The sequence below is a fragment of the Bos indicus x Bos taurus genome, chromosome 7, assembly GCF_003369695.1.
Source record: "Bos indicus x Bos taurus breed Angus x Brahman F1 hybrid chromosome 7, Bos_hybrid_MaternalHap_v2.0, whole genome shotgun sequence".
NCBI classification, from domain to species: domain Eukaryota; kingdom Metazoa; phylum Chordata; class Mammalia; order Artiodactyla; family Bovidae; genus Bos; species Bos indicus x Bos taurus.
The window spans coordinates 102,197,142-102,341,320 of NC_040082.1; the positions used below are offsets into that span (position 1 = coordinate 102,197,142).

Consider the following 144,179-nt stretch of genomic DNA (forward strand, 5'->3'; position numbering starts at 1 on the left):
CCACCATCCCAAAGATGCTCCTGAACATCCAAACCCAGAGCAAAGCCATTACCTACACAGGCTGCATCACCCAGATGATTTTTTCACAGTTTTTGGACTTTTGGACAACTTACTCCTGACAGTGATGGCCTATGGCCGCTTCGTGGCCATCTGCCACCCCCTGCACTACATGGTCATCATGAACCTGCGGCTCTGTGCACAGTTGCTCCTCCTGACCTGGCTCATCAGTGTTCTGGGGGCCCTTCCTGAGAGTTTAACCATGTCCTGGCTCTCTTTCTGCACCATCGTTGAAATCCAGCACTACTTCTGTGAACTCCCTGAGGTCCTCAAGCTTGCCTGCTCTGACACCTTCATCAATAATGTCGTATTGTATCTTGTGACAGGCCTTATGGGTTTTTTTCCTCTCACCGGCATCCTTCTCTCTTATTCTCGAATTGTTTGTTCTGTACTGAGGATCTCAACAACAGGAGGGAAGTATAAAGCATTTTCCACTTGCGGGTCTCACCTCTCTATGGTCTCCTTGTTCTACGGAACCTGCCTTGGGGTCTACCTCAGCTCCACATGGACACATGACTCTCAAACAGGGGCGTTTGCCTCTGTCCTGTACACCATGGTCACCCCCATGCTCAATCCTTTCATCTACAGCCTGAGGAACAGAGACATGAAAAGAGCTCTGAGAAAGCTTCTCTGCAACACATTGTCTCCCCAATGACAACATTGTCCTGGAGCCTGGACACGTGTGATCAAGAGCAATGGAACAGAACGCTTAAGAGTGTGGACTCTTAATTTTTCAGTGCACTTAGTTCTGAAGTTGGAATGAATCTGTTGAGAGAGGCAAGGGTGGGGAAGCAAGCTAACTGTCCATCCTCAGGACACTGGGAACAGGTGTAGACTAGAGATGGAGAGGTGTGTGTTTTCGGGTGGACAGGTGGAGTGTGTGTGGGTGTGTTCGATCATGTCCGACTCTTTTAGTGACCCCGTGGAGTGTAGCCTCTCAAGCTCTTATGTCGATGGGATTCTCCAGGCAAGAATACTAGAGTGGGTTGCCATTTCTTCCCCCAGGGGATCTTCCCAACCCAGAGACTGAACTCAAGTCTCTTGAGTATCATACACTGGAAGGTGGATTCTTTACCACTGCACCATCAGGGAGAGCCCCAAAATTTTCCTGAATTCAAACGGTGATGCCATCTTAGTAGATGGTGATTTTTTTCTCAGTGATAAGATAAATATACTTTATTGTATTTTTTTTTTATCTTTAGTAGATTTTTTTCTTTTAAAAAATTTTATTTATTTTTAGTTGGAGGATACTTGCTTTACAATATTGTGTTGGTTTCTGCTATATATAACATGAATCAGCCACAGGTATAGGTATCTCCCCTCTCTCTTGCACCTCCCTCCCACCTCCTATCCCTCCCACAACTCTAGGTTATTACAAAGCATCAGATTTGAGCTCCCTGCATCATATAGTAAATTTCCACTGGCCATTCTAATTTTACATCTGGTAATGTATATGTTTCAATGCTATTCACTCAGTTCATCACACCCTCTCCTTCCCCCACTGTGTCCATAAGTCTGTTCTCTATCTATGTCTCTATCACTGCCCTGCAAATAGGTTTATCAGTACCATCTTTCTAGATTCAATATATATGCATTAATATATTTGTCTTTCTCTTTCTGACTTACTTCAGTCTGTATAATAGGCCCTAGGTTCATCCACCTTATTAGACCTGAGTCAAATATGTTCCTTTTTATGCCTGAGTAATATTCCATTGTGTATATGTACCACAACTTCTTTATCCAAAGAATATTCAACCCCCATGTGCTTCAGTTGCTCTATCTGAAATGAACCTATAACAAGGCATGCCTCAGAAGGGTGACAAGAGGTTTAAATGGAATAAAATGGTAAAGCTTCAGCATAAGGAATGCAGGTGGCAAGTCCTAAATAAATTTCAGCTCTCGTTACATACAAGAGTAATTTTTGTAATGCTCCAGCTTTTTATTCCATATTATTAAGCCAATTTCTCCCCCATGTACACTGTCCTCCATTAGGACTAGGTCATAAAGCTCAGTATACCCCAGAAAGAAAGAGGATGTGTAATGTGGAGCAGAATTTCTCAACCTTGGCATCACTGATATTTGGGTTTGGGTCATTCTTTGCTATACGGGCTATTCCTGTACATTGTAGGATGTTTAGTCATATCCCTGGATAAGATACATCACCACCCAAGTTGCAAGGACTAAAAATGTCTTCATATACTCCATAAGTGGCCAAATCACCCCACTTGAGAATCATGGGAAAGTGACTTCCAAAGGGAAAGAGAACATATGAAAATTTTCCATGTGCAAAATCCCCATGGGAGTGAGCTAAAGCAGGAGTCCCCAAGCTCCAGGATCTAATGCCTGATGATCTGAGGTGGAGCTGATATAATAATAATAGAAATAAAGTGCACAATAAGTGCAGTGTGCTTGAATCATCCCAAAACCATTCCCCCTCCCCCCGCCACCCCGTGTGTGCATGCGTGCTCACTCGTGTCTGACTCTGCAACCCTATGAATGATAGCTCACCAGGCTCCTCTGTCCATGGAATTCTCCAGGCAAGACTACTGATGTGTTGCCTTTTCCTTCTCCAGCAAAATATTTTTCACACATGATAAGAATGGACCATAAAAATGCCTGTACAAATAGAAAAGCAGAGTCCCAGATTTGACTCTATTTTGCGTAACAGTCAAAAGAAGGAAAGGAGACTGGATAGACTACAAGGCTGATGACATTGAAAAACTAAAATCCATTATTCAAATAATATGTGGACAAAGAAGACATTTAGCACCCTGTCTCACTGGGATGATCCAGAGGGATGGGATGAGGAGGGAGGTGGGAGGGGGGTTCAGGATGGGGAACACATGTACACCCGTGGCGGATTTATGTCAATGTATGGCAAAACCACTAAAATATTGTAAAGTAATTAGCCTCCAATTAAAATAAATAAATTTATATTTTAAAAAAAGAAGACACTTGGCAACATCATTTTTAAGACTTTTTTTACATTTATTTATTATTTTTGGTTGCAGTGGACTTCCCTGTTGCACTCGGGTTTCCTCTAGTTGTGGCAAGCAGGGACTGCTTTTCATTGCAGTGCTCAGGCTTCTCATTGCACTGGCTTCTCTTGTTGTGGAGCACCAACTCTAGGGCACGCAGGCTCAGTAGCTGTCGCTACAATCATTCAAGAGGAGGATGCCCTAAATAGCCTACTGTTTTTGTTTGAAAAATTTTAATGTTTGATTTGGGTTATAAAAGTTATTCCCTTATATACTGGTGTTCCTTTTTACTTTTTTATTGAGGTATAGTTTATTAACAATATTACATAAGTTTCAAGCCCACTGAAAAAATGGACAGAAGACCTAAATAAACATCTCTCCAAAGAGAACATACAGATTACCAACAGACACATGGAAACATATTCAATATCACTAGTTATTAGAGAAATGCATATCAAAACTACAATGAGATATCACCTCATTCCTGTCAGAATGGCCATCATCAAAAAAAATCTGCAGACAACAAATGCTGGAGAGAGCGCTGGAGAAAGCATGAAGAGAAGGGAACCCTCTTACATTGTTAGTGGGAATGTAAATTGGTACAGTCACTATGGAGAACAGTGTGGGGATTCCTTAAAAAATTAAAAATAGAGCTACCACATGACCCTGCAATCCCACTCCTGGGCATAAATCCAGAGAAAAATATGATCTGAAAGGATATATGCACCCCAGTGTTCATTGCAGCACTGTTTATAATAGCCGAGACATGGAGGCAACCTAAATGTCCATCAACAGAGGAATGGATAAAGAAGATATGGTACATACACACAGTGGAATATTACTCAGCCATAAAAAGAATGAAATAATGCCATTTGCAGCAACATGGAGGAACCTAAAAAGTGTCATACTGAGTGAAGTTAGACAGAGAAGGATAAATATCATATGGCATCTCTTATATGTGGAATCTAAAATGATACCAATGAACTTACTTACAAAACAGAAAGAGGTTCATGGACTTAGAAAATGAACTTATGGTTGCCGGGGAGAAGGGACAGTAAGGGAGTTTGGGAAAGTCATGTACATGCTGCCATAATCAAAATGGAGAGCCAACAAGGACTTAGTGTGTAGCACATGGAATTCTGCTCAACGTTATGTACCAGCCTGGATGGGATGGGGGTTTGGGGGAGAATGGATACATGTATACATAAGGCAGTGGATGAGATGGTTGGATGGCATCACTGACTCAATGGACATGAGTTTGAGCAGGCTCCAGGAGTTGGTGATGGACAGGGAAGCCTGGCGTGCTGCAGTCCATGGGGTCGCAAAGAGTCAGACACAACTGAGCAACTGAACTGAACTGATGCATAAGGCAGAGTCCCTTCTCCGTTCACCTGAAAAAAAAACCACAGCATTGTTAACTAACTATACCCCAATACAGAATAAAAAGTTTAAAGTTTGCAAAAAATATATTATATAAGTTTCAGGTGTACAACCTAGTAAGTCACAATTTGTAAAGGTTATACTCCATTTACTGTTACTGTAGAATATTGTCTATATCTCTTACTGTACAGTATATATCCTTTGCGGCTTATCTTACGCATGGTAGTTTGTACCTCTTAATCCCTTTCCCCTGTCTTGCCCCTCTCCCTTCCCTCTTCCCACTGTTGGCCACTGATTTTTCCCCTATGACTTCAAGTCCAGACTTCCTTGCTGGTCCAGTGGTTAAGACTCCACACTTCCAGTGGAGAGGGCATAGGTTCAATCCATGCTCAGGGAAATTCTATATGCTGAGCAGTGCAGCCAAAGAAAGAAAAAAATTCTATGCCTGTGAGTCTGTTTCTTTTCTGTTATATTCACTAGTTTGGTTTTTTTTTTGTTTTTTTTTTTGTTTGTTTGTTTGTTTGTTTTTAGATTTCACGTATAAGAGATATACAGAAAACAAAGTCACTCGCTTGTGAATTATTTAGGATAGCCCATTCTCTCTGGACTAGAGTGTTGAGGACCATCCAATGAACTTGACCCTGAAGTCAAGTTTTGACCCTGAAAAGCCACATATTCCCACAGAGTCTGCCTGAACAGCCAGTCAGTCCACTTCTCACACTACTTTTCTTGTTGTATTCCTGGAACCTCCTTCAGATTGCCCTTTCAACAGTGGGAACAGAAGCTGTGGCAAACTCATTGGTCTGGCTTTGTTGGTAGCTGGGTACGACCCACAGCCTTGTTCATAATTTCAAGTTAAGCTGCTTGACATTCACATGATCTTGAAAAATGTGCCATCATGCTCTTGATAGACAAAGAAATTCCATCTCAGATGTTGAGGAAGTGCTTGTGGGAAAAGATAGTGGAGATCAGATCCTGGGGAAAGAGCATTGTGACTAAGGTGCATGGGGAGGGGTGTTCCCATGGGAACAAAGTTAGCAGGAAAGAAGGTCCTTTCTGGTTTGGCTTCCACACTCATGGGAACCAAATTGCTCAGAGAGCAGAGAGCAATGGAACAATTACCTTAATGAGCAGTTGTGAGAATTCAACCTCTGAAGTCACAGAAACAATAAATATGCCCCTTACTCCTCTCAGTACAGCTTCATTGTCCCAGAAAGGAGGAAGTTCAGCGGTGCCCTTTCAGAGAATGGATGCCTGATGCCACCTTCTTGCACTTTAATGGAGCTGAGTTGAGGATCCATCACCCAGGAATGAAAGGATCCAGGGAACTAGAGGCTCACTGAGGACATTAAAGTGTGTGCTGTGGGAAACAGGTATGGAGGCAGGCAGAACTCTCAGAGTATTAACTTGGATGGCACAAATGAGGATAACACAGTTGGTAAGAGTCCATTTACTTAAAACACCCTGCACAGTTCAAGTCCTAAGTGTCTCAAAATCTCTCTTCCACTCAGGTTCCTTCCTCTCTCTTCTGGAACCCAACTCTGAGAATCTCTCACCTTCCTAATGGAAACTGACCTTGTTTAAGCTCCCAACATCTCTTCATATTTCTTACCCAACCATCCTAGCTATTTCTCAGGAACTATGTGCTTCTATTCTCCATCTGATTCTCCTGTATTCTTTTATCTACCAAATCTTCCTTATGTATTCACTCACTCAAACAAGAAGCATTCTCTGGGATTCTTCCTATTTAGCACTTCATATATGTGTGTGCCACTAGTAAAGTAATGCTCAAAATTCTCCAAGCCAGGCTTCAGCAGTACGTGAACTTCCAGATGTTCAAGCTGGTTTTAGAAAAGGCAGAGAAACCGGAGATCAAATTGCCAACATCTGCTGGATCATCAAAAAAGCAAGAGAGTTCCAGAAAAACATCTGTTTCTGCTGTATTGACTATGCCAAAGCCTTTGACTGTGTGGACCACAATAAACTGTGGAAAATTCTGAAAGGGATAGGAATACCAGACCACCTGACCTGCCTCTTGAGAAACCTATATGCAGGTCAGGAAGCAACAGTTAGAACTGGACATGGAACAACAGACTGGTTCCAAATAGGAAAAGGAGTACGTCAAGGCTGTATATTGTCACCCTGCTTATTTAACTTATGTGCAGAGTACATCATGAGAAACGCTAGGCTGGAAGAAGCACAAGCTGGAATCAGGATTTCCAGGAGAAATATCAATAACCTCAGATATGCAGATGACACCACCCTTATGGCAGAAAGTGAAGAGGAACTAAAAAGCCTCTTGATGAAAGTGAAAGAGGAGAGTGAAAGAGTTGGCTTAAAGCTCAACATTCAGAAAACGAAGATCCTGGCGTCTGGTCCCATCACTTCATGGCAGGTAGATGGGGAAACAGTGGAAACAGTGTCAGACTTTATTTTTGGGGGCTCCAAAATCACTGCAGATGGTGATTGCAGCCATGAAATTAAAAGACACTTACTCCTTGGAAGGAAAGTTATGACAAACCTAGAGAGCATACTCAAAAGCAGAGACATTACTTTGCCAACAAAGGTCCATCTAGTCAGGGCTATGGTTTTTCCAGTGGTCATGTATGGATGCAAGAGTTGGACTGTGAAGAAAGCTGAGTGCCAAAGAATTGATGCTTTTGAACTGTGGTGTTGGAGAAGACTCTTGAGAGTCCCTTGGACTGTAAGGAGATCCAACCAGTCCATCCTAAAGGAGATCAGTCCTGGGTGTTCATTAGAAGGACTGATGCTGAAGCTGAAGTGCCAATATTTTGGCCACCTCATGTGAAGAGTTGACTCATTGGAAAAGACCCTGATGCTGGGACGGATTGGGGGCAGGAGGAGAAGGGGATGACAGAGGATGAGATGTTTGGATGGCATCACCGACTCAATGGACATGAGTTTGAGTGAACTTGGGGAGTTGGTGATGGACAGGGAGGCCTGGCGTGCTGGGTTCATGGGGTCACAAAGAGTCGGACATAACTGAGCAACTGAACTGAACTGATATGTGTGTGCGTGCTCAGTCATGCACAACCCTTTGCAACCCCATGGACTGTATAGCCCACTAGGCTCCTCTGGCCATGGAATTTTCCAGGCAAGAATACTGGAGCAAGTTGCCATTTCTTACTCCAGGGGATCTTCCCAACCCCCAGGTACTGAACTCAGGTCTCTTTCGTCTCTTGTATTGGCTGGCAGATTCTTTACCACGGTGCCTTACAAACCCATTCAGCCCATTCAAATAGCTTTGTGATATTAAGTTACTGAATATTTCTCTGCTCAGTTTCCACATTTATAAAATGAGAATAATAATAGTATCCACTTTGTGAGGTTAGTATGAAAATTAAATTAAAAGAGACAATGCACAAGAATGTTTTTGTCTCCATCACCCAGGAGGTATCTATACATATTAATGATTATTGTATACTGTTTACATATATTCATTTGTTAGATCAAAACAATAATGATCATGATAAAATGAGCTAAGGCATACAAAACTTAGCACAAATACTTGACATATGGAGGTCCTCAAGTCATTTGACTTATTTAGTAAATGTATCACTTTAATTTATTGTGTATTTGCAAATTTCCAGTCCCTGTTTTAAGAGACTTACATTTTTGCTGATATGTGAAATGATTGTGATTATTTTCTGAGAGATTTAACTGCACATATGAACACTGCTGGGGTTATTTTTCTCTTGTACCCACTTTTTATGTTAATTTTTATTTTTGAATAATTTTAGAGAAATTTTAAAGAAAGTTACAAAGATAGCACAGAGAGTTCTCATAGTGGTGAAAATGTTTCAAAATTTGATAGAAGCAATGATTGCAAAACATCTGAATGCCACTGAATGTTACTTTAAGGTGACTATTGGTTTTTACATATTTGTTTTGTATCGACTGCCTTACTAAAATCATTTTCAGTCCAAAGAGGTTTTCTTCCTCTAATTAAAAATATTTTTTTTTTAAAAAAAGAGGTTTTCAGTTGCCAATTTATTATCTTCAGGCAATCCATCATCTTCAAACAAATAATTGCTTTTTTGATACTTACATCTCTTGTATCTTTTCTCCTTGTACTGCATTAGCTAGAACTTTTCAGAATTGATAATAGTGATGATAAACTTTCTTTTCTTCTTCAATATTTAAAGGGGAAATCTTTTGTTCCTGCCCTCCGGTCCCACAAAGGCATTTTTGAAGGTAAATCTTGTTGTTTGCTTAATTCCCTCCTTAATTGTTGATCTATTATCCTCCATTCTGAATCAACTTTGGACACCTACATTGTCCCAGAAATAAATTAATTTCTTAGAGATTTTCTAGTTTTTTATGCCAAGTTTTAAGTAATATTTTCTTGCAAAGTTGAGCGTTTCCTTACATCTATGTTTATTTTTCTCATTCCTAATTTTAGGCATTATTGTTCTCTTTCTTATTTGATTCATTAGACTAATTTTGCGTGTATGTTTGCTTTTACCAAAGAATTAGCTCTGGATTGTCTCAACTTTACACCTGTTCTTCTCTTTAATTCCTTAACTCTGCTTTTACCTTAATTCTCTGCTTTACCTAGTTCTGTTGTATGCAACTTGTATTAAAAATGTCTTCCAAATCTTTAAATGTTTTTCTTGAGGATAGACTACATGTGTGTTCATTTGTAGTTTTTGAAAGATGTAATAGAAGAAAATGAGTTGAAAAATCCAGACTCATTTTATCACTCCAAGATGATTCTTGTCCACATTTTGGTATATCTTGTTAATCATTTTCCTTGGATTTGTGCAAGGAAACTTATAAACAATCTGTACACTGATGTAATTTCTCCAGTCCAGAAATACAGATCAATTATCATCTCATAGCAGTATGTGAAGTGCTATTTCTCTTTCCACTTGATGAAATTTTGCATTCCTAGTCTTTATTTTTCTCAGTGGCTTCTTAATTACCTCAGTGAAAAGGTATCTTAATTTACTTTCATCCTCATAAGTTAATACTAGAAAAAATTCTCAAACATTTATTATCCTTTTTATACTTTTTAATAAATCTTTAATATTCTATGCCTTTTTCCCTGGTAATATATTAATGTTTATATGATTTATAATTAAGGCTTTATAGGTTAAAGGTACTAACTTTTATTAGTCAAATAATTATCTTTTGCATTCCAACTTTCTGCAGGGCACATTTTCTCATTAATAATTTTTCAATTTGTTGTCCAATTATTGATCTTTTCTTCCCGTATTTCCATCAAAGACTTTTTATTCATAGAGAACGTCTACTTTTAAAGATTACTTATGCATGTGTGTGTGCTAAGTCGCTTCAGTCGTGTCCGACTCTATGCGACCCCATGGACTACAACCTGCCAGGCTCCTCTGTCCGTGGGATTCTCCAGGTAAGAATACTGGAGTGGGTTTCATGTCCTTCTCCAGGGGATCTTTCCAATCCATTGATTGAACCGATGCCTCTTACATCTCCTGCACTGGCAGGTGGGTTCTTTACCACTAGCGCCACCTGAGAAGCCCAAGATTACATATATTCATGTATAAATTATATTATCTATGTATTTTAATTATATTCTTCTGATAGCTTATATGGTCCCTAGCTCCACACCCAACATTTGAAATTTATTAGGGAATATGGGGATAAGATTTAACACTATTTTTTTCTAAATTATTAACCAATTGTGAAACACTTATTTGTATCTTTAAAAGGCCCTCTAAAATATATAGGAATAAAAAAATGCAAGTTAAGATGATAAAATACATAGAGATATATCCTAAATTATGATAAACATCATATTAAATAAAAACTCTAAAATTATTCCCTTGAATAAAGGAAGAATAATAAGAATTCCAACTCAACATAAATTTGAACAGCATTGTGGAGTTTTATAGCAATGCAATAAGACCTAAAGATAAATAGATGTTGTAAATTAATACTATTTGGAGAAAGCATGTAAACATTAGGAAAAAATTTTAATTAATAAAGAAATCTAGAAAATGCGCATAACACCTTATAAATACAGAAAAGTCTAAGGTTCTCCTAATGTAATAGTGATATCAAAGATACAATGTGAGGGAATATCATTATTAATAGCATTAAACCTAAAATACATTAAAATGCCATGTAGAAATTCTGCTATTTGCAACACCTCAGATGAATCTAGAGGACATTATAATAAGTGAAAATAAGCTGGACAGAAAAGAACAAATAGTGTATGATTCCACTTACATGAAGCATCTAAAATCATCAAACCCATGGATGCACGGAATAGAATGTTGATTGGAATTATTGGCTGGAAGGGAAGGGAAATAGGGAATTCTTATTCAGTGTATCAAGATTTGTTATGCAAAATGAATAAATTCTAGAGATCTGGCATATAATGTGGTGGTGGTGGTGGTGGTCTAGTCTGACTTGCAACCCTATCAATTGTAACCCTCCATGTTCCTCTGTCCATGGAATTTTCCAGACAGGAATACTGGAGTGGGTTGCCATTTCCTTCTCCAGGGATATAACATAGTAAACAGAGTTAATAATACAGTATTGTACTCTTTAAAATATGTTAGAGGAATAGATTGCAAGTATTCATACCACACAAAAGAATACAAGGACATTTTTGGAGATGATAGGTATGTTTTTATGGGCTTCAAAGATTGCTCAGTGGGAAAAAAATCCAGCAGCCAATGCAGGAGACTCAGGTTCCATCCCTGGGTTGGGAAGATCCCCTTGGGAGTAGGAAATGGCAACCTACTTCAGTATTCCTGCCTGGAAAATTCCATGGACAGAGGAGCCTGGCGGGCTACAGACCCATGGGGTCTCAAAGAGTCGGACAGGACTAAGCATGCACCCACCCAAAGCTAAAAATAAAAGATGATTTATGTGAAGACAAACTCAATATTTAGAAACTCTAGGAGCTTATATTTAGAAGTTCAACTTTGATTGAATTTATATAGGGACATTGATAATATAAATGAAATATACATGGTGATTAACAATAATATTAGGGTTTTTTCTTTTTTAGCAAAAGGAGCACCCAGGGTCCAGAGGATCTAAGAAAATCTCAATGAGTGAGAAGAGCTGCCTAGAGTTAGGGAATTCCCCATTTCCATAAGCACTGAGCAGAACCACTGAGTGGTAATCCGGGATTGCAGGAAAGGGATGATTGTTTGGGGATGCAGGCAAGCACTAGAGCAGTGCTTCTCAAACTTGTTTGTGTCAGAATTTCCATGAGGGCTTGTTGAAGTGCCAAGTGCTGGCTTCACACCCAGCATAGCTGATTCAGTAGGTCAGAGATGACTCAATGAAAAAGAATCCACCTGCCAATGCAGGAGATATAGGAGATGCAGGTTCTATACCTGGGTTGGGAAGATCTCCCAGAGGAGGAAATTGCAACCCACTCCAGTAGTCTTGCCTGGGAAATCCCATGGACAGAGGGGTCTGGCAAGCTACAGTCCATGGGGTCGCCAAGAGTCAGACACACAACTGAGCACACATGAAGGTCAGATGAGCCTTAAAAAATGTGTATTTCTAACATTTCTAGGGATGGCTGATAGTCCTCAAGAACCACAATTTGAGAAGTGCTGAACTTGAGACAATTTTTCTAGATGTCAACAGTAACCACAATTTGTCATCAAAGAAAGTCAATCCTTAGCCAAAATGAATGACTTCATGATCTCCCTGGGTTTAGGTTAAGGATATTTCTGTCTTTCTGGGGAATGTTTATTTGGGGTAAATTTTGTATTGCTTTTTTCCTCCTTGTTGGCAAGCCCAGCAGACTCATGGAAAGAGGAAACCAAACAGGAGTCAGAAGCTTTCTCCTCCTGGGATTCACAGAGGACCCAAACCTGCAGCCTCTCCTCTTCGGGCTGTTTCTGTCCATGTACCTGGTCACATTCACTGGGAACCTGGCCATCATCCTAGCCATCATCTCAGATTCCCACCTCCACACCCCCATGTACTTCTTCCTCTCCAACTTGTCCTTTGCTGACATCGGTTTCACCTCCACCACCATCCCAAAGATGCTGTGGAACATCCAGAAACAGAGTCAAGTTATCACCTATGCAGGCTGCCTCAGCCAGGCTTTTTTTTTCATTGTGTTTGGATGCCTGGACAATTTACTCCTGGCTGTGATGGCCTATGACCGCTTCATGGCCATCTGTCACCCCCTGCACTACATGGTCATCATGAACCCCTGGCTCTGTGGGCTGCTAGCTCTGGGGTCCTGGAGCCTCAGTGTCACAGGCTCCCTGCTCATGACCTTAACCCTTGTGAGGCCATCCTTCTGCAGAAGCATGAAGATCACACACTTTTTCTGTGATCTTCCTGAAGTCCTGAAGCTTGCCTGTTCAAACACCATCATCAATAACACAGTGGTGTATTTTATGACTATTATCTTAGGTATTACTCCTCTCTCTGGGATCCTCTTTTCTTACTCTAAGATTTTCTCCTCCATCCTGAGAATTTCATCAGCCAAGGGGAAGTACAAAGCCTTTTCCACTTGTGGGTCTCACCTCTCGGTGGTTTCCTTGTTCTATAGCACAGGCCTAGGGGTCTACCTCAGTTCTGCAGTCACTTCATCCTCTAGGACAAGTCTGGTGGCCTCAGTGATGTACACCATGGTCACCCCCATGCTGAACCCCTTCATCTACAGTCTGAGGAACAGGGACATGAAGGGGGCCCTAGGGAGACTAATCAGCAGGGCACCATCTCTTATTCACAGGGTCTTTAGAGGGCTCTCATAAGTAACTGAGCCCATAATATTGAGGGTCAGACATCCTGGCTTCCTTCATTTAATGCTTTTCTCTTTCCTAATACTCATTTTTTAAAGAAAAACTTTCCTTGGGTCTTCACAGCCCTCTCTATTTTCTTTCATACTATATCTTTGGTTCCCTTTTTCAATTTGTAACCATATGAATTTTAACTTCATATAAATTGAACCTGATATTTTCTGTTACATTTAGTCATGATTTAAATTTCTTAAAAAATAAACTAAATCTCATGTTTTTAATATATATCTTCACAGTGAGGGGATGTATACCTATTAGGGAAATGTTGCCCTGCAAACTCATTTATAGAGATGTTTTCTGAGGCTATGTGAATCAAATCAACTGGAAGAAGTGCATTTTTTATGAATAACTTTCAGTCACATCAAAACTTAGTGATGTATATTCATTTCTGAAACATGAAGTCTGGAGCTAAACAGTTCAAAGCTGGCCTTCAAGTACTCAAGATCTTTGTGCTTTTCTGCTCTAGCTCTAGCATGAGTCTTCCACCCTCGTGGTCACAAAATGGCTTCTGCCCTTGCAGCCACTGCAACTGCATCCCAGGAAGGTGGAATGGATAAATACAATATAAAAGATATTCTTTCATCATTTATCATTTCAGCACATTCTGTCTGGCTTCCAACTTTCGTATCTGCATCCTTTGCCTAAGGGATTTCTCTAGCCTGCCCTGCCCATGTTCAGAGAATTAATGTCCCAGGAATCACTCCTTAACCAGAGAGCAACAGGAGTTGGTGTATAAATCACTTGCACATTGGGTAAGATAAGTCTGTGGCATATATGTTTGTACTGGCTCCCTGTCTTTCTCCAGCAGAAGTCCACCAGTCGATTGTGGTGGTAACTGGCTTGATAAACACACCTTTTATGGCTGTATTCTCTTGCCTGACTCACGGCTCTATTTCCTGGGATCACTAAAATCTTTGTCTTAACTGGACTGAGCTACATTTCCTGTACCACATAGGCTTTATAGGAAACATCACAAAAGGTATGCCTACCCAGAACCTGTGAATGTGACCTTTTTAGAAAGAGCTTCTTTGCCAATTTAATTAAGGGTCTTGAAATGAGATAACTTTGAATTACTTCAGTTCAGTTCAGTTGTGGAGTCATGTCTGACTCTTTGCGACCCCATGAATCACAGCATGCCAGGCCTCCCTGTCCATCACCAACTCCCTGAGTTTACCCATATTCATGTTTATCGAGTAGGTGATGCCATCCAGCCATCTCATCCTCTGTCATCCCCTTCTCCTCCTGCCCCCAATCCCTCCCAGCATCAGGGTCTTTTCCAATGAGTCAACTCTTCACATGAGGTGGCCAAAGTATTGGAGCTTCAGCTTCAGCATCAGTCCTTCCAATGAACACCCAGGACTGATATCCTTTAGGATGGACTGGTTGGATCTCCTTGCAGTCCAAAGGACTCTCAAGAGTCTTCTCCAACACCACAGTTCAAAAGCATCTATTCTTTGGCACTCAGCCTTCTTCACAGTCCAACTCTCATATCCATACATCACCACTGGGAAAACCATAGCCTTGACTAGATGAATCTTTGTTGGTAAAGTAATGTCTCTGCTTTTCAATATGCTCTCTAGGTTGGTCATAACTTTCCTTCCAAGAAGTAAGCGTCTTTTAATTTCATGGCTGCAATCACCATCTACAGTGATTTTTGAGCCCAAAAAAATAAAGTCTGACACTGTTTCCACTGTTTCCCCATCTACCTGCCATGAAGTGATGGGACCAGATGCCATGATCTTACTTTTTTGAATGTTGAGCTTTAAGCCAACTCTTTCACTCTCCTCTTTCACTTTCATCAAGAGGCTTTTTAGTTCCTCTTCACTTTCTGCCATAAGGGTGGTGTCATCTGCATATCTGAGGTTACTGATCTTTCTCCCAGCAATCCTGATTCCAGCCTGTGCTTCTTCCAGCCCAGTGTTTCTCATGATGTACTCTGCACATAAGTTAAATAAGCAGGGTGACAATATACAGCCTTGACGAACTCCTTTTCCTATTTGGAACCAGTCTGTTGTTCCATGTCCAGTTCTAACTGTTGCTTCCTGACCTGCATACAGGTTTCTCAAGAGGCAGGTCAGGTGGTCTGCTATTTCCATCTCTTTCAGACTTTTCCACAGTTTATTGTGGTCCACACAGTCAAAGGCTTTGGCATAGTCAATAAAGCAGAAATAGATGTTTTTCTGGAACTCTCTTGCTTTTTCCATGATCCAACGGATGTTGGCAATTTGATCTCTGGTTCTTCTGCTTTTCTAAAACCAGCTTGAACATCTGGAAGTTCACGGTTCATGTATCACTGAAGCCTGGCTTGGAGAATTTTGAGCATTACTTTACTAGCGTGTGAGATGAGTGCAATTGTGCGGTAGTTTGAGCATTCTTTGGCATTGCCTTTCTTTGGGATTGGAATGAAAACTGACCTTTTCCAGTCCTATGGCTACCTCTGAGTTTTCCAAATTTGCTAGCATATTGAGTGCAGCACTTTCACAGCATCATCTTTCAAGATTTGAAATAGCTCAACTGGGATCACCTCCACTAGCTTTGTTCGTAGTGATGCTGCCTAAGGCCCACTTGACTTCACATTCCAGGATATCTGGCTCTAGGTGAGTGATCATACCATCGTGATTATCTGGGTCGTGAAGATCTTTTTTGTACAGTTCTTCTGTGTATTTAAGGGAAGCCCCTTAATCATACTCAAATACAAAATAAAAAAAAAATTTAAAGGTCTATACTTCCTTTTACCCATGGGATAAAATCAAATCCAAACCACAGTTACCCCCCCCCCCCGCCAAAAAAAAAAATGATCTATCTTTCCCTAGTTTCTTTATTCTTTAAAATGCAGGCTTATAAAGAAAATAGAGCTGGAAGGGGTTCTAAGGATTGGAGGCAATGGGGTCATGGATCCCTTGACAGTATGTCACACTTTGTGTGATGACCTGAGTTGTGTCCTCTACAAAATTCATATGCTGAAGTCCTAACCCCCTATACCTGGGAATGTGGCTGAATTTCAAGATGGGATCTTCAAGCCATAGTAATAAGCTTCCCAGGTGGTACTAGTGGTAAAGAACCTGCCTACCAATGTAGGAGATATAAGAGATGTGGGTTAGATCCCTGGGTCAGAAAGATCCCCAGGAGGAGGGCATGGCAACTCACTCCATTATTCTTGCCTGGAGAATCCCATGGACAGAGGAGCCTCTGGAGCTATGGTCTATAGGGTCGCAAAGACTCAGACACGACTGAAGCAACTGAGCGTGCACGCAAGTTAAAATGAATTCATTCAGGCGGGCCCTACTCTTAGTTTCCTTAAGAAGAAGAGATTAAGACTCAGACACACACAGGAGGAAGACCATGTGAAGACACAAGGAAAAGACAACCATCTACAAGCCAAGGAGAGAGGCCTCAACAGAAACTGACACTGCTGGCATCTGCATCCATTACTTCGCTGTTTGTGTTGTTGTTGTTTTAACACAGTGAAAACTTTTATATTTGGAATTAGCCAGCTGGACTCAGTTTAGACGATCCCAATTTTTTTGGCAACATCCAAACCATCACAGTCAGGAGCCAGTCGAACATATGCCCTCTTCTCTCTGTCAGGCCTGATCATGGCATTGACCTCAGCCACATCAATGTCACAGAGCTTCTTCACAGCCTGTTTAATTTGGTGCTTGTTAGCCTTGACTTCCACAGTGAATACCAGTTATTTTCTTCATGGCTGACTTGGTGGTGAGGGGGAATTTGATGATGGCATAGTGGTCATTTGTTTCCCCTAGGGGCGCTCTTCTGAGGACATTGGGGCTGCCTCCTGAGCAGTGGTGTTTTGGGGCTGCCAGAAGGTGGGTAACACCCAGATCTTCTCTTTTGTATGGCTGTGGACACCTTTCAACACTGCTTTCTTGGCCTTCAAAGCCTTTGCTTTGGCTTCAGCTTTCAGAGGGGCAGGGGCTTCCTTCTTCACCTTTGGTGCCATCTTCATGAAAAGACGTGACTTTATTTATTTGGCTGTTCTGGGTCTTAGGTGTGGCATGCAGGATCTTTGATCTTCATTGAAGCGTGAAAACTCTTAGTTATGGAATGTGAGATCTAGTTCCCTGACCAAGGATAGAACCCAGGACCCCCTGCATTGTGAGTGCAGAGTCTTAGCCACTGGACCACCAGGAAACTCCTAGATCTAGGACTTCTAACATCCACAACGATGAGGGGAAAATTCTACTGTTTAAGCCACTCAATCTGTGGTATGTTGTCACATCAGCCCTAAAGAACTAGCATACCCTGCTTCCACAGGAGCCCTCTGGGGACGTAGAACACTGACCATGGGGTGGATAGAGATAAAAGCTGAAATGCTAGTTTAACACTGGGATCTCAGGCAAAGTTCCCCAAGGTCCATTGTAGAGTTGAATATTTTACAAGTGGATGAGCTTCTTGTCTTCTCATGGAATATTTCTCAACTCTTACCATAATTGTCTCCAATGGTTGTTGTTCAGTCACTAAGTCATGTCTGACTCTTTGTGACCCCACAAACTACAGCACACCAGGCTTCCCTGTCCTGCAGTATCTCCCAGAGTTTGTTCAAACTCATGTCCATTGAGTCAATGATGCCATCCAGCCATCTCATCCTCTGTCGCTCCCTTCTCCTCTTGCCCTCAATCATTCCCAGAAGCACAGTCTTTTCCAATGAATCAGTTCTTCAAGTCGGGTGGCCAAAGTACTGGACCTTCAGCTTTAGTATCAATCCTTCCAATGAATATTCAGGGTTGGTTTCCTTTAGGATTGACTGATTTGATTTCCTCGCTGTCCAAGGGACTCTCAAGAGTCTTCTCCAACACCACAATTTGAAGGCGTCAATTCTGTGGCCCTCAGCTTCCTTACGGTCCAACTCTCACACCTGTACATGACTACTGGAAAAACCATAGCTTTGACTACACAGACCTTTGTTGGCAAAATGATGTCTCTGCTTTATTAATATGTTGTCTAGGTTTGTCATAACTTTTCTTCCAAGGAGCAAGCATCTTTTAATAACACCATTCACAGTGATTTTGGTTCCATGGTAAGATAAATAAATTAAAGATTTATGAAGTGCTTCTCTCAAGTTCTCTCAGTTGCTTATGCTCAAGAATTCTCTTCAAACCTTTAAGAAATGGAGGATGGAGCATCCCAAAACCTACACATGTTTGAATTTCCCACCCTATCCTCCCCCGCCTTTAGTAGAAGTAAGTGCTCAAGTGAAGTTTAATTCGATTTAGAAAAAATTAATATTATATTTCTTAGACAAAAGGATCATGGAGTTGAGTTATATTTATAGCAGTTATAATCATGTTACCTTCTGTTTTTCCTTGTTCTCCCCACACCTTTAGTAAGGTCTCATGTAATTTCCCACCTGGTTCATTAGCCTGCAAGAAAATAATGGTTAAACTCTGACATCCACCGTTACATATAAGGGGCCCCCTGGGGCCAGCCTGGGACTGTCCAGGCCAATTAGTCCCAGGGGTCAAGTGCTGGGGTTACAAGTCCTCACTACTCATCTCCATGGGACCTGCTTCCCCAGTTCCCAACAACGAGGTGTATGAAGTAAAAGGTTTAACATGGAGGATAAGGGGTGCTCAAAGCCTGTACATCCCAAAGAAAGCACTGGCCCTAGACTGCTTCTTGAAACATGACCTCTGAACCCCTGGAATATCCTGCCTAATAAAAGTGTCTTTGTTTACCTGGGGCTTTAATCCATGCCAGGTAGTCTGGTTGATGGTGAATGCCCGTTTTTGTTCACCTGGGACCCAGGGCAATGCTATACTGTTTGCGCGTAGTGGCTCACTTATGTCTGCAGTAGCCCACCAATCCATGGGATTTTTTAGGCAAGAATACTGGAGTGGGTTGCCATTTTCTGCTCCAGGGGATCTTTCTGACCCAGGGATCAAACCTGCGCCTCCTGTGTCTCCTGCATTGCAGGCAGATTCTTTACCCACTGAGCCATCGGGGAAGCCAGGCTTTGTTCACCTGGGACCCAGGGCAATGCTATATTAGTTTGACCTCTGGAGGGACTCAGGCTTCCCTGGTGCCTCAGATGGTAAAGAATTCACCTGCTACTGCAGGAGGCTGCAATCTCTGGGTCAGGAAGACCCCCTGGAGAAGGGAATGCCTACCTACTCTAGTATTCTTACCTGGAGAATCCCACAGACAGAGGGGCCTGGTGGGCTGCAGTCCATGTGTTCACAAAGAGTCAAACATGACTGAGTGACTAACACTGGAGGGACTCAACAATGAGCTGTGAAGGGCAGCAGGAACTCCATGCCTATGTGACACACCTGGATAAAAACTCTGGACACCACGGTTCAGGTGGGCTTCCACGGTTGGCAGTATTTCATACGTGTTGTCACACCTCACTGCTGAAAGAATTAAGGGCTAGTCATGCAATTCCCCTGGGACAGGACAAATGGGAGCTCACATCTAATCTCTTCTGGACCCTTGTCACCTGCATCTTTTGCCTTTGCTGATTTCAAAGTGTCTTTTCAGGGCAATAAACCATAAATGAGAGTATCCCAGCTTTTTCAAGTTCTATGAGTCCTTCTGGTATATCATCACATCTGAAGGTGGTCATGGGGACTCCCCACACAGAGGCCATGGATATTGTTTTAAAGCTAGACAGTGTATTTAAAAAGCAGAGACACCACTTTGTCAACAAAGGTCCATATAGTCAAAGCTATCATTTTTCCAGTAGTCATGTACGGACGTGAGAGTTGAACCATGAAGAAGGCTGAGCACCGAAAAGTTGATGTTTTGGAACTGTGGTACTGGAGAAGACTCTTAAGAGTCCCTTGGACAGGAAGGAGATCAAACCAGTCAATCCTAAAAGAAATCAACCCTGAATATATACTTGAAGGACTGATGCTGAAGCTCCAATATTTTGGCCACCTGATGCAAAGAGCAGACATTGGAAAAGACCCTGATGCTGGGAAAGATCGAAGGAAAAAGCAAAAGCGGGCAGCAGAGGATGAGATGGTTAGATAGCATCACCAATCCAATGGACATGAATTTGAGCAAACTTCGGGAAACAGTGGAAGACAGAGGAGCCTGGTTGTGCTTCAGTCTACAGAGTCACAGAGTACTGAAGAACAACACTGAGGAACAGTAGTTTACCTTCTTGAGTTGCATCACTCTTTGAAAAAATGAGGAACACAAGCTGACCCCTCATCTTGTTGAACCTGAAGCTTCTCTTACCCCTAATCCCAGGGTAAATATCTCCTCCTCTGCCTGCTCATGGCCTCCCCCACAAATATTTCAGTATATTCCCAGAGAGAAACAGACACCTTAGACATCTTTCATTCCTGCTCCTTTATCTCAGTTTCCCCCCAGACGCGCTGGAAAGAACATATGTGTTCAGTGCACAGTCACTCAGGTAGTGGTTCTTCACCAGGAACCCCCTCCCCAACCCCCTTCCCTCCTCTCTGGGTGGCAGAGCAGGGGGCTCTCACATAGCACTCTCGTTTCCTCCCCGTCCCCTGGACGCCCCTTTCTCCTGTGCCATGAGTGACTTGTAGGGCTTCCCCAGGCTGGGGAGGGTGAGTTCAGCTTCTTGCAGCTCCAGCTCCCGCTGAGACAGATGTTCAATGACGGCCGCTCCGATAGAGTCCCCCAGCACATTGGTCATTGTGCGAAGTCGGTCACTGCAGAGGGGAGGGGAGAGAGAAGCTGCCATTAATCAAGGCTTGAGGCACTCCACAAAGAAGGTGCAGCAGCTGGGGGCTCCTTGTGCCCTGGAGTCAGGGCTCACACTCCAGTCCAACACAGGCTGGACCAAGCTCTGATGTGCTCATATTTGTTCTCAGCAGTGCAATGCTTTTTTTAAATGTAAATGTCTGATATAGCAAATTAGGGGTATGGACATATATATGGAATCTAGAAACATGATACTGATGAACTTATTTGCAGGGCAGGAATAGAGACACAGATGCAGAGAATGGACATGTGGGCGCAGCAGGGGAAAGAGAGGGTGGGACGAGTTAAGAGAGTAGCACTGACATATATGCAAGACCTTGTGTAAAACAGATAGCTAGTGGGAACCAAAAGCAGAGACACCACTTTGCCAACAAAGGCCCATCTAGTCAAAGCTATGGTTTCTCCAATAGTCACGTATGGATGTGAGAGTTGGACTATAAAGAAAGCTGAGTGCCAAAAAAACGATGCTTTTGAACTGTGGTGTTGGAGAAGACTCTTGAGAGTCCCTTGGACTGCAAGGCGATCCAATCAGTCCATCCTAAAGGAGATCAGTCCTGAGAGTTCATTGGAAGGACTGATGTTGAAGCTGAAACTCCAATACTTTGGCCACCTGATGTGAAGAACTGACTCATTTGAAAAGACCCTGATGCTGGGAAAGATTGAAGCTGAGAAGAGAAGGGGACGACAGAGGATGAAATGGTTGGATGGCATCACCGACTCAATGGACATGAGTTTGAGTAAACTCCAGGAGTTGGTGATGGACAGGGAGGCCTGGCATGCTACAGTCCATGGGGTTGCAAAGAGCTGGACATGACTAAGCGACTGAACTGAACTGAACTGGGAACCTGCTAGGGAGCTCAGCTCAGTGAGCTCAGTGCTCTGTAATAACCTAGAGGGATAGGAGGGAGGGGGAAGAAGGGAGGCTCAAGAGGGAAAGGATATATATATATACCTGTAGCTGATTCATGTTGCTGTACTGCAGAAACAGTGTAAAGCAACTATACTCCAATTTATTGGGAACATGTGTACACCCATGGCGGATGCATGTTGATGTTTGGCAAAACCAATACAATATTGTAAAGTAAAAACATAATAATAATAATAATAAAATAAATAATAATTCATTTTTAAAAAGAAAATTAAGGATTATGAGCTGAACAGCATGCAGAATGAGGAAGGTAACCACTGTGAGTAAATAAGACCCTGCTGGAAACCATCTAAAAGGGAGTGAGATCCAGGCAAGAGCTCCAAGGTGGAGAAGAAAGTCCAGATTTTTATATGTAAACCTCCTATTATTAAAAGTTGAGAAAATTTCCTGGCATTCCAGTTGTTAGAATGCAGATTTCACTGCCAGGGCTTGGGTTCAATCCCTAGTCAAGGAACTAGGGATTCATCCAATAAGCTCTGCAGCACAGTCAAAAATAATTAATTAAAAAATAAAAGTTGAGGGGGGCTCCCCTGGGGGCACTAGTGGTAAAGAATCTTCCTGCCAATGTACGAGACATAAGAAATGGGGGTTCAATCCCTAGATCAGGAAGAACTCCTGGAGGAGGGCATGGCAAACCACTCCAGTATTCTTGCCTGAAGAATGCCATGGACAGAGGAGCCTGGCGGGCTACCGTCCATGGGGTCACAAAGAGTCGGACACAACTGAAGAGACACACACACACACACAAAAGTTGAGGGACTTCTCTGGTGGTCCAGTGGCTAAGACTCTTCACTCCCAAAGCAGGGGGTCCAGGTTCAATCCCTGGTCAAGGAACTAGATCCCACATGCCAAAACTAAGAGTTTGAATACTGCAACAAAGATAGAAGACCTGCATGCCCCAGCTAAGACTTGGCACAGTCAAATAAATAAATAAAATTTTTAAAATAAAAGTTGAGAATTTTTTAAAAAAATTTGCAAGTCAGCTCTGCCCCATGGATCACCTTTTTGTGTGATTTCTACATAAGGCATGTACCAAGGGCTTTTCTGGAAGATGGGTAAAGCCCTTCATGGCTTACTTTCCTATTTCTAAAGATTATGGAATTTGAGGTCCATACTGCTTGGGATGTTCTCCAAGGCCCTCTTTTCATTCTAAAATTCTAGAGCTCTGTCCTTGCTGCAATGAGAGCCCATTCATTGGGAGTCCTACAGGGAAAGCAGGGGATTCAAGGAGAGAGAGTAGAAGAGTCTGAAGAACACTCACAGGAACCAGTCCACAGCGATGATGAGCGTGATGTCTTCAGTGGGCAAGCCGACCGAGGTGAGCACAATCACCATGGTGACCAGACCTGCCTGGGGGATGCCGGCAGCCCCGACGCTGGCTGCTGTAGCTGTGATACTGCACAGGGAGAAAGGACAGAGGGACGCAGGCAGGGGGAAGGGAGAAATGAGGGAGTGTTAGGAGAGACACAAAAGAAAGGAAGGGGTCAGATCCCCAAAATATAGAGCAAATTCAAAGCGACTTTTATCAAAAGCAATGCAGAGATATCCCCTCGTCTTTTATTGGGATCTGGCTGGAGTTTCATCCAATGATGGACATTTAAACAGTTCATATTGCAGATGCGAGAGCAGGTGTTTTGTTTTGTTTTGTTTTGTTTTTTTAAGCTGAGTTGTTGTTGTTTAGTTGCTCAGTCGTGTCTGACTCTTTGCAACCCCATGGACTGCTGCCCACCAGGCTCCTCTCTCCATGGTATTTCCCAGGCAAGAATACTGGAGTGAGTTACCATTTCCTTCTCCAGGGGATCTTCCAGACCCAGGAATCAAACCCCCATCTCCTGCATTGGCAGGCAGATTCTTTACCACGGAGCCACGAGGTACACCCCTTAAAGCTGAGAGTTATGTTTTATTCCGGGACCTTACTGAGCCAGAGTGACAGCCACTCTGATAGCTCTGAGGAAAGGTTCTGGAGACGTTAAGGACGAAGGAGTTTTTGTTGAAAAAAAAAAGAGAAAAGAAAAACACTTGTCAGGAAACATCTAAAAGATTACTGCTAAACACAAAAATAAAAATTAAAAAAACAAGAGAGTAGCCCTGACATATAGATACTACCCTGCGTAAAATAGATGGCTAGTAGGAAGCTACTGTGTACCACAGGGAGCTCAGCTCAGTGCTCTGCGGTGACACAGAGGGGTGGGATGGGGGAGGGAGAATGGGAGGGAGGCTCACAATGGAGGGGATGTGTGTTTACTTATAGTTGATTCACACTGTTGTACAGCAGAAACCAACACAACACTGTAAAGCAATTATCCTTCAAATAAAAATTAAAAATTAATTTTTAAAATCATCCTCCAATTAAGATTTGAATTAAAAACACCAGACATCTCAAGTCAGTAATTTGAGTGCTTTTCTATGTATGGGATAATACAAGAGTCTGGCCCGTTGATATCATTTCTAGATGTGAACTCTACAGGGCCAGTAGCCTGCTTTGCTCCATCCTGAATTGCCCCCAAGGGGCACCTTTGGGGGCAGCTGCAGCAGCCAATAGCTGATGGCAGGGTGACAACCTTTGTTTACTGAAAAGACCAGAGACACTTTTTTGTCCACAGATGCAAAGGAAAGCAAGCAGTCAGCATGGCATGAGTGTCTAGGGATGTCATATCCATGCCACCCAGCTTCCCTCGTGGCTCAGTGGTAAAGAATTCACCTGCAATGCAGGATTCGTGGGTTTGATCCCTGGGTCGGGAAGACACCCTGGAGGAGGAAGTGGCAACCCACTCTGGTATTCTTGCCTGGAGAATCCTACGGACAGAGGAGCCCTGTGGGCTACAGGCTGGGGGTATCACAAAGAGTCAAACACCTGAGCGACTAAACAACAACAACAAACCCATGCCACCCAGTGCCTCACCCAAAGAAAGCAATGAGAGAGGTGATCCTGACGCCCTTTACAGTTTCCTCAATGTTTCTTTCTTTGCTCCTTTAGTCTTCCTAGGTGTAAAAGCAGGGATTTAACCAGCTGCCTCTGGGGGCTGGAAGAGGGCAGAAGAATCAACCTGGGCAGCAGCCATGAAGCAGAAGCTTGAGTCCTCCATACACACATGTGCTAGAAGTGGGTGGGTCAGTATAGAGAGGTCCTGATGCGAGGAAGGACACTCTGGAAGGTGGGCTAAGTTTAAAATCAAAAGAAGAAACTGTCTATGGCACTGAGTGAGTGAAAAAACATATACACTTACATGTATATGGCTTAGGAAAACTAAAATGTACAACACCTGGAAAATGAAAAAGATGGTGGTCCACCACCAAGTAGAGGGTCAGACTGAATCAAGAGTAGGCTAACGAATTGAGAGAGCAGCATCAATATGTATACACCGTCAGGTGTTAATAAGACATCTAGTGGGAAGCTGCTGGGTTTCCCAGGTGGCGCTAGTGGTAAGAACCCACCTGCCAATGCAGTAGATATAAGAGATATGGACTCGATCCCTGGGAAGATCACCTGGAGGGCATGGCAACCCACTCCAATATTCTTGCCTGGAGAATCCCGTAGACAGAGGAGCCTGGCAGGCTACAGTCCATGGGCTCACAAAGAGTCACACATGACTGAGTGACTGAGATGATACATAGCAAGAGTTTCATAAATGTTGGCCATCATCCTCATCACCAAAACCATTACCACCACCGTCACCACAATCAATACCATCCACATCATCTCCACTGTCACCAACAAAATCTACATCATCATCATCATTACTGTCATCAGCATTACTATCATCAGTGTCTCTTCCTTAGACTAGATCTTCCCTAAGTTCAGGAACCATGTCTTATTTTTTCCTGCACCCCTCAATACACCCCCCCCCAACCAATATCCAAATGCTCCCTTCCCTCCAATACCATCCCCGCTCAGGTCTCACCTGTTGGTAGGTTCCAGCCAAGGCCAACTCACCTGATAGTTGTGATCTGGCCCAGGTTGAGCTCGTAGTTGTTGACTTGGGCGATAAAGATGGCGGCCAGGGCCTCATAGAGGGCGGTGCCGTCCATGTTGACAGTGGCCCCCACGGGCAGTACGAACCTGGTGATGCGGCGGTCCACACCAAGGCCCTCCTCCAGACAGCGGAAGGTGATGGGTAGTGTCGCAGAGCTGGGGAAGAGAGCACCAAGGGCCAAGGATAGGGGGTAGCCATGGGCCCAAGGAGGGGTCCCCTTGAGAACATTGGGAGGCAGGCTGGGAACTAGAGTAAGGGGAAGATGGCAGATGTACAACATTTCAGGGGCTGATAACTGAGCATGGGGAGAGGGACTCTACATGACACAGGGAGCACACAGCAGTGACGTCCCCCAGGCTCAGGCCTCTTGACCCACCTAAAGTCAATAGCTTAAGGCTACTTACTACACACTAGTTCAGGTCACTGGTTCATGCCACTAGTTCACTCTAACTAAACACTCCCAGAAAGAAGAGGAAAGGCCTTCTAAGTTCCCACCTCTCAGGGCTAAGAGAAGGGTATTACAGAAGACTCCTATCCCCTACTTCCCATGTTTACCTGGGGATTGACCTCAGCTATACTAGCCTTCTCAGTCTTTCTCCCCACTTGGAATCAGCTGATCCATAAAACATGTGCTCTGTCTGGTCCACTTTATATCATGCAAAGAGAAGCCTGGACCCACAGAGAGGATGTTTAGGTGTCCATGCCTGTGGCAACCTGGTGAGTTTAATTCTGGGGGTACAAGCGAGCCAATCCTACTTGACCACAGATCAAGAGGCACATTCTTCAGTGTATAAGCAATAAAAATTACATTCTTCTTCCATCTGGTTGGCTCTAGTGATACATCTCAGATTGTTTTGAATTTGGTTGATGGGAGAAAGGGGAGCTTCTTATGAACCCCCTGAAACCACAAAATAAAAGAAGCCAAGAGATCTCCCAGAGGCCACCTCAAGGAAAGATGAGACCATACAAGCTAGAAAATGACTGAGATCAGGAGACATGTTGGAACCTTTGTCCTAACCTCAAAGTTGGTACCTGGCTCTTTGTCCATATTAAATAGAGAAACAGAAAAAGAGGGGGAAAGAGTCACAACAGCCAGCGCATGACAAAGATCAGTGCCCAGGTGTTGGGTGCTAAGTCACTTCAGTCATGTCTGACTCTTTGTGACCCTATGGACTGTAGCCTGCCAGGCTCCTCTGTCCAAGGGACTGTTCAGGCAAGAGTACTGGAGTGGATTGCCATTTCCTCCTCCAGGAGATCTTGATCCACCTTCAAAGAGCCACTGACACTACTCAATAGCCCAGATGAGGTTCTGAATTGGTAGAGAGGGCAGGACTCCCAGGAGATCCTGGGAAACACAAAGAGTGGATCTAGGAAAGGTACCAGCAGTGGGGGTCAAGGTCATACCTGGAAGACGTGCCCATGGCTGTGATGAGAGCCTGCAGTATTCCTCCAATGAAGGGGAAAGGATTCCGGTGGGTGATGAGGAAATAGATGAGAGGCAGGATGCCACCGGCATGAACGAACAAACCCACGATGACGGTCAGGGTGTACATGCCCAGCTGACCCCCCAGGACAGCCATGTCTTCCATCTCTAAGATCTTGCCAGCAATCAGGAACAGGATACCCACGGGTGCATACCTGGGCCAAGCCAGACACCCGTCAGGCCTTCCTCATGACCTCCCCTGGCACTAGCAGCCCCAAGCCTTTGCCCATATAGACCCTGGAGCCAGGCAACACCCACCATACAGCACCTGACTCCCCTCCAACCTCCCCCACACAATAACCTATGGGGCAAGGTTCCATGAACATATCCCCTCTTTCCTTCCTGCTTATCCACAGCTCAGCCTCAGTCCTACAACTCCAAGATATACTCTCTTACAATGTAAGGGCACTCCTTCACCCATTCTCCCCTTCAAAGATCTCCCAAAAATCGTCTTCAGGACTTCATCCTGAGGCGAACCCAGATACTCCCTATCTCTGACCCTCTAACTTCCTTGATTTCCCATATTTGTACCTCGTATGCCCCTATTCTCTTCCCTAAAAGTGCATATCCTCACTCATTCACCAGCCCTGAGCTATTTCACCTGGATTTCCCACAGACATCTCAAAACAATCTCTCTCAAATATCCTATGATATCACTTATATGTGGAATCTTTAAAAATGGTACAAATGAACCTATTTACAAAACAGAAATTGTGTCACAGATGTAAAAAACAAACTTATGGTTACCAAAGAGAAATAAATTGGAAGAGTGGGATTAAAAATGCACACTACTATATATAAAATGGATAACTAATAAGAGTCAGACATGACTGAGCGACTGAACTGAATAAGAACCTATTGTATAGCACAGGGAACTCTGTTCAATACTCTGTGATGACCTACATAGGAATGGAATCTAAAAAAGTAGATATGTGTGTGTATATTATATATAACTGACTCTGCTGTACATCTGAAACTAACACAGCATTGTAAATCAACTATATGCCAATAAAATTTAATTATAAACAACTTGTCTTATTAAATTACCTATTTATTCATTTACTCAACAAATGTCCATTGAGCACCTACTATGTTCCAATCACATGGTCCCTGCCCTCTTGGTACTTACATTCTAATGGGTGAAATATGCAGTACACAGAGAAATATGTCATTAAAAACTTCAGTGTGTGATAACTGCAAAATCCCCACTTTTGAGTGGGACTCTAAGAAGGAGTGGTCAGGGAGGGTTTCTCAGAAGAGATGACATTTGCACTGAGACCTGAATGATGAAAAGCAACCATGCATATCTGAGGGGAAAGCACTTCAGGAACAGTGCAAAGACCCAGAGGTGAATGTGAGCTAGGAGTATAGGAGGAGCAAAGAGAAGACCAGTGTGACTGAAGCAGTGAGTGAAAAAGATAGTAGAGGAAACAGAAGAAGCAAGTTCATCAAGGGCTCACCTGTTTTCCCCTCAAATCAGCTCATTGCTTAGTTTTATGAGTTTCTGCCAAAAGTGCCCTAATTAACCCATTACCTGGCTTCCTCTGTTACTTCTCTCCCTTTAGAAATTGAAGTCTACTCTTGTTCATTGTCATGGAGGATGTACTACAGGAGGTGAGGACCACTTGGGAAGTTGGTGCAACAGCTTAGGACAGAAATGATGAGACCCAAGCTAAGGTGGAAATAAGAATACAAGGAGACACCTCCAGACACTTCTGGGCTCAAGGATAGGCCTGGTGGGTGATTGCTGAATTGTCCCCAACTCTATGTCTATGAATATTCCCAAACTCCTCACCTCCATCCTTCTTTCTCATCCTCTGCAAAATTCCTCAGCTCTGGATCAATTGTACATGATTTCTTTCCTTCCATACTCAGCTACCTGGCACATACAGTGTATGTGCGTGCTTGCTCAGTCGTGTCTGACTCTTTGTGATCCCATGGAATGAAGCCCACCAGGCTCCTCTGCCCATGAAATTTTCCAGGCAAGAATACTGGAGTGGGTTGCCATTTCCTACTCCAGGGGATCTTCCCGACCCAGGGATTGAACCTGCAACCCCTGCATCTCCTGCATTGGCAGGCAGATTCTTTACCATTGTGACACATGGATATTTTCCCAAACATGCCAAATACCACTATAAAACTCATGGTTCCCAATTCAGTTGAGTTCTCAATACTTCTTTTCAATCTTCTTGCTTATCCTTGATAAGCTTCCCCTCCAAGCTAAGTTGAGATCCTAGAAAAGCAGCTGGAAGGGTCCAGGGCATCAGACCTCATGGGGTTAACTGGACCCAAGTGGGTAAGAAAGGGGAGAGGGGGACTTTTCCCTCCTGCACAACTTCAGAGCCCCAATTGTGAATACAGTGGAGTGACCTTACTGGCCCCACAGTCCCTGTCCCCTCCACTTCTGAAACTTGTTCCTAATGACAAAGTGGTTATGTGCAATGCATACAAACATACTATGGGTCTTCTGGTTCAGTACTGCATTCCCTTTAATATATTTCATGTTGCAAGTTATTTTGCTTCCTTCTCTTGTACTTTCATCCTGTTTTGCTTTCCTTCTTGGGTTTTGTTTTGTCTATTTTTTTGTTGTAACCTCTTGAAGTAACAGCACTTTAAAAAGGGTGACAACTGGGGCTTCCCTGGTGATCCAGTGGTTAAAAATCTGCCTTGCAATTCAAGGGACATCAGTTCAATCCCTGATTCAGGAGGATCCCACATACTGCGGGGCAACTGAGCCCATGGGCCACAAGTTATGAGCTGGCACTCTAGAGACTACAGGCTACAATTACTGAGCCCAACGGGCCACAACTACCAAAGGGTGTGCAACGTGCCCTAGAGCCTGTGTTCTGCAACAAGAGAAGCCACAGTGAGAAGCCTGTGCACAACTGCAGAGTGGCCCCCACTCGCCACAACTAGAGAAAGCCCGTGTACAGCAACAAAGGCCCAGCTCAGCCAAAAATAAATAATTTTTTTTCAAAGAATGACAACTGAATTACAAGACGGAGACCACCTTGAGCCTGACTGGGGAGACCACTCTGTATCCATGACTTTTGTTTTTAATCAGAAAATTTTGTTTTAACATTTGCCCTTTAATTTTCACTTGAAATCAATTTTTTAAAATATTTTACCTGTAAGTTCTGAATAGTGAAGATATAGTAGATGCTGTGAGCACTCAGTACTGTCTCCCACTCCCTCTCCCCACCCCAATCCCCAGGCCTTGCCTCTTTGCTTAAGATACAAACAGGCACTCTGCACCCTGCTGCTTTCCCAGGCTCTCAACTTAGCCTCTAGCCCCTCCCGGCCATTTTCACCTGATTTGGGATGATGTACAAAGTCTTCCCCAATTTGGGAAGATAGCCTTGTTCACATCTTCCACCACTATTCCCAACGTATGCTCCCGCCTTCTTGAACTCCTCACCATTCCTCAGACAACTCAGATTCTTTCAAGCTTTGCATGTCCTGTTCCCTCTGCTTGAAGTACCTCTTCCTTCTTCATGTCCTGTTGGACTCCTACTCACCTTTCAAGACCCAGCTAAGAGGTGGACTTCTCCATGACTTTCTCCTCACCTTCCCAGGCAGAGTTCACTGCATATACCTCACTGGCGGCTTGCTTTTCTGTATTCCCTATACTATTTTTTCCTTTTGAACCTTTTATTTTGTACTTGGGTCTAGTCGATTAACCATTTCGTGGTAGTTTCAGGTGAACAGCGAAGGGACTCAGCCATACATATACATGTATCCATTCTCCCCCAAACTCCCCTCCCATCCAGACTGCCACGTAACATTGAGCAGAGTTCCCTGTGCTCTACAGTAGGTCCTTGTTGGTCATCCACTTTAAATAGAGCAGAGTGTACATGTCCATCCCAAACTCCCTTACTATCCTATCCCCCTGACAACCATAATTTGGTTTTCTAAGTCTGTGAGTTTTTTTCTGTTTCGTAAGTAAGATCATTTGCATCATTTCTTTTTAGATTCCACATATAAGGGATATCATGTTTTTCTCTTTCTCTGACTTACTTCACTCGGTGTGACATTCTCTAGATCCACCCATGTTGCTACAAATGGCATTATTTCATTCTTTTTAATGGCTGCATAATATTCCATTGTGTATAAGTACCACATCTTTATCCATTGCTCTGTCAATCATATTCCCTACACTTTTTAAATGTCTCTTGACTCTAGAACCTTCCACCTTGTATCATATTTATCTAATATGCATCTGTCTCCTCTAAGACTTTGTGAGCTCTTTAAAGACAAGGACTGAATTCAAGTTATCTCTGTATTCCAGAGTTCGAAACAAAGTCTGCCTGCGAAAATGTCTGCTGAAAGAGTGATTGGATTTAAAGAGTGAATGAATGAATGAATGAATGTGTCAATTAATAAATAATTAGCAAGTGGATAAATGAATAAGAAAATGAGCAAATGAAACATGAATGATGGGTGTGTGAATGAATGAGTGGGTTAAGCAAACAGATGAATGAATGCAGGGGATATCTGATTGAATGATAGAATAACAAATGTAGAGATGAACAAGTCAGTCAAAGAATGAGTCTGAATGAATAAATGACTTAGTGAGAAAATCGATCAATCAATTAATCAATGGATTAACTAATGCATGGATGAGTTTGTGAATGAATTGATGAGTGAATGAATATATGAATGAGTGAATTAACTTATGCACAGACAAATGAACAAATGAGAAAATGAATAAACCAATGCATGGAAGAATGACAATAAATAAATAAATGAGTGAATGGATAACATGGCTAATCCATAGAAGAATGAGCAGAGAAATAGATGAATGATGGAGTGAATGAACAATGCACAGAAGCATGAGTACAAATGAATAGATGAGTGAATACATAGATGAATAGGGGAGTGAATGAGTGAATAAACCATTGCACAAAGGATTGAATGAATGAGTGAATGAGTGGGTGAGTGCATGAACCAATACATATATAGATGACTTTGGCCAAAGGCTCCCCACAACCATTTCAGTAGCTAACCCACAGCCTGACTTCCCGATCCTGACATCCTTCCCATGTACCATCACCATCACTCCCTGCCCCCGTCACAGCCCAGCACTCACCAGATAATGATGCCCACCAGCCTCATAATAGCCTCATTGAGGCTGTCGAAGAAGTCCCGCAGGACTCGGCCCTTGTGTTTCATGCCACCAATGACCAGCCCGAAGGCCACTGAGAAGACCACAAGGCCCAGGGCATTGATACCATTGGCCGAGCCAGGCACAGGGACGGTCTCTTCAAAGCTCAGCACCTCCTGCAGGGTGCCCAAGGCTCGCGTGACGTTTTCCAGGAGGCCGGTTCCATTCTCCAGTGAGGATAAAGGCGGCATAGAGGTGCCCAGCTCAGATCCATTATCTGTCCTCACGACGGTCCTGGTTACCAACCTCGTGCTGTACTGTGTCTTAAACTGAAATATGGAGATATCAGGCCACAGATGAATGCATAGTAGATTGAGTGCACCGATAAATAAATGAGGAAGTGCACAACCAGTGCATGGGAGAATGAGTATACATTTTGCATGAGCAATGTTCAGACAGATTTGGGGGGCCTGTCTCCTCAACAATTTATGATCAGAAGCCCTGGTTCCTTCTCCATTACCATCCCCAGGCAGCCTTGGGTTGGCCTAAGTCCTTGTCTCTAACCTTCCCTGATCACCACCCCATAGGAAGCACAGTCTTCCTTTCAGACTCTTCCAAAAGCCCTGAACAGTGCTCTGTCCCGTCCTTCTTCCCATCCCTCCCTCCTGGACCATTCACTCAGCAGCAAGCTCCCCCAAACCCCCAAAACCTCCTTGATCAGACAATGTCTTTCCCCCTGACCTGTTTGAAGCAGGCCTCCACAAGGTTGGGTGGAAACATATTTCTGCAGAAAAACATCAGATAAATGGATGTGGTTAGACTTTGGAAGAGAACCTAGAGTGATCATAACAATAATAATAACAACAGCAACAACAATAATAGCAGACAGCATTTGAACACTGAGCTAAGTGCCTTACCTCTAGGATCTGATTTAAACATCACACTAACTCTGGAGAATCCCATGGACAGAGGAGCTTGTCAGGCTACAGTCCATGGGGTCAAAAAGAGTCAGACATGACCAAGTGACTAAGCATGCATGCAACCCTAAAAGTATTACTGATTCTCCCCATTTTACATACAAAGAAACCAAAGCAAAAAGAACTTATGTAAGTTACCCAAAGCCACACAGCTGCTAACTTGGGGGGAGGGGTAGATGGACTTCAAATTCAGGTCTGTCTGAGCCCTAGGTTAGGACACTATGCCATCTCAGGGACTTCCTATACAGTGATGTCTCAAAAAAAAAAAAAAAACACAGAAAGCTCCTGAACTCTTCGAACACTGCTGCTACTGCTGCTGCTGCTAAGTCGCTTCAGTCGTGTCTGACTTTGTGCGACCCCAGAGACGGCAGCCCACCAGGCTCCCCCGTCCCTGGGATTCTCCAGGAAAGAACACTGGAGTGGGTTGCCATTTCCCTCTCCAATGCATGAAAGTGAAAAGTGAAAGGGAAGTCGCTCAGTCGTGTCCAACTTCTAGCGACCCCATGGACTGCAGCCTACTAGGTTCCTCCATCCATGGGATTTTCCAGGCAAGAGTACTGGAGTGGGGTGCCATTGCCTTCTCCCTTCCAACACTAGCTTTCCCCAAATTAAGTCACTGGGGGAGACTTGTGGCCAATCTTGACGCTGGCAGGCAAAATCTTGCTACTCCAAGAGAATTATTCACCTTCCAATGCATCTCTGCATTCGAACACCATTTGTCCTGAGCCCATACCAAGAAGGTGCAACTATAGCCTTCTGAGCCTAAGGATCAAAAGATATCATTTTGGAAGTAAGCAAAATCAATCTCAGGGGATCTGTGGGCTTCCCTGGTGGCTCAGTCAGCAAAGAATCTGCCTGCAATGCAGGAGACCCAGGTTCCATCCCTGAGTCAAGAAGATCCCCTGGAGAAGGAAATGGCAACCCACTCCAGTGTTCTTGCCTGGGAAATCCCATGGACAGAGGAGCCTGGTGAGCTACAGTCCACGGGGTCACAAAAGAGTCAGACACAACTTAGCGACTAAACCACCACCACCACCCAAGACAGAAACTGGGTGCCAAGAAAACCCATGTGGGCACTAGTGGTGATGAATCTGCCTACCAACTCAGGAGACATAAAAGACGTAGGTTTGATCCCTAGGTCAGCATGATCCTCAGGAGGAAACAGCAACCCATTCCAGTATTCTTGCCTAAAAAATTCCATGGCCAGAAGAGTTTGGCAGGCTACATACAGTCCAGGAACTCACAAAAAGAGTCGGACATGACCATACACTATTATTCTAAAACTAGGCTCAACTTGGGTGCTATATTTCCTGACTGGGTCTGCCTGTCTCCCTATAGGTCTCCCCATGAGTAAAGGTTGTTACACGTAGGGCTGGAATTCCCATCAACATTAGAAAGGACGTCACCTGACCAGGTCCATGAAGGCATCTGCCGTGGGGATGGTCTCGATCCGACCCTCTCGGTGCAGCCCCTCCTTGGAGCCTTTCCCAGGGTGGATGATGGTGACCATGAGGATGCCGATGAAGACCGCGATGACCGTGGTCACCATGTAGTACACAGCTGCCCGCATCCCCATCCGCCCCGTCGCCTTGTTATCCAGGGACGCCATACCTGGAGGACAGGTGATGCAGCCCCGAGGAGCCCCATCCACACCCCACAACCCCCTCTCCCATCCACTTGCTCCTCAGTCCCCATACTGCCACAACCAACCCTCCTCCCATGACCCAGCCCTCCTCCCGTGACCCAGCCCGTCCTTCCACCCACCTGGCCACCCTCCAACTCCCATTCTGTGTTCCAAATACACCTTCCACTCCATCCTTTATCCCAAGCACCACTTCACTAACCTTCCTTCTACTCCAAGCCAACATTTTCGACCCCTACTCCATCCTCTAATTACCCCTATTTTGCACCATAACTTCATTCGCATTCCTCTCTTTATCCTACTATCCACCCCAAGAATCACACCTCCCTTCAACCCACCTCACTATACACTATTTGTATGTAGTATATACGCTTGGTACCCTATCCAGACACCCTTTACCAGGCTGATACACCAATCTTTCCACAGCTGAGCCTGCTGGCTGCTAACGACTCATACTGGCCCCTTCTCTTGAACGTTGCTCTCAGCACAGCAGGAGCTTCAGTCAGTTCAGTTGCTCAGTCGTGTCCGACTCTTTGCGACCCCATGAATTGCAGCACGCCAGGCCTCCCTGTCCATCACCAACTACTTACCCACAAAGGCCTCAGGGGAGGCTGGGAGAAATGACTGATTGGTACAGGATTTCAAAGGCTCAGCTTCTTTGATTTAGAGGGAGGCAGAGTTGTGGAGGACAACTCTGTAGTTTTATAAATTCTCCAGAACTCTCTATGGGATCAGGCTGAAGCCATTTCTGCTTAGCTTCTTTATCCATCCCATCCTGCTCATCTCACTTCCTCATAGGTTTCTCTTGAGAACTATTTTATCCCTCAATAAATCACTTGTGCAAATATTCCCATCTCAGACTCTGCAGCTAGGGAAACCCAACCCAAGAAATCATTCTTCTATGCCTTTATCATCAACCACCGCCCCACCAAAGCTGGTGCTTGGGAACTGACCACTCATGGGCCAAATATGGCCTGCTGCCTATTTCTATAAATAAAGTTTTATTGGAACACAACAATGCCCATTTGTTTACTTACTAATCTGCTGCTGCTTTTGCATAACAAGAGAAGTGAAGAGTTGCAACAGAGACCACATGGCCCTTGAAACTGAAAATGTGTTCTACCTGGCCCTTTATAGAAACAGTTTACCAAGCCCTGCATAGGCTGTCTATACTTCCATCCTACCCTCCACCCACCAGGGCTTCCCTTGTGGCTCAGCTGGTAAAGAACCCACCTACAATGCAAGAGACCTGGGTTTGATCCCTGGGCTGGGAAGATCCCCTGGAGAAGGGAAAGACTACCCACTCCAGTTTTATGGCCTGGAGAATTCCAAGAACTGTATAGTCCGTGGGGTCGCAAATAGTCAGACACAACTGAGTGACTTTCACTTTCACTTTCTCCACCCACCATTTTGTAACCTCTGTCTCAAACACCTTCATCCACAGCCTACTCCATGACCATCCACACCATATCCCAGGTACCTTTCCTGGTGGCCCCACAACAGCCTTCCCTTCATCTCTAAGCCCCCAACAGGCTGGTATTTTACCTCCAAGGAAAAGTACAGGAACATCACTGAGATAAGTCATCTAGGTCATACGGGTTCTAGAACCCAGGTCTGATTGGGACTGGGGCTTTGGTCAAGGACTCAGAGCGAGTTGTATGCTCCCTGTTTGAGGTCCTGAGTTGGGGAGGTGGTCCCATTCTTGGAACAGCCTTGGCTCAGGGTGTGAGCCTGGACTTTGGGCTGGGTCTTGGAGGCCAGCCCCAGCCTGGGTTCTCTCACCTGTGACCAGGCTGGAGACAATGAGAGGCAGCACCAGCATCTGCAGCATCCTCATGAGGAGCTCTCCAGGGAAAGAGAAGTACTTGATCTGGCGGTAGCTGAGCTGGTATGGGCGCAGGGCAAAGGCCAGGCTGACCCCTAGGGCCAGAATGAGGGGTGCATAGAGTTGAATTTGGTCACTGAGCCCCGAGGATGGGCCATCCATCCCAAACAGAGTCTGTGTGTGTGTGGATGGAGGTAAAAGAAAAGAGAAACATTTGATGAGTGTGTGTCGGTGTGTACATTGTGGAATGCATGAATTTATGTGCTACTGCTGTGGCATGTGTGTGTATGTCTACACACACTCCTGTGTACCTATGTACACATATGTAACAGTGTATGCTCACTTGTGCACATGTATCTGTGCCTGTATGTGAGGGCCCATGTACATGACATGTACATGTCTTTCCTATGTGTGCATATAGGTGTTACTTGTATGTGTTGGCTTCCTTGGTGGCTCAGTGGTAAAGAATCCACCTGCCAATGCAGGACATGCAGGTTCCATCCCTGGGTTGGGAAGATCCCCTGGAGAAGGAAATGGCAACCCACTCCAGTGTTCTTGCCTAGGAAATCCCATGGACAGAGGAGCCTGGCAGGCTACAGTACAAGAGTTGGACATGACTTAGCTACTAAACAACAACATGTTCACTTGTGCACACGTATCTGTGCCTGTATGTGAGGGTCCACATACATGAGATGTGCATGTTTTTCCTACATATGCACCTAGGTGTGACTTATATGTGTGTGTTACTATTTTCAAGCATGAGGGTATACATGTATTTAGTGACCTTTTCAGTGAGCCAGTGTGTGGGCAGAATAATGCATATGTGTGTGTGAACATGTTTGTAAGTTCTACTATAGGTGTACAAATGTGTGAGTTTACGTGTTTGCACCTGTAAATTTTGTGCATGAATAAAACATGTGTTCATGTCTGTGTTCACATGCAGAAAGTGTACACTGTGTGTTCATATGCAGATAGTGTGCATTTGAACAGTGTATACTTATGCATGTGCGTACACTTGCATATCCATGAGACGCTGCACATACAGCTGTGTTTGCAGGAGTGTGTACCATTTGTCTATATCATGGGGAGGCGGAATGGTGGATTTGGGCACAAGTGCAGGTGAGAATAAGTAAGTGGAAGGAAGAAACGTGAGTGCAGAGGGTGTCCCTCGAGTCCTCACCCTCCAAGGGCAGAGCCCGCCCCTCCCAGATGACTCACCAATGACCACGGCACTGACAGTCAGCAGGATGAAGGCATTCCTGCGCAGGAACCGCAGCACGTGCTCACGTGTCATGGTCTGCAGGCGCAGGCGCAGGCGCAGTGCTCTCTGCTGCAGGCTCTCCTGCAGCCGCTGTAGCCAGCCCACCCGGCCCAGCCGCTGGCCACTCTCCCGCAGAAAGAGGCTGTTGCCATGGCTGCTCATCGTCTATCTGTAGGGAATAGAGGGAGCAGATCTGGTGAGGGATGAGACAGAAGGCGAATGTGGGTAGAAAGGAAAGGGCAGAAGCTGGTGAGGAACTCGGGGAAAGAGCCGGTCCAGTGGGGATGTGCCCATGCTGGGCTGCCTGAGAACACCGCCTGGAGTTCAAGGGTGATGTCCTGGCAGAAAAAGGATCAAGGTCTCCAGAACCATTCCCAGGCATGTGGGAGAGACAAAGAAGCAGATCACAATTTCAGGGATGATTTTGCCATTCTGTATCTCTGGCCCCCCTCCTTAGTTCATGAAAAGTGAAAGTGTTTGTCGCTCAGTCCTGTCCAACTCTTTAAGACCAGATGGACTACAGCCCACCAGGCTCCTCTGTCCATGGAGTTCTCCAGGCAATAATCCTGGAGTGGGTTGTCATTTCCTCCTTCAGGCAATCTTCCTAACCCAGGGAACATCTTCCCAACCCATTGAACCTGGGTTTCCTAAATTGCAGGCAGATTCTTTACCCTCTTATGAGATCCTTACAAGTAATTGGGAGCTTCCCCATCTCACAAACCAGACTAACAAGCCTCTGCCAAGCACCAGTTTCACACAGAGCCTTAAACAAGGTACTTTGGGGCTAGCACCCCAAATTAATACGATTTCATGTTTGGCCTAGTTGCTGTGCTGTGCTCAGTCGTGTCCGACTCTGCCACCCCATGCACTGTAGCCTGCCAGGCTCCTCTGTCCATGGGATCCTCCAGGCAAGAATACTGGAGTGGGTTGCCATTTCCTGCTCCAGGGATCTTCCTGACCCAGGGATTGAACCCATGTCTCCTGCATCTCCAGCACTGCAGGCAGACTCTTTACCACTGAGTCACCTGAGAAGCACGAGAGGTGCCACCAAATGGGCTTTCCACAATGATGGAATCAGCAGATGCCTGCATTTACTGGTGCCCAATAAATGGAGCTCCTCTGCATGAATGCCCAAGTGAGCAACAGGGAGAGGGAGAGTCCCATGGGATGAAAATGGTGATCTTTCTTGACACCAGCACCTCTTCAGGATCCACTTTTGAAAAAAAAAAAAAAGGGATGTTCAGAGTCACCCTGGGATGCCAGATACTGTTTCCCAAACTTCAGATTTCCGTGTCTTCACTTTACATTCAGCCAAATCCATGTCACTTCCCAGGTGGCGCTAGTGGTAAAGAATCCATCTGCTAATGCCAGAGACGTGGGTTTGATTCATGGGCTGGGAAGATTGCCTGGAGGAGGGCTCAGCAACCCACTCCAGTATTCTTGCCTGAAGAATCCCATGGACAGAGGAGCATGGTGGGCTATGGGCCATAGGATCGCAAAGAGTCAAACACGACTGAAGCGACTGAGCACATGTCATTTTACTTACTTATCTAAATAAACGAATCTACAAGTGAACTCACAAAACAGAAAGAGACTCACAGACTTAGAGAACAAACTTACAGATGCCGGTGGGGAAAGCTGGGGGGAAGGGATAGTTAGGGAGTTTGGGATGGGCATGTACATACTGCTATATTTAAAATGAATAGCCAACAAGGTCCTACGGTATAGCATAAGGAACTCTGCTCAATGTTATGAAGTAGCCTGGATGCGAGGGGAATTTGGGGAAGAATGAATACATGTATGGCTGAGTCCCTTTGCTGTTCATCTGAAACTATCACAACATTGTTAATTGGCTACATTCCAATACAAAATAAAAAGTTAAAAATATATATATAAACTGGAAAATTTAGATTATTACTTGAAATGCTGATTATATTTTAATACACATTAAATAAAATGCATATAGAAATTAAAACTTGCCTATCCTTTTACCAATACCATATATGCACAGCGCAGTCTGGAAATTGTGATTTTCATGAGTCTGAGGAACATTTGTCTTTGTGGTCCCTTACTCCATTGAAACATACATCAAAATTAACCTACAGGGGTGTGATGGGGTGGGTGGGAGGTTGAAAGGAGGTCCAAGAGGGAGGGCACATATGTATACCTATGGCTGATTCATGTTGATATATGGCAGAAACCAACACAATATTGCAATTATCTTTTAATTAAAAAGAAATAAATTTCTAAAAAAATATTTTACAACTGCATTGGTATAAAAGTGAATATAATATTTTGGAGCTTGATAAAGGTGATTGCTGTACAATGTTGCAAATGAACTAAATGCCACTGAATGCCATTTTTTTTTGAATGCCATTTTTAAATGGATGGTTGTTCTGTGCACATTTTATTCCAGTTTTTTAAATGAATATATTAATATTATGTATTAAAACATTTTTTTCAACCCAAAGTTGTATTCTGTATTGTAATTTTAAAAGAAGTACAAACAGGAATTTCAGTGGTTAAGACTCTGCCCTTCTACTTTTGGGGGAGCGTGGGTTTGATCCCTGGTCAAGGAATTAAGATCCCACATGCCATGAGGCTCAGCAAAGAAAAAAAAGGCATAAATGTTTGCATGGGTCCTTAAAAAGTATTGTGGGCCCTGGGCACCTCCTAATCTGGAAAGATAAGTAGATTTGCCTATATGACCTCACAGCAAGTGGCAATGTCCCTACTGTAGGCATACTGGAAATTCTGTTATCCCTCTAGATTTATTTCCAGGCAAAAGGCTAACCACTAGAGATAGCATTGCCCAGGCTGCCCTGCCATTTCAGTCAGGCCAGTGGAAAACAGCAGAATGGAAAGTGGGAAAAGATGGAGATGGAGCATTCTTCCAGCTCCCCCTGCCAGGCTCGTGTTTGGCAGGGACTGGCTTCCCAGGTGATGCAGTAGTGAAGAACCCACCTGCCAGTGCAGGAGACGCAAGAGGGTTCGATCCTTGGGTCAGGAAGATCCCCTGGAAAGAGGAAATGGCAACCCACTCCAGTATTCTTGCCTGGAAAATCCCCTAAACAGAGGAGCTTGGCGTGCTACAGTCTATGGGGTAGCAAAGAGTTGGACACAACAGCACACACACAGGCACGTATTCCTCTACATAAGGCCACAGCTCCCATCAGACAATCCTCTGCAGCTGTTGGACATTTGCACATCTTCTTTGGAAAATGATTATTTAGTTCCTCTACCCATTTTTCAGATTGATTTTTGTTGCTGAGTTGTATGAGATCTTTATATATTTTGGATTATAACCCCTATCCAATGCATGATCTGCAAAGTTTTTCTCCCCTTCTGTAGGTTGCCTTTTCATTTTGCTGTTGTTTTGGTTTTGGGTTTTGTTTGTTTGTTTGTTTTGTTGTGTTGTGTTTTTGCCATACAGAAGCTTTTAAGTTTGATGTAGTACCACTTGTTGATTTTTGCCTTTGTTGTTTGTGCTTTGCTGTCATATCAAAAAAAAAAAAAAAAACTCATTAATGGGACCAGTGTAAAGGCACTTCTTTCTAACATTTTCTTCTAAGTTTTATGGTTTCAGGTCATATATTTAAGTCTTATACCCAATCAATCCATCCGGTCCCATCACTTCATGGCAAATAGATGGGGAAACACTGGAAACAGTGTCAGACTTTATTTTTTTGGGCTCCAAAATCACTGCAGATAGTGAGTGCAGCCATGAAACTAAAAGATGCTTGCTCCTTGGAAGAAAAGCTATGACCAACCTAGACAGCATATTAAAAAGCAGAGACATTACTTTGCCAACAAAGGTCCATCTAGTCAAAGCTATGGTTTTCCCAATAGTCATGTATGGATTTGAGGGTTGGACTGTGAAGAAAGCTGAGCGCTGAAGAATTGATGCTTTTGAACTGTGGTGTTGGAGAAGACCCTTGAGAGTCCCTTGGACTGCAAGGAGATCCAATCAGTCCATCCCAAAGGAAATCAGTCCTGAATGTTCACTGGAAGGACCGATGCTGAAGCTGAAACTCCAATCCTTTGGCCACCAGATGCAAAGAACTGACTAACTGGAAAAGACCCTGATTCTGAGAAAGATTGAAGGCAGGAGGAAAAGCGGACGACAGAGGATGAGATGATGGTTGGATGGCGTCACCGATTCAATGGACATGAGTTTGAGTAAACTCCGGGAGTTAGTGATGGACAGGGAGGCCTGGTGTGCTGCAGTCCATGGGTCACAAAGAGTCGGACACGACTGAGTGACCGAACTGAACTGAACGCATTTCAAGTTAATTTTTGTAAGTGGCATAAAATTGTTGTTTAGTCGCTAAGTCACATCCAACTCTTTTGTGACTCCATGGACTGTAGCCCGCCAGGCTCGTCTGTCCATAGGATTTCCCAGTCAAGAATACTGGAGTGGGTTGCCATTTCCTTTTCCAAGTGATCTTCCCAATCCAGGCATCAAACCTACATCTCTCACATTGGCAGGCAGATTATTTATCCCTGAGCCACCAGGGAAGCCCAGTATAAAATGGGGGGTCAAATGTTATTATTCTGCACGTGTTTAACCAGCTTTCCCAACATCATCTGTTAAAGAGAGCATCTTTTCCCACTGAGTGTTTGTGGCTCCCTTGGCATGATAAAAATGCTATTGCTACAGTGGCAATCATGTTTCTGTGTTGGCCCAAAAGTTCGTTCAGATTTTTCCATAATGTCATATGGGAAAACCCAAAGGAACTTTTCAGGCCAAACCAATATTATACAACATATAAATATATCAAAACAGCATGGTGTACATCTTAAAATGTATCCAATGTTATGTATCAATATATATTGCAATTAAAAAAATAATAAAGACAATTCTTTGTTACAGCCACAGCTCTCTCCAGGTCTCCCTCCTGCTCCCTCCCTGACACTCCCTATTCTTGCTGTTCTCTGAGTGTTGTACCAACTTTACTGGTTTAACCTTGTAAATAGGCCTTAATTTTCAACTCCCCTTTTCGAGTATGCTGTCAGTTTCCTGACAGACACACTAGATTCATCTGACTCCTAGAGGGAAAAAAAAAAAACTCTCCAAACCAAAGGAAGGCAGTAAATATTGTATCCTGTGCTGAGCTGTGCATATTCAGGTTGCCTGGATGGCTGTAGAACCTGGTCTTCCTCAGCTACTCTCTGATCATGGTTTCAAATTATTCTCCTTGCCACCCTTTTCCCAAGCCCTAATCCCAAGCCCAGTGTCTGAATCCATGCAGATCAAGTGGGAAACTATCAGAGATAGGCCAATAGGTAGTTCCCTGAACTTTTTTGGGGGTCGGGGGGAGCGGTGCTGTCACTAGCTGAGCAGCTACTTTTCTGAGCTCACTGCCTTTCTTGTCCTCTTATGCACCCCGCATATCCCAGGGACAGGGTATCCGCCTCAGCTTTCCAGGCTCTCCTTCCTTCAGCTCTAAATCCTAGTTCCAAAGTCAAATCCCAGTTAGGATCTTGCTCCAAAGGATCCTGAAATCACGATGGTACTTTTCAGCTGGCTGTCAAAAATCCGATAGGAAACCAAATGTGTGATTACTCTCTCACCTCTAAGATGCATGTTCCCAGTCACCAAGAAGTATTATGAAGCTTGCCCATGGGTTGAAAGGAGTTATTCAGCTGAGATGTTAACTCATCACAAAAAATCCAGAGTTAGTTTGCCTATTTCCTATGTCATCCTTAAGAGAAACAGCAGGGATGGACAAGCCATTGTCCAAGGGTCAACTCTGGCCTGCTGCTTGTTTTAGTAAATAAAGTTTTATTGGCACATAGCCATGCTCATTTCTTTATTCTCTACAGCTACTTTTGTGCTACAATGGTGGAGTTGGGTTGTTGGGACAAAAGAGATTTTATGGATATCCATACACTACTGCTGGTCCTTTACTGAAAATTTTTGCAGAACCCTGACCTAGAGGAAGAGCATGCATGAGCTCTTTGTTTCAAATCCAACTCCACCTTGCAGGACCTGGTCACTTTCTATGCGATTTGATGACTCGATTCACGTGACACTTAGAATATTACCTAGTGAGCATGAAACAGATGACAACCATGGTTAATAAAAAGCATCAGTCCAACAGACATATGACTGAAGACAGAGAAAAACACTGACAGGAAAGAGAGTTTTCTCATCAGTCTTGCTCAGTCCTAACTGCATTACTTGCCAAGCAATGTTTGACTTGAAATGTTTTTCCCAGGAATGTGGCCTCCACTTGGCCCCTTCTCAGTCTCTCTTGGACCCCTGGGGGCTTCTGCCCTCACAGCCGGTTCTCTCTTGTCTAGTCTCTCCTGCTCCTGGGCCTTCTCTTGGCCCTGCTTCTTAGGTTCCTGATAAGGAAATGACCCTCCCAGTGTCCCCAGTATCTGCAGGAGTTCAAAGACAAGTGCCCCACCTGCTTCCCCCAACCTCCAGACTTGCAGATGTGATGAGATATGAAAGCCACCCTTCTCTCAGGACCAAGGAGAAGAAGGAACTTCTACATTCTAAAGCTGAAGCAAACTGCAGTGGGCAAACGAGGATGCTTTCCACACATTTTATCTCAATACTCTGCTAGCCTGAGGAGTGAGTGAAGGGAGAGGAGGAGGAGGAAATCACATACATTACACACACACACTTGAACACACAACCTCACACACCTCGTGTGTACAACTGACATATACACAACTGCACAAAGACACACAGTCTCACACACACAGAACTGTTCGACATACAACACACACAACTTCAGAAATGCAACTCCAGGCATTATACTAAGTGAAATAAGTCAGACAGAGAAAGACAAACACTGCATATTACTTATATGTGGAATCTAGACAACAACAAACTAGAGAACGTAACAAAAGAGAAACAGACTCACAGGTATAGAGGACAAATTAGTGGTTACCAGTGGGGAGAGCGAAGGGGGGAGCGGCAACTCAGGGGTAGGAAGTTCCATGTACAAACTATTGTGTATAAAATAAGATACAAGGATATATTGTACAACATAGGGAATATAGCCAACACTTCACAATAACTATAAATGAAGTAAATCTTTAAAAATTGTGAATCATTATTTTTTATGGGTGCTCAGTCACTAAGTCGTGTCCAACTCTTTGCGACCCATGGACTGTAACCCACCAGGCTCCTCTGTCCATGGGATTTTCCAGGCAAAAATACTGGAGTGGATTCATTTCCTTCTCCTGGGGACCTTCCTGACCCAGGGATCAAACCCGCATCTCCAGTTTGGCAGACAGATTCTTTACCACTGCGCCACCTGGGAAGCCCCTATTGTATTGTATATCTGTAATTTATGTAATATTGTACATCAGCTTTACTTCAATTTAAAAAAAAAAAAGAAAAGGAGCTCTATTCATGCAGCATGTCATACAATTCCTACACACACAAACATACACACACTTGACATTCATGCACACCATCAGACACAAAACCCCACAGTCCTCCTCAGACACACAGCTGCATATACACACACACACACCTTCAGGATCTTGCACAACTCCCCTTGTAAATGAAGCTCTATACAGGCAGGTGCATAATACACACACACACACACACACACACACACACACACAACTTGGAACACAAGACCCAAAACTTCAGACATCGAAATTCCTCCCCACGTTTAAACATACAGCCTCATACATCTCTGTGGGTTGGCACTCCTATTCAAAATTCAGTCTCACACACACACACCATCACCACCACCACCCCTCATAGAACTTCGGACCCAGTCCCCCCACAGCGGTGACCAACGTCTCAGTCACAATCAGGTCCCTCCGGATTGGAGGAATAAACCTCCTGATAGGGAAGGGATCCAAGCCTTGGAAAGAGACCAGGCATCAGGCAAAGATGGAAACCTGCCCACGGGTAGAGGCCACGGATAAGAGGGACAGGATGGACAAGAGCGGAGATGGGTAACCAAGGAGACAGGAAACTCACCAGGGCTACAGGAGATGAGCGGAGGCTACGACTCTACGGGGCAGGGAGCAGCTGAGACAAAAAGCAGCCAAGAGATGAGAACGTGGGCGAAAGAGGGGCCCCACCCGCCTGACCCCATGATAGGCCCAGCCGGCCCGGGATCCCGCCTGCCCAAAATCTCAGAGCCCCCGCCCTCGCGGAGCCGCGGGGCTCGCACTCACCAGCGCCAGGAGCGGCGGGGGCGGCCTGCCCGCGCGTCCGCCTGCGCGCTGCGCGGGGATGCAGGTGCCGGAGCCCAGCGAAGCGCCCGGCCGGGGCAGCGGGGACCCGCCAGAGACCGCGCGGCGCCTGCTCCAAAACCAAAAAGGCCGAGGTACCGGCGCGGAGCCGCGACGCGCTGTGCAGCTGGTGGGATCCGCGCCGGCCCCGCGTTCACGTGGGTGTGGGGGCGCCTGGCCGTTGGAGGTGGGGGGGGCGGGATCCCCTCCGGGATAACCCCCGCCTCCCCCGCGCCCAGCTCAGGCTCAGCAGTAGAGCGGGAGAAAGGGCACCGCGTGTTTGGGGAGGGGTGAGTGGCCTCTCTCGCGTCTAGCCCCCGCCCCCAGCTCGGAGCCGCGCCTCCGAGCCCCGGCCTCCAGCCGCCTCCCGGGCCCTCCAGGCTCCTGACCATCCCTGGAGAGCGCGGGGACCAGGCCTCGGCATCACTGGGCCCGCGCCCGCATCCTCAGCGGAGGTCTAGGGAAGGCGCGGCATGGACTCGGCTGCCCGGCTTCCCCCTCCAGGTGCACGTTCCATCTTTGGCCACATGGCCGCTGTGTGAGCTCAGGTCAGCCCCTCTCCCTCTCTGAGCCTGGTCTCCTCATTTAAACAATGGAGGTGACTCTGCCAACCCCACAGAAGATTAAAGCTGAGAAAATTAAAAGTGCGCCTGAGCCTGGAAATCCTCCGTGCAGAATGAAGCCTTGTGCAAGTGGGAGGCAAATCACTGCTGGTAGCCTTGTAATTAATATTATTCTTTGCTCTCTTTAGGAAACCCCGGGCAGTGTTGATTTTGCTTTTCTTCCCAAATGGCACTGATTTGGTCCCTTCCAGTATCTCCTACTAATTGCCATTTTTAAGAGCTGAGCACAGAGCTTGGCGTGTGATTAAAACCCCAATATGTGTTCTCTATTATTATTACCGAGCAATTGTTTATGGCAACCTCCTAGTCTAGCCAGGCTTTTTTACACGTATTTAATCTTCACACTCCTATGTAGTAGCTATCACTACCCTCAATTTGCAGATGAGGGTACAGGCTCTCAGAGAGGTTCAGTAACTTGACCAAGATTACACAGCCAGAAAGCAGTCACGCCAGTTCCAACTCTGGGCATATAGCCCCCACTTTCCTTCTTGACACAGCACCTTCTATTAATAGATAAGCAGTTCTCAAACTTAGCTGTACCTTAGAATCACCAGCTGTTGTTGTATAGTCACTCAGTCGTGTCCAGCTCTTTTGTGACCCCATGGAGCCCGCCAGGCTCCTCTGTCTGTGGGATTTTTCAGGCAAGAATACTGGAGTGGACTGCCATTTCCTTCTTCAGGGGATCTTCCCTGGCCCAGGGATGGAATCCACATCTCCTGCATTAGCAGGCGAATTGTTTACTACCGAGCCACCAAGGAAGCCCACTTTCACACCTGTGTGCTCAGTGGCTCAGTCATGTCTGATTCTTTTTGACCCTTTGGACTGTAGCCCTCCAGGCTCCTCTGTTTGTGGGATTTCCCAGGCAAGAATACTGGAATGAGTTGCCATTTCCTTCTCTGTGGGATCTTCCGGACTTAGGGATTGAATACAGGTCTCCTGCATTGGCAGGTGGATTCTTTACCACTGAGCCACCTGAGAGATACTAATAATAGGCGAATAATAATAGGGGAAATTTGGGGGGTGGGGATGAGAGGATATGGAAATTCTCTGCACTCTTTTAGGAGAAGGAAGTGGCAACCCACTCCAGTATTCTTGCCTAGAGAATGCTGTGGACAGAGGAGCCTGGTGGGCTGCTGTCCATAGGGTCACACAGAGTCGGACATGACTGAAGCGACTTAGCAGCAGCAGCAGGAGCTGCACTCTTTTCAGTTTTTCTGTAAATCTAAAACTATCCTAAGAAATTTTGTCAACTGATTAAAAAGATCATGGAGAGGAGGACATCCCTGGAGACCCCTGGAGGTGGTCCAATGGTTAAGACTTTGCTTTCCAGTGAAGGGGGTACAGGTTCCATCACATGGTTGGGGAGTTAAGATCCCACATGCCTAGTGGCCAAAACACCAAAACATAAAACAGAAGCAGTATAGTAACACATCCAAACAAAGACTTTAAAAATGGTCCACATTAAAAAAAAAAAAAAAAAAACCTTTATTAAAAAAAGAACTAAAAAAAATTATGGAGGATTCCAAAGAGTTCTTGTCTATATGTTATACTTACTAATCTTCACTGTGTTGGAAATTAAAACTGAATGTACTTAAATATTCATTTTAGGATAAAAATAAGCTCATTACATGTTAACATAAATAGCAGATTTTTATGAAAAATAACTATATTTTCCAAAACAAGGAAAAAGCTATGAGAGTAGCAATATTTTACAGTTTCACAAATTGCTTTAATGTCTAGCTTAATAAAAAACAAAGCAAGCATTATACTTTGTGTACTCAGCCACTTTATGTCTCATTTTTAATTGAACATTAAGGGAATGTAGTATTGTACAAGGGCTTCCCTTGAAGCTCAGTGGGTAAAGAATCTTCCTGCAGAGCAGGAGACCCAGATTTGATTCCTGGGTTGGGAAGATACCCTGGAGAAGGAAGTAGCAACCCAATCCAGTATTCTCACCTGGAGAATATCATGGACAGAGCAGCCTGCCAGGCTACAGTCTTTGGGGTCACAAGAGTCGGACACAACTTAGTGACTAAACCACCACCACCAATATTTTGATCATAACTCTGCCAATATCTATCTAGAGGCTTGTTGCCATTTTTGTCTTTTCTGAAATTTTTGTCACCAAGAAAGGAAGGATGACATTTTTTTCCTTCCAGATTGAGTTGGTATAGTGTGTTCTTGGTTATCAAATGCTCATGGTTTTGAGACTTTGAAATGATAAATATTCATGATGTGTGAAACAGCATGATACATAACTGCATGATCTCAATTACATAATAATGGATGCTTAGTTGTGAAAACACACAAATGAGATTTAGCAGGACACATCAAACAAGCCTGTGACTGTGAATGACTGTTTTTTGCTTCTTGTGTTTTTTTGGTTTCCTATTATACACATGTTAACTTTTAAGAAATAAATGTTATTTTAAAAACCTTTAAAAAAAAAAAAAGAAAAGAAAGCAAGATTCTCATACAGTTGACACAGTTGACCCTCCTTGTGTAAGAATTCCATATTTGTAAATTAACCGACCTGCTAAAAATTTTATGTACCCTAAATTCAATATCCATGGCAGTTTCATGGTCATGCACGGAGTGATGAAAAATTTGAACTGGTTAACATGCTGAGGTCAAACATACAGCTACAGTTAAACAAGGCAACCCTCTACCTTCTTGTTTCAAGTGTCATACCATAACAAATGTCCTTTCTACAATCTGTTTAGTGCTGCATTTTTCAAATTTTTGTGCTTTTTGTTGATTTTGCTGTTTGGAAGGGCCCCAGGCCTAGTGCAAAAGTGCTGTCTAATGTTCTTTAGCACAAGAAGACTATGTTGTGCTTCATGGAGAAAATCTATGTGTTAGATAAACTTCATTCAAGCGTGAGTTACAGTGCTGTTGGCTGTGAAAGCAATGTTAATGAATCAACAATATGTATCAAATAATGTGTCTCTAAGCAGAAACACCCAGACAGTTGGAAAAGATAGGAGTATTTTAATCAGCTTTTTAGGTTATTATGCCTATTCTTTGAGACTGTACCGAGGCTTGACATGTTTTAAAGGATAGTTGCAAAGCAGAATCTGAAAGTATCACTGAACCTTTACTATTCTATTAACATTACAATCCATGGAGTGCATCTTTTTACCTATGGATGATTTTGAAACATCATTCACGAGACACCTGAATTACACAGATCATCCAAGTATTAACACATTTCATTATTCAGTATCAAAAAGTAACATTTGTTAATATGACTACCAATCTCATCAGAAAAGTCTTTAAATGTTGGCAAGCTGTCAAGATTACAGTAGTAAATACAAGTTTTTCAAAATTCTAATTTTCCCTTAAAAGTCCAGATTTTATCATGGACAACAAACAGTTTTCCTTGATGCTACAGACTCTTTCTTTCACTTCTGTGAAAATGTAGGCTTTCTCTTCCTAACTTATTTTACTTAGTATGATAATCTTTAGTTGCAGCCAAATAATATTGCAAATGGCATTATTTCATCCCTCTTTATGGCTGAGCAGTTGAACTGTACTCTTTCAAATGGTTAACTTCATGTTGTTTGAATTTCACCTTAATTTAAGGAAAAGTAAAGAAATGCCCAGAAAAACTCAAGAGTATTAAATGAAGTGTTTTTTAAAATAAAATTAATGCAAAAATTCCACAATGAACAAGTTATCAGCATTTCAAATAAAGACAAGATCAGAATTCCTGATTTTTCCTTGTGCTTCAGACTTCCATATAGCTCAACTTAACACTCTTCCTGATTCTGTCTTTAAAATAAACATTTTGATATTTTGCTTACCATGGATTTTTGCATTAATTTTGTGTGACTTTTTTTTTTTTTACTGCACCCAGTTTTAGTCACAGCACATGAGATCTTTAGTTAAGGCATGCAGGCTCTTACTTGTGGCATGCAGGATCTAGCTCCCTGACCAGAGATTGAAACTGGGCCCGCTGCATTGGGAGTGCAGAGTCTTAACCACTGGACCACCAGGTAAGTCCCTGTGTGACTTTTTAATTATTAAAATTGGAATATTATTTATCTTTTCTGTCAGAGAACATCCCTATTATCTCTGAATGGGGAAAAGATAACATAACCATATCTTCAAAGAATAATTTTTTAATTATTTAAAAAATTTTTTTAATTATTTTATTGGAAAGTAGCTGATTTACAATGTTGTATTAGTTTCAGACGTACAGCAAAAATAATCAATTATACATATACATATATCTACTCTTTTTAGATTTTCAAAGAATGATTTTTAAAGAAAAAAATCTGACTTATTTCCCTATTTCAAAGTTACAGATACACACAGACTCCTTTTGTGTCTCATTGCCCTGTTCATTTCTCTTAACTATTTTATTGAGGTATAACAAGAGGGAAAAATCTGAACTAAACAACATCAACAGAGACCCGTGAAACTATCACCACCATCAGGGCCATAAACATATCTATCACTTCTCAAAGTTAATATTCCAGTAATAATATTCTGATATGATTTTTCTTAATTACAGAGGTTTTCTTGGATCCCCCTAACAAGTTGGACTTCCCAGGTGTTTCAGTGGTAAAGAATCCACCTGCCAATACAGGAGATGCAAGAGACGAGGTTTGATCCCTGGTGGGGAGGATCCCCTAAGAAGAAAATGGCACCCCACTCCAGTATTCTTGCCTGGAAAATTCCACGGACAGAGGACCCTGGTGGGCTACAGTCCATGAGGTCAAAAATAGTCGGACACAACTGAGCAACTGAGCATGCAAACACACAACATTTCACAGACAAGTGCCTTATTTTCCTCATTCTTGCCCTGTCCCTGTGAGTATCTCTTCCATCTTTTTTTCATGTGTGTGTGTGTGTGTGCACGCGTGCGCGCTCCAGGTCTTAGTTGCAGCACTCAGGATCTTTAGTTTCAGCATACAGGATCTAGATCCCTGACCAGGGATCAAACCCCTGGCCCTCTGCATTGGGAGCACAGAGTCTTAGCCCTGGATCCCCAGGGAAGTCCCTCTTTCATTCTTTCAAGAAGGGAAAGTCTGTTGGCTCCCATTTATAGTGGGAAAGTGGGCTCAAAGAAGTTAAGTCACAGGCTGAATTGTTAATAAATGGTGCAGCCAGAGTTTGAGCCCACCCCAGGTCCACCCTGACCGGAGTATCCAGCTCTGGCCCCAACACTAGGAAGCCAGGCCAACCCAAACAGAGCATCCCCAGGTTGTCCCAGACGATTGCTCCAGTGGTGAGATGGGGCCTGAGCAGGGACTGAGCCACAAGGAGCATGAGATGGAGGAATTGAGGCTAATTACTCTGCAGGAAGCACTCACTCCCTATGAATTAATTAGGGCAGAGCTAGCCTGCGGCATCCCCGAAGCCCCCAGAGTCATTAAGGGAGAGGGAGTGTTTCATTACGGCTGGCAGCTTGGGAGGGGGAAGAGGAAGGCCAGGCGCCCCCCTCCTTCAACCCCACCCTCCTTACCAGAGTGGCCTGCTCGGCAAGCCAAGTGTCTGCAACCACAAGCAGAATTTCAGGGGAGCAAAGAAAAAAGTCAGAGATGAAGGGATAAGTTACCTACCTCCAAAATTCAGTCAACATTTATATTTACGTAAGATATCTGGCTTCCCATGTAGCTCAAACGGTAAAGACTCTGCCTGAAATCTGGGAGACCTGGGTTCAGTCCCTGGGTCAGAAAGATACCCTGGAGAAGGACACGGCAACCCACTCCAGTATTCTAGCCTGGAGAATCCAACAAATAGAGGAACCTGGTGAGCTACAGTCCATGGAGTCGCAGAGTCGGACACGACTGAGCAACTAACACTTTCACACAAGATATTCATAGTAGGTAAATCTGGGACTTCCCTGGTGGTCCAGTGGGTAAGATTCTATGTCCCCAACGCTGGAGGCCCAGGTTCCATCCCTTGTTAGGGAGCTAGATCCCACATGCCACAACTAAGACCCAGCGCAGTCAAATAAATAATAATAAGAGATATTCAGAATAGGTAAATCTATAGAGAAAGAAAGCAGACTAGTGGTTACCAGGAGCTGGAACAAGAAGGGGATGGGGAGTGATTGCTTTATGGGTATGGGGTTTCCTTTCGGGATGACGAAAAAATTTTGGAACTAAATAGTGGTGATAGCTACAAAAAACATGAGTGTACTTATCACTAACTTATGCCTTTAAAATGGTTACAACGGCTATGGTGGAAATCATTTTGCAACAAATATATGTATCAAATCAATATGTATATTTATCAAATCACATTGTCCACCTTAAACTTCTACAGTGTGTGTGTGTGTGTGTGTGTGCGCGCACATGCGCATGCACACACGCATGTGCAGTCCTGTCCCACTCTTTACAACCCCATTAACTGTAGCCCACCAGGCTCCTCTGTCCATGGGATCAAACCCACATCTTTTGCATCTCCTGCATTAGCAGGCAGATTCTTTATCACTGTGCCACCTGGGAAGGCAAAACTTCTACAATCTTATATGTCAATTATATGTCAATAAAAATGGAAAAAGTGGTTACAATGGTAAAACTTGTGTGTTTTACAATTAAAAAGTCAGTCTCCGTGTAGATCATGATTATTTATTCAACACTGATGAACACCTTTGGGGGTTTTATTTTGTTTGTTTTAATATTTATTTTTACTTATTTATTTATTTGGCTATGCTGGGTCTTAGTTGCAGCACCCAGATCTTCGATCTTTGTTACAGCATACAGAATGCAATGCAAACTCTTAGTTGTGGCATGTGAGATCTAGTTCCCTGACCAGGGATCAAAGCCAGGCCCCTGCTTTGGAAGTGTGGCATCTTAGCCACTGGACCACCAGGAAGTCCAGTGAACACCTGTTTGGTGCCCAGCATTGTACTGGGTGAGGAAGCCCAGCCCTGCGCTCAGACCTCAGGCTCAGTGAGAAGTGGCACCATGCAACTTCCATACAGCCTCCTGAGACACTCTCCATCCTCCTCTAATTCTGGTCTCAGGACACTGACCCTCATGGATCATACATACAGGTTCCTTTGCTCTCCGACTTCAGGTTGCATGCTCAGCAGCTTCAGTCATGTCCAACTCTTTGCAATTCTACGGGCTGTAGCCCACCAGGCGCCTCTGTCAATAAGATTCTCCAGGCAAGAATACTAGAGTGGGTTGCTGTGCCCTCCTCCAGGGCATTTTCCCAACCCAGAGATCGAACCCGTGTCTCTTACATCTCCTACATTGGCAAGCAGGTTCTTTACCACTAGTGCCACCTGAGACTTCTTGTTGGGCTCAGGCAAAGGGAGCCCCTTGAAGGAGGACAGGGGTTGGAGAGTGAGATCTCAGTAGTTTTTCCCTCAGGTCCGTCCCCACGTGCTCACTGCAGATGTCTGTGCCCCCAGACTGTAGAACCCAGGTCCAGGCAGGTGGCTCTTTCCAAATTCTAGACATAATTGTTCCCTCCTCTCCAGAATGTTCTTCCAGGTATGGATAACTTCTCCCAGGTGCGACTAACTTTGATAGTGTGCCATCCCATATGGGTTCCTAGCCCTCCTCCCACACCTTCACCAGTCTCTCCTCAACTTGTCCAGTTGTATATTTGCATTCTGCTGAGACTTGTTCAGACAGGTATTTAGAAGAGGCGACAGAAAAATAAATGGGCAATGAACAGACTGAAGTTAGTACTACCTTTAGTAGTATATCCAGGAACCGGGGAGCCCTAGCAGAATTGTTGCTATTGTTCAGTCACTGAGTCATGTCTGACTCATTGCCACCCCATGGACTGCAGCATGCCAGGCTCCTGTATCCTCCACTATCACCCAGAGTTTGCTCAAATTCATGTCTGTTGAGTCAATGATGCCATCTAACCATCTCATCCTTTGTTGCCCCCTTCTCTTTTTGCCTTCAATCTTTTCCAGCATCAGGGTTTTTTCCAATGGGTCGGCTACTCACATCAGCTGGCCAAAGTATTGGAGCTTCAGCATCAGTCTTTCCAATGAATATTAAGGGTTGATTTCCTTTAGGATTGACTGGTTTGATCTCCTTGCAGTTCAAGGGACTCTCAAGAGTCTTCTCTAGCACCATAATTTGAAAGCATCTATTTTTCAACACTCAGCCTAACTCACATCCATATATGACTACTGGAAAAACCACAGCTTTGACTATACAGACCTTTGTCAGCAAAGTGATGTCTCTGCTTTTTAATGTGCTGTCTAGGTTTGTCATTAGCTCAGTTGGTAAAGAATCCGTCTGCAATGCAGAAGGCCCCAGTTTGATTCCTGGGTCAGGAAGATCTTCTGGAGAAGGGAAAGGCTACCCACTCCAGTATTCTGGCCTGGAGAATTCCACGGGCTATATAGTCCATGGGGTCGCAAAGAGTCAGACATGATTGAGCGACTTTCACTTCCACTGGGTATGTCACAGCTTTCCTTCCACAGAGCAAGTGTCTTTTGATTTCATGGCTGCAGTCACCATCCACAGTGATTTTGGAGCCCCAGAAAGGGAGAGATAAACAGAGGGTAAATTTTTTAAAGACGTTTTTATTGTCAAGATAATGCATATTCATTGTAGAAAAACTGGGGGAATGCAGAAAGGGTAGAAGGAAACAAAAAAAATCACCAAATCCTCTTCATACTCACCATTAAAATGTTGGTGGATTACTTTCAAAGTGGGGATATTTTTCCTAGTTCACAATTAGAATCATGCCTATGTGTTAATGTGGATGGACCTTGAGGACATTATGCTAAGTGAAATAAGTCAGAGACAAAAGAACAAGTATTTGATGATTCCACTTATATGAAGTCCCTAGAGCAGTCAGATTCATAAAGACAGAGTAGTAGAGTGGGGGCCAGGGGCTCGGGGGAGGAGGATACGGAGTTCATGTTTAATGGGGACAGTTTCAGTTTGGGAAGGTGAGTCAGTTCTGGAGATGGATGGTGGTGACAGTTGCACAACAGTGTGAATGTGCTTATGCCACTGAACTGTACACTTAAAAATGGTGAAGATGGTACATGTCATGCTGTGTATGTTTTGTGTGTGCATGTGTGTGGTCACTAAATCGTGTCCAAAACCTCATGAGCTGTAGCCTACAGGGCTCCTCTGTCCATGGGATTTCCCAGGCAAGAATACTAGAGTGGGTTGCCATTTCTTCCTCCAGGGGATCTTCCCAACTTAAGGATCGAGCCTTTGTCTCCCGTGACTCCCGCATTGGCAGGCAGATTCCCTTCCAGTGAGCACAAGGATAGGAAATGTTACATAGAGACAGGCAGCAGTAGGCAGGGGACCCCAGACTTAAAGGGACAGATATCATTATGCGAGTCTTCTAGGGCTACCATAACAAATTATCACAAACGGGGTGGTTTAAAAGAATAGGAATTTACTCTCTCACAGTTCTGAAGCCCAGAATTCTGAACCAAAAGGTTGGCAGGGTCATGCTCCCTACAAAGGGTCTGGGGAGGAACTTCCTTGCCTCTTCCGGCTTCTAACGGTTGCCAACAAGCCTTGTTATTGTTCTCGTTCAGTTGCTAAGTTGTGTCCAACTCTTTGCGACCCCTACGGTTTGTTGCCTGCCAGGCTCCTCTTGTTCATGGGATTCCCAAGCAAGAATACTGGAGTGGCTTCCTTCTTCCTTCTCCATCTTCCCGGCCCAGGGATTGAACTTGTGTGTCCTGAATTGGCAGGTGGATTATTTACCACTGAGCCATCAGGGAAGCCCTCCAGTAAGCTTTGGCATTCCTCAACTTGTAGGCATCACTCCAGTCCATGCCTCTTTCTACACATAGCCATCTTACCTCTCTATGTCTCTGTCTCTTCACATAGCCTTCTTATGAGGGTATCAGTCATTAGATTAAAGGCCCATCCTACTCCAGTATAACATCCCCACCCTACTCCAATATAACCTCATGTCAACTGTTTATATCTTCAAAGACCCTATTTCCAAATCAAGTCATATTCATAGGTACTAAGAGTCTGAGTTTCAACATAACTTTCGGGGGAGACACACTTCAACCCACCACAGTGGGCAAGGTCCTTCATCTGTCCTACCTACCACCTAATTTGGGTTCCCTCAAAAGAAAGATGCTTAGGACTTCCCTGGTGGTCCAGTGGCTAAGACTCCAAACTCTCAATGCAGGTGCCCAGGTTCAATCCCTGGTCAGGATACTAGATCCCACCTGTTGTAATCAAGAGTTCACATGCTACAACTAAGACCCAGTGCAGCCAAATAAATAAAAATAAATATTTTTTTAAAAAAATAAGAAGGGTGCTTCGATGTTGAGCAGCCAAAACAGGCATACCCATGGCAGAAGCACCAGAAAGTCCTTTGTTCGTCCACACATGGACTATGTCCAGGTATGGTAGGGCCACAGTCATTCAGTCATTCAACAAACAAATATTAAGAACCTGCTTTGCACTAGGAACTGGGCTATGTATCAGGGATTCAGTGATGACTAAAACAGGTGAGCTCCTGGTAGATGATGGGGTTGCAAAAGAGTCAGACACAACTGAGTGACTAAATAACAACAACAAAGGACAGGAGAGGTCCCAGCCAAGGACCTGGTATTTAGGAACGGAGTTGAGAAAATCACAAACTGATGCAGGAGAGATGCAGTAAAACATGCAATGTGATTCGTCAGATGGTCAAGGAAAGACCCTTTAGGAGATAATACTTGGGCAGAGATCTAAAGGATGAGAAGGATTAAACCATATAAAAATGCAGGCGAGAAACATCTCAGAGAGGGAAGAATATTCCAGAGAGGGTGAATGCGACTGCAGAGACCATGAGATTAAATAAGCTTGATGAATCTGAACACAGCATAGCTGATCCTTCATGAGCCAAAGATGAAGTGATGGCATATGGGAAAGGAAAGGTGGACAGAGGTCACCAGGTTGTAACTGGAATTCTTTTCTATTCAGTTCAGTTCAGTCACTCAGTCATGTCCGACTTTTTGCAGCCCCATAGACTGCAGCATGCCAGGCTTCCCTGTCCATCACCAACTCCTGTTCTGTAGATCATGGTAAGAAATGTGGATGCTATCCTATACTTGAGACTCATCTCACTAAACCTACCGATTGGTCTTAAAGTCACAGGCATCCTAACCGAACAAGTGATACTCAAATCCACTAATGTGGATGAGATTTTCTAGGGAGAGGGTCATGGAGAAGTTGAAGGAGAATGGATGATGGAAATCTAATATTGTTCAGTAGCTCAGTCATGTCCGACCTTTGTGACCCCTCAAGGACTGCAGCATGCCAGACTTCCCTGTCCTATACTATCTCCCAGAGTTTGCTCAAACTCATGTCCATTGAGTCAGTGATGCCATCCAACCATCTCATCCTCTGTTGTCCCCTTCTCCTCCTGCCCTCAACCTCTCCTAGCATCAGGATCTTTTCCAGTGAAAAAGACCTCTTTGCATCAGGTGGCCAAAGTATTGGAGCTTCACCTTCAGCATCAGTCCTTCCAATGAATATTCAGGGTTGATTTCCTTTACGATTAACTGGTGTGGTCTCCCTGCAGTCCAAGGGGACTCAAGAGTTTCCCCCAACACCACAGTGCAAAAGCATCAATTCTTTGGCACTCAGCCTTCTTAATGGTCCAGCTCTCACTTCCATACATGACTACTGGAAAAACCATAGCTTTGACTATACAGACTTCTATCAGCAAAGTGATGTCTCTGCTTTTTAATACGCTGTGTAGAGTTGTCATAGCTTTCTTTCCAAGGTGCAAGTGTCTTTTAATTTCATGGCTGCAGCACCATCCACAGTGATTTTGGAGTGTAAGGAAATAAAATCTGCCACTGTTTCCATTGTTTCCCCATCTATTTGCCATGAAGTGATGGGACCAGATGCCATGATCTGTAGTTTTTTAAATGTTGAGTTTTAAGCCAGCTTTCCACTCTCTTCTTTCACTTTCATCAAGAGGCTCTTTAGTTCCTCTTCACTTTCTGCCTTTACGATGGTATCATCTCCGTATCTATGCTTGTGTGCTTAGTCGCTCCATCATGTTTGACTCTTTGCGATCCCATGGACTGTAGCCAGGCTTCTCTTTCCATGGGGGTTCTCTAAGCAAGAATACTGGAATGGGTTGCCATGCCCTCCTCCAGGGGATCTTCCCAACCCACGGACTGAACCCAGGTCTCCCAAATTGCAGGTGAATTCTTTACCTTCTGAGCCACCAGGGAATCCCATGAATACTTGAGTGGGTAGCCTATCCTTTCTCCAGGGGATCTTCCCAACCTAGGAATTGAAACAGGATCTCCTGCATTGCAGGCAGATTCTTTACCAGCTGAGCTACCAGGGAAGCTGTATCTCATCTGCCTATCTAAGGTTGTTGATATTTCTCCTGGCCATCTTGATTCCAGCTTGAGCTTCATCCAGCCTGGCATTTCGCATGGTTGCTGCATAATAAATTAACCCAAAACTTAGCAGCTTAAAACTTTAAAACAACGCATCTATTACATGGGTTTCTAAGAGTCAGGAATCTGGGCAGAGCTTGGCTTGGTCTTCTGGCTCAAGGTCTTTGACCAGACTGTATACAAGATGTCAGCCATGGCAGCTACCTAGTCCCAAGTCTAGACTGGGGTAGGATATGCTTCCAAGCTCACTCCTGCAATCATTGGCAAGATTCAGTTCTTCATGAGTACTGGACTGAGGGTCTTAAGTCCTTAGTGGCTGATAACCAGAAGTCTTCTCAGTTCCTTGCCATGTGGCATCTTCTTTTCTAAAAGAGTGAGCAAGACAGAAGCCATGATTTCTTTATAACCTAATCTCAGAAAGGACATCCTATCAATCTTCTGCTGGTTAGAAGTGAATCTCTAGGTTCAGCCCACATTCAAAAGAGGGTATTACACAGGGCATGAAGATCAGAGGTGGAGACCACAGGGAGCCATCCCTAAGACTGCCTAAAGCACCTAAACAACCTGACTGTTTGAGGGTGGATGGCAGACAACCAGCCAGTGAAGGACCAAGACTACAGGCAAAAAGGAAGAGTGAGAAAGAGTGTAGGAGAGGATATTCAAGTTTCAGGCAGCTGATAATTTCAAATACTACCTACAGGTCAAGTTACATGGGATGGAAAAGAAACTAGGAATTGGTCCATTGCAGGAGGACATTGATAACCTTTGCCCAAACCATTTCAGAGAACTGACAGGGGCTAGAGACATACAGACCAGTGTTTATCCCTCACTGACCAACACGGTCACTACCTCTGCAGGAGGTGACCGGAAAAACCAGGAAGAACCTCCTCTCCCAGTCTAGGGCTTCCCACAGTCTTCTGACACCTCCCCCAGGAAAGCGACCTCATTTCTAAAAGACAAAACTGATTCTAGGTCATATCCCCCTGGAACAAGAGACCAATTGATGTGATTATCTCCAAGAGAAAGGGGGCACCTACTAAAAGTAGAACCTGGTGCCCCAGAAGGGAAGACATCGGGGAACCTAAAAAAGGGTCTCTGATAATTACCTGCCAAGACTTCAGAGTGAAGGGCATCTCCATGTAATAGCAAAGGAAAGAAAAGCCAGAAGTTTTTAAAGTTTTTTTTTAAAGGTCTTCCTTTTTCATATAGTCTGCAATTTCATTCTGTTTAATACAGGGCAGAATTCTGTTCCCCACTTTGTAGGACTTATTATATAGAATATCTTTGGTCCCACCAAAGATGGCTACAAAAAGGAATTTCTGTAAAGTGTTCTTCATTATAAAAATCAGAGAGCTAATTTGACAAATATTATTCCCCACTGGCCTGAGTTAGAAATACTGGAGCTTTAACATGTTGGGTGATGCATATACCTGTAATTTTATGTGGGGAGGGGGAAAAAGAGAAATGAATGACTAGAGTGAAATCAAGACATGTTCAGAGTAGTTATCTCTGGATAGTAAAATTACAGATGATTCTTATTCTCTTCATCATATTTTTCTGTGTTTTACACAATGTGTGTGTGTGTGTGTGTGTGTGTGTGCGTGGTCACTCAGTCATATTCTACTCTTTACGACTCTTAGGACTCACAGGCTCCTCTGTCCATGGGATTTTTCAGCCAAGAATACTGGAGTGGGTTGCCATTTCCTCCTCCAGGGGATCTTCCTGACCCAGGGATTTGAACCTGCATCTCCTGTGGCTCCTGCATTGCAGGTGGATTCTTTGCTGTTGAGCTACCAGATGAGTGATGAAAATGAGAAGTTGGCAGGCTGAGAAACAGGCAGTAGTATGCACCAATTCCAATGCTCAAACAATGTAATACATACTAGGAGTATATTGACAAGAAAGAGGTGAGCCAATTAAAAGTCAGAATGGGACTGACCACACCCCCATCCATCACCCTAATAAATTTCACCTAAGACCCAAGTTGGAGCCAAAATCCTCCATATTTAGGTCTGACACAGTAAAGCTTCCTCAGGTGTCCCTCGGGTTGCTTAGCACACCCAATAGATGTGCCCCATACACCTGGCAGCAAGCCCATCCAGTGAGATTCTCCAGTTAGGACAATGGAAGCATTCAATGAACAGAGCAAAGGTAGATGGTTGAGTCCAGAATGTTGTCCCAAATGAGCTATCTCCTAGGTCCTTTGTGAAACCCTCTCTGCACCTCCTAGTATTAGAAGAGCTCATTCATCTATTCATTTAATTAATAAAAATGAAAAGTACTTTCACAAAGATTACTCTCTGTCAGTCACCATGCTAAACACTTCACTCATATTATCTTCTTTAATCCATGCCACAATCCTATTATCCTAGTTGACAGATGAGTAAACAGAGGCACAGAGAAGTCAAGCAACTTTCCCAAGATCACACAGATGGCAGTGGTTAGAATCATAATCTGAACTTTAGTCATCTGGCTCCAGAATCTTGACCCTGGTACTGTCCTGATTCCAGTGAAGATCTGTTGACTCAGATACCAATGGACCTAGTGGCTAATGACTAACCCACAGTCTCATGAACACTTGAAACGACCCTCCATCCCCAAAGGTTACCTGCCTCCATTTTTTCCTGGTGATGCTGGTGGAGTCTCCAGATGGCTGACCTGGGAGGTTTCAGTTTTCCATCTTATTTCTCCTCATTGCCTAATGATCCCTCAGTTTTGCAAAGCCAGGTTATTTCATTCCTTCCTCTTCCTTGTATTTCTCATATCATGCTACAAGAAAATGTTTATTCATTCCTTCACTCATGTATTCATTAAGTAAATGTTTATCCAACTGAGCTATGAGGGAAGCCCATAGACAGATAGATAACTCACTTGGTAAAGAATCCACATGCAATGCAGGAGACCCCGGTTCATTCCTGGGTTGGGAAGATCCACAGCAGAAAGGATAGGCTACCCACTCTGGTATTCTTTGATTTCCCTGGTTGCTCAGCTGGTAAAGAATCCGCTTGCAATGCAGGAGACCTGGGTTCAATCCCTGGGTTGGGAAGACCCCCTGGAGAAGGGAGAGGCTACACACTCCAGTATTCTGGCCTGAGAATTCCATGGACTGTATAGTCCACGGGATCACAGAGTCTGACACGACTGAGTGACTTTCATTTTATAGATATTTATATATATATAGAAGGCAGGAGGAGAAGGGGACAGCAGAGGATGAGATGGTTGGATGGCATCACCGACTTGATGGACATGAGTTTGAGCAAGTTCCGGGACAGGGAAGCCTGGCGTGCTGCAGTCCATGGGATTGCAAAGAGTCGGACACGACTGAGTGACTGAACTAAACTGAACAATGAGATTGGGCTTCCCAGGTGGCGCTGTGGTCGAGTCCAAGCTGGCACTGCTCACTGCAAGATAAGTCAATAAATCCAAGATGAGGTGTTGGGATCAGGAAGGGACTTTATTCTGGAACTGGCTGACCCAGAAGACGGCAGGCTAGAGCCTCAAAATAACCATCTTGTCAGGGCCCGCATGCCAGGTTCTTATAATTGGGGCAGGTTGAGGAAACAACATAAAAAGACTATTCAATTCTTGCAAATGTCCCCTAGAATTGCAAGCCTCGGGCAGGGTAACGTGTTAGTTTTCACTTCCTTACAGTCCTTTACAGGTGGGCAGCTCAGGCTGTCTCCCTGTGGGAGGCTGTTCTGTATGCCTACCATTAAAAAAGAAAAAAAAAAGCCACAGGATGAGGGTTAAAGTCACAGAAGCAGATCCAGCATGAATTCAAAGTTAACCCTTCCCAGTTACAGTGCTAGTGGTAGAGAACCCACCTGCCAAGACAGTGTAATGAATCCAAGCTCTCTGCTCACTGCAGGACTGAGGCAAGGAAAATAACTTTATTCAGAAAGCAGCTGACTGAAAAGATGGCAGGCTAGTGCCTCAAAATAACCATCTTTGGGGCGTCTGGATGCCAGGTTCTCTTATAGATCAGAGAGAAAGAAGCAATGAGAAACTAAAGTCAAAAGGCAGAATAGAGAGGGAGAGGCAGTGGGGAAGTAAAGTGAAAGGGTCTCCAGTCTTGCAAAACATCTCCCAGGGAATGGCCAGCCTTTGGAAGGGATGTGTTAATTTCTTCTGTTCACAGGTGGGCAGGGACAAACTATCTCTCCACTAGCTGAGCAAAGGCACTTTAGTTTACAGTCAAGTAGAGGGACAGAGTCCTCCAGGCAAGCCAGTAATATGATTATGATAACAAAAGCAATGAAAAGCAAGTCAAAGAAACAGTTTCTAACATGGAGGCAGAGTTGGTTTCCTCCCTGTAACAGCAAGAGACATAAGAAGTTCCTGGGTCAGGAAGATCCCCTGGAGGAGGGCATGACACCCCAGATATTGGCAATTCCCATATCCTAGCCTGGAGAATCCTATAGACAAAGGAGCCTGGTGGGCTGTAGTCCATAGGGTCTCAAAGAGTCAGACACAACTGAAGCGACTTAGCACATGCACATGCATAATGAGATTCACTGAAGGGTTTTTAAGTAAGAAAGTGATGTGCTCTGGGCTTTACAGGTGGCTCAATGGTTAAAAAATTCGCCTGCCAATGCAAGAGACATAGGTTCAATCCCTGGTCCAGGAAGATCCCACATGCCTCAGAGCAACTAAGCCCGTGAACCACAACCATTGAACCTGTACTCTAGAGCCCAGGAGCTGCAACAACTGAAGCCCATGCACCCTAGACCCCATGCTCCACAACGAGAAGCCAAAGCAATGAGAAACCCAAGCACCACAATGAAGAGTAGCCTCCACTCACTACAACTAGAGAAAAGCCCGCACAACAAGACCCAGCACGTCCAAATATAAATAGATAAATTAAAAAAAAAAGAAATCCCCTGCCAATGCAGGAGACTCGGGTTTGATCCCTGGGTCATGAATATCCCCTGGAGAAAGAAATGGCAACCCACTCCAGTCTTCTTGCCTGGGAAATCCCATGGGCAGAGGAGCCTTGGTGGGCTACAGTGTGTGTGTCATGGTCCAGGGGTGGGTTGGAAAAGAATTTCCACACATGAGACAAAATGAGTGGAAATAAAATTTATTAGAGTCGGAGACGCTGTTAAAATAGTGGGCCAGCTCAAGGGAGAACCAACGTTGAACAGGGGTCCTTAGTGCATTTTTATAGCCAGGGTACAAGGAGCAGGACAGGGGTCTTCTGAGTCATTTGCTGATTGGATGGGACACATATACTGGACGGGGGAAGAATAAGGCAAATACCTTCTCCCTATGTGGTAGGAGAGGAGACAGGTTATACTGCTCAGGAGGACCTGAATCTGTTAATAGTTGCAACATGGGGGAGGGAAGGACAATAAGGGTCTGGTTTTTCCATTCCTTCATTCCAAGACTTTCCTTGGTTTTATCTGCTCTTTCATCCTTGGGTCACCACAGTGTGGGGTCCCAAAGAGTCAGACATGACTTAGCAACTGAACAACAACAGATGTGCTCTAGTTTAAAACAGAGTGCTGACTGTGGTGTGGAGAATGAATTTAGGAAGGCAAGGGGGAGAGGCAGGGAGACCAGGTGACTGAGAACTGATGGTGTGAATGAGAATAAGAATGCTGCTGGTAGCAATGGAGAAAAAATAATCATATTGGAGACAAGTTTTGAAGGTAGGACAGGCAAAACCTGTTGGTGGATTGCATGTGGACACAAAAAAATTAAGGAAGCTTACTAAGTTTTTAACATGAGCAACTGGGGTGGATAGTGGGCAAGTATCAAGTCAAGGAACACTAGTAGAGGAAAAAGATCAGAAATATTCATCAAATGTGTGGTTTTGATAATTCAAAAAGACACATGTACCTCAATGTTCATTGCAGTGTTATAGAAACCATGGCAGTGGAAGAAGATAAGTGGCATTCAAAGATGCGGAACAGCAGGGTTTTATTCAGTACCTGTGCTGGCCCAGCACAGTCATCTCCAAAGGCTGAGTGCCCCAGCTTTGTTCTGGGTATCTTCTATACACCATAAAGTTCCCACTCAAACAGCTCAGGTCCCTCCCCTCCCCGAGTAGCCCAAGTTCCCATGGATGCAACAAGCAAGCAAGATCACAGAAGCAAAAGCAGTGATTGATGAGCTACAGCTGTTAAAACAAGATAACAGGACAAAAAACAAAAGGTTGTGACTTTAATTTGGGGCTTTTATCTTGCCCCTATCTCAGCAGCACTCTTTAGAACAGCCAGGACATGGAAGCAACCTAGATGTGCATCAACAGATGAATGGATAAAGAAGATGTGGTACATATACATGGTGGAATATTACTCAGCCATAAAAAGGAATGAATTTGAGTCAGTTCTAGTGAGGTGGTGAACCTAGAGCCACCTCAGAGTGAAGTAAGTCAGAAAGAAAAAAAATATTTTATACTAACACATTTATAGGGAAGCTAGCAAAATAGTACTGATGAACCTATTTGCAGGGCAGGAATAGAAATAGACAAAGGAAACAGACTTGTGGGGGGGAGGGAAGAGAGGGTGGGACAAATTGAGAGAGTAGCATTGCAACATATACATTACCAAATATAAATAAATAGCCAGTGGGAAGTTGCTGTATAACAACAGGGAGCTCAACCTGGTGCTCTGTGACAATCTACAGGGGTGGGATAAGGTAGGAGTGGGAGGGAGGTTCAGTGCAAGGGGACATATGTATGCTTGTGGCTAATTCACATTGTTGTATGGCAGAAACCAACTCAACATTGTAAAGCAATTATCCTTCAATTAAAATTTTTAAAAATTAAAATGAAAAACAATGTGGTTTTGGACCTGTTGAGTTTGAGGTGCCTATCAGTTGCCCAGGTAAAGATGCCACGGCTTGAAGGGGAAGGGGGCGGGGGCGGGGAAGGTGATGTGATGGAGAATTGTGGGGGAGGGGGTGAAGGCAGTTGTCTCTTCTTCCCCAGACTCCAACGTGCTTCCTGTGTTGGAGGAATTCCACATCATATGGTCCTGGTGGGAAACAAAGTCCTCCTTCCTCCATAGAAACAGGAAGTTCAGCCATGAGTCAATTTTCCTAGCTTCCTTTGCTGTCCAGGCATGGCCATGGCTTAGGCAATGACACAGGGTTAGGCAATTACACACAGCCACCTTGGACCCTAGGAACTAAAGGGGCAAAAAAAGCAGTTGCTATACAGAACTAATTCAGTCGCTGGCTGTAGTAGCAGTGCCATTCTGGGGGACAGTCAACCAACAGCTGAGATTTCTGCAATAGTAGCCATGGTATCCTTCAGAGCCACTGTATGTCTTTGTTCTGTATGTCTTTTGCTATGATTCTGACTGTGAAACCATCTGTTCCTTTTCTGTGGCTTGCACTAAAAATCCTGAGTGATATGAGAAAATAGGTCTTAGATACTGCACTAAGGAAAGCCTCCTTTAAGACAGTGCTATTTAAGCTGGGTTCTGGACTTCCCTAGTGGTACAGTGGATAAGAATCTACCTGCCAATGCAGGGGTACACAGGTTCGATCCCTGGTCCAGAAAGATTCCACATGCCTCGGAGCAGCTAAGCTCCTGAGCCACAACTACTGAGCCCCTGCTCTAGGGCCTGTGAGCCACAACTGTTGAGCCCAAGTGCAGCAACTACTGAAGCCCACGTGCCCTAGAGCCTGTGCTCCACAACAAGAGAAGCCGCCGCAATGAGAAGCCCATGCGCCATCCTGAAGAGGAATCCCCTGCTCTCTACAACTAGACAAAAGGCCATGTGCAGCAACAAACACCTGGCACAACCTAGATGGATGGACTGATAGATAAAGCTGGGTTCCGAAGACTGAAAAGGAGCCAACCATGGGAAGAAGGTGGAAAGGAGTATGCCACACAGAAGGAACAACAAATCCAAAGGTCTGAAGTGGGAGAAACCTTAGCACCGTCCTCAGAGCTGGAGATGTTTGGATGGCATCACTGACCCAAAGGACATGAGTTTGAGCAAACTCAGAGAGACAGTGATAGACAGAGAAGCCTGGAGTGCTGCAGCTCGTGGGGTCACAAAGAGTCGGACACAACTTGGCGACTGAACAACAGAGCCGGAACAACAGAGCCGCCTCATCCATGTTCCTGGATAAGAAGGTAAAAGGGTAAGGAGCAACAGGGAGAGCTGGGCTCGATAAGGTAGAACCTTTCTCAAGGAGCCAGGATTCCAAGTTGTCTCTGCCTAGCTCCAAACCAAAGATTCCATCCAGCCCCTCCCTGTAGCCTTTCCCCTCCCCCACTTTTGGAACTCCGCCTATGCCGTTTCCACGGTTGGTCGTCATAGTCAAGAGTGCTCTGTTTCACAAACTTCTCAGGCCAGGAAGGAGTTGCATGTCGTTGAGGGGGGTCCCTGCCCCCCAGGCAAGGGTCTCAGGCCAGGCCAGGACACCAAACAGGGATCATGCCCGTGTTGATACCCCCGGTGGAGCACAGCCAGGACACGCGCGTTGGGCATCCAGCATGGCGCGAGGCGACCAGGGCCTTGGCAGAGGAGGCACACCAGCTGACCGACCGCTGCGGGCAAGAGGCGGTGACCATGTGGCAACCCAACGAGAGTGTGCGGGACCCACACGTGGCGCACCACCTCTGCCGGGCCGCCTACATTCTGCCCTGGCGCTTTCGTGTGGAGATGCTCAAAGGGGGCAGCACCATGGAGAAGCCACCGCCGGGCGAGGGCGTTACGCTGTGGAAGAGCAAGATGAAGCCGCCTGCCTGGCATGCCCGCCTGCCGCTGCCCATGCACCGTGACGCGCGGGCCCTGCAGACCGCCGAGGTGGTGCAAGCTCACGCTCGCGGGGCGCGCCTCACCGCCGCCCGCCTTGGCCGCGCGCAGCACCAGATCAATGGGCAGCTGCGGCTGCTGCAGCGCCAGCGCGAGGCTACGGACCGCAGACTCAGCGAAGTGCGCAAAGCACTGCTGATTAACCAGCAGAGCGTCAAGCTGCGGGGCTACCGGCCCAAATCTGAGACGGTGGGACCACCCCCGCCCCAGGCCAGCCGCAAAGACTCAGGCCTCCGCTCCCAGATGCGCAGAGTGGGCAAAATCCACCCTAGAGAGGAAACACTCCCCCATCACAGGCCAAACTCCACCCCAAGATGAGATGCCTTGCTTCCCAGTCCCAGAGACAGAGATCCTGCCAAACGGATGCGATCCTCAAATCCCTTGCCCCAGAAGTGTTAGTCGTTCTGTCATGTCCCACTCTTTCTCCAGTCCATGGACTGTAGCCCGCCAGGCTCGTCTGTCCATGAGATTCTCCAGGCAAGAATACTGAAATGGGTAGCCATGCCCTCCTCCAGGGGGTCTTCCCCACCCAAGGATCAAACTGGTCTCCTGCATGGCAGGCAGATTCTTTACCATCTGAACCACCAGGGAAACCTTGCCCTAGAGGGAGATATCTCTCAGTCTCCCTACTAGGGAGAGAAGGTGGGACCCTTGAGTCAGACAAGAAGCTAGATTTACCAAAAAGTAAAATCTACCACTCCCAGCCTAGACAAGAGGGTGAAACTCTCCCCCATGCATGAGACCCTCAGTGCCCCAAGCCCCCCAACCCCACTGAAAACACACAAGAAGCCCCCAGCTGAGTAGTGAGTGATGTTCTAGTCCCAAGAGATAATTCTCTTCATAATATTTTTTTAAACCCTAACCAACTCCCCGCTCCCCTAGGCTTCCCAGGTGGCTCAGTGGTAAAGAATCCACCTGCCAATACAGGAGAGACATGGGTTCCATCCCTCAGTCAGGAAGATCCCCTGGGGGAGGAAATGGAAACCCACTTCAATATTCTTGCCATGGACAGCGGAGCCTGGTGGGCTGCAGTTCATAACATCGCAAGGAGTCTGACATAACTGAACACTCATGCACCAAAAACACCCCCCAGCCTCAGGGAATGAGAACCCCACCCCAGGCCTCACAGGGGTTAGGGTTAGAATTAGAAGAGGGACAGGTTCTGCCTAAAGACTGAGACCCTCAGACTCCTTAGACCTGTACCTGAGAGCTAAACCCCTAGCCAGGAGGAAAGAGTGAGAACCCCTAGTCCCAGCCCTGGTAAAATCCTTCCCCTAAAGTGAAATCCTGGACAGCCATCCCCAAAGGGGACAATATTCCAGCCTCCCTGGGGAGATATGAGACCACCCCACGCACACACACACACCCATAGGGTGGGTTTCCGAGTCCCAGCCCCCAAATCCAGACAATAAGCCCTCAAAAGGGCAAACCCCATCATCATTATGATGAGACTCCTCCACTTGTAGCCTGGGAGAGAGGATAAGACTATCACCAAGGAAGGGGGAGCCCCTCAGCCCCAAAGAGCAATGATAACCTCCCCCCAAGTTAAGTCATCTCCATCCCAGCTCACTGGGCTCCTATCTGTAAAAGGAAGAAGCCCCCGGCCCTGCTCTGTAGAGGGTAAGACCTCCCCCAAGTGAAAGTTAGTCACCCAGTCTCATCCAACTCTTTAGGACTCTGTGGACTATATATAGCTCACCAGTCTCCTCTGTCCATGGAATTCTCCAGGCAAGAATACTGGAGTGGGTTGCCATTCCTTTCTCCAGGAGATCTTCCCTACCCAGGGATCTAACTTGGGTCTCCTGCATCATAGGTGGATTCTTTACCATCTGAGCCACGGAGAAGCCTTGGTGAGAGCTTCCTAAAAGGGTAAATGCTTCTCAGAGAGTGAGATCCCCAAAACGTGAGAATGCCCCCAACTCCATTCCCCAAACCCAGAGTTTATAAGGTTGGCAAACTCTGTACTATTCTAGAAAAAGAGCTTTCCTTCCCCTCCAGCCCTCTCCCACAAGTGTGAAAAATTCTCTCCTTGTTTGCCAGATCTCTGACAAAGCTGACAGTATGCTTACCTGGGAAAAGGAGGAGCTAAAGAGCATGAAGAGGAAGATGGAGACAGATATGGAAAAATCAGAGGCCTTGCTCAAGGTTTGGGACACCTGGGGCCTGGTTAAGGGGATTGGAGGGGACCCTTGGCTGCCTAATGGGCAAACAGCTTTAACCTTGGGGATTGTAGCAACAGCAAATCCTTCAAGCCACCCACCTGTCCCACCCTGACCTGACATTCACTGTATTTCCACTTTAGGAAATGGAAAGACTAAAGCTCTGAGAGATGAAATTGGGCCTCAAAATAATGCCTCTGTGCCCTAGTGGCTCAGATGGTAAAGAATCCACCTGTGATGCAGGAGAAACAGGTTCCATCTCTGGGTTGGGAAGATCCCCTGGAGAAGGGAATGGCAACCCACTCCAGTATTCTTGTCTGGAGAATCCCAGGGACAGAGAAGCCTGGTGGGCTATAGTCCATGCAGTTTCAAAGAGTCAGACATGACTGAGTGACTAAGCACGCCCCTCTGTGCCACGCCCTGTCCTGTTGTTAAGTCCTTAAAACCCTCCTGTGAAATAGAAACTATGATTCTCATTAGAGATGGGGAATTCGAAACTCATAAAGATGTGACCTCACCCAAGTTATGGAGCTAGCCAGTGGTTCAGTCAGCTAGCTAGTCAGTTCAGGTGTATATTTTTCCTCCAGATTTAGAGAGGTAAATTTACTATTTTAAATTTTGTATGTATTTTTATTTCTTTTTAAAAATATATTTATTTTTGGCTGTGCTGGGTCTTGTTGCTGCACAAGGGCTTTCTCAAGTTGCAGTGAGTGGGGCTACTCTCTAGTTGCAGTGCACGGGCTTCTCATTGCTGTGGCTTCTCTTGTTGCAGAGCACAGGCTCTAGGTTCACAGGCTTCAGCAGTTGTGGCTCAAAGTTTCAGGAGTTGCAGCACAAGGGCTCAGTTGCCCCACTTCATGTGGGATCTTCCCAGATCGGGAATGGAACCCATGTCCTCTACATTGGCAGATGAATTCTTAACCATGGACCAGCAGGCAAGTCCCGCTATATAGTACAATTATTAGTATAGTAATTGTATTAATATAAACATATCGCTACTACTAATTGGCTTCCCTGATAGTTCAGTTGGTAAAGAATCTGCCTGCAATGCAGGAGACCCCAGTTCAATTCCTGGGTCGGGAAGATCCTCTGGAGAAGGGAAAGGCTACCCACTCCAGTAGCCTAGAGAATTCCATGGACTGTATGGGGTCACAAAGAGTCAGACATGACCGAGCGACTTTCACTATTGCTACTACTGAAAATTACTATATTTTATATATATGTGTATATATAATATCATATTTTCTTTATCCATTCATCTGTCAACAGACATTTAGATTGTTTCTATGTCTCAACTGACAAATAATGCTAAAATGTGCATGAGAGTTATTTCCCTTCAAGTTCCTGATTTCCTTTATATATGTACCCAGAAGTGTGAGAACTTCCTCATGTTTCAACTCAGGTGCCTTGAGCTCTTTACTCTGTATTATGTGTTCATCTTTATCAGCTCCATTCAGAGATGGTCCCTCACTGCATCCTTCACTCTTGCAACAAGGATTTCTTTATGATATCACTAATGGAGACATGAAAGTAGGTTTCAAGGAGCCTGTATGCACTTGTGACTTATCCATTTGACAAATATTAATCCAATACCCTGGTGTCCCAGGCACTGTGTTTGGCAGGTGGGACAAGTTGTGAACAGGCCTTGCCCTCGAGGAATTCACATTAAAGGGTCATTCAAATTAGGGACCAGCCAGGGTTGGGAGGGTGGAGTTAGGGGAAAGTGGGTGGAGTTAGGAGCTGGTGCGCCACTGTCCGTGGTGCTGAACCTTAATTGCACTCAACTTATTATACCTCCGATGCAATGGACATGCGCTGTGTGTACTTACTTAGTCACTCCTTGTATCCGACTCAGTGACCCCATGGACTGTAGCCTGCCAGGATCCAATGGACATGAACTTGGGCAAACTTTGGGAGATGGTGAGGGACAGGGAGGCCTGGTGTGCTACAGTCTATGGAGTCACAAAGAGTCAGACATGACTGGGGGACTGAACAACAACAGTATTGTACCTCCAGGCTGCTGTCATATTCCTTTATCTGGTGATCCTGAAAAATCCTTAAGTAAGTCTGAAACAGACAAGGGAGAAGACCCTGAAGGTGGCCCTGGTAGGGAAGGGCTTGCAAGAGAGAAAATGAAATAGGGGGGTGGGAAAAGACAGACAGAGGGAAACCCAAGAGAGTGTTGTTGTGTTGTTTAGTCACTAAATCTGGTCCGATTCTTTTTATGACAACCCCATGGACTGTAGCCTGCCAGGCTCCTCTGTCCATAGGACTTCCCAGGCAAGAATACTGGAGTGGGTTGTCATTTCCTTCTCCAGGGGATCTTCCTGACCCAGGGATTGAGCCACATCTCTTGCACTGCAGGTGGGCTTTTCACCACTGAGCCACCAGGGAAGCCCTTTCAACTTAAAATCATGAACTTAAATCTCAAATTGACAGTAAGAGGGTTCCCAAAAATCTCACATGTGTCTCTGGAAGACTTGCTGTCCCACTGTGCAAGTTATTTCATACCTTCTCTTCCTTCATATCTGTCCAACTCCCTGCTCTTTCTTCATTTTCAAAGAATGACCCCAATGCATGGAAACCACAGAAGAGAATTTCTCTCATTTTTCTTCTACCAACCTATAACTCCATCTATCTACTATACCCACCTCCTCCCACTTCTCCTACATCATAAATATTTCTTTCTTCATCAGATCACTCTCAACAGTGAACAAATGGGGGATTATCCTTTAATGGACACAGATCTACTTAGGATGATAAAAAGTTCTGGAAATGGACAGTGGTAATGGTTACACACTGTGAATATACTTAACTGCTACTGAACTGTACACTTAAAATGGTTTAAGTGGCTAATTTTCATCTATTTTTTGTTGTTGTCATTCAGTCAGTAAATCATGCCTCTTCGAGGCCCTATGAACTGTAGCACACCAGGCTCCTCTGTCCTCTAGTGTCCCCCAGAAATTGCTCAAATTCATGTCCATTGAGTCAGTGATGACGTACAACCATCTCATCCTCTGCCGCCCCCTTCTCCTCCTGTCCTCAATCTTTCCCACCATCAGGGTCTTTTCTAATTAGTCGCCCTTTGCATCAGGTGGCCAAAGTATTGGAGCTTCAGCTTCAGCATCAGTCCTTCCAATGAATATAGGACTGATTTCCTTTAGGATTGACTGGTTTGATCTCCTTGCAGTCCAAGGGACTCTCAAGAGTCCTCTCCAGCACCACAATTTGAAAGCATCAATTCTTTGGTGTTCAGCCTTCTTTAAAGTCCAACTCTCACATCCTTACATGGCTACTGGAAAAACCATAGCTTTGACTATCACTTTGTTGGCAAAGTGATGTCTCTGCTTTTTAATATGCTGTCTAGATTTTTCATAGAAAATATGTACTTCCCTGGTGGTCCACAGGTTAAGACTATGCTTCTACTGCAAGGGGCATGGGTTTGATCCCAGATCAGGGAACTAGCATGCTTCCACTAACACCCAGCACAGCCAAATTAATCTTTTGATCCCACCCTTCCAGATAATCCCCATTTCTCTGATTCACTCACTAGTCAATCTTATCTGCACACCTGTGGTCAGAAACTGGGTCATTTTCCCCCAGGGCATCCCTGCAACCTAGCACAATTCCTAGAATACAGTAAGGGCTTAATGAACATTTGCATTAATGAATGAAAGACTTTATATCCATTTTTTACCCAAATGGATGAATCCCAAAGAAATAATATTCAGCAAAAGAAGCTGGATGTAAAAGTACACTCTGTATGATTCTGTGTATATGACATTTCAAATTTCAAAAGCTTGTTCTTAAAGAGTCAGGTAGTTAATTTTTTAAGCTTTGTGTGCAATACAATCTCTGTCACAATTATAGATGGTCCTCTGGTGCAAAATGATACACATTCAGTAGAAACTGTAATTCTAATCTTGAATTTTTATCTTTTTCTGAGCTAGCAATATGCAGTACAATACTCTCACCTGATCTGGGCAGCAGCAGTGAGTCACAGTTCCCAGTCAACCACTGGGTAAATAACTGATGCCTTTCTAGCTATTCTGTGCCCGTACAACCATTCTGTTTTTCACTTTAAGTACAGTATTCGGTAAATTACATGAACTATTAAACACTTTATTAGGAAATAGGCCTTGTATTAGATGATCTTACCCACTCCAGTGTTCTTGCCTGGAGAATCCTAAGGACGGGGGAGGCTGATGGGCTGCTGTCTATCGGGTCACACAGAGTCGGACACGACTGAAGCGGCTTAGCAGCAGTAGATGATTTTGTCCAACTATAGACTAATGTAAGTGTTCTGAGCATATTTAAGGTAAGTTAGGCTAAGCTATGATATCCAATAAGGTTAAGTGTATTAAATGCATTTCAACATAATATTTTCAACTTACAATGTGTTTACTGGGATGTAACCCTGTTGTAACTTGAGGAAGATCATACTTAATTTAGACAGTGGAGTACATAAATAGCCAGAAACAATATGTACATGAATGAGCATGGCCATGTTCCAATACAGTTTTATTTAAAAAAAAAAAAAAGATAGGGACTTTCCTGGTGGTCCAGTGGTTAAGCAGGGGATGCAGGTTCGATCCCTGGCTGGAGAACTTTTGTTTATTGTTGTTCAATCATTATATCATGTTCAACTCGTTTTCAACTCCATGGACTAAACCCACCAGGCTTCACTGTCTATGGATTTTCCAGGCAAGAGTGGGTCGTCATTTCCTTCTCCACGGGATCTTTCCAACCCAGGGATCAAACAAGCATCTCCAAGTGGATTCTTTACCACTGAGCCACCTAGGAAGCCCCACTTTCAGTCACTTTCCCCTATCTTCCAGCTTACAATTGACCTCCTCTGCCTCTCCTTCCTTGCTCCCAGACCCTGGCCTCCTGTCGTGATGCTCTGGTCTTCTGCTGTAAGGAGAGGCTCCAAGCTGTGGAGCTAATGAACCAGCCACTGGACAAGGTTCTGGAGCAGGCAGGCCGCCACTCTTGGGTGAACATCTCCCGAGTCCCCACTCCGCGCACACAGGGCCTGAAAACCCCGCCTCCAGACCCTGTGGGCACCTATACCCCAGGTAAAACCGCGCAGAAATGAGTCCAGTATAGTGGGTGCCCTTGGTGCCCAACTGCTCCCCCACTTCACGGCCAGAGGAGCCTGGCTGGCTACACTCCATGGGGTCGCAAACAGTCAGACATGACTGAGTGCCTAACACACGCATACACACACACCTCCCCCCAACTCCTGCAGAGTGCGCCACGGCGCTGTACGAAGCCAAGCGACTGTTAATGGAGTCCAAGGACACTTTGCTAGATATGGCAAAGAACGAGGAGGACATCCGAGAGCAACAGCAGCAGATAAGCGACCGCGTGTGCGCCTCGCTAGCGCAGAAAATGCGCGAGACCTTGGAGCTGAAGGTGCGCCCCGCTAGCGCCGCTCCTGGTTGGCGGCTCGAGTCTAGAATGCTATAGTATGGGGGGTTGGGGGTGGAGGGACGTAGGCAGAGAGGGGACCCGAAGCTGGTGTGATTCCGCGCTGTGCTCCCACCCACCCAGGATAGACTGAACATGACCTTAGGACTCATGAGGGGAACGATCCACCGGTGCACGAAATTCAACCAGGAGATGTACATCACCCGAGGCCTCATCAAGGTAGGTTTGGGGGAAAGGGTCTGCGGGGATGCGGCCAGGGGCGTCCGGGAGGTCAAACCTCATGGCTCTGCACACCGCACTCCGCCAGGGTCCTCTGTCCAAAAGTCACCTGGAGACTCGAGAGAAACTGGACAGACCTCTGGTTCGCATGTATCAGAGACATGTGGGCACCCAACTTCCGGAGGCCGCACGCCTCGCCCAGGTAAGCCCCTCTCAGTCCCTCCCGCCAGGCCCTGCCCTGGTAAGACTCCTTTCTCAAGCACACAGCCCAGGTGAGACACCTGACCCAGGTCTGTGAGTCCTTCAGCTCCCCCCGCCCCCAGGAGGATGCCTTCAGTACCCACATGTGCAGCGTGCTCAGTAGAGTCCAACTCTTTGCTACCCTATGGGTACAGCCCACCAGGCTCCTCTGTCCATGGGATTTTCCAGACAAGAATACTGGAGTGGGTTGCCATTTCCTCCTCCAGGGGATCTTCCCATCCCAGGGATGGAACCTGGGTCTCCTGCATCTCTTGCATTGGCAGGCGGATTCTTTACCACTGAGCCACCTGGGAAGCTTAATACTCAGACCCATCTCAAATAAATTCCCCCAGTCTCTGCCCTACTTCTATCCAAGGTCTGCCCCTCCCCTCACCTTCATGAGCGTCCCCTTCTTCATACACGCCCTGTCACAGGTTCTTTTCCAAGTACATTCAGGCCCAGGTGTGTAACCCCCAACCCCATTCTAGGCTCTCCCCTCCTAGGGGTGCTCCTACCCAGGCGAGGTCCTTCCACACGCACACCTGACTCAGATGTGCGCCCCCCCAACCTGAGGCCCATGCCCTCTTCAGCTGTCGTCCTTTTACACGCATACCTGGCCCAGGTGTGCCCGCCCATCCTAGATAGCACCACGCTCTGGCTCACCTGTCTCCCAACACTGCCCCTCCTCGTGTCCAGGGCACTGACAAGCTGCAGCGCCACATCTCGAACGTGGAAAAGAACCTGGATGAGCTGCTCTCCATGCGCAAGAAGCTCACCTGGAGCTTCAACTGCAAGAAGATCGGGCACGATGTAGACTACAGCGTGGTGCGCCTGCGCCTCCGCCAGCGGCACCCGCACGTGTGCTACGAGCAAGCGCAGCGCCTTGTTAATGACTGGGACCCACGCACGCCGCCGCGCGTGAAGTCCAACACCGCTATCACCAAGTGACAGGCGAACCCCTGCCCCAGCAGGCCTCAGCCCAGTGGCCCTCCCTCTCTCCTGACCCCCTTCGCCCTCAGAGCGCCCTCTAGCAGAATTATAATTAAAAACGAGAATGCATAATTACCACTTATTAGGCTCGTGGTTCTGGTGGTGGTTTAGTCGCTAAGTCGAGTCCAACTCTCACGACCCCATGGACTGTAGCCAGCCATGTTCCTCTGTCCAGGGGATCTCCCAGGCAAGAGTCCTGGAGTGGGTTGGGGGTCTTCCCGGCCCAGGGATGGAACATGGGTCTCCTGCTTTGTGCACAGAGTCTTTACCATCTGAGCCAGCTGATCACTTAATCTACAGCACGTTATAGGCTATGCATCCTGGAAGTTATTAATGATAGGATGGATTTGGCCACTGTATTTTGGGGGTTCAAATCCCGGCTCCCCAATTTCAGATTATGTGGCCTTAGTCAAGTCACTACTTGTCTCTGGCCTCAGTGTCTCCAAGCCTGTAAAATGTAGAATTGTAGCATTAACTTTGGAGGCTTGTTGTAAGGGAATAGGAGAATGGTGACTGTATATAAAACATCCTTAACTGCAAATGAATTATTATTCCCATTTTACACTTGAGGAAAGTGAAACACAATGAGGTTAAGAAGATGCCAGAGGTCACACAGCTAGTCATTAGAAGAACTGGAATTTTAATACCTGACTCTACAGCTTGCTCTCTAAGCAGAACTGGGATTCTGCCTTTATTGACAAAACACACACTCAGGGATATAACTTCCTCCTCTGGAGCTCTATCTAGTGGAGGCTGTTTATTTTCCCAGACCCCAAGCAACTCCATAAAATGAAAGTCACTCAGTGAGTGTCCAGCTCTTTGTGACCCCATACAGTCCATGGAATACTCCAGGCCAGAATACTGGAGTGGGCAGCTATTCCCTTCTCCAGGGGAATCTTCCCAACCCAGGGATTGAACCCAGGTCTCCCGCATTGCAGGCAGATTCTTTACCAGCTGAGCCACAAGGGAAGCCCATAGGGAGGTCCAATTCAGCCCTCCCTGCTTTCCATTGCCCTTATCTCCATTTACCAGGGAGGGGGGCGGGGCAGGGGGAGGGCGGTGGATATTGCTTCTCCAAATTTTACAGCCTCCTTCATTCACTTATTAAGCCCTTATAAAGTGCCAGGTTCTAGACTTGTGGACACAGTAGGGGAAGGAGAGGGTGGGATGAACTGAGAGAGTAGCAGTGAAATATACACAATAACACGTGCAAAACAGATAGCTAGTGGGAAGCTGCTGTGTAACAAAGGGAGCTCAGTGCTCTGTGATAACCTAGAGAAGTGGGATGGGGGGGTGTAGAAAGGATGCTCAGGAGACAGGGGATATATTGTATACTTACAGCTGATTCACGTTGTTGTACAGCAGAAAACAACACAACATTGTGAAGCAATTATCCTCCAATTAAAAATAAATTAAAAAAAAAGAATATGGGGAGGGGGGCGTTGGGAAGTGCCAGGTTCTGAGCCAGGCGCTGAGAGTGAAGCAGTGAGCAAGGCTTACATAGTCTCTGCTCTCAAGGAACTTACAATTTGATGGAGTGCAACCTGTGTCATCCTTTTTATTATTATTATTAATTCATTTTTTATTGAAGGATAATTGCTTTACAGAGTTTTGCTGTTTTCTGTCAAACCTCAACATGAATCAGCCATAGATATACTGCAGCTCTAGGGTGGCCTCCTACAGGAAGCCCACCTGATTGCACCCACTCATTCAGGCACAGCTCAGTTTCTCTTCTGTGTTCTTTTGGACACCCTCCCATCACAGAACTACTCACACTAAGCTGTGATAATCATCTGCTCTCACAGGAAGATTTCAGGGTGTGGTAGACACAGAATAAGGGGTGTTCATTCAAGCCATAAATACTTCGCAAGCAACTGCTTCATGCCAGAGACTGTACAGCAAGGACCAAGACACACGTGATCCCTCTCTCATGAAACTGACCGTGCATAGGCTAAGAATGACCATCACAAATACAATCTTTTTGGCATAGCCCCTTGGACACAACTGAGCCCAGCCAACATTTTACAGAGAAGGAAACAAAGTTCAGGAAGGTGAAATTATTTGCCCAGGGTCATAGAGCCAACAAAGGACAAAGCAGGATTTAAACCTGGATCTGAGTCCATGTTCTTTCTCTCTTGCTCCAGGCTACAGACATCCATGGGCTCACCCTAACAACCAAGTGGAGGTGGAGCAAATTATGCTCACTTGACAGGGAAATACCCAAGAAAAAAGGGAGGGTTGTGTGCTCAGCTGAGGAGCAGAGGCAGGGGATTCAAACCAGAAGTAACTACTCAAGAGTCCTTGGGCATCACAGTCAGCTCCCTTATCTCAAGAGGGACTTCACAGTCAGGGGCCTCCTGGGGTTCCCTGGGGCTCCAGTTTCCCCAGGATTGTTCTTCAGGCACCCCCTCCATATACCCATTCAGACGCCAACAGGAAGCAGCACACATGATTTGAAGGAATTTTAACAAAGAAATGACCATTGATCTCCATTATTCAAAGATTCTGTATTCGTGAATTAACCCAACTCACTAAAATTTACTCCTAACCCCCAGTATATGTGGTGCTTTCTGGGTTATTTGCAGGTATGTAAAGAACAGGAAAAAAATTTTTGTGTGTCTGGACCTCACATTCCCAGAGAGTCCAACAAGGCAACACTCTGCCTTTCTGTTTTAGGTCTCATCCTTAAACAAGTGTCCCTTTTGAGTCCAATTTATGACACATTTGTGTGTGTATGTGTGTGAGTGCTTTTTGTGGCCAGTTTCACTGTTTCAAATTGCCCCTGTCATGCCAAAATGCTGTATGGTGACCCTAAGTGCAAGAAAGCTGGCACGTGCCTTACAGAGAAAATGCATGTGTTACACAAGCTCCCTTAAGGCACAAGTTATGGCGCTGTTGGCCTTGAGTTCAATAGTAATAACTCACATTAATGTCTAATATACTTTCATTGAACAATATATTATTAAGGGTTGTTGTTTAGTCGCTAAGTCATGTTTGACTCTCTTGCGACTGCATGGACTATAGCCCACCAGGCTCTTCTATCCATGGGATTTCCCAGGCAAGGATACTGGAGTGAGTTGCCATTTCCTTCTCCAGGGGATCTTCCTGACCTAGGGATGAAACCCGCATCTCTTGCATTGGCAGATGGATTCTTTACCACAAAGCCTGGGAAGCCCCTTCACCATGCAGATCCTGGGGGAATTGATGTCTCTATCTCCTCTCCTTCCCTAATGGTCAAAGTCAAAGAGAAAGGGAGTCTGTTGAAACACTCCCCTCAGTCTCCTGAGGCATAGAGCCATCATCACTCTTCTGACTTCTGAGCCTCTCAGGGGTTCTTCCTGAGCCTGGGGACTGTCCCCTTTGTCTGTGTCTTTGTCCATCCATCTTCTCCCAGAGACATCACATGGGGATGCGAATATTCCCCTTGCATATGATGCTTTATCCTCTGGGTTGCCACCTGCAACCCTCATCCTAAACAACATAGCCCCAGTTTGTCACCTCAGCTCACCCAATGTTCCCTGAAAGCATTTTTTGCACAACTCTCTAGGTTGCTTTAGAGCTCATATTTCAGCTGGTGCTCCTAAGTCGAGTCCTAGGCACCCAGGAGGCCTCTCAATGATACTAAAAGTAAGTGTCCTCAACCCCATGTTAGAGTTAAAGAAATAAAGCAATGGTGACTCAATAGTAAAAGAACCCACCTGCCAATGTAGGAGACACAGGAGACGCAGGTTCAATCCCTGGGTTGGGAAGATCCCCTGGAGGAGGAAATAGCAACACGCTCCAGCATTCTTACCTGGAAAATACTCTGGAGAGAGGAGCCTGGTGGGCTACAGCCCATGGGGGTCACAAAAAAGTTGGACATGATTTAGTGACTGAGCACGCACAAAAAGACTTAAAATGCCACCTAACAAATGAGGGGTTAAGTCTGGACTTTTAAATGTGTGGGGATGTCCTCACAAGGAGATTCTGCACTGCTTCCCAAGAACTGTCCAGGTATCATTTGCATAAGAATACCTACAGTGCCTGCCAAAGATGCAGATTCCTAGGCCACACTCCAGACCTAGAGAATCTGAATCTCAGGAGGCGAGGTCTAGGAATTTGCATTTATCATAAGTCTGATGCACACCAGTGTTTTAAATGCATTCCATCCCTGCTGCCAACTTCCCAGGGCCAGCTTCTGCACTGGCCACAGCAGACACTAAAGGAGGGACCCACAAAAATGTTTTCTTTTTCATTTCTTTTAAAGGCAGAAAAAGCATATAAATACATGAAAATAAATGTATAATAAACACTGGTGGTTCAGTGGTAAAGAACCTGCCTGCCAATCCAGGAGACGTGGGTGCAATCCCTGGGTAGGGAAGATGCCCTGGAGAGGGAAGCAGCAACCACTGCAGTATTCATGCCTGGAGAATCCCCATGGACAGAGGAACTTTTGATGGGCTACAGTCCATGAGGTCGCAAAGAGTCAGACACAACTGAGCATGAACACACGCTGACAGCAGCAAGGAGTCCACACACTCCAACATTTTAAATTTTTCAAAAAACATTTCCTTTAGATCCCCAGGCTCTGTATACATTGTAATGAACAGTCTTACCAAATGTTTTTATCACAGTAGCACATGAATGACTAGCTTTCCAGCATGTGAACATGCACCCTTGTCACGTACTGCTAAGCCAGGGTTTCTCAATCATGGTACTGCTGACATTTGGGGCCAAATACTACTTTGTATTGGGTTTGTATTGGGGTGTGTCCTATATATTGTGGAATATTTAGCTGCCTCCTTGACCCACTGAATGCCAGTAACATCTCCCTCCAACTGAAGACAATCTAAAACATTCATAGGCTATGTCAAATGTCCCAGGTGGAGGGGTAAATTTGTAGAATTGCCACTGATTTCACTTTCCACTTTCATGCATTGGAGAAGGAAATGGCAACCCACTCCTGTGTTCTTGCCTGGAGAATCCCATGGACAGAGAAGCTTTGTAGGCTGCAGTCTATGGGGTCGCACAGAGTTGGACACGACTGAAGCGACTTAGCAGCAGCAGCAGCAGCAAAAATCATTATACCATTAAGAATCACTATACCAAGCCAGGGCTTCCCAGGTGGCTCAGTGGTAAAGAATCCACCTATCAGTGTGGGAGACACAGTTTCAATCCCTGAATCGGGAAGAACCTTTGGAGGAGGAAATGGCAACCCGTTCCAGTATTCTTGCCAAGATAATCCCATGTACAGAGGAGCCTGTTGGGCTACAGTCCGTGGGGTCACAAGAGTCAGATATGAGTGAGCAACTGAACAAGCACACATGCACACATGCCAAGGCAGTGTCATAAATTTGGGGTTCTCTTAAGAAAATACTTTTATCCTGGTACCAAATTCTGTATTAGTTAGATTATAGGTTTTTAAAAAAACACAGATTGCTTGACTAACAGGGAAGGCTTTTGGCAAAGTGACCCATTCTTGAGGCTACAAAAGAGAAAACAGTCCAGATCTGATGGGCTTCCTTACTGTCCTCTGGACACTGAGAACTCTTCTCTGACTTTCCAATCACACAGGACTATTCATGCATGATTACTTGGCATCACAATAATTAGACAGTGACCAAATTTGTATCACAGTAACTTGGTGGTAAATTCAATTTTATTAAAACATTTATTTATTTGTTTGTTTAGTATTTGACAGATTTAATTCAATTTTGCTTATATTGATTTTTAATGAGTTTTTTCCCCTTTGAAAGTTTCCATTCATAGGATCCTAGTATGGTCTCATTTAAAAAAAAAAAAAAAGCAGAGGCATCACTTTGCCAACAAAGGTCCGTATAGTCAAAAATATGATTTTTCTGGTAGTCATGTAAGGATGTGAGAGTTGGATCATAAAGAAGGCTGAACACCAAAGAACTGATGGTTTTTGAGTGGTGGTGTTGAAGAAGACTCTTGAGAGCCCCTTGGACTGCAAGGAGATCAAAACTGTTAACCCTAAAGGAAATCAATCCTGAATACTCATTGGAAGGACTGGTACTGAAGTTGAAGCTCCAATTTTTTGGCCACCTGATGAGGAGAGCCAACTCACTGGAAAAGACTCTGGTGCTGGGAAAGATTGAGGGCAGGAGAAAAATTTGGCAGCAGAGGATGAGATGGTTGAATCACATCATCAGTTCAATGGACATGAGTTTGAGCAGACTCCAGGAGATAGTGAAGGAGAGGGAAGCCTGGCGTGCTGCAGTCCATGGGGTCACAAAGAGTTGGATATGACTTAGCGACTGAACAACAGCGACTAAAATGTTCTCACTAAATATTCAGGAATAGTATTAGTGACAGGAAAGATGATTAGAAAGCTACAAAGTGATGCTTGAATTCCTTCTTGCAGCTAAAGAAAGGCTCACTTACCACAAAGTAAAATAAATATATTATATACTAAAAATAAATAAAAACACGGAGACCCAGTGTAACAGTGTGTGCATGCTCAGTCCTGTCTGACTCTTTGCAATCCCAGCACAGTAGCCTGCCAGGCTTCTCTGTCCATAGGTTTTGCCGAACAAGAATACTGCAGTGGGTTGCCACTTCTTTCTCCAGGGGATCTTCCTCACCCAGGGATTGAACCCACATCTCTTTCATTTCAGACAGATTCTTTACCACTGCGCCACCGGGGAAGCCCCACAATTATTTTTATCTGCACTTACTTGGTCAAAACAACAAATACATTATAAATATTAAAAAAATTTGGTAAGTACAAAACACAAGAAGTAAAGTTTTTATCTAATATTTTGATGTTTTTACACTTTTTTATAGTTGATTTACAATGTTGCGTTAGTTTCAGGTATACAGCCAAGTGACTCGGTAATACATATACACATATCCACTCTTTTTCAGGATTTCCCTGATGGCTCAGTGGTAAAGAATCCACCTGCCAATGCAGGAGACACCGGTTCGATCCCTGGGTTGGAAACATACCCTGGAGAAGGAAATGGCAACCCACTTCAGTATTCTTACTTGGGAAATCCCATGGGCAGAGGAGCCTGGCTAGCTAGAGTCCATGGGGTTGCAACGAGTCGGACATAACTTAGCAACTGAACAACAACAGAATATTGAGTGGCGTTCCCAATGATCTTCTATTTCTTAAGCCAGTTACAACAGTCAAACATTTTCTAAATAATATACTTTTTAAAACATTATTTATTTTAGTTCCCACCTTGTGTTAGTAGAAGTCCAGAGCCCCTTTTGTCTCTTTCCTCCAGAGACATAGCCATGCACCACTAAGCCACTATCTGCTCCCATCTCCCCCAGTTCATCACCTGTGTCACCTTCTGACTCAACCCTTACATGTTCCTGCAAACCATCACATTCCTATTTGGTGAGAGCTACCATGATGGCTTCCAGGTGGCTCAGTGGTAAAGAATCTGCCTGCCAATTCAGGAGACGCAGGTTCGATCCCTCGGACAAGAAGGTCCCCTGGAGGAGGAAATGGCAACCCATTCCAGTATTTTTGCCTGGGAAACCCCATGGACAGAGGAGCCTAGCATGCTACAGTATATGGGGTCGCAAAGAGTAGGACACGACTGAGCATGCAAGCATGTACCTTGAGGTGTACTGATCCCTGTGTTCTGGGTTGAGCTCTGATTGTCAGTGTGGCCTGGAAAGGGCAGACCTGTCTTGCTCTAGGAAACCCCTGCCTAATTTTCCAGCTTTATCCCTCATCCTTTTATTCTGCAGGAAGTAGTGAAGAACATGGATACTGAAGTCAGAAATTAGTTCAAACTCTGGTGCTGCCAAGCACTCATTGAGAAACCTTGACCAACTTATTTAATCTCTCTGTACCTCAGCTTCCCCAAAATGTAAAATGGCCATAATCAAATGGTAATTAGACTTATTGTAGTGATCATTTTGCAATGGATATAAATGTTGAACCATTATGTTGTACACCTGAAAATAATACATGTATGTCAACTATATTTCCATTTTTAAAATGTTCTTAAGTGCTCGCTTCGGCAGCACATATACTAAAATTGGAACGATACAGAGAAGATTAGCACGGCCCCTGCGCAAGGATGACACGCAAATTCGTGAAGCGTTCCATATTTTTGAGACACTGATGTATAGAACAGTCTTATGGACTCTGTGGGAGAGGGAGAGGGTGGGAAGATTTGGGAGAATGACATTGAAACATGTAAAATGTCATGTAAGAAATGAGATGCCAGTCCAGGTTCGATGCACGATACTGGATGCTTGGGGCTAGTGCACTGGGACGACCCAGAGGGATGGTATGGGGAGGGAGGAGGGAGGAGGGTTCAGGATGGGGAACACATGTATACCTGTGGCGGATTCATTTTGATATTTGGCAAAACTAATACAATTATGTAAAGTTTAAAAATAAAATAAAATTTTAAAAAAATGTTCTTAATACCAGTTTTTACCTCACAGGGCTATTAGAATTAAATGGGATAATCCACTTAAAATGTTTAAGGGGGTAAGTGGGAGGTTCACTAGGGAAGAGACATACCTATGGCTGATTCATTGCTTTGGCCACCTGATGCGAAGAGCTGATTCATTGGAAAAGACCCTGATGCTGGAAAAGATTGAAGGCAAGAGGAGAAGGGCAGGCAGAGGATGAGACTGTTGGTTGTCATCACCAACTCGACGGAAATGAGTTTGAGCAAATTCAGGGAGATAGTGAAGGACAGAAAAGTCAGGCATGCGGAAGTTCATGGAGTCACACAGAGTTGGACACAACTGAGCAATTGAACAACAATGGCTAATTAATATTGATATATGGCAGACACCAACACAATATAAATGTAAAATAGTTATCCTGAAAAGGGAAAGTGAAGTCCCTCAGTCGTATTTGACTCCCAGGGACCCCATGAACCGCAGCCCACCAGGCTCCTCCGTCCATGGGATTTTCCAGGCAAGAGTAATGGAGTGGGGTGCCATTGCCTTCTCCAACCAGTTAAAAGTAAATAAACCTAAATAAAATAAAGTGCTTAAGAGAGTGAGAGGAGGTTCAAGACAGAGGGGATATATATACATATAGCTGATTCACTTTATTACACAGCAGAAATTAATATATCATAAAACAATTATACTCCAATAAAAAGTAAAGACATAATACCAACAAAAAAAAAATTTGTTTTAATTTTTAAATTAAGTGCTTAAGAGAGTATCTGGCACACAGTGAGTACTCCTAAACAGACAACACGGATTTTGACCTGTGTAATTAGAAGTTTTATAAAGAATGAGTAAGGTGTAAATGGATGGATGGAGAAAACTTACTCAGTGGAGACAAAGCAGGTCATAAAAGGTTGCCTTAAAGAAGCTGACTTCTTTATCGTCTGAGCCACCAGGGAAGCTCTGTCACTGACATTTGAACATAAGTCAGTTAGGTAAGAACCTACTGCATAGCATAGGGAAACATACTCAATATTTTGTGGTAACCTAGGTAAGAGAAAGGAGAGTGGGGACAAACGTTCCAGAAAAGGGGAACAGCCTGGGGAAAGGTTCTGAGACAAGGGAGAATGCATATGGTACAATTGGAAAGCTGAAAAAACAGTTTTAGGATGGTGGCAGATGAGACTAAGTAGGCGGCCAGGGACCCAGTGTTGCAGATCAGATTTCTGTCTGATGTGGTCCAGATACTTCCTCTCTTATAATTCATTTGAGAGCCCCCCTCCTTTCTTCTGCACATTCTTCATTGTCTCCTCAGACTGATCTCTGTTATAAAGTTGATTTCTTACATCAAGAATCTCATTAACACTGATGAACAATTCTGCAAACTGCCAGTACACTTGAGGGCTCAACTATTGTCAACAGGTGCCTTGAATCCCTGCAGAACACTAGAGGGCCTGGCCTACAAAAGACACATGAGAGGATGCTCAAAATCTCTAATTATTAGAGATTAGATCAAAACCATAATGGGATATCACCTCACACCAGTCAGAAAGGCCATGATCAAAAAGTCTACAAATAATAAATGTTGGAGAAGGTGTGGAGAAAAAATAAACCCTCCTACAGTATTGGTGGAAATGTAAACTGGTACAGCCACTATGGAGAACAGTATGGAGATTCCTTTAAAAACTAGGAATAAACCTACCATATAACCCAGCAATACCGCTACAGGGCATATATCCAGAGGAAACCATAATTCAAAAAGATACATGCACCCCAATGTTCATCACAGCATTTAGATTACTTCCATGGAAGCAATCTAAATGTCCAACAGATGAATGGATAAAGATGTGGCCTTTTTATACAATGGAATATTACTCAGTCATAAAAACAGAGTTAAATAATGTCATTTGCAGCAACATGGATGGAACTAGAGATTATCACACTAAGTGAAGTAAGCCAGACAGAATAAGACAAATATCATATGATATTGCTTATGGGATTCTTTTTTAAAAGGGGGGGTGCAAATGAACTTATTTATAAAACAGAAGTAGGGTTACATGTGTAGAAGACAAACTTAAGGTTACCAGTGGATAAGGGGGAGTATAGATTGGGAAATTGGGATTGACATATACACACTACTCTATGTATTTAAAATAGAAAACCAACAAGGACCTACTGTGTAGCACAGGGAAGTATACTCAATATTTTGTCATAACCTATAAGGGAATAGTGGAGTAGGAAATGGCAACCCACTCCAGTATTCTTGCCTGAAGAATTCCATGGACAGAGGAGCCTGGCAGGCTACAATCCATAGGGTCTCAAAGCGTCTGACACGACTGAAGTGACTTCGCACACACATAAGGGAATAGAATCTGAAAAGGAATATATACAGCAAAGCTGAATTACTTTGCTGCACACTTGAAACTAACACAACATTGTAAATTGAGGAAAGTCTTCACTGGGTTTGACTTGGGTGGTCTTGGAGATACTTACCTTTCTGAGTTCTGACACTATGTCCTGCAGCAGCTGGAGGCTGAGATGGGCAGATCCTATGCCATTCCACTTGGAGGAGTCACTTTGGGACAGAAATCTGCAGGACTGACTTTTGCCTCTCTTCATTCACATCTTGGACTACTGTCCCATCACCCTTCCAGTCCCAGGGCCTCTTGTCTCCATTGATTCTGTACTAAGCCACCCTTTCTCATGATCATCCCCATCCCACATCTCTGCCTGGAAGATCCCCATGTAAGCATGTCTCTTCCTCAAGGAAGTCTTCCTAGTTATCAGTTGGTCTCAGATACCCATGCTTCTCTCCTCCACCATACTTATTTCAGCTTCTGATTATGTATTCATTAGTGTGATTGTTTTGCTAATGACTGTCTCCACCCAATAAATGTAAGGTCCATGACAGCGTGGATTATATCTAATTTTTCTCCATTATATTTACTATACCTGGAATATAGTAGGCAGTTAATAAACGTAGCAGAAAGAGAAAAGAAAGGAAGAATAGAGGGAGGGAAGGAGGCAAGGAGAAAAGAAAGAAGAAAAAAAAAAGGAAGGAATGGAAGGAGGCAGAGAGGGAGGAAGTCTTATCTAAAAATGGTCCCCCTAGTATGGAAAAAAACATTCTTTGTGTAACACCATTAAACATCCTATTTAAAACATCTTCACAGTTCCATTATAATCCCTTCTCCAGCAGCAATTTCCCACCCAGGCACCCTTTCACATTCCTGCTGGAATTCTCTCTCACTCATTAGCTCCTGTCTCTTTCCTCACCCATTTCTGAACACAAAAACCTGTTTATGACTCTTCATTGCAAGAGTAACCACAATTGCCATTTCTGCTTGTTCATGGCACTAACACATGATAATTATCCTTTTTATCTTCATCTCATGCCTCATTAATAGCACAATAGCCATCACTTATTGCTATTAAGCCATTGCTTCTCACAGTGGTGTGAACCTGGTCCCTTCCCAGAAGAGTCAGCTGAGGTTATTGATAGTATCAGTTTATGGTCACCTCTTTCCCTTCTTTTCTCCTCCACCCTTATCATGAAAAAGACATAAGAGTACACACACCACTTGGCTTCTAAAACAAACCAACTGACCAGAGCTAATATCCTTGTGCAGAATGAAGAGGCAGGTGTACTGGGGTTGTGGCAGGGGCTTTTCCGAGTCTCGCAACTAGCTAGTGGAGATCAGTAAGTCTTCAGCTGCCGTCCAGGTCACAGATGTTGGTCATCTCAACTAGGAAGTGATGTTGGAGAGAAACAGATGAATTCAAAAAGTATTGGTGAAGTAAAATAGAGTGCTTTCTGAATAATGGACCAAGGGATGGAACCCAGGTCTAATGCATTGGCAGATGGATTCTTTACCATCTGAGCAATCAAGGAAGCCCAAATAACGGACACCATATCATATATTAACACACAAACATGGAATCTAGAAAAATGGTACTGATGAACCTATTTGCAGGGCAGGAATAAAGCTGTACATTTATAGAATGGCCATGTAGACATGGTGAGGGAAGGGGGCGGGTGGGACAAACTGTGAGAGGAGCACTGGCACCCATACATTACTGTTGTAAAACAGCTAGTCAGAAGCCGCTGTATACCACAGGGAGCTGAGCCCGGTGCTCTGTGGCAACATAGAGGGGTGGGATGGAGGTGCGAGAGAGACTTCAGAGAGAGGGGGATATACGTATACATACAGCTGATTCGCTTCATTGCACAGCAGAAACTAACACAACATTGTAAAGCAATTATACTCCAGTGAAAAATTAATTAAAATTTTAAACAAATAAATAGTAGACACTTTTCTAAGTGCCTTGGGTATGTTAAACCCTCACAACACACAAGTAAGGTGGGCATTTTCACCTCTTATTCACAGACAAGGGCATAGAACCACCAAGAGGTTACATAATTCAAGTCACTGGGGTCAATATCCAACCCAGGCAGTTTGATTCCAAAGCCTACATCTTTTACCATTATGCTATATATCTTCCTGCTAAATTATCTGCTTGCTAGAGAGTTTGCTAGCAATCTTCTGCTTGCTAGAAGATTCCCTACATATATGCATCTCTTCCTTCCACATCCCTTTACACACACATGCACACACTCACATACACATACACCCACATCTACAGCAGACTGGTAGGAATGGGGAAAATTGAGATATGTAGATGTCCAAGGAGTGGGCCAGGTCAGAGAATGTGGCCATGCTGAATGGAGGCATTCACTCAAGTTCAGAGAGAGAACTTCATTGGTTGTCAGACCTGCTTTAGGTCACACTGAGAAGCTTGTGTGTGTGTTAGTCATTCAGTCATGTCCGACTCTTTGCAACCCCGTGGACTGTAGCCTGCCAGGCTCCTTTGTCTATGAGATTCCCCAGGCAAGAATACTGGAATGGGTTGCCAGTTCCTTCTCCAGGGAATCTTCCTGACCTAGGGATTGAACCTGGGTCTCCCACATTGCAGGCAGATTCTTTACCATCTGAGTTACCAGGGAACTGAAAAAAAGTCTGAGAAGCTTGGGTTAACCCATTTATTCTGCTGAGCTCCTTAAACTGGATCTTTCCTCTTTGGTTTCTTTTTCATTGTTCTGGTGCTTGGACTATGAAGGAAGAAAAATAAGAGGACTCATCCTGATACCTTGTTTATATGTTGTTGTTGTTTAGTCGCTCAATCATGTCCAACTCTTTTGTGACCTCATGGACAGACTATAGCCCCCCAGGTTCCTCTGTCCATAGGGTTTCCCAGGCAAGAATCCTAGAGTGAGTTGCCATTTCCTTCTCCAGGGATCTTCCCCATCCAGGGATTGAACCCACATCTCCTGCATTGGGAGCTGGATTCTTTACTGCTGAGCCATGTGGGAAGTCCACCTTGTTTATATACCAACATAATAAATTGTATGTGTTTACACTGTTGGTGGGAATGCAAACTAGTACAGCCACTATGGAGAACAGTGTGGAGATTCCTTAAAAAACTGGAAATAGAACTGCCTTATGATCCAGCAATCCCACTGCTGGGCATACACACTGAGGAAACCAGAAGGGAAAGAGACACGTGTACCCCAATGTTCATCGCAGCACTGTTTATAATAGCCAGGACATGAAAGCAACCTAGATGCCCATCAGCAGATGAATGGATAAGAAAGCTGTGGTACATATACACAATGGAGTATTACTCAGCCATTAAAAAGAATACATTTGAATCAGTTCTAATGAGGTGGACGAAACTGGAGCCTATTATACAGAGTGAAGTAATCCAGAAGGAAAAACACCAATACAGTATACTAACGCATATATATGGAATTTAGAAAGATGGTAACAATAACCCTGTGTACGAGACAGCAAAAGAGACACTGGTGTATAGATCAGTCTTATGGACTCTGTGGGAGAGGGAGAGGGTGGGAAGATTTGGGAGAATGGCATTGAAACATGTAAAATATCATGTATGAAACGAGATGCCAGTCCAGGTTCGATGCACGATACTGGATGCTTGGGGCTAGTGCACTGGGACGACCCAGAGGGAGGGTATGGGGAGGGAGGAGGGAGGAGGGTTCAGGATGGGGAACACATGTATACCTGTGGTGGATTCATTTTGATATTTGGCAAAACTAATACAATTATGTAAAGTTTAAAAATAAAATAAAATTTTAAAAAAATAAATAAATTTTATGTGTTTACAACCATTTATGCATAAGATTTGCCTACAATACCAATAGATATGTTAATTGTGTTATTTTTGCTAGTTAATAATTTTAATAAAATTTGCTGGTTTTCTAGTGAAAAAATAAGAGGACTCGGGACTCCGAAACAGCTGTCCTCAGAGTTCAGCTGTACTGCTGTTGAGCCAACTTACTTTTCTTTTTTTGGAGGGGGGAGGGATTATTATAGTAATTTATCATTATTTAGTATGCAGAGGAATTTTGGAGGGTATATTTTTTCTCTTTATAATTTATTTTAGTTGGAGGATAATTATTTACACTATTATGATGGTTTTTGCCATACACCAATATGAATTGACCATAGGAATACAGGTGTCCCCTCTTCCATTCACCCCATCTCTCCAGGTTGTCACAGAGCAGCGGCTTTGGGTGCCCTGCATCACACATGAAACTTGCACTGGTTATCTGTTTTACATATGGTAATGTATATGTTTTAATGCTATTCTGTCAAATCATCCCACCCTCTCCTTCTCCCACTGAGTTTTCTGAACCTCAGTTTTCTCCGAGCTATGTCACAGTTGTCAGCATTTGAGTTCCCATTGTTCAAATGTGCCTGAGAACAGACAGCTGCAGAACTCTGCTCCCCACTGTATTGCAAAACTTGCACAACTCTGATACCAGTGCCTGAGGCACATGGGTGTATTTCACGACTGTATCGACAGAATCCTGTCTGACAAGATATTGTCTCATCTAGTCTTGTCAGGCACTCATGGTTTGTTTACCCCCAAGGGAGACTGAGATGATGAGAGTGGCCAAGTCTTTGAGCAACACCACCTCCTTTCATCATGAAGACTTCTTACGGCCGCAGCTCTCGACACAGGCAGAGGGGACCCCAGAGATGAGGACCTGAAGCCCAAAGGGAATCATGGATTGATGTCACAGATGAGAAGAGAGGCACGGGCAGACAAGGGGCTCTGTTGCTGCAAAGGCAAATTCATAGATGTGCCCCAGGGGTGAGTACGAGCTCTCTGGGTACATGGCCATTCTCTGGCCATGTGTGAAGGCAGAGCACAGCCACCATGCCTGTGGACTCACAGAAACATATTGTCAAAGGAGCACATGAGAGTTCAATGAACCATCTCCCCTCACTTTTTTGCAAAACAGTCTGAGAGACTGGGCAGCCTGGGGACTGGGTGTCCTCACACAACATCTGCCTGAGAAATAAGTCCATTTCAGGCCTGAGAAGCCATTGCCATCACTGTGAATAATGTCAACCCACATCTAAACACCAATCTTGTACTGACTGTGGTTTTACCAGTAGTCATTTATGAATGTGAGAGTTGGACCATACAGAAGGCTGAGCACCGAAGAATTAATGCTTTCAAATTGTAGTCTTAGAGAAGACTCTGAGAGTCCTTAAAGGGATCAAATCAGTCAATCCTAAAGGAAATCAACTCTAAATAGTTATTGAAAGGACTGATGCTGAAGCTGAAATTCCAATATTTTGGCCACATGATACGAAGAGCCAACTCATTAGGAAAGACCCTGATGCTGGGAAAGATTAAAAGCAGGAGGAGAAGAGGGTGGCAGAGGATGAGATGGTTGGATGGCATCACAAGTCAATGGACATGAGTTTGAGCAAACTCCGGGAGACAGTGAAGGACAGGGAAGCCTGGCATGCTGCAGGCCACGGAGTCACAAAGAGTCAGACATGTCTTAGCTACTGAACAACACAACATGGAAAAAGGCGGTGGTTTTTAAGCTCTGATACATGTCCGAGTCACCTGGGACTTTTAAAATCCCTGCAGCAACATACAGTTTGTGACATTTTGTGTCTGACCCCTTTTACTTGAACTTGATGATTTTAAGATCCATCTATATTGTTGCATATTGTTGTTGCTGTTCAGTCGCTAAGTCTGTTGTGTCTGTCAGAACTTTATTCTTTGTGTCTGAATAATATCTGTGGTATGGATATGCCACATTTTGTTTACGCACTCATCTATTGATAGACATTTGTGTTGCTTCCACCCTTTGGCTATTGCTGAGTAAGAATGGGCAATTTTTTTAACTAACTTTATTTTTTAATATTTATAAATTGCTCACTTGACTGCATCAGGTCTTGGTCGCCACACACAGGATCTTTGCTGCATCATGTGGCATCTTTCATTGTGGCACTCGGTCTCCAGAGCTCTCGGGCTTCAGTGGTTGCAGCTCACAGGCTTAGCAGCTCCTTGGCACATGAGATCTTAGCTTCCTGACCAGGGATTGAACCCACATCCCTTCTATTGCAAAGTGGATTTTTAACCCCTGTGCCACCAGGGAAGTCCCAAGAATAGGCAAATGTTTAGAGGCAGAATTAATCCAGAGTTCTAGTTGCAAGTTCTGGGAGAAAGGGAAAATATACTACCTAACCAGTATAGGGTTTCCTTTTGGGATGATGAAAATTTTCTGGAATAGATAGGAGAGATTGTGACACAACATTGAGAATGCAGTCAATATTACTAAGTTGTATTCTTTAGAATGATTACAGTGGGAAATTTTGGTATTTATGGTTTGATGATGAAGATGTTCTTTGCTCAGTTATATCCAACTCTTTGCGACCCCATGGACTATAACCTGCCAGGCTCCTCTGCCCAAGGAATTCTCCAGGCAAGAATACTGGGGTGGGTAGCCATTCCCTTCTCCAGAGGATCTTCCCAACGCAGGGATCAAACCAGGGTCTCCTGCACTGCAGGCAGATTCTTTACCATCTGAGCCACCAGGGAAGCCCTATTTATGGCTTAAGTCCCATTAAATCAGTTGGGCCACAACTGAACCAGGACTCTGGGTTTGGGAGCCATGCTTTAATTTTTTTTTTTGCTTTAATTTTTTTCCTTTTTGTGTTTATTTCTTTTTTTATTTTTGAATTTATTTATTTTTTAACTGAAAGACAATTGCTTTACAGAACTGTGTTGGATTCTGCCAAACATCAATATGAATCAGCCATAGGTATACATATGTCCCCTCCCTCTTTGAACCTCCCTCCCATCTCCCTCCCCACCCAACCCTTCTGGATCATTGCAGAGCCCTGGTTTGAGTACTTTTTAAAATTCCCTCAGTGACTCCAAGGTATAGCAAGTTCGAGAACCACTAATGTTAGGAAAGGAGGGAGGACTATGAGAATTAAACATCCACACTTCCCAGGACTTATTAAGTGCCATCTCCTCCAAGACCCACCCATACTCTCACCACTTCAGTCATTTCCTGTCACCTATCTGGCCTATTTCCATTTTAAATGCATGTCACCATTGAATTACGTTGTTCATTTGTTTGTTCACTTTTTATTTGTCCCTTCCCACAAAACCAATGGTGTTCAACCTTACAATGCATTTGAATCATCTGGGACCCTATTTTTTTTAATAAATACTTTTTTTTCAGGGCAGAAATTGAGAGGTAGACATAGAGAAAAGACATGTGGACACAAGGGGGTTGGGAGGCTCGCATGAATTGAGAGAGTACATATATACCCTACCATGTGTAAAATGGATAGCTAGTGGGAAGCTGCTGTATAGCACAGGGAGCTCATCTCAGTGTTCTGTGTTGACCTAGAGAGTTGGTATGGAGCGGAGAGGAGGGAGGCTCAAGAGGGAGATGGTATATGTATACTTATAGCTGATTCATTTTGTCATACAACAGAAACTAATACAACATTGTGAAGCAATTATATGCCAATAAAAAAAAAGGAGGGGGGAGCACTTCCTTGATGGCTCAGTGGTAAAGAATGCATGTGTCAGTGCAGGAGACACAGGAGATGTGAGAAGGAAATGGCAACCCACTCCAGTATTCTTGCCTGAAAAATCTCATGGACAGAGGAGTCTGGCGAACTATACAGTCCATAGGGTCACAAAGAGTCAGACACAACTGAGCATGTATGCAATAATAAATATAATTCATCAACTTTATTAATTGATTAATTAACAGTTGCTCTAATCCATGCTGACTCATCCTTTTCTGCCTTATGATTCCAGTTCTTACTGCACTAAGATTTCTTAAGCCCCGATTCCACCCCCAAGTCCTGTGTTAGACTTTTTATACTATGGTCTTGATGAGGGAGGTGGTATTATTCCCAGTTTATATCTATAGGGTTAGGGAGCACTAGTATCAATGCTGACAAGACCAGGCTCCCAGTTTGCAGAGCTTTAATGGAGGCTTTCCATGAGGCTGGCTGGGCGCTGAGTAAACAAGTGTGCCTCACCTTCTCACCAGCCACCAGTCCTTTGGGAAAAATAGATGTCAAGTCAGCATAATCAGAGCAGTGTCACTGCCCGGTAGAAGTGCAGGGAGCCCTGGAAACTGGGATCTGATCTGGTTCAGGGAGGGTTCAGAGACGGCTTCCTGCAGAAGCTTCACTTCCCCTGACATCCAACTGATCTTTTAACAACCAAGAGTAATTAAATCATCCCCCAGCTTAGAATCCCTCGGTGGCTTCCCATTGCCTATTGAATAGGGGACCAAATCATTTTGCTTTGCCCGGGACTTTTCCAGGTTTTTAGCACTTAAATCCCTGCACCCCAGGAAATCCATCACTCTTCATTCAAATGGGCCAAGAGGCACATGGAAAGGTGTTCAACATCGCAAATTATTAGACAGATGCAAATCAAAACTATAAGGAGATACCACGTCACACCAGTCAAAATGGCTATCATTTAAAAATCCATGAACTATAAATGCTAGAGAGGGTGTGAAGAGAAGGAAACCTTCCTACACTGATGGTGGGAATGTAAATTGGTACAGCCACGATGGAGAACGGTGTGGAGATTCCTTAAAAAACTAAAACTACAGCTAGCATATGATCTGGCAAACCCACTCCTGGGCACATATCCAGAAAAAACATGGTCCAAAATGCATTTCAGTGTTCACTGCAGCACTCTTTACAGTAGCCAGGACATGGCAGCAACCTAAATGTCCATCGACAGAGGAATGGATAAAGAAGATGTGGTATATATATATACACCAGAATATTACTCAGCCATAAAAAGGAACAAAATTGTGTCACTGGTTGAGATGTGGATGGACCTAGAGACTGTCATACTGAATTAAGTAAGTCAGATAAGAAAGAGAAATATATTCCTTATATGGAATCTGAAAAGAAATGATACAAATGAACTTTATTTACAAAACAGAAACATACTCACAGACTTAGAGAATGACTTTATGGTTACCAGGGAGAAGGGTGGGAGGGAAGGGTAGTTAGGGAGTTTGGGATGGACAGGTACATACTGCTATGTTTTAAATGGATAACCAACAAGGACCTACTGTAGAGCACAGGGAACTCTGCTCAATGTTACGTGGCAGCCTGGATGGGAGGGGGGTTTGAGGGAGAATGGATACTCATATATAGGTTGGCTGAGTCACTCTGCTGTGCACCTAAAACTATGACAACATTGTTAATCAGCTATACTCCAATTTAAAGTTAAAAATTAAATTTAAAAAAAAAATCAGTCAAACAAACCAGAATGAATTTTCTCCCTATGATCCAACCAAATCCAGACTCCTTAAGAAGTTTCAAATCCCTTTATGATCTCATCCCCTCCTAGAAAGTTAAGTCCCTCAGTCATGTCTGACTCTTTGCAACCCTGTGGACTGTAGCCCACCAGGCTTCTCCATCCATGGGATTCTCCAGGCAAGAATACTGGAGTGGGTTGCCATTTCCTTCTCCAGGGGATCTTCCCGACCCAGGGATCGAACCCAGGTCTCCCGCATTGCAGGTAGATGCTTTAACCTCTGAGCCACCAGGGAATCCCCTCCTAGACGCAGTTCTTAATACCTGTACTCTCACCTAGACTCACCTCTCACCACCTGAACTCACCGCCAGCATGCATGTGCATGTTAAGTCACTTCACTGTCACTGAAGTCACTCAGTCTTGTCTGACTCTTTGCGACCTCATGAACTGTAGCCTACCAGGCTCCTCCATCCATGGGATTTTCCAGGCAAGAATACTGGAGTGGGTTGTCATTTTCACTTCAGTCACGTCCAATTCTTTACAACCCTATGGACTGTAGCCCAGTAGGCTCCTCTGTCCATGGGATTCTACATACAAGAATATGGAGTGGGTTGTCATACCCTCCTCCAGCGGACCTTCCTGATCCAAGGATCAAACCTGAGTATCTTACATCTCCTGCATTGACAGGCAGGTTTCTGCCACTAACGCCAACCACTTACACTTTATTCTCTAGTCCCACGGAAGTAGGCATGGTACCCTGAAGCCGCTGATATCTCTCCTTCACCTCTGCTATTGCCCATACTGAGATCTCTCTGCAATAACTGCCTCCCCTAAATGCCCACCTGGAAAGCACCTTCTCATTCCTCAGGCCTCCTGTGAAATGCTAGCTTCTCTAGGAAGCCAACCTCTAGGAAGCCAACCTGCAACTCTATATAATCTTATGCATCCATTCATCCAAGGAGTCTTTACACCGGGTTGTCTTTCTTTTGGTAATTGTCAGATAACTCTGATTAATATAATTAATCAATACTGCACACAGTGACTGCAGCCATGAAATTAAAAGACACTTACTTCTTGGAAGAAAAGCTATATCAAACCTAGACAGCATATTAAAAAGCAGAGATATCACTTTGCCAACAAAGGTCTGTATAGTCAAAGGTATAGTTTTCCCAGTAGTCCTGTACAGATGTGAGAGTTGGATCATAAAGAAGGCTGAGTACCGAAGAATTGATGCTTTCAAATTGTGGTGCTGGAGAAGACTCTTGAGAGTCCCCTGGACTGCAAGGAGATCAATCCAGTCAATCCAAAGTAAATCAACCCTAAATATTCATTGGAAGGACTGATACTGAAGCTGAAGCTCCAATAACTTTGGCCATCTGATGTGAAGGGCTGATTCATTGGAGAAGACCCTGATGCTGGGAAACATTGAGGGTGGATGGAGAAGGGGGCAACAGAGGATGAGTTGGTTGGATGGTATCACTGACTCAGTGGATATGAGTTTGAGCAAACTCCAGAAGATAGTGAATGACTGGGAAGCCTGGCATGCTGCAGTCCATGGGGTCACAAAGAGTTGGACACTACTGAGCGACTGAACAATAGCAACTAGATTAATTAACAGTTACTCCAGCCTGTAGCCTGCAGTGGCACATTTTTCTGTCACACACTGACATTGTAAAAATATGTGTCTCATCGGAGAAGCCAGGACCTTCTGATGTTTTGTCATTGATGGACTGAGGAGAAATTGATGAGGAACCATCTCTGCTGCTCTCCCTTTCAGGAGACAACTGAACACGCCAGAGCCTTCATCCACCCAGCTCTTCCTCCTTTGACCTCCTTTGACTTTGAGTGAAATGTTCAAACATGGTCTCCACGCCAGGGACTAGTCTATCTGGACCCACTTCCTTTTCTGAAGAAAGTTTACCTCAGGAAATGCCCTTTTCCACACTGGAGACCCATGGTTGGAGACTCTTTGGAAAAGGCTCAATCTTGTGCCTAAAGAGGTATGTGCAAGGCTGCTCTGGCAGCGTTACTTGTCATGGTGAAAAACTGGAAACACATGACATGTCCATCAGCAGGATAATGAGTAAACAATTATTGTACACCCATTCTGTAGAATACTGTGCAGCTTATAAAACCAGTGGTGTTGCACAGGCACTGAAATGGCTAAAATGAAAAAAAAAATGGAAAATATCAAGTGTTTTTAAGCACCACCCCCCCTTAGCCTTAAACTTAGTTGTACTTTAAACTCGAAGCCATTACATAGGACAAAATAATAATAGTTTAGTCCTTAAACAAATTCAAGGACTTTAGTTACTCCTCAAGGGCTATAGATAATATTCTCTTTTTTAACTTATTTTGTTTATTTTATTTACCTCTTTGTGCCACAAGGCATGTGGGATCTTAGTTCTTAGTTCCCTGACCAGGGATTGAACCTGTGGCCCTGCAGTGGAACCTCAGAGTCATAATCACTGGACCACAAGGGAAGCCCCCTGAAGCTAATATTCTCAGCCATGTTCTATGAGCGGTTTTGCAGATACTGAAGTCCCCAGCAGGTGAAGGAAGATGACTGCATGATGACCAAATTGTAGCCATGACATAAGCTGCCCCATGTACACAATTCTAAGAACTGGCCTCAGAGAAACAGGAACAAACCCTGCAACTGAAGGTTAACTGTATTTAAAACAATCAAGATGATGCTGATCAGACCACCACACTCCTGATTTCAAGATGACTTTCAGAGCTGACTTGCTGCTCTGCCCCCTCCCTCTGCCAATACACCCCTGCAACTCCCCTTTAGAAGCTCTAGCCCCCTAGCTGTAATTCTGAATTGGTTCTTGGACATGAGTCCACCTTCTCCCCTCGTTGACAGCCTCCAAAATAAAGCAAACTTTCCTTTCCTAACAACACTTGTCCTCAAGTATTGGCTATTTTTTCTTTTTCTTTTAAACATTTTTATTTTCTATTAGTTTTTAGTACTTGAAAATGCAATTAATTTTTGTATCAACCATATATCAAACAACCATATTAAACTCTATAAGAAACTCTTATTGTTTCACTAAAACACAGATTATCTACGTACACAGTATATATAGTCATGTTGTTCAGTCACTAATTTGTGTCTGACTGTGACCCCATGGACTGCAGCACACCAGGTTTTCCTGTCTTCACTATCTCCCAGTTTGCTCAAACTCATGTCCATTGAGTTGGTGATGCCATCTAACCATCTTATCTTCTGTCGCCCCCTCTCCTTCTGCCCTCAATCTTTCCCAACATCAGAGTCTTTTCCAATGAGTCGCCTCTTCACATCAGGTGTCCAAAGTATTGGAGTTGTAGCATCAGTCCTTCTAATTAATATTCAGGGGGTGATTTCCTTTACAAAGTTGTATCATCTCCAAATATAATTTTGTTCCTTTCTTTTTTTTAATTTATTTTTTAATATAAATTTATTTATTTTAATTGGAGGTTAATTACTTTACAATATTGTATTGGTTTTGCCATACATCAACATGAATCTGCCACAGGTATACATGTGTTCCCCATCCCAAACCCCCCCTCCCTCCTCCCTCCCCATACCATCCCTCTGGGTCATCCCAGTGCACCAGCCCCAAGCATCCAGTATCGTGCATCGAGCTTGGACTGGTGATCAAAGTATAGTTGCTTTACAATGTTGTGTTACTTTCTACTGTACAACAAAGTGGATCAGCTATACATATATGTATATCTTCTCTTTTTTGGCTTTCCTTCCTATTTGAGCATCCACTAGATTCCTTGTGTGATACAGTTCTCATTAGTCATCTACTTTATACACAGTAGCAATAGTGTATACATGTCAATCCTAATCTCCCAACTCATCCCTTCTGCCCCTTTCCACCTTGGTATCCACAGGTTTGTTCTCTACATTTGTGTTTCTATTTCTGCTTTGTAAATAAGATCACCTATACCAATTTGCTCAAAATTCTCCAAGCCAGGCTTCAGCAATATGTGAACCGTGAACTTCTTGGTGTTCAAGCTGGGTTTAGAAAAGGCAGAGGAACCAGAGATCAAATTGCCAACATCTGCTGGATCATCGAAAAAGCAAGAGAGTTCCAGAAAATCATCTATTTCTGCTTTATTGACTATACCAATGCTTTGACTGCCTGGATCACAATAAACTGTGGAAAATTCCAAAAGAGATGGGAATACCAGACCACCTGACCTGCCTCTTGAGAAACCTATATGCAGGTCTGGAAGCAACAGTTAGAACTGGACATGGAACAACAGACTGCTTCCAAATAGGAAAAGGAGTACGTCAAGGCTATATATTGTCACCCTGCTTATTTAACTTCTATGCAGAGTACATCATGACAAATGCTGGACTGGAAGAAGCACAAGCTGGAATCAAGATTGCCGGGAGAAATATCAATAACCTCAGATATGCAGATGACACCACCCTTATGGCAGAAAGGGAAGAGGAACTAAAAAGCCTCTTGATGAAAGTGAAAAAGGAGAGTGAAAAAATTGGCTTAAAGCTCAACATTCAGAAAACTAAGATCATGGCATCTGGTCCCATCACTTCATGGGAAATAGATGGGGAAACAGTGGAAACAGTGTCAGACTTTATTTTGTTGGGCTCCAAAATCACTGCAGATGGTGACTGCAGCCATGAAATTAAAAGACGCTTACTCCTTGGAAGGAAAGTTATGACCAACCTAGATAGCATATTGAAAAGCAGAGACATCACTTTGCCAACAAAGGTCCGTCTAGTCAAGGCTATGGTTTTTCCTGTGGTCATGTATGGATGTGAGAGTTGGACTGTGAAGAAGGCTGAGCGCCGAAGAATTGATGCTTTTGAACTGTGGTGTTGGAGAAGACTCTTGAGAGTCCCTTGGACTGCGAGGAGATCCAACCAGTCCATTCTGAAGATCAGCCCTGGGATTTCTTTGGAAGGAATGATGCTAAAGCTGAAACTCCAGTACTTTGGCCACCTCATGCGAAGAGTTGACTCATTGGAAAAGACTCTGATGCTGGGAGGGATTGGGGGCAAAAAGAGAAGGGGACGACAGAGGATGAGATGGCTGGATGGCATCACCAACTCGATGGATGTGAGTCTGAGTGAACTCCGGGAGTTGGTGATGGACAGGGAGGCCTGGTGTGCTGAGATTCATGGGGTCGCAAAGAGTCGGACACGACTGAGCAACTGATCTGATATGATACCAATTTTTTCATATTCCACAGAGTGAAATAAGTCATAAAGAGAAAAACAAATATTGAGTATTGGCTTTTGAGTGGCAAGGAGCTGGACCTGAGTTTGATAACATGTTGTCATGGATTTGGAGTGCTCATGCACTACTGGTGGGAGGATAAAAGTGGTACAACTCTTTGGAAATGGTTTGGTAATAGCTACTAACACTATACATAAGTATTACCTATAATCCAGCACTCCCATTTATAAGCTTATATACAACAGAAAAGTGCATGTATTGGATTGGCCAAAAATGTCCATCAATAACAGACTGGATATATGAGTTGTTGTGGTATATTCACACAATAAAATATTAAAAGGTACATGTCCTCAATGGAAGCAATATTTTACCTCCACAGGGGCAAAAATTGATTTGGGGAAGAAGAAAAAATAAGCAGATGTATATACAATATATATATGAATATAGATGGATAGATAGGGTAAGAATATTTGTGATATTAAATTTCATGGAGGGACAGTTAGGAAATTGTCTAACACAGTTGCTGGGGGGTATAATGAAAAAGGATTGAGAAATAAAGCTGCAAGATTTAAGATCTACAGATACATGCAAAAAAAAAAAAAAAACCTTTTTCATAAAAAAGAATGAAATATTGCTATTTGCAGAAACATGGATGCTATTACATGTTATGAGTATTACAGATTGTAATACTGAGTGAACTGTCAGGCAGAGAAAGACAAATATTTATGATATTACTTACATGTGGATCTAAAAAAGAATACAAATGGATTTATTTACAATACAGACTCACAGAACAAACATATGGTTACCAAAGGGAAAAGGGGAGAGGGATAAATTAAGAGTATGGAATTAACAGATACACACTACTATACATAAAATAGATAACAAGAATTAACTATGTAGCATGGGTAACTATGTGAAGAAAATTGAGTGCCAAAGAACTGATGCTTTTGAACTGTGGTGTTGGAGAAGACTCTTGAGAGTCCCTTGGACTGCAAGGAGATCCAACCAGTCCATCCTAAAGGAGATCAGTCGTGGGTATTCACTGGAAGGACTGATGGTGAAGCTGAAACTCCAATACTTTGGCCACCTCATGTGAAAAGTTGACTCATTGGAAAAGACTCGGGAAGGATTGGGGGCAGGAGGAGAAGGGGACGACAGTGGATGAGATGGCTGGATGGCATCACCGACTCCATGGACATGAGTTTGAGTAAACTCCAGGAGTTGGTGATGGATAGGGAGGCCTGAGAATGTGGTCCACTGGAGAAAGGAATGGCAAACCACTTCAGTATTCTTGCCTTGGGAACCCCATGAACAGTATGAAAAGGCAAAATGGTAGGATACTGAAAGAGAAACTCCCCAGATGAGTAGGTGCCCAGTATGCTACTGGAGATCAGTGGAGAAATAACTCCAGAAAGAATGAAGGGATGGAGCCAAAGCAAAAACAATACCCAGCTGTGGATGTGACTGGTGATAGAAGCAAGGTCTGATGCTATAAAGAGCAATATTACATAGGAACCTGGAATGTTAGGTCCATGAATCAAGGCAAATTGGAACTGGTCAAACAGGAGATGGCAAGAGTGAACGTCAACATTCTAGGAATCAGCTAACTAAAATGGACAGGAATGGGTGAATTTAACTCAGATGACCATTATATCTACTACTGTGGGCAGGAATCCCTCAGAAGAAATGGAGTAGCCATCATGGTCAACAAAAGAGTCCGAAATGCAGTACTTGGATGCAATCTCAAAAATGACAGAATGATCTCTGTTCGTTTCCAAGGCAAACCATTCAATATCACAGTAATCCAAGTCTATGCCCCAACCAGTAATGTTGAAGAAGCTGAAGTTGAATGGTTCTATGAAGACCTACAAGACCTTTTAGAACTAACACCCAAAAAAGATGTCCTTTTCCTTATAGGGGACTGGAATGCAAAAGTAGGAAGTCAAGAAACAACTGGAGTAACAGGCAAATTTGGTCTTGGAATATGGAATGAAGCAGGGCAAAGAATAATAGAGTTTTGCCAAGAGAACACACTGGTCATAGCAAACACCCTCTTCCAACAGCACAAGAGAAGACTCTACACATGGACATCACCAAATGGTCAACACCAAAATCAGATTGATTATATTATTTGCAGTCAAAGATGAAGAAGCTCTATACAGTCAGCAAAAACAAGACCGGTAGCTGACTGTGGCTCAGATCATGAACTCCTTATTGCCAAATTCAGACTTAAATTGAAGAAAGTGGGGAAAACCACTAGACCATTCAGGCATGACCTAAATCAAATTCCTTATGATTATACAGTGGAAGTGAGAAATAGATTTAAGGGCCTAGATCTGATAGATCTAGATCTATCTATCTATTTAAGGGACTAGATCTAGAGTGCCTGATGAACTATGGACTGAGGTTCGTGACATTGTACAGGAAGCAGGGATCAATACCATCTCTATGGAAAAGAAATGCAGAAAAGCAAAATGGCTGTCTGGGGAGGCCTTACAAATAGCTGTGAAAAGAAGAGAAGTGAAAAGCAAAGGAGAAAAGGAAAGACATAAGCATCTGAATGCAGAGTTCCAAAGAATAGCAAGAAGATATAAGAAAGCCTTCCTCAGTGATCAATGCAAAGAAATAGAGGAAAAAAACAGAATGGGAAAGACTAGAGATCTCTTCAAGACAATTAGAGATACCAAGGGAATATTTCATGCAAAGATGGGCTCGATAAAGGACAGAAATGGTATGGACCTAACAGAAGCAGAAGATATTAAGAAGAGATAGCAAGAATACACAGAAGAACTATACAAAAAAGATCTTCATGACCCAGATAATCACCATGGTGTGATCACTGACCTAGAGCCAGACATCCTGGAATGTGAAGTCAAGTGGGCCTTAGAAAGCATCACTACGAGCAAAGCTAGTGGAGGTGATAGAATTCCAGTTGAGCTATTTCAAATCCTGGAAAATGATGCTATGAAAGTGCTGCACTCAGTATGCCAGCAAATTTGGAAAACTCAACAGTGGCCACAGGACTGGAAAAGATCAGTTTTCATTCCAATCCCAAAGAAAGGCAATGCCAAAGAATGCTCAAACTACCACACAATTGCACTCATCTCACATGCTAGTAAAGTAATGCTCAAAATTCTCGAAGCCAAGCTTCAGCAATACATGACTCATGAACTTCTTGATGTTCAAGCTGGTTTTAGAAAAGGCAGAGGAACCAGAGATCAAATTGCCAACATCTGCTGGATCATCGAAAAAGCAAGAGAGTTCCAGAAAAACATCTATTTCTGCTTTATTGACTATGCCAAAGCCTTTGACTATGTGGATCACAATAAACGGTGGAAAATTCTGAAAGAGATGGGAATACCAGACCACCTGACCTGCCTCTTGAAAAAACGTATATGTGGGCCAGGAAGCAACAGTTAGAACTGGACATGGAACAACAGACTGCTTCCAAATAGGAAAAGGAGTACATCAAGGCTGTATATTGTCACCCTGCTTGTTTAATTTATATGCAAAGTACATCATGACAAATGCTGGACTGGAAGAAGCACAAGCTGGAATCAAGATTGCCGGGAGAAATATCAATAACCTCAGATATGCAGATGACACCACCCTTATGGCAGAAAGGGAAGAGAAACTAAAAAGCCTCTTGATGAAACTGAAAGAGGAGAGTGAAAAAGTTGGCTTAAAGCTCAACATTCAGAAAACTAAGATCATGGCATCTGGTCCCATCACTTCATGGGAAATAGATGGGGAAACAGTGGAAACAGTGTCAGACTTTATTTTGTTGGGCTCCAAAATCACTGCAGATGGTGACTGCAGCCATGAAATTAAAAGACGCTTACTCCTTGGAAGGAAAGTTATGACCAACCTAGATAGCATATTGAAAAGCAGAGACATTACTTTGCCAACAAAGGTCCGTCTAGTCAAGGCTATGGTTTTTCCTGTGGTCATGTATGGATGTGAGAGTTGGACTGTGAAGAAAACTGAGTGCCAAAGAATTGATGCTTTTGAACTGTGGTGTTGGAGAAGACTCTTGAGAGTCCCTTGGACTGCAATGAGATCCAACCAGTCCATTCTGAAGGAGATCAGTCCTGGGTGTTCTTTGGAAGGAATGATGCTAAAGCTGAAACTCCAGTACTTTGGCCACCTCATGCGAAGAGTTGACTCATTGGAAAAGACTCTGATGCTGGGACGGATTGGGGGCAGGTAGAGAAGGGGACGACAGAGGATGAGATGGCTGGATGGCATCACCGACTTGATGGACGTGAGTCTGAGTGAACTCTGGGAGTTGGTGATGGACAGGGAGACCTGGTGTGCTGCAATTCATGGGGTCACAAAGTCGGACACGACTGAGCGACTGAACTGATCTGAACTGAGGGAGGCCTGGCATGCTGTGATTCATGGGGTCGCAAAGAGTTAGACACTACTGAACGACTGAACTGAACTGATAGGTAACTATTCAATATCTTTAATAACCTATAATATAAAAAATGTGCAAATATATATGTATGTATAACTAAATTGTTTTGCTGTATATCTGAAGCTAACACAATATAATAAATCAGATAAACTTCAATTTTTAAAAAGCTGATTCTTATAAACAGAATGTTTAGTAAATGAAACCAGACAAAGAGGAGTATATTGTGTGAGTCCACTCATATAAAGTTCCAAAGACAGGTCATCTATAATGTTTATATTAAGAGAATGTTTGGGAAGGCAAGGTCAGAGTGATGACAAGGAAAGAAGCAGAAGAATTCCAGGGACAGAGAGATGGGGTCATTCTTTTCCTTGATCATGTCCATGATTGCATGGTTGTGTTCAGTGTGAAAATTCATTGAGTTACACACATGGCCTATCCCTTTTTCTGCATATAGCTTATTCTTCAATTAAAAGTTTTTAAAAAGAAAACCAGAAATGAGTGTTCCATGTGCACCGACACAGAAAGATGACTCAGACATATAATTAAATGAACAAAGCAGTAACAGAACAATTTGGTAGAATGAGTCAACATATACAACAGCTTCTAATGGGTGGGTCAGGCAGAAATGGAGATTTGGCGAAAAACTGTCTGGTCTTGCACCTGAATTATCTCAAAACAAAAAGAAGAACTGGAGGAATGGGAATGTTCCAGTTTTTTAAATTTTGTAACTATGGTCAAATACACAAAATCTACTATTTTAACCATTTTTAGGTGTCCAGCTTAGCAGTATTAAGTACATTCACATTGCTGTGTAACCATCACTACCATCCATCTACAGAACTTTGTCAGCTTACCAGACTGAAACTCTGCATACATTAAACACTAACTCCACATTCCTCCTCCTCCAGTGCCTGGTACCCACCATGCTACATTTTTTTCTCTATGAATGTCAATATTCTAGGCACCTCATATAAAAGGAATCAAAGGACAATACCTGTCCTTTTGTGTCTGGCTTATTTCATTTAGCATAATGTCATTTAAGTTCATCTTTGTCATAGCACGTGTCAGAATCTCCCTGCTTTTTAAGGCTGAATAATATTCCATTGTATGGACACATCACTTTTTTATCCTTTTATCCATCACTGGCCATTTGGGTGTTTCCACCTTTGGGCTATTGTAAATAATACTACTATGAACACTGGTGTGCAAATATCTGTTCAAGTTCCTGTTTTCAATTCTTTTGTGTATATACCCGGAAGTAGAACTGCTGGATCAAATAATAATTCTAAGTTTAATTTTGGGGAGAGCCATCATATTGTTTTCCGTGGTAACTACAGCATTTGGAGAGAATGTTCCAGCTTTGCTGAACAATTTCAGTATTGTTTGAATATTCCAATCCTAGGTACAAACTCAAGAGAAATGAAAACATACATCTACACAAAAACTTACATGCAAATGTTTATAGCAGCATAATTCATAATAGTCAAAAAGTGAAAACAACCCAAACACCCATTAATGGACGGATGAACAAAATTAGGTACATCCATAGAATGGAATATTATTCGGCCATGAAAAGGAATGACATACTGATACATGCTACAACATAGATGAAGCTTAAAAACACTATGCTGCATGGGGAAATAGACTAATAGGACTCAGAGAGAGACACACACAGTGACAACCACTGAGAGACGGAAACAGGCACTTAGAAGCAGAGAGAGAGGGACAGTATCCCACAGAGCAAGACATAATGAATGAGAACCTACTCTATAGCACAGGGAACTCTACTCAGTGCTCTGTGGTGACCTAAAGGGGAAGGAAATCCAAAAGAGAGGGGACATATGTATACATGTGGCTGATTCACTTTGCTGTACAGTAGAAATTACCATAACACTGTAAAGCAAATATATGCAAATAAAAATTAATTAAAAAAAAAAGAAATTTGGACTTCCCTGGTAGTACAGTAGATGAGAATCTACCTACCAATGCAGGGGACACAGATTCGATCATTAGTCCAGGAAGACCCCACATTCCACAGGGCAACTAAGCACATACACCACAGCTACAGAGCCCACACGCCTAGAGCCTGTGCTCTGCAACAGGAAAAGCCACGACAATGAGAAGCCTGAGCACAGCAAAGAAGAGCAGCCCCTGCTCACTGCCTAGAGAAAACCCACTCACAGTAACAAAGACCCAGTCAAAAATTTTTTTAAAAAATTTTTATAAAAAGAAATCCTTTAACCCTAACTCTAAGATCTATAGGACATAAAGTTACTCTTTTTACTTTCTTCAAATTCTAAAGTTTTGTTGTTCAAGTGCTCAATCATGTCCAACTCTTTGCGACCCCATGGACTGCAGCATACAAGATTTCCTTGTCCTTCACCATTTCTCAGAGCTTGCTCAAACTCATGTTCATTGAGTCAGTGATGCCATCCAACCATCTCATTCTCTGTCATCCTCTTCTCCTCCTGCCTTCAATCTTTCCCAGCACTGGGGTCTTTTCCACTGAATCGGCTCTTCACATCAGATGGTCAAAGTATTGGAACTCAACTTAGTATCTGTCTTTCCAGTGAATATTCAGGACTGATCTCCTTTAGGATTGACTGGTTTGATCTCCTTGCAGTCCAAGGGACTCTCAAGAGCCTTCTCCAACATCACAGTTCGAAAGCATCAATTCTTCAGTGCTCAGCCTTCTTTATGGTCCAACTCTCACATCCATACATGACTATGGGAAAAATCATAGCTTTATAAGACCCCTTGTCAGCAAAGTGATGTCTCTTTTTCAATATGCTGTCTAGGTTTTTCATCCAAGTTCTAAAGTTTTGGCTTTTTAATATTTGTCTTTTAATAGCCCTTTAAAACTTGTTGATAGAGACAAAAAGTAGAGAAATGGCTTCCTAGGCCTGTAATATAGGAGTTTGGGGAAGGGGGAAATTCATGAAAATAGCTAAAGAGCACAAAATTTCTCTTTGAGATGACGGAAATGTCCCAAATTTTACTGTGGTGATAGTCACACAACTCTGTAAATATAGTAAAAAACCATTTAATTGTACACTTTAAATGGGTGAATTGTATGAATATATACACTGTGTGAATTACATTTTATTACAGCTGTTAACATAAAATAGGGCTTTATGCTAAATGAAATGTCAGAGAAAAACATATACATATGACAGCCCTTATGTGTGGAATCTTAAAAATACCACAAATAAAAAAGATGCAGACTCACAGATTTAGAGAAAAAAACTAATGATTACTAGTGGGAAGAAAGTGAAAGTCGCTCAGTCGTGTCTGACTCTTTGCAACCCCGTGGACTATAAAGTCCATGGAATTCTCTAGGCCAGAATACTGGAGTGGGTAGCCTTTCCCTTCTCCAGGGGATCTTCCCAACCCAGGGGTGGAACCCAGGTCTCCCGAATTGCAGGTGGATTCTTTACCAACTGAGTCACAAGGGAAGCCCAAGAATACTGGAATGGGTAGCCTATCCATTCTCCAGCCAATCTTCCTGGCCCAGGGATCAAACCGGGGTCTCCTGCATTGCAGGCAAATTCTTTACCAACTGAGCTATCAGGGAAGCTCCTAGTGGGGAGAGGAGGTGGGCAATATAGTGATGGGGAAGGAAAGTACAAACTATTGGGTGTAAGACAGACCACAAGAATATATTATAGGGCTTCCCTGGTGGTCCAGTGATTAAGAATCGCCTGCCAATGCAGGAGATACAGTTTCTTCCTCTGGTCCACGAAGATCCCACATGCCACAGAGCAACTAAGCCTATATGCCCCAACTACTGAGCCTGTGTTCTAGAGCCTGGGAACCAGAGCTACTGAAGCCAAGGCTACAGGAAGCCCTCAGACCTCCAACCAGAGAGTAGCCCCCATTCACCACAACTAGAGAAAAAGCCCATGCAACAACAAAGACCCAGTACAGCCAAAAATAAAAATTAATTAAAAGAATGGGTTGTACAACACGGGGAATGTAGCCAAGATTTTGTAATAACTGTAAATGGAGAGTAACCTTTAAAATCGTATTTTTAATTTACTTTTTTAAATAAAATAAAAGTAAATTGAATTGAACTGAAAAGTGAAATAAAATTAAAGCTGAAAAAGAATAGAAGAGAAAGGACATAACAGAGCCAAACGCCCATGGAACAATGATGGCAAAGCTTAACTGACACTCCCTGGCTAAGGAGGCTGAGGCAGAGCATCCAAATTAGCCAGGGCTTTGATGCCATCCCAACAAAGCATCCCACAGATTCCAGCTCATCCAGCTATCACGTCCATCATTCCCATCGTTACACCTCTTCCATCCCTTCCACATTTGATTGTGCAGATAATGCCAACTTCATATGTTTACTATCTCCTGCAGTTCTCAGAAGCCCCCTAAGAGATCACTGTTCCTCCCATGAAGCAACTGAGTCTCAGAGGTGACACGACTGCCCAACAAATCATTGGCACAATTGGTATTAAAATTCAAGAGGATTTATTTATATTTTAAAATAAAACATTTAAATTTTAATATTTTATTGAAAATATTTTAATTAATTAAAATTGCTGTTTATTTTTAAATAGCTAAACAAAAGAATACACTGTACAACATGTGGTATATAGCCAATATTTTATAATAACTATAAATGGAAAGTAACCTTTAAAATCATATTTTAAAATAATTTTTTAATTAAAAGTCAGTTGAATTGAATTTAAAAGTAAAATAAAATTAAAGCTGAAAAAGTATAGAGGAAGGAGGTCATGAGGAAGAGAAGAGAGAGACTGAATCAACTGTGAAATGTCCATCCAGGGAGCTGGACCAAACCCTCTGGGGCTGGTCCCTCTTGGATTTGAATACCAACTGTGCCAACTAGTGGTCGGACAGTCATTTCACCTCTGAGTCTCAGTTGCTTCATGGGAGCAACAGTGTTGATTTCCTAGGACTGTTGAGGACTGGAGGAGTTAATAAACATGTGAAGTTGGCATTATCTGCACAGTCAAATGTGGAAGGGATAGAAGAGCTGTAAGAATGAGAATGATGAGCTGGAATCTGGGAGGTGCTTGGTGGTTGGGATGGCATCAAAGCCCCTGGCTAATTTGGATGCTCTGCCTCAGCCTCCTTAGCCAGGGGGTGTCAGCAAAGCTTTGCCATCACTCGTTCCATGGGCGTTTGGTTCTGTTTCCTCACCGAGTTTGTGTCAAGGGTGTGTCCCTCCTGTCATAAGGTTTCTTGAGCAACAGAAAGCTTGCCAGCAATAAAGGCCCAGACAGCTGTGCTGCCCAGTTCATAGACGGGCCTCTCAAGAGACACCTGAGAAGATCCCAGGCTGGCAGCCCTTTCTCCAAGGTCAGCACGTGCAACCTGACCCCTCCTCAGTGCCCTGACGTGTCGGCAGCTAGGAGCGTGGTGAGAGAGCCTGATTTTGGGAAGTTACTTCCAAAGTCAGTAAGTGATATTAAATGTCTGTGTCTGTCTGTCTGTCTGTCTGTGTCTGTCTCTGTCTCTCTGTGTATGTATGTGTGTGTGTGTCTGTCTCTGTTTCTCTGTATGTGTAGATGCGTGTCTGTCTGTCTCTCTCTGTCTCTCTGTGTGTATGTATGTGAGTGTGTGTTTGTCTGTCTACAGCTCTCTGTCTCTCTCCCCTCTCCCCCTTAGTCCCCTACTTTCTCCTCTCTCTTTTCCCTCTCCCTGTACGAATGGATGCTCAGTCCAGTTTGGGCAGAACAGAAGAAATGTCCATCCAGTTACACATCCATCATTCTTTCTTTCATTTGTTCATTTATTTGTTTACTCAACAAATTCTCCCTGACACCAGCTCTGTGCCCATTCCCACACTGGTGACCCTGATGGAGACAGAGACAAAGAAGTCAGGCTATCAGTTCTGAAAATGGAGCTGCTCGTTCAGTCACTAGAATAAGAATCAAAAGTTGTAACATAAGTATAGACTGGCAGAGCTGTGGGAGCCCAGAGGAAGGAGAGGCAATTTCCAATGGGTCAACAGGGATCCTAAAACCCACTTTACAGTGCCATTGCTATAAAGCATCTATTGTTTCTAGGTCCTTTTCAGACAGGAAAACTGTCTCAGAGAGGAGAGTGGGATGCTCAAGGTCACACAGCTGGGAAGGGGCCAAGGCAGGACTTAATTCTAGGTTAAGCTTCCTTCCGCTTTCTTTCTCAAAGTGTTGAATTCCTTTTTCCTCACAGCACTGGCTCCAGTTTCTATCATAGACTAGAGCTACCTTATGGCAGGGATCATGTCTGTCTTATACAGTGTATTCCCAGTGCCCAGCACATAATAGACACCCAGAAAATATTTGCTGGATAGATAGACATATGGGTGATTGGATGGAGAAGTAGATGGATGGATAGATGAGTGGATGAACGAATGAATGGGCAGGTGTTGGATGGACTGATGAATGGATGGATCCGTGGAGGGATGGATAAATGAATGAACAGATGGATGAATGGCTGGTTGGTTGGATGGGATGGACAGATGTGTGAGTGGATGGATAAATGGTGGGGGAAGTCATAGCAGACCTGATGCTCCCAAGATTGGCAGAGCAGGGTGTTAACTAGTAAAAAGCACTCAAGATTGAGGACAAAATGTAACAAAAAGTAAAGAAATGGGAAAATGCCAAGACTATGGAAAAAGTCATTCTATCCAGAAAAAGAATCAGAGATGAGAATGAAGAACTTGGACAGATGTTCAGGCTCAAGGCAGAGGGAGGAAGCTGAATTGATCTATTCAGATTTGAGACCTTCCGGGACAGTTTCAAAATTGTATTCCCCACTTTGATGACAGTCTCATTTTATTTTTTCTTCCAGTTTTATTGAGATACAATTGACATACAACACTGAATAAGTTTAGGGTGTACAGCATAATGATTTGACTTACACACACCATGAAATGATTATCATGATAAGTTTACTGAACATCCATCATCTCACATAGATACAAAAGTAAAGAAAAAGGAAAATATTTTTCTTGTGATGAGAACTCAGATTTACTGTCTTAACTTTCTTTTTTTTTCAAATTTTATTTTATTTTTAAACTTTACAATATTGTATTAGTTTTGCCAAATATCGAAATGAATCCACCACAGGTATACCTGCGTTCCCCATCCTGAACCCTCCACCCTCCTCCCTCCCCTCCCCTCCCTCTGGGTCGTCCCAGTGCACCAACCCCAAGCATCCAGTACCGTGCATCGAACCTGGACTGGCGACTCGTTTCATACATGATATTATACATGTTTCAATGCTATTTTCCCAAATCTCCCCACCCTCTCCCTCTCCCACAGAGTCCATAAGACTGATCTATACATCGGTGTCTCTTTTTCTGTCTCGTACACAGGGTTATTGTTTCCATCTTTCTAAATTCCATATATATGCGTTAGTATACTGTATTGGTGTTTTTCCTTCTGGCTTACTTCACTCTGTATAATAGGTTCCAGTTTCATCCATCTCATTAGAACTGATTCAAATGTATTCTTTTTAATGGCTGAGTAATACTCCATTGTGTATATGTACCACTGCTTTCTTATCCATTCATCTGCTGATGGGCATCTAGGTTGCTTCCATGTCCTGGCTATTATAAACAGTGCTGCGATGAACACTGGGGTACACGTGTCTCTTTCCCTTCTGGTTTCCTCAGTGTGTATGCCCAGCAGTGGGATTGCTGGATCATAAGGCAGTTCTATTTCCAGTTTTTTAAGGAATCTCCACGCTGTTCTCCATAGTGGCTGTACTAGTTTGCATTCCCACCAACAGTGCAAGAGAGTTCCCTTCTCTCCACACCCTCTCCAGCATTTATTGCTTGTAGACTTATGGATTGCAGCCATTCTGACTGGCGTGAAATGGTACCTCATAGTGGTTTTGATTTGCATTTCTCTGATAATGAGTGATGTTGAGCATCTTTTCATGTGTTTGTTAGCCATCTGTATGTCTTCTTTGGAGAAATGTCTATTTAGTTCTTTGGCCCATTTTTTGATTAGGTCATTTATTTTTCTGGAGTTGAGCTGTAGGAGTTGCTTGTATATTTTTGAGATTAGTTGTTTGTCAGTTGCTTCATTTGCTATTATTTTCTCCCATTCTGAAGGCTGCCTTTTCACCTTGCTAATAGTTTCCTTTGTTGTGCAGAAGCTTTTAAGTTTAATTAGGTCCCATTTGTTTATTTTTGCTTTTACTTCCAATATTCTGGGAGGTGGGTCATAGAAGATCCTTCTGTGATGTATGTCGGAGAGTGTTTTGCCTATGTTCTCCTCTAGGAGTTTTATAGTTTCTGGTCTTACATTTAGATCTTTAATCCATTTTGAATTTATTTTTGTGTATGATGTTAGAAAGTGGTCTAGTTTCATTCTTTTACAAGTGGTTGACCAGTTTTCCCAGCACCACTTGTTAAAGAGGTTGTCTTTAATCCATTGTATATTCTTGCCTCGTTTGTCAGAGATAAGGTGTCCATATGTGCATGGATTTATCTCTGGGCTTTCTATTTTGTTCCATTGATCAATATTTCTGTCTTTGTGCCAGTACCATACTGTCTTGATAACTGTGGCTTTGTAGTAGAGCCTGAAGTCAGGCAGGTTGATTCCTCCAGTTCCATTCTTCTTTCTCAAGATAGCTTTGGCTATTCGAGGTTTTTTGTATTTCCATACAAATTGTGAAATTATTTGTTCTAGCTCTGTGAAGAATACTGTTGGTAGCTTGATAGGGATTGCATTGAATCTATAAATTGCTTTGGGTAGTATACTCATTTTCACTATATTGATTCTTCCAATCCATGAACATGGTATATTTCTCCATCTATTAGTGTCCTCTTTGATTTCTTTCACCAGTGTTTTATAGTTTTCTATATATAGGTCTTTGGTTTCTTTAGGTAGATATATTCCTAAGTATTTTATTCTTTCCGTTTCAATGGTGAATGGAATTGTTTCCTTAATTTCTCTTTCAGTTTTCTCATTATTAGTGTATAGGAATGCAAGGGATTTCTGTGTGTTGATTTTATATCCTGCAACTTTACTATAGTCATTGATTATTTCTAGTAATTTTCTGGTGGAGTCTTTAGGGTTTTCTATGTAAAGGATCATGTCATCTGCAAACAGTGAGAGTTTTACTTCTTCTTTTCCAATTTGGATTCCTTTTATTTCTTTTTCTGCTCTGATTGCTATGGCCAAAACTTCCAAAACTATGTTGAATAGTAATGGTGAAAGTGGGCACCCTTGCCTTGTTCCTGACTTTAGAGGAAATGCTTTCAATTTTTCACCATTGAGGATAATGTTTGCTGTGGGTTTGTCCTATATAGCTTTTATTATGTTGAGGTATGTTCCTTCTATTCCTGCTTTCTGGAGAGTTCTTATCATAAATAGATGTTGAATTTTGTCAAAGGCTTTCTCTGCATCTATTGAGATAATCATATGGTTTTTGTTTTTCAATTTGTTAATGTGGTGTATAACATTGATTGATTTGCGGATATTGAAGAATCCTTGCATCCCTGGGATAAAGCCCACTTGGTCATGGTGTATGATCTTTTTAATGTGTTGTTGGATTCTGATTGCTAGAATTTTGTTAAGGATTTTTGCATCTATGTTCATCAGTGATATTGGCCTGTAGTTTTCTTTTTTGGTGGCATCTTTGTCAGGTTTTGGTATTAGGGTGATGGTGGCCTCATAGAATGAGTTTGGAAGTTTACCTTCCTCTGCAATTTTCTGGAAAAGTTTGAGCAGGATAGGTGTTAGCTCTTCTCTAAATTTTTGGTAGAATTCAGCTGTGAAGCCGTCTGGACCTGGGCTTTTGTTTGCTGGAAGATTTTTGATTACAGTTTCAATTTCCGTGCTTGTGATGGGTCTGTTAAGATTTTCTATTTCTTCCTGGTCGAGTTTTGGAAAGTTGTACTTTTCTAAGAATTTGTCCATTTCTTCCACGTTGTCCATTTTATTGGCATATAATTGTTGATAGTAGTCTCTTATGATCCTTTGTATTTCTGTGTTGTCTGTTGTGATCTCTCCATTTTCATTTCTAATTTTATTGATTTGATTTTTCTTCCTTTGTTTCTTGATGAGTCTGGCTAATGGTTTGTCAATTTTATTTATCCTTTCAAAGAACCAGCTTTTGGCTTTGTTGATTTTTGCTATGGTCTCTTTTGTTTCTTTTGCATTTATTTCTGCCCTAATTTTTAAGATTTCTTTCCTTCTACTAACCCTGAGGTTCTTCATTTCTTCCTTTTCTAGTTGCTTTAGGTGTAGGGTTAGGTTATTTATTTGACTTTTTTCTTGTTTCTTGAGGTATGCCTGTATTGCTATGAACTTTCCCCTTAGGACTGCTTTTAAAGTGTCCCACAGGTTTTGAGTTGTTGTGTTTTCATTTTCATTAGTTTCTATATAAATTTTGATTTCATTTTTTATTTCTTCTGTGATTTGTTGGTTATTCAGCAGCGTGTTGTTCAGCCTCCATATGTTGGAATTTTTAATAGTTTTTCTCCTGTAATTGAGATCTAATCTTACTGCATTGTGGTCAGAAAAGATGCTTGGAATGATTTCTATTTTTTTGAATTTACCAAGGCTAGATTTATGGCCCAGGATGTGATCTATCCTGGAGAAGATTCCATGTGCGCTTGAGAAAAAGGTGAAATTCACTGTTTTGGGATGAAATGTCCTATAGATATCAATTAGGTCTAACTGGTCTATTGCATCATTTAACGTTTGTGTTTCCTTGTTAATTTTCTGTTTAGTTGATCTATCCATAGGCGTGAGTGGGGTATTAAAGTCTCCCACTATTATTGTGTTATTGTTAATTTCTCCTTTCATACTTGTTAGCATTTGTCTTACATATTGCGGTGCTCCCGTGTTGGGTGCATATATATTTATAATTGTTATATCTTCTTCTTGGATTGATCCTTTGATCATTATGTAGTAACCATCTTTGTCTCTTTTCACAGCCTTTGTTTTAAAGTCTATTTTATCTGATATGAGTATTGCTACTCCTGCTTTCTTTTGGTCCCTATTTGCATGGAAAATCTTTTTCCAGCCCTTCACTTTCAGTCTGTATGTGTCCCCTGTTTTGAGGTGGGTCTCTTGTAGACAACATATGTAGGGGTCTTGTTTTTGTATCCATTCAGCCAGTCTTTGTCTTTTGGTTGGGGCATTCAACCCATTTACATTTAAGGTAATTACTGATAAGTATGATCCCGTTGCCATTTACTTTATTGTTTTGGGTTCGAGTTTATACACTGTTTTTGTGTTTTCTGTCTAGAGAAAATCCTTTAGTATTTGTTGGAGAGCTGGTTTGGTGGTGCGGAATTCTCTCAGCTTTTGCTTGTCTGAGAAGCTTTTGATTTCTCCTTCATATTTGAATGAGATCCTTGCTGGGTACAATAATCTGGGCTGTAGGTTATTTTCTTTCATCACTTTAAGTATGTCTTGCCATTCCCTCCTGGCTTGAAGAGTTTCTATTGAAAGATCAGCTGTTATCCTAATGGGAATTCCCTTGTGTGTTATTTGTTGTTTTTCCCTTGCTGCTTTTAATATTTGTTCTTTGTGTTTGATCTTTGTTAATTTGATTAATATGTGTCTTGGGGTGTTTCGCCTTGGGTTTATCCTGTTTGGGACTCTGGGTTTCTTGGACTTGGGTGATTATTTCCTTCCCCATTTTAGGGAAGTTTTCAACTATTATCTCCTCAAGTATTTTCTCATGGTCTTTCTTTTTGTCTTCTTCTTCTGGAACCCCTATGATTCGAATGTTGTAGCGTTTAATATTGTCCTGGAGGTCTCTGAGATTGTCCTCATTTCTTTTAATTCGTTTTTCTTTTATCCTCTCTGATTCATTTATTTCTACCATTCTATCTTCTAATTCACTAATCGTATCTTCTGCCTCTGTTATTCTACTATTTGTTGCCTCCAGAGTGTTTTTAATTTCATTTATTGCATTATTCATTTTATATTGACTCTCTTTTATTTCTTCTAGGTCCTTGTTAAACCTTTCTTGCATCTTCTCAATCTTTGTCTCCAAGCTATTTATCTGTGATTCCATTTTGATTTCAAGATTTTGGATCAATTTCACTATCATTATTCGGAATTCTTTATCAGGTAGATTCCCTATCTCTTCCTCTTTTGTTTGGTTTGGTGGGCATTTATCCTGTTCCTTTATCTGCTGGGTATTCCTCTGTCTCTTCATCTTGTTTAAATTGCTGAGTTTGGGGTGTCCTTTCTGTATTCTGGCAGTTTGTGGAGTTCTATTTATTGTGGCGTTTCCTCGCTCTGTGTGGGTTTATACAGGTGGCTTGTCAAGGTTTCTTGGTTAGGGAAGCTTGTGTCGGTGTTCTGGTGAGTGGAGCTGTATTTCTTCTCTCTGGAGTGCAATAAAATGTCCAGTAATGAGTTATGGGATGTCTATGGTTTTGGGGTGACTTTGGGCTGCCTGTATCTTGGAGCTCAGGGCTGTGTTCCTTGCTGCTGGAGAATTTGCTTGGTATGTCTTGCCCTGAAACTTGTTTCACCCAGAGAGGTTTACAGCGTTATATGGAGAAGAGTGAGGAGAGAGTTAGAGGTGACCTGAATGAGATGAGGTGGAATCAATAGAGGAGAGAGTGGGCTATTCAGTAATCTCTTCCTTATGTGCACTCCACAACTGGACCACTCAGAATTGTTCACAGAGTTATACAGAGAAGAGAAGAAGGAAGAAGGTGGCAGAGGTGGCCAGGAGGATAAATGGGGGGAATGAAAAGGAGGGAGACAGATCCAGCCAGTAATCAGTTCCCTAAGTGTTCTCCACCGTCTGGAACACACAGAAATTCACAGAGTTGGGTAGAGTAGAGAGGGGTTAGGGAGGAGACACAGGCGACCTAGTGGAGAAAAAGGAGAGTCCAAAGGGAGAGAGAGCAGTTAAGCCAGTAATCTCGCTCCCTAGTGAAAAATGGGTACTGAAGATTGGGTTCTTAAGGTACAAAATTGGTAACAAATACATAAAAACAAAAATTTAAAATCTAGAGTAGAATTTGGAATTTCAAAAATACGATGTTAAAGAAAAGAAGGAAAAGAAAGAGAGAAAAAATGAACAAACAAAAACAAACAAGGTCGCAAAAATTATAAAGAAAATATAAGTACAAAATTGATAACTAATACCAAATAGCAAAAGTTAAAAATCTAGAGCAGGGTTTGGAATTTCAAAAATACAGTGTTAAAAAAAAAGAAGAAGAAGAAAAAGAAAGAGAGAGAGAGAAAAAAAAACAAGAACAAACAAGGTCGCATAAATTATAAAAAAAAAAAAAAGAGTACAGGTACAAAATTGATAACAAATACCAAAAAGCATAAATTAAAAATCTAGAATAGAGTTTGGAATTTCAGATATACAATGTTATTTAAAAGAAGAAGAGAAAGAAACGAAGAAAAAGAAAAAAGAAAAAAGGGTCACAGAAATTATATAAAAACAAAAACAAAAAAAAAAAACTACAGGTACAAAATTGATAACAAATACTAAAAAGCTAAAATTAAAAATCTAGAGTAGAGTTTGGAATTTCAAAAATACAATGTTAAAGAAAAGAAGGAAAAAGAAAAAAAAGGTCAAAAAATTATTTAAAAAAATTATATATATATGAAGTTTGCTTTAAAAAATAGGGTCTTTTTTTTTTTTTTGCAAAGTAATCGGTTATAAAAGTGGAAATTAAAGGAATAATAGAGGACTTAATTTTTTTTTTTTTAATAGGCTCACTTGTTCAGTCGCACTGAGGGGAGGTAGGGAGGGATGCTGCAAACAAATAACACTGGCGTGCGCTCGCAGTGCCTCAGCCACACTGGGTCTGCCCCCCGTTCACGTCGCGTGTAGCCTCTCTGCCCACACTGCTCAGGCTCTACGTTGCTCCGCCGTGAACCATCCGCGGCCGGCTCTGGGCTGCCTGTACTTCCCAGGTCCAAGCCGCTCAGGTTCAGGCACTCGGGTAGTCCTCAGAGGCGCAGACTCGGTTGGGCCTGCGTTTTGTGCCCTTCCCAGATCCGAGCAGCTCAGGTGATGAGGTGTTTGGCGGGCGCCAATGCTGCGACTTATCGCCTCCCTGCCGCTCGGTTATCTAGTTGTGCACCGGCACACCTTCTCAGGCAGATGTTGACCGTCCAGACCCCCAAGAAGTTTTAGTTAGCAAAGAAGCCTGCTTACAGTTTCATAGATAATGTCTCTCTGGGGCTGCGATTGTCCCCTTCCGGCTCTGGCTGCCTATCACTGGAGGGGGATGGTCTGCCGCGGGCTATCTCTGTTCAGTTCTTTGTTCCCTGCGCGGACCTGGCGGTGTCATAGGTTAGGGCTGGCTTTTCGCGTGGTAGATATCCCACAGTCTGGTTTGCTAGCCCAAATTATTTCGCTCAGATAGTGCTCGGGGTATTCAGGCCAGATCCTTGCGATGCAGCCCGCGCCGCTCCTCCCTGCCCAGCCCCCACTTGCTAATGGCGTATGCAGGCGTCTGCGCTGCTTCTCCACTGGGGGAGTTACCGTAGGGCTCGCAATGTGTGGGTTTTAATTATTTATTTTTCCTCCCTGTTATGTTGCCCTCTGTGCTTCCAAGGCTTGGCACAGATTCGGCAGTGAGAAGGTTTCCTGGTGTTTGGAAACTTCTCTCTTTTTAAGACTCCCTTCCCGGGACGGAACTCCGTCCCTCCCTCTTTTGTCCCTTTTTTTTGTCTTTTATATTTTTCCCTACCTCCTTTCGAAGAGTTGGGTTGCTTTTCTGGGTGCCTGATGTCCTCTGCCGGCATTCAGAAGTTGTTTTGTGGAATTTACTCGGCGTTTAAATGTTCTTTTGATGAATTAGTGGGGGAGAAAGTGTTCTCCCCGTCCTACTCCTCCGCCATCTTAGCTCCTCCCCTCCTGTCTTAACTTTCATGTATAGCATACAGCAATGTTGATTATATTACCATCTTGTACACTACATCCCTAATACTTATTTATGTTATAACTAGAAGTTGTACGTTTTGACTTCCCTCATCCAATTCCCCTCCCCCCTCCACCTCTGATAACCACAAATCTAATCTCTTTTTTATTAATTTCTTTGTTTCTGAGTATAATTGTCCTAACACACTGTTAGTTCCTGTTACACAGCACAATGGTTTGATATTTCTGTACATCTCAAACTGATTGCCACAATGTCTAATCACAATGTGTCAGCATACAACGGTATCAATAGATATTGACTAAATTCCCCACACTGTACATTTCTTACCCATGACTCTTTTACTTGGTAACTAGGAGTTTGTACCTCTTAATCTTCTTTACCTATTCCTCTCATGACCCCTATCCTCCTCCCCTCTGGAAATACACCTGTTTGTTTTCTGTATCTATAGCTCTGTTTATGTTTTGTTATGTTTCTTCATTTGCTTTGGGTTTTTTTTTTTTTTTTTCCTTTTTGATTCCACATACAAGTGGAATCATACAGCATTTGTCTTCCTCTGTCCCATTTTATTCACTTAGCATAATGCCCTCTAGGTCCATCCATGTTGTCACAAATGACAAGATCTCATTCTTTTTATGGCTGAATAATATTCCATCGTTTATATAAGTATCTTCTTCATCCATTCATCTACCATGAGCATGTAGGTTGTTTCCATATCTTGGCATTTGTAAAAAAATGTTGCAGTGAACATTGTCGTTATTGTTCAGTTGCTCAGTTATTCCAACTCTGCAAGCCCATGGACTGTAGCCCACCAGGCTCCTCTGTCCATGGGATTTCCCAGGCAAGAATATTGGAGTGGGTTGTCATTTCCTTCTCCAGGGGATCTTCCCTACTCAGGGATCAAACCTGTGTCTCTTACATCTGCTGTAATGGCAGGCAGGTTCTTTACCATTGAGCCACCTGGGAAGCAATGAACGAGAATCACCAGAGTATCGCACTAGACAGGACACACTTCATGAAATGTCATCTCTTGCCCCAAGTCTGAACATGAACCAAGTCCCCACCACTGGTATCCTGTTCAGTCTCAAAAACCCAAATAGACAAGCTAGTCTGTCCCCTGAGCCCCTCTGTCTTCATTTGGAGACCTTTAACCTATCTTCTCTTGTCCGTTTTCCCTTAGGATCAGCCAAGGGTGGTGAGATTTGGACTCAGAATCAAAAGAGATGAGCAGTCCTCAGCCTTTGGAAGAGGTGGGCTGGGTGCAGGCTAGGGGAGAGGGGTGGGAGCATCTGGGGAGAGGGGAAGAGAGGAACTCAATGTTTGAAACACTAGAGGGGGTGAAAAGTCATGACGTGGATTCAGAACTCAGGTGCTTTGTGATCATTCAGTTGGAGAAAAAGACTCAGCAATGGAACTGAAGTTGTGGCAACTGGGAAAAGAAGGGGGCACCCTGGCTACCTTTGTCTCGATGATAAAATTCTTATAATTATGGTACTCAGTATTCTACTTCTCTTTTTTTAATAACTATTTACATATTTTTGGTTAAACTGGGTTTTAATGGGGGCACAAAGGATCCTCATTGCAGCTAGAGGGCTTCTCTCTAGATGTGGCACATGGGTTTATTGCTCCATGGCATGTGGAATCTTAGTTCCCGGACCAGGAATCAAACCCGTGTCTCCTGCATTGGAAGGCAGATTCTTAACCACTGAACCACCAGGGAAGTCTCACCCTGCTTTTCTTCTAAAAGAAGAAATTTTGGCCCCAATATTCTTCTTCCTCTGATAGGACAAGATAGAATCTCAGAATTAGCTTCATAAAGTCTGAGACCTCTGCAAGTGAGAAGGTAATGCTCAGAATACTCTTGGGAATGATGGAGAGAGAGACAAAGCTATCAAATGTGACAACTGGAGGAGACTCTCAAAATCTGCCCCCCTCACACATATTCATTGTCTCTATTTGGGAGTGTGTCAATCACTCAGTCATGCCTGACTCTTTTCAACCCCATGGACTGTAGCTTACCAGATTCCTCTGTCCATGGAATTCTCCAGGCAAGAATACTGGAGTGGGTTGCCATTCCTTTCTCCAGGAGATCTTCCTGACCCAGGGATTGAACCCAAGTCTCCCATATTGCAGGCGGATTCTTTACCATCTGAACTATCAGGGAAGCCCCTATATCTGGAAACTGAGATTCAAATAGGAGCAGTGACTTACTCAAGTTCACACTGGACTTCAGGTTGAATTGCCAGATTTGGCAAATAAAAATAAAAGATGCCCAGTCAGATTTTAATTTCACGTCAACAACAAATAACCTTTCAGTGTAAATATACTCCATGCAATATTGAGGACATACTTACTTCAAAGTGTTAATCGCTCAGTCGTGTCCAACTCTTTGCGGCCCCATAGACTGTAGCCCACTAGGCTCCTCTGTCCATGGGATTTTCCAGGCAAGAATACTGGAGTGGGTCGCCATTCCCTTCTCCAGGGGATCTTCCCAACCCTGAGATCAAACCTGGGTCTCCCACATTGCAGGCAGATTCACCATCTGAGGCCTTTATTCTTTAAAACGGGTTTTTTTTTTTTTTTTATCTGAATCTTGAGTATACCTTAGCATTCTGTATTTTACTCAGCAACCCTACCCCCAGGCATCTTTGTACCACATGGGCTTTCTCCTCCCCTTGCAATACCCTTTTGATAATTTCTGTCGTCTCTTGGCCCAGGAGACATACGACATGTCGGGTGCCCGCCTGGCCCTGACACTGTGCGTCACCAAAGCCCGTGAAGGTTCCGAGGCAGATCTGGATGCGCTGGAGCGCATGTTCCAGCAGCTGGGCTTTGAGAGCACCATGAAGAGAGACCCTACCGCCCAGGTATTGCGCTGCCAGCTCCAGCCCAGCAGGGGAGGGGTGGGGGCTGAAGGAGAAGGTGGATTCCAGAGTCACCCCTGAGTTCGGCCCTTCCTCTCTCTCCAGCAATTCCAGGAAGAGTTGGAAAAGTTCCAACAGGCCATCGACGCCCGAGAAGACTTTGTCAGCTGTGCCTTTGTGGTTCTCATGGCACACGGATTAGAAGGGCGCCTCAAAGGGAAGGATGAGAAGATGGTCGAGCTGGAGGACCTCTTCCAGGCTCTGAACAACAAGAACTGCCGGGCCCTGAGAGCCAAGCCTAAGGTGTACATCGTGCAGGCTTGTCGAGGAGGTGGGGCCAAGAGCCAAGGACACAGAGCCCCTCCCTCCCAGATCCAAAACCCCTGATAAGCCTTGGGTTTCCCATCTGTCTTATGACCTTCTTTTTTTTCTCCTTCTTTCTCTCTGATTTTGCCTTTTCCTTCTTGATGTTTCAGAACAAAGGGACCCTGGTGAACCAGTCACTGGAGGGCATCTTGTGATGATCACAGAAAACACTCCTGAAACCATCCCAACGTACACAGACACCCTCCATGTCTTCTCCACCATAGAGGGTATGAGCTTCCAGCTGACCCAGTGAGGCCTGCTTCTCCACCTCGCCTGCCACTCCTGACCCCTCCAGGACCCACCATTGTCCAAGGCATTTTGTAGCATATGTGCATGCAGATGTATGTGCATGCATGCATGTGCACACGTGCATGTGCACACACACACACACACACAGTCACCCACCCCCACTGAGCTCCCCTGAGCCCACTTCTCTGGAATTCCCAGGGTACATTGCCTACAGACACGACCAGGAGGGCTCCTACTTCATCCAGACTCTGGTTGATGTGTTCATCAATAAGAAAGGACCCATCCTCGAGCTTCTGACAGAGGTGAGTTGGGAGAAGGTACCTTGGAACCCCCACCCAGCCTGATCAGGGAGCATGCAGAACGGGATGTATGTGCATGCCCAGTCACTCGGTCATGTCCGACTCTTTGTGACTCCACAGACTATAGGCTGCCAGGCTCTTCTATCCATGGGATTTCCCAGGCAAGAATACTGGAGTGGGTTACCATTTCCTTCTCCAGGGGATCTTCCTGACCCAAGGATCAAGCCCACATCCTTTGTGCCTCCAGCATTGGCAGGCACATTCTTTACTAACTGCACCCCCTGGAAGCATAGCAGGCTGAGCCTCCTCCAAACCTTTCTGCGTGTTTCCCCTCCCTTGCGTCCTGCTGCAAGGCCAACCTGGGTCCCAGCACAGAAACTAGAACACCCATCTCCCAGAAGTGACTTTCCCTAAAGCAGGGAATTCCAAAGCTTACAGTATGTGAGATAATTTAGATGAAATACTAAATTTCTGTAAACAAGCCCCTTAGGTTTAACTCATATTTGGACATTCTGATGGGTATGTGTTATTTTGGCAGATTAGAAAAAAACATATAACGAGAATGTGCAGCCAGTGATTCCACAGAAATTATGGTGTGAAAGTGTTAGTTGCTCAGTCATACCCAACTCCTTGCTACCTCTTAGACTTTAGCCCCCCAGGCTCCTCTGTCTGTGGAGTTCTCCAGGCAAGAATACTGGAGTGGGTGGCCATTTCTTTCTCCAGGGGATCTTCCTGACACAGGGATGGAACCTGGCTCTCCTGCAATGAAGGCAAATTCTTTACCTTCTGAGCCAACAGGAAAGCCTGCTTATAGTGTAGGATGAGACAGTAAAGGTCTCTCACTTTAAGACAAGGAGACTCACCTGCCCTAACTTCCTCCCAATAAGCCCATCACCTGACTCCCCCAAAAGCCCAGCCCCAAGCTGACCATTCCTGTTGCTGCAGGTGACCCGGCGGATGGCAGAAGCAGAGATGGTTCAAGAAGGGGAAGCAAAGAAAGTGAACCCTGAAATCCAAAGCACTCTTCGGAAACGACTTTATCTGCAGTAGTAGAAAGGGTGGGGGTGCAGCTCTCTTTCAGATGCCCTCTCTGCCCCCACAGAGATTTAAAAGCAGCTCTCACCACTTCTCCAAAATCTTCTCTTCCCAAAGCTAAATGGTGCCCAGTTCTTCACCTTTCATGAAGGTCCTCCTTCAATCTATCCCCATCCTTCTTAGGGCAAACCAGCTAAAACTGAGCACAAGGCATGGTGATAACATTAACATCACCTCCCTCAGGCTGGACTCTCCACCTCTATTAATACACCTAAAAAGACACTCACTTATCCCACTCTCTATTCCTATGCTCTGGTGAAGCCCTCTTCTTTCTGCCATGAATCATTCCCATACAAATGTAACCAGATAACACTCAAGATTTTCCACTGATAAACCATGCCCATTCATCACCTCCCATCCCAATCAAAACTTCACTGGCTCTGGAATTTCACGTGGAGTTATAACCTCCTCCTCCTGGCAATTGCATCCATTCCCATCTCCCAGAGATTTCCTCTCAACCTCTGGAAATTCAGTAAAGCAAGAGTTATTCTCTCTCCAAGACCCCTCTTCTTTGGCCAGCAAGCAGGTGCCTTGACGCCATCCACCTCATGGGTTCTCTCTGGTTAATGGAGCTGCTTCCTCCTTTTCTGAAGCCCTTCCTCCTAACTCATGCCACGCCATCCACTGCTCTGAATTCTGACATCTGTCTGAGACAGTCCATCCATTTACCCATTCTCAGAGTTTCGACTCTCTTTTTAAAAAAAAAAAAAATTGCTTTTAATTGGAGGATAATTGCTTTACAATGTTGTGTTGTTTCTGCCATACAACAATGTGAATCAGCCATAAATATAATATATCCCCTCCCCCTTGAACCTCTCTCCCACCCCACCCCCATCCCACCCGTCCAGGTTGTCACAGAGCACTAGATTGATTTCCTTGTGTCACACAGCAACTTCCCACTAGTCAACTTCCAACCACTCTAAACCATAGCGTGTTGGAGCTATGGAAAAACCCCTAGTGTTACCCTGTTACTTTTCAGAGAAGGTTATAGAGAACTAGAGAGGCTAAATCTCTTCTCAAATACCACACAGTAAGCCAGTGGTAGGGTCAAGGTCTGGCTTCCAGGCTAGCCCCACTTCCACTACCTGCTAAGTCTTCCATTAGTGAGTGTGTGATTAGTCGCTCAGTCTGATCTGACTCTTTTTGACCCCATGGACTGTAATCCATCAGGCTCCTCTGTCCATAGCACTCTCCAGGCAAGAATACTGAAGAGGGTTGCCATGCCCTCCTCCAGGGGATCTTCCCAACTTTGGGATCTAACCCAAGTCTCTTGCATCTCCTGCATTGGCAGACAGGTTCTTTACTGGGCAAGTTTACCTCCATGGGATTCTGACACAGGGCTGGAAGCTGGATCAGAGGCTCCCAAGTCTATGACAACTTTCCATCTATCTACAGCCCTGACCTTTCCCAACATGATAACCTGTGGTCATATCTGCCATCACTGAAAACTCATGGCTAAAGAAGAATCATTTCTTCCTGGTCCATCCTCCAAGTGTTCCCTGGAAACGTCAACCTCAAACCTCTGCAGTCATCTATGATACCCATCTTCCTTCATCCTTCATATGTCACCAGCCACCATACCCAGCCCAGCTTGACTGTGAAACACTCTCTTCTTTTCCTTGTCACTCTCTAGTTCCATCCTCTCATGTCTGTATCTTTGCACCAGTTTCCTTCCTTGTCTCTATGCCCTCCCATCTCACTCCTCCTCTGACCTCCATATCATCTACAATTCTTGATCTCCCCAGAGCACTAAAGAAGACACAATGGTGCCTCATTACACAGAGATCAAGGTTCAACTCCACACCCTGATTTCTCACACCTGTACAATCCCACTCCTATCAGCAATCATCTAAACTCATCTCCCACCTCCCCAACCATGCTTCAGCAAGACTAATGTCTTACTCATCCCTGCATCTAAGCCTTTGCTCTTACCATTTCTCCAAGCATGAGTACCCTCTCTCTCTTGTTCACCCACTTTCCACTATCTCCCACCCCTGCCTATTCCAGAAAGCCATTCCTAATATTCTTTCCGGTTGATTCTGCTCTCTCACCCAGGAGGAAACACAGATTACAATTTCTCCAGGGTGGGGAACAAGTCTTTCCTCAACATAATGGATGTTCAGTAAATACTGGTCAAACTTTAAGAATCTGTTGGGTCTCCATTCCTACCCTGCAAATAGGTTCATCAGTACTATTTTTCTAGACTCCATACAATATGCATTAATGGGTGATATTTGTTTTTCTCTTTCTGGCTTATTTCACTTATAACAGACTCTAGGTTCATCCACTTCACTGCAACTGGCTCATATTCATTCCTTTTATGGTTGAGTAATATTCCGTATATGTACCACAACTTCATTATGCATTCATCTGTTGATGGACATCAACGTTGCTTCCATATTCTGACTTCTGTAAATAGTGCTGCAATGGACATTGTGGTAGATGTGTCTTTTTGAATAATAAAATAAAAGCATATGTTGGAATCTTTGCTCTGTACTTAAACATGAGGCTGATGAGATAGGCATTGTGTGTTTGATTCCTTTTATCTGATGGCCAGCTGCTTCCCAGTAAGTCTATCATGCACAGAGAATAAAGAGCCTCATTCCTTTCATATAAGCAGATGTGCTGGGAATGGTAAAGTTACAGGCCACACTTCCATGCCATGTGATTGTATTTTACATGACAGTTCCAGCTCCAGAATGTTCCCAAGGAAGTATCCAGACAGAGAACTGTAGCTTTTTGGAATCCTAAGGGATCTTGGAGATCAACTAGTTACAGGATCACAGATATTTAGCCAGTGTGCCACCCCTCTCTATGTTGGTGCCCATGGCAGACATGACTAATCAATCACACTTTCTGGGGACTTCCCTGACAGTTCAGTGGTTAAGAATCCTCCTCCCCAAGAGGGTAAGATGAATGGAGCGAGTAGCATGGAAGCATATACACTACCATATGTAAAATAGATAGCCAATGGAAATATGCTATATGATCCAGGGAGCTCTAACAGCCTAGAGCAGTGGGAAAGGGTGGAAGGTGGGAGGGAGGTTCAAGATGGGGGACATATGTATGCCTACAGCTAATTCATGTTGATATATGGCAGAAATGAAACCAATATTGTAAAGCAATTATCCTTCAATTAAAAATAAATGCATTTTTTTTTCAGATCTATGAGAACAATAAAATAAGGAATCCACCTTCCAATGCAGGGGCCTATGTTCAATCCCTGATCAGGGAACCAGATCCCACATGCCATAACTAAGACCTGATGCAGTCAAATAAATAAATTTCTTTTAAAGTTTATCCACTTAATCATTTTGCAATATATGCAATATATCATCACATCGTACACCTTAAACTTCAGTTCAGTTCAGTTCCATTCAGTCTCTCAATCGTGTCCGACTCTTTGTGACCCCATGAATTGCAGCATGCCAGGCCTCCCTGTCCATCACCAACTCCTGAGTTCACTCAAACTTACATCCATCAAGTCGGTGATGCCATCCAGCCATTTCTCATCCTCTGTCGTCCCCTTCTCCTCCTGCCCCCAATCCCTCCCAGCATCAGAGTCTTTTCCAGTGAGTCAACTCTTCCCATGAGGTGGCCAAAGTACTGGAGTTTCAGCTTTAGCATCATTCCTCCCAAAAAATACACAGGATCAATCTCCTTTAGAATGGAATGATTGGATCTCCTTGCAGTCCAAGGGACTCTCAAGAGTCTTCTCCAACACCACAGTTCAAAAGCATCAATTCTTCGGTGCTCAGCTTTCTTCACAGTCCAACTTTCACATCCATACATGACCACTGAAATATCTTGATAAACTGGAAAATTATTTAATAATTTTTTTTTATTTTTAAAAAGTCTATACAGTAGCAGAGGATGAGATGGTTAGATAGCATCACTGACTCAATAGACACAAACTTTATCTCCTGGCAAATTGCAGGAGATAGTGGAGGACAGGGAAGCCTAGCATGCTGCAGTCCATGAGGTGGCAAAGAATTTGATACAATTTAGCTACTAAACAACAACATACACTAGCAAGGGAAGCACAAGTAATTGATCACCTAAGCCATTTTTTTTAATTTTATTTAATTTTTAAACTTTACATAATTGTATTAGTTTTGCCAAATATCAAAATGAATCCACCACATGTATACATGTGTTCCCCATCCTGAACCCTCCTCCCTCCTCCCTTCCCATACCATCCCTCTGGGTCGTCCCAGTGCACTAGCCCCAAGCATCCAGTATCGTGCATCGAACCTGGACTGGCATCTCATTTCATACATGATATTTTACATGTTTCAATGCCATTCTCCCAAATCTTCCCACCCTCTCCCTCTCCCACAGAGTCCATAAGACTGTTCTATACATCACTGTCTCTTTTGCTGTCTCGTACACCGGGTTATTGTTACCATCTTTCTAAATTCCATATATATGCGTTAGTATACTGTATTGGTGTTTTTCCTTCTGGCTTACTTCACTCTGTATAATAGGCTCCAGTTTCATCCACCTCATTAGAACTGATTCAAATGTATTCTTTTTAATTGCTGAGTAATACTCCATTGTGTATATGTACCACAGCTTTCTTATCCATTCATCTGCTGATGGGCATCTAGGTTGCTTCCATGTCCTGGCTATTATAAACAGTGCTGCGATGAACATTGGGGTACACGTGTCTCTTTCCCTTCTGGTTTCCTCAGTGTGTGTGCCTAGCAGTGGGATTGCTGGATCATAAGGCAGTTCTATTTCCAGTTTTTAAGGAATCTCCACACTGTTCTTCATAGTGGCTGTACTAGTTTGCATTCCCACCAACAGTGTAAGAGGGTTCCCTTTTCTCCACACCCTCTCCAGCATTTATTATTTGTAGACTTTTGGATCGCAGCCATTCTGACTGGTGTGAAATGGTACCTTATAGTGGTTTTGATTTGCATTTCTCCGATAATGAGTGATGTTGAGCATCTTTTCATGTGTTTGTTAGCCATCTGTATGTCTTCTTTGGAGAAATGTCTATTTAGTTCTTTGGCCCATTTTTTGATTGGGTCATTTATTTTTCTGGAGTTGAACTGTAGGAGTTGCTTGTATATTTTTGAGATTAGTTGTTTGTCAGTTGCTTCATTTGCTATTATTTTCTCCCATTCTGAAGGTTGTCTTTTCACCTTGCTAATAGTTTCCTTTGATGTGCAGAAGCTTTTAAGGTTAATTAGGTCCCATTTGTTTATTTTTGCTTTTATTTCCAATATTCTGGGAGGTGGGTCATAGAGGATCCTGCTGTGATGTATGTCAGAGAGTGTTTTGCCTATGTTCTCCTCTAAGAGTTTTATAGTTTCTGGTCTTACATTTAGATCTTTAATCCATTTTGAATTTATTTTTGTGTATGGTGTTAGAAAGTGTTCTAGTTTCATTCTTTTACAAGTGGTTGACCAGATTTCCCAGCACCACTTGTTAAAGAGATTGTCTTTAATCCATTGTATATTCTTGCCTCCTTTGTCAAAGATAAGGTGTCCATATGTGCATGGATTTATCTCTGGGCTTTCTATTTTGTTCCATTGATCTATATTTCTGTCTTTGTGCCAGTACCATACTGTCTTGATAACTGTGGTTTTGTAGTAGAGCCTGAAGTCAGGTAGGTTGATTCCTCCAGTTCCATTCTTCTTTCTCAGGATCGCTTTGGCTATTCAAGTTTTTTTGTCTTTCCATACAAATTGTGAAATTATTTGTTCTAGCTCTGTGAAGAATATTGTTGGTAGCTTGATAGGGATTGCATTGAATCTATAAATTGCTTTGGGTAGTATACTCATTTTCACTATATTGATTCTTCCAATCCATGAACATGGTATATTTCTCCATCTATTAGTGTCCTCTTTGATTTCTTTCACCAGTGTTTTATAGTTTTCTATATATAGGTCTTTAGTTTCTTTAGGTAGATATATCACCTAAGCCATTTTAAAGGCCTCCAGTTCAGCACAAGACACAAGAAAAGCAATGGGATGTCTAGCTTTCTGAATTTGGGATACAAACTGGTCTGCTTTCATTCTAATTGGTTGGGTTGCTGCTGCTGCTGCTAAGTCACTTCAGTCGTGTCTGACTCTGTGTGACCCCATAGACAGCAGCCCACCAGGCTCCCCCGTCCCTGGGATTCTCCAGGCAAGAACACTGGAGTGATTGCCATTTCCTTCTCCAATGCATGAAAGTGAAAAGTGAAAGTGAAATTGCTCAGTCATGTCTGACCCTCAGTGACCCCATGGACTGCAGCCTTCCAGGCTCCTCCATCCATGGGATTTTCCAGGCAAGAGTACTGGAGTGGGTGGGTTGGGTTATTCAGGGAATAAAACATTTCAGCTGTTTATGAAGTTGTCGTTACAGATGATCAATTACAGGAAATGAGGTCATCCTCATGCTGGCCAATTAATTTAACCTCCTTGCCCACAGTCTACACCCATGCCCACAACTCACCCAAGGTGAGCTCCTTACGCCCAATTGGCTTCCTATTACATTCTGACCATACAAGACACAAGAGGGAGACAGGAAGGAGGAGGAAAGACATGTGATTTGAATTCTCCTGTTGTTGTCCAGCTGTATCAGCTCTTTCCAGTTTCCAATTGCTTTGACCCATATGTAAAGCTAGCATCATCATGCCTCCCCCTAAATACACCAGCCCCAACTGGTCAGCAACCCGTAACAGAGGTATGAGTACCAGATTCACATGGTACACTCTTCTCCATCCTTTGTGCTTCTAGGATCTGCTAACCTCAGCTCCTCGCTTTGCTTCCCAGGCCTGGGCAGGTCACCTGATCCCTACCTGAACTATCTCTGGTTTAACCCTAGAAATGCCTTCTTGCCTTTCCAGTCCCCCACTACCTGTTAGGTCAATGCCCACAATAAATTCTCTCTTTTAAAATACCTTGAGTGCATCTACAACACAAATAAAATTTGAAAGTGTTACATTCAATGAAGTAAGCTGGACACAAAAGGACAAGTATTGGGACTTCCCTGGTGGTCCAGTGATTAATACTTGGTGCTCCCAATGCAGGGGACCCAGGTTCAATCCCTGGTCAGGGAACTAGATTCCACATGCCACAACTAAAATTAAATGCTGCAACTAAAGATCCTGTATCCCACAACTAAGACCCATTACAGCCAAATAAATAAATAAAAGTTTAAAAAAATAAATAGACAAGTGTTATATGAGTCCATTGATAGCTTTGCCTACTCCAAATAGGCAAACTCATAGGGACACAAAGTAGATTAGAGACAACCAGAAGCTGGAGGCAAGGAGATTGGGGAGCTACTGCATAATGATTACAGAGCTTCTGTTTGGGGTGACAAAAAATTTTGGAAATAGATAGTGAAGTTGGCTGCCCATTATGAACCGCACATCTTAAAATGGTTAAAATGGCAAGCTTTGTGTCACATATATTTTACCACAATTTTTAAAAGCTAATAATGTAATATACTGAAAGACAATGAACTGAGCAATTTAAATGGGTGTATTGGATGGCATGTGAATCACATCTCAATAAAGTTGTTTTGGGCTTCCCTGATTATTCAGTGGTAAAGTACCTGCCTGCCAATGCAGGAGATGTGAGTTCAATCCCCAGGTCAGGAAGATCCCCTGAAGGAGGAAATGGCAACCCACCCCAATATTCTTGACTGGGAAATCCCTTGGACAGAGGAGCCTGGCGGGCTATGTCTGTGGTGTCACAAAAGAGTTGGACATGACTTAGCAACTAAATAACAACAACAACAACAACAAAATTGTTGTTTTTTTTAATATAAATTTATTTATTTGAATTGGAGGTTAATTACTTTACAATATTGTATTGGTTTTGTCCAAGTTCGATGCATGATACTGGTTGCTTGGGGCTGGTGCACTGGGACGACCCAGAGGGATGGTAAGGGGAGGGAGGAGGAAGTGGGGTTCGGGATGGGGACCTGTGGCAGATTCATGTTGATGTATAGCAAAGTTGTTTTAAAAAAAATAATAATTTGTTTGCCTTATAGGGAATAAAACTACCTTAATAAAGATTTTTAAAACTCCTTTGATGATTCCAACTCCCTTGGAATGTGGTTGCACAACTCTTTAGACACACCAAAGACCATTGAACCCTGTAGTTTCAAAGGGTAAATTGATAGTGTGTAAATTATATATAATAAAGTTACATTTTAAAGGGAGTAGCTACCTACTATGATATGTGGAAAGTCAGTATTACTTGCCATAATTAGGAGATAAGCATAAAAATATGATTCAACTATGAGAAAGGAGGAAATCCTGCCACTTGCAGCAACATGGATGGAACCTGAAGGCATTATGCTAAGTGAGATAAGCCAGACAAAGACTAATCCTGTATGAAATCACTCGTACATGAAACTTTTAAAAGCTGAACTTGTAGAAACAGAGTAGATAGGTGGTGATTGGAGCCTGGGAGATAGGGGAATTGGGGAGATGTTTTAAAGGTACAAACTTGCAAACTGGATGATGAATAAGTTAAGGAGGTCTAATGCCCAGAATAGGGAGTATAGTCAACAATGCTGTAGTATAAATTTCCAAGTTGCTAAGAGACTGAATCTTAAGGGCTCTCACCACAGAAAAATGATAATTATGTGACATGATAGAAGTGTTAGCTAATGCTGTGGTGGAAATTGTATTGCAATATATAAATGTTTCAAAACAACACACGGTACGCCTTAAGCTTACATAACGTTGTATGTCAATTATATCTCAATTTTTTAGTCCATGCATACAATTAAAAATTTAAATGTTCATGTATGATAGAGACAAAGAATGGTGGTTACCAGGGTTTGGGGTGAGGGCTAGAGAGTTATTGTTTAATGAGTACAGAGTTTTAGTATGGTAAGATGAAAAAGTTTTGGATGGATAGTTGTAATGATTGCACAACCTTGTGAATGTACTTAAGGTTACTGAGCTATAGTCTTAAAAATGACTAAAATTATATATTTTATTGTATATGTATAAAATTGTATGAAATTTTATAAATTTTAATGTATAAAATTGTAAAATTTATAAAATTGCCTATTTCACCACATTAAAAAGTGGTAACAGAAAAAAAAAAGTTTTATGTATGAAATATCAAAAGTCACCTCAGTGTACAACCAGTTTGCCTTTTGACATCGTGGCCGGTATCCTGGTCTTTGCCTCTTTGTTCATGTGTATAAATATTTCTCAAAGAATTGCTAAGACAAAGGTAGGAGCATTTTTATTTTCCATGTGTTCACTGATTTGTTACATTAAAATAATTTATCAAATTCCTACCCAATGCCAAATACTGTTCTAGGTTCTGGAAATAGTGTGATTGACCAAGCTCCTGATCTCATGGAATTCACACTCTGGTGGGGAGATGATAAACAGAGCAATGTGATTTTTGGTAGCACTGAGTGCAGTGGAGTGGGGGAGCACCTTAAGAGGCTAAAGAATTGGAGGGAAGAGTCGGATATCATTTAGCGACTGAACAAAAACAAAGGTGATAGTTGAGCAGAGATCTGAAGAAACAATGAGTGAGAACCATGTAAAGATCTAATGGTCTATGCACATTATGTTCATCATATATCTACAAACCCCTATACTATTATTTTACTCAAGTTTTTCTTTAAATTCTTTTTTTATTTATTTTTTTAAAATATAAATTTATTTATTTTAATTGGAGGTTAATTACTTTACAATAAAATAAACTGTTGGAAAGCAAACTTATGGTTACTAAAGAAAAAAGGGAGGAAGGGATAAATTAGGAGATTGGGATTAACATACACACACTACTATATATAAAATAAACTAGGACCTACTTACAACACAGGGAACTATGCCCAATATCTTGTAATAACCTGTAACGGGAAAGCATCTGAAAAAAGAACAGACATATAAACATACGTGTTGTCTACTTTTAAAAAACGCGCAACATGAAAGTTGTGAGTTAAGTTTTACTTGGGGAAAAATGAGGACTGCAGCCTGGGAGACAGCATCTCAGATAGCTCCGAGAAACTGCCCCAAAGAGGTGGGGGAGGAAGGGAAGGGCAGTATATATACGATTTTGATGAACGGGAATACGTGCCATCAAGCACATATTTTTCCAGAAGGTTTCTGTTGGTCTCCTGAAGCTTTCTGCTGGACACGAGGAACAATCATCCCCATGAGGGATTTCAGTGCCTTTCTAGGTATGAGAAGATGCAAGAATTGGGTTCATAAAATCAACTCCTGAAAAAAACTATCTGAAGACCTGTTCTGCCAGTTTTTTCCCCCTGAGCACAGAGTGCCTCATTTCTGCTCTCCACCCTGAACTCCTTTTGGAGAGTGTTGAAAATCAGCAGCGACAGCAGCATATGGCTTAATCCTTGTAGAGGCAGATGGCAAGTGCCAATTCGTAGTTGACAACATATAACTGAACCACTTTGCTGTACACCTGAAACTAACACAACATTGTAAATCAACTATGCTTCAATTCTTCTAATGAGTCTAATTAAAAAAAAATAGAACTTACCCATACAACATACAACAGAATATTACCTGGCAATCTAAAAAAGCATGTAATACAGATTCACACAGACAGAAGAGCCTGGCAGGCTACACAGTCCATGGGGTCACAAGAGTTGGACACGATTTAGCGACTAAACCACCACTGATTCACACATTAGCATGAAGGGACCTTGAAGACACCAAGCTCTTAAAGCAGTGAGAACATTCTTTGTGGTTTGGGGATGAAAGCAAGGACCTCCAGGAAGAAATGTTAAGGAAGCAGATTTTGGCTTAACCTTAGAAACTTCTAATACCAAAATCTACCCCCTCCCCCAAGGTAAGCATCCACTTCTGAATTTCAAGATTTCCCTTCCTGCAACCTCGAACTCCCAAAGGTATTTAAACAGAGCTCACCCACAGCAATCTCCTAAAGGAGCTCATAAATCCAATGCAAGAAAACAAGGGAGTGTTCTGCAGAAACTGCTGCTGCTGCTGCTAAGTCGCTTCAGTCGTGTCCGACTGTGTGACCCCATAGATGCCAGCCCATCAGGCTCCCCCGTCCCTGGGGATTCTCCAGGCAAGAACACTGGAGTGGGTTGCCATTTCCTTCTCCAATGCATGAAAGTGAGAAGTGAAAGTGAAGTCGTTCAGTCGTGTCCGACTCTTCGAGACCCCATGGACTGCAGCCTACCAGGCTCCTCCATCCATGGGATTTTCCAGGCAAGAGTACCAGGCAAATTCCACCAGCTCCACAGGGATCTGTGCATGTGTGCTAAGTTGCTTCCATCACTTCTGAGACTGCAACCATATGGACTGTAGCCCTCCAGGCCCCTCTGTCCATGGGATTCTCCAGGCAAGAATACTGGAGTGGGTTGCCATGGCCTTCTCCAGGTGAATCTTCCTGACCCAGGGATTGAACCCACATCTCTCCTGCATTGGTAGACGGGCTCTTTACTACAGCACCAGATAGGGACCTGTTACACCCTAAAAATTAGTACGAAGTTTTATGAATTGGTGATGTATAAATTTATAACCTTTGGAAACGACTGGCTTCATCAAGAGCTGTAAAAATGTTCTTTTCCTTGACCCTGTAACTCCACTTCAGGAAAGTTACCATAAAGAAATAATTCAACAGGGCTTCCCTGGTGGCTCAGTGGTGAAGAATCCACCTGTCAATACAGGAGATGTGGTTCAATCCCTGACATGGGAAAATCCCACATACCAAGAAGCAACTAAGTCCGTGTGCCCCAACTACTGACCCTGTGCCCCAGAGCCTGGAACCTACCGAGCCTACGTGCCACAGCTACTGAAGCCCTGCCCCTAGAGCCCATGCTGCACAACAAGAGAAGCTGAGGCAGGACACAGACGAGCTCCAAGTGCGATTTACAACTGGCCTCCTGTTTGCAATTCACGGGACTCAGACAAATGGGCTTCAGACTGAATAGTTAAAACCAGCCTCATGTTTGCATTCCCTGAGACAAGAGACAGGTGGGCACCAGTCAAGGCATTTACAAGCAGCCTCCTGTTTGCCCTCCAAAATGGAAGCAACAACAGAAACAGGGTAAATACCCAGTCTTTGCCTCTAGTAAAGACCTTAAGGTAATCGTCACGGCAAGAGTCAAGGTCATAATCAAGGCGAGAACAAAAAGAGGGAAACCCTGTTTGAGTAAAGGATTAAGGGCTCTCCAATCCCCTGCTTTGTGGGACAAGGGAGCTCCTTGGGTGTCAAAAGTCAGGGGATAATTCCAGACCATAATGCATCTTGCTCTCCCAAAAGCCTTCACTTTGAGACCCATCTTGGCTGAAGGGTATGCATGCACCCAGGGGAGGGACCTGAGGCAAATTAACCAGAGAGGTGACAGAGCAAGATGACTGGCCTGAGGGAAGACAAAGACCTGGAAAACAGCCCACTTATCAAGGATTTACACTTCCCAAAGGCACAAGTCTCTCTCTGAGCTGGCCCGTGTGCCTTTCTGCATGTACTTTTCCTTTCCTTAAACTTTCTACATTACTCTTTACCTTCTGCCTCCTTGCCTGAATTTGTTCCTGACTAGGCAGGCAAGAACTAGGGACTCTAGCCCTAACTGCTCACCCTTGTGGTCCAGTGGTTAGGACTCCTGGTCCAGGAAACTAAAACCCTACTTTCAGCTACCCCTTGCTGCTGCTTGCTGCAACTTCCGCTTACTGCTGCGCATGTCCAGAATCAAAGCCACCACAATGAGAGGCCCATGCTCCTGAATGAAGAGTATCCCCGCTAGTCTCAACTAGAGAAAAGCTCGAGCAGCACCAAAGACCCAGCACAGTCAAAATAAATAAAATTATACCCAAACACATATGTCTAACAATACACATACACACACACACACCCCTAAGTACATATACATGCTTAAGTAAATACATACATAAGTACACATCCACACATATAAATGCACATTCATTTGCACACATAATCATGCTCACACATACACACATACATGTACACATAAGTACATATTCACATGGGACCTCCCTGGTGGCTCAGATGCTAAAGAATCTGTCTGCAATGGGGCAGACCTGGGTTTGATCCCTGGGTCAGGAAGATTCCCTGGAGGAGGAAATGGCAACCCATGCCAGTATTCTTGCCTGGAGAATTCCAAGGACAGAGGAGCTACTACTGTCTATGGGGTTGCACAGAGTCAGACATGTCTGAGCAACTAACACTTTCACTTTTCACACTTTCACACACACACATGTATGTGAATGTGCAGGTTACATCGACGTTTGCAGCAAGGGGAAGGTAATCTGAATATCAAAAGATTATTGTTAATTAAGGAAAAATGAGATATCTCAAATTAAAGAATTCAGCACTCTTCTGTGTATGGGAAGATGCAAGCATCTGGGCTCAATGAAATAATTTTTTTCATATACATCTCAGCTATCCGGGGCCAGCAACCTGCTTCTTGATTTTTCACATCTTTAATTCCTCATTCACCTCGTTCCTTGTTCAGCTGACAGCTGCTGGATCACAGGCATTGTTCTCCGTCTCAGGGACCCTTCGGCCTCAGAAATTCATATTTGAAGGTCTGAATTCACTGATGGCTGTTATATCCTTATTCATTGATGTGGCAGGAGATATTCCATTTCACAGTCCTAATCCCCAGTACCTACCTCTGACTGTGACTTTATTTGGAGACAAGGTATTTAAAGAGGTTATTAAGGTAAGATCAGGTCATTGAAGTGGGTGCTAATCCAGTATAACCACTGTTCTTATAAAAAGAGATTAGGACCAGCTACAGAGAGTAGACAATCATCCACAAGCCAAGGAGGGAGACTTTTAAAGAAATCAACCTTGTTGACACCTTGATCTCAAACTTCTAGCCTCCAGAACTTCAAGTAAATTAATTTCTGTTGTGTAAGCCACCTAGTCTGTGGCATTTTGTTATGGCAGCCCTGAGGAGTTTATACACACACATACACATATGCCCACACAATACACAGACACACATATGTTGTTGCTGTTCAGTTGCTAAGTCATGTCCAACTCTTTGCCACCCCATGAACTGCAGCATGACAGGCTCCTTTGTCCTTCACTATCCTCCAGAATTTGCTCAAATTCATGTCCATTGAGTAGGTGATGCCATCTAACCATCTCATTCTCTGCCATCCCCTCTTCTCCTTTTGCACTTCAATCTTTCCCATCATCAGGGTCTTTTCCAATGAGTCAGCTCTTCGAATCAGGTGGCCAGAGTATTGGGGCTTCAGTTTAAACATCAGCCCTTCCAATGAACATTCAGGGTTGATTTCCTTTAGTTTTGACTGGGTTGATCTCCTTGCTGTCCAAGGGATTCTCAAGAGTCTTCTCCAGCACCACAGTTCGAAAGCATCAGTTCTTCAGTGCTCAGCCTTCTTTATGGTCCAACTCTCACATCCATACATGACTAATGGAAAACCCATAGCTTTCACCACATGGACCTTTAATACCACTTGCAGCAACATGGCTTCCCTGGTAGTTCAGCTGGTAAAGAATCTGCCTGCAATGCAGGAGACCCCGGTTTGATTCCTGGGTCAGGAAGATCCACTGGAGAAGGAATAGGCTACCCACTCCAGTATTCACAGGCTTCCCTGGTGGCTCAGTCGGTAAAGAATTCACCTGCAATGCAGGGGAGACCTGGGTTGGGAAGATCCCCTGGAAGAGAGTATGGCAACCCACGCAAGTATCCTTGCCTGGAGAATCCCCATGGACAGAGGACCCTGGTGGGCTAAAGTCCATGGGGTTGTAAAGAGTCAGACAGGACTCTAAGAACAACTAAGCACAGCACAGCAGTAACATGAATGCACTTGAAGATTATTACACTAAATGAAATAAGTCAGATAGAAAAGGAGAAATTTCATACGACATCCCTTATATGTCGAATCCAAAAACAAATGATACAAATAAACTTACAAAACAGAGACTCAGACTCATAAAATGAACTTTTGCTGGGGAGTGGGGGTTGGGGGAAAGGATAGTTAGAGAGTTTGGGATGGACATACACACTCTGCTATATTTAAAATGGATAACCAACTAGGACCTACTATATAGCACCTGGAACTCTGCTCAAAGTCATGTGGATGGGAGGGGAGTTTGAGGGAGAATGTATACGTATACATGTATGGCAGAGTCCCTTCACTGGTCACCTGAAACCATCACAACACTGTTAATCAGCTAGCTGTTGTTGTTCAGTCGCTAAGTCGTGTCTGACTATGATCTTGTGGGCTGCAGCATGCCAGGCTTCCCTGTCCTTCACCATCTCCCAGAATCTGCTCAACACATGTCCATGGAGTGGGTGATGCCATCCAACCATCTCATCCTCTGTCGCTAGACCCCGATACAAAATAAAAAGTTTTTTTTAAATAAGTAAAAAACATTTTTAAAGCTGAGTAAAAAGTATTTTAAAAAAATATAAATGGACATATTTACAAATGAGAAACAGATTCACGGACTTAAAAGAATTATCTTCCGGTCACCAAGGAGGAAGGGGAGGAGGGATATATTGGGACTTTGGGGTTGACATGTACACACTGCTATATTTAAATTAGATAACCAAAGACCTACTGTAAAAAAAATTTTTTTTAATAAAATAAGGAAGTAATACAGAAAATACATTTTTAAAATTCCTTGTTATAAGGACCCTGCAGGAAAGATAACATGTTCTCCCCATCTGTCTTCAAAGAAGACATGGAAGCTATGAGAGATGAGTGTTATGAGCTGGTAAGTGACACAAGCCCATTTCATCTATGTCCTGAGTTCTTCCCACATCTGGTTCCCTCCAAAGGGCATCAATACCGATCAGACTTCAGAACCCAGGACAGAGACAGAGATTCACAGTAAACCTCTGTGCCACTGTGAACGAGGGGAAAAAGGGATGGAGAGGGAGGTGCCCCATGTCAGTGTCAGAGTGTAGTGGAACTTTCTTCTAGCTGTTGGAAAGAGTTTGACTTTCCAAATCTGGGAGATGGCCCACCATGGGCAGTTCACAAGCTTGCTGTTTATCACGTCATCGCAGAGCATATTGTGCTTTATTTCTCCTTCCTTAAGCTAATAAATTCCAATCAGGAGAGGGGGCTGAGCCTCAAAAACTCCTGACAAATATTTATAGTCATCTGGGGCTTCCCAGGTGGCACTAGTGGTAAAGAATCTACCTGCCAATGCAGGAGATGTAAGAGATGTGGATTCAATCCCTGGGTTGGGAAGATCCCCTGAAGGAGGAAATGGCAACCCACTCTAGTATTCTTGCCTGGAGAATCCCATGGTCAGAGAAGCCTGGCAGGCTGTAGTTCATATGGTCACAAAGAGTCAAACATGACTGAAGCAACTTAGCACAAAGGTATTCTCATCCATAAAAATGAATAAATGAGTAAACATATAAGGTAGCCATGAAATCAAACTGCTACTACTTGAAAAGTGAGTAACGTAGTGATTGAAAGTGAAAGTGAAATCGCTGTCTGACTCTGTGACCCCACGGACTGTAGCCTGCACCAGGCTTCTCCGTCCGTGGGATTTTCCAGGCAAGGGTACTAGAGTGGGTTGCATTTCCTCCTCCAGGTGATCTTCACGACCTAGGGATCGAACTTGGGTCTCCTGCATTGCAGGCAGACGCTTTACCGTCTGAGCCACCAGGGAAGCTAACATAGTGATTAGTTTTCTCCAATCATTCCCAAATAAAATTCTGGTTATAAAATGGTATAAATCAATGTAATACTGTAAAGCAGTTATCCTTCAACTAAAAATAAATAAATCAAAAAAACAAAATTCCATTCAGTTCAGTTCAGTTCACTTCAGTCGCTCAGTCGTGTCCGACTCTTTGCGACCCCATGAATCGCAGCATGCCAGGCCTCCCTGTCCATCACCAACTCCTGGAGTTCATCCAAACCCATGTCCATCGAGTCGGTGATGACAATATACATTCTTGACATACTCCTTTTCCTATTTGGAACCAGTCTGCTGTTCCATGTCCAGTTCTAAATGTTGCTTCCTGATCTGCATTACAGTAGCCCATTTTGTTCAGTTTTGACCAATGTTCCCAAGAGACTAGAGTCTTAATCCATTGTCATGTGTCACTGACCCAGAGTTAGTTAGCTGGTGTGGACTCACATAATATAGACAGAAGACATTCCAAAGAGTTTAGCACTCTGTCTGGTCCCAGAATGAGGCCTCTTGCCAAATAAACTGCGACATTGTTACTCTCTTTAAAATCATGGTGCAGTGACTTTTCTTTAAACTTCTTTATTGAAGTAGTTGACTTACAATGTTGTTTTAGTTTCTGGTGTACAGCAAAGTGATTCAGTTTAATATATGTATATATATTTTCTTTTCGGTTTGTAAGATATTGAAAATATTTTCATGTACTATGCAGTATGCTGCTGCTGCTGCTGCTAAGTCACTTCAGTCGTGTCTGACTCTGTGCGACCCCATAGATGGCAGCCCACCAGGCTCCCCCGTCCCTGGGATTCTCCAGGCAAGAACACTGGAGTGGGTTGCCATTTCCTTCTCCAATGCATGAAAGTGAAAAGTGAAAGTGAAGTTGCTCAGTCGTGTCCAACTCCCAGCCACCCCATGGACTGCAGCCCACCAGGTTCCTCCATCCATGGGACTTTCCAGGCAAGAGTACTGGAGTGGGGTGCCATTGCCTTCTCCAATTATGCAGTATAACCTGGTTGTTTATCTATTTTACATACAGTTCAGTTCAGTTCAGTTCAGTCGCTTAGTCGTGTGCGACTCTTTGCGACCCCATGAATTGCAGCACGCC

General features: G+C 43.6%; 4 protein-coding genes, 1 non-coding gene and 1 pseudogene across 6 annotated transcripts; 5 read left to right on the forward strand and 1 right to left on the reverse strand.

Moving 5' to 3' along the window:
• The window catches only part of LOC113896478, a 938-nt pseudogene extending 226 nt beyond the window's left edge, over nucleotides 1-712 (forward strand).
• Nucleotides 713-12,190: 11,478 nt separating this feature from the next.
• Nucleotides 12,191-13,153, forward strand: LOC113896479 (olfactory receptor 7C2-like). The gene has a single exon (XM_027548649.1). The coding sequence runs from the start codon at nucleotides 12,191-12,193 to the stop codon at nucleotides 13,151-13,153; it is 963 nt and encodes a 320-aa protein (XP_027404450.1).
• Nucleotides 13,154-20,496: 7,343 nt separating this feature from the next.
• Nucleotides 20,497-46,397, reverse strand: SLC1A6 (solute carrier family 1 member 6). Of its 2 annotated transcripts, none has more exons than XM_027548030.1 (10): nucleotides 46,254-46,397; nucleotides 38,051-38,262; nucleotides 36,790-36,927; nucleotides 34,772-34,976; nucleotides 33,130-33,172; nucleotides 32,374-32,717; nucleotides 27,206-27,439; nucleotides 25,762-25,956; nucleotides 23,089-23,223; nucleotides 20,497-20,847 (listed from the first exon to the last, which is right to left on the reverse strand). In XM_027548030.1, exons 2-10 carry the CDS (start codon nucleotides 38,253-38,255, stop codon nucleotides 20,652-20,654), a joined length of 1,695 nt encoding a protein of 564 aa, XP_027403831.1. In that variant the 5' UTR covers nucleotides 38,256-38,262; nucleotides 46,254-46,397; the 3' UTR covers nucleotides 20,497-20,651. The 2 variants fall into 2 exon arrangements, with proteins under 2 accessions (XP_027403831.1, XP_027403832.1); XM_027548031.1 differs by lacking the exon at nucleotides 46,254-46,397 and adding an exon at nucleotides 46,054-46,176 and having other exon boundaries at nucleotides 20,499-20,847.
• Nucleotides 46,398-67,533: 21,136 nt separating this feature from the next.
• Nucleotides 67,534-77,151, forward strand: CCDC105 (coiled-coil domain containing 105). The gene is made up of 7 exons (XM_027548877.1): nucleotides 67,534-68,224; nucleotides 70,076-70,180; nucleotides 75,074-75,272; nucleotides 75,446-75,612; nucleotides 75,751-75,846; nucleotides 75,935-76,048; nucleotides 76,783-77,151. Exons 1-7 carry the CDS (start codon nucleotides 67,655-67,657, stop codon nucleotides 77,032-77,034), a joined length of 1,503 nt encoding a protein of 500 aa, XP_027404678.1. The 5' UTR covers nucleotides 67,534-67,654; the 3' UTR covers nucleotides 77,035-77,151.
• A 7,895-nt stretch (nucleotides 77,152-85,046) lies between these two features.
• On the forward strand, nucleotides 85,047-85,153 carry LOC113896769. The gene has a single exon (XR_003512127.1). It is a non-coding gene; the product is annotated as a U6 spliceosomal RNA (small nuclear RNA).
• A 37,649-nt stretch (nucleotides 85,154-122,802) lies between these two features.
• On the forward strand, nucleotides 122,803-127,125 carry CASP14 (caspase 14). Its single transcript, XM_027548878.1, has 6 exons — nucleotides 122,803-122,829; nucleotides 124,297-124,446; nucleotides 124,549-124,774; nucleotides 124,920-125,036; nucleotides 125,257-125,360; nucleotides 126,303-127,125. Exons 1-6 carry the CDS (start codon nucleotides 122,803-122,805, stop codon nucleotides 126,405-126,407), a joined length of 729 nt encoding a protein of 242 aa, XP_027404679.1. The 3' UTR covers nucleotides 126,408-127,125.
• Nucleotides 127,126-144,179: the final 17,054 nt, after the last annotated feature.

What these genes read in the sequence shown, in the direction of transcription:
- CCDC105 (XM_027548877.1), top strand. Translation starts at nt 67,655, where the DNA reads ATGCCCGTGTTGATACCCCCGGTGGAGCACAGCCAGGACACGCGCGTT. An exon ending in ACCGGCCCAAATCTGAGACG is followed by an intron (nt 68,225 to 70,075) that starts GTGGGACCACCC and finishes CTTGTTTGCCAG; the next exon opens with ATCTCTGACAAAGCTGACAG. An exon ending in AATCAGAGGCCTTGCTCAAG is followed by an intron (nt 70,181 to 75,073) that starts GTTTGGGACACC and finishes CCTTGCTCCCAG; the next exon opens with ACCCTGGCCTCCTGTCGTGA.
- CASP14 (XM_027548878.1), top strand. Translation starts at nt 122,803, where the DNA reads ATGAGCAGTCCTCAGCCTTTGGAAGAG. An exon ending in AGAGAGACCCTACCGCCCAG is followed by an intron (nt 124,447 to 124,548) that starts GTATTGCGCTGC and finishes CTCTCTCTCCAG; the next exon opens with CAATTCCAGGAAGAGTTGGA. An exon ending in TCCTCGAGCTTCTGACAGAG is followed by an intron (nt 125,361 to 126,302) that starts GTGAGTTGGGAG and finishes CTGTTGCTGCAG; the next exon opens with GTGACCCGGCGGATGGCAGA.
- LOC113896479 (XM_027548649.1), top strand. Translation starts at nt 12,191, where the DNA reads ATGGAAAGAGGAAACCAAACAGGAGTCAGAAGCTTTCTCCTCCTGGGA.
- SLC1A6 (XM_027548030.1), bottom strand. Translation starts at nt 38,255, where the DNA reads ATGAGCAGCCATGGCAACAGCCTCTTTCTGCGGGAGAGTGGCCAGCGG. An exon ending in TGTCAGTGCCGTGGTCATTG is followed by an intron (nt 36,928 to 38,050) that starts GTGAGTCATCTG and finishes TTCTGGCCCTAG; the next exon opens with GGGTCAGCCTGGCCTTTGCC. An exon ending in TGTCTCCAGCCTGGTCACAG is followed by an intron (nt 34,977 to 36,789) that starts GTGAGAGAACCC and finishes CCTGTCCTCCAG; the next exon opens with GTATGGCGTCCCTGGATAAC.